This window comes from Hipposideros armiger, unplaced genomic scaffold (assembly GCF_001890085.2).
Source record: "Hipposideros armiger isolate ML-2016 unplaced genomic scaffold, ASM189008v1 scaffold_285, whole genome shotgun sequence".
NCBI lineage: Eukaryota > Metazoa > Chordata > Mammalia > Chiroptera > Hipposideridae > Hipposideros > Hipposideros armiger.
Window position 1 is genome coordinate 16,022 of NW_017731635.1, and position 138,790 is coordinate 154,811.

At 44.8% G+C, this 138,790-nt stretch overlaps 1 protein-coding gene, 2 long non-coding RNA genes and 1 pseudogene across 4 annotated transcripts; 1 reads left to right on the forward strand and 3 right to left on the reverse strand.

The window, feature by feature from the left end:
• Window positions 1–9,993: 9,993 nt before the first annotated feature.
• Window positions 9,994–10,917, forward strand: LOC109391227 (transmembrane protein 106C pseudogene; annotated as a pseudogene).
• An 18,383-nt stretch (window positions 10,918–29,300) lies between these two features.
• RCAN1 (regulator of calcineurin 1) lies at window positions 29,301–117,710 on the reverse strand. Of its 2 annotated transcripts, none has more exons than XM_019658635.1 (4): window positions 117,257–117,710; window positions 35,745–35,918; window positions 33,781–33,940; window positions 29,301–31,261 (listed from the first exon to the last, which is right to left on the reverse strand). In XM_019658635.1, exons 1-4 carry the CDS (start codon window positions 117,506–117,508, stop codon window positions 31,089–31,091), a joined length of 759 nt encoding a protein of 252 aa, XP_019514180.1. In that variant the 5' UTR covers window positions 117,509–117,710; the 3' UTR covers window positions 29,301–31,088. The 2 variants fall into 2 exon arrangements, with proteins under 2 accessions (XP_019514180.1, XP_019514181.1); XM_019658636.1 differs by lacking the exon at window positions 117,257–117,710 and adding an exon at window positions 38,535–38,821.
• On the reverse strand, window positions 64,630–89,286 carry LOC109391236 (uncharacterized). The gene is made up of 2 exons (XR_002125762.1): window positions 89,108–89,286; window positions 64,630–64,951 (listed from the first exon to the last, which is right to left on the reverse strand). It is a non-coding gene; the product is annotated as an uncharacterized LOC109391236 (long non-coding RNA).
• LOC109391237 (uncharacterized) lies at window positions 113,003–116,170 on the reverse strand. Its single transcript, XR_002125763.1, has 3 exons — window positions 115,473–116,170; window positions 115,196–115,297; window positions 113,003–114,442 (listed from the first exon to the last, which is right to left on the reverse strand). It is a non-coding gene; the product is annotated as an uncharacterized LOC109391237 (long non-coding RNA).
• Window positions 117,711–138,790: the final 21,080 nt, after the last annotated feature.

The following is a 138,790-nucleotide window of genomic DNA, read 5'->3' on the forward strand; positions in this document are numbered from 1 at the left end:
GGCAGAGGCGCAGCTGGCCCTCCCCTGCACCGTGGGTGCTGGTAGGAACCCATACAGCCACTTTGGAAAGTCCTAAACTGTCCATAACCTCGATCTGTCATTGCACTGTGTGAACTCCATTCTATGGAGAGGACCTGAGTTATAGGAGAGCTTTACAGCATGGAAAAGTTCACTGTAGTTTTCCTTACATAACTAGAATCTAAATGTCTCAAACTAGAAAAATGGTTAAATTATGCTACATGTGATAGAATATCATCCTACATAGTGGAATATTATATGCAATCATTAAGATAATATGTACAAATACTTTATAACAACATGAGGGTTCCCTATATTATATATAATGTTGAATGGAAAATACAAGACCCTAAATTGTACATACAGGATTTTATGCATTATTTCAAAAGACTAAGAAAACACAATATTAATATTGCATGTTAGTGTTGGGCTTACAAGAGATTTATTTTATTTATACTATTCTGTTTTTCTCCCTTTTTTCCTGCAATAACTCTATATGCTTTAATATTTAGGAACATAATACATAAAGTTCATCAAAAAATTCCCTGGATTCTCCCTTCTCAAGGTCATGCTGTATTTATGTAGTATCGTTTGCCCACCTTTCCACAAAGTATTCCGCATGGAGGGAAAATGGATAATGGATTGAAGCAAAATGTTTGTCTTATCAAATTGTATGTGTAGCTGCCCACTTTTAAAAAAAGCTTTCAACAGTTTAATTTGTTATTCCTCTCTATTATTTATATTATTTTTGTCCTGTATTTTGCTTCTCCACGTTATAATTTCTTTAGGAAATAATTTTTGGTGTGGCTTTAGTAAAATTTTTTTCCAATTTATTTTTAATCATAGTTGACATACAATGTTATATTAGTGTCAAGTGTACCACATGATTTGATATTTAAATATATACCTGACAAGGTGATCACTACAATAAGTCTAGTAACCATCTGTCATAGTTATTATGATATTATTGACCCTGTTCCCTATGCTGTACATTACATCCTCATGACTTCTTTTATAATGATGCGGAGCCTTTTTAGTAACAACTCTTAGGCCAGGTAAACACGCACAAAGCGCCTCACACCAGCTGTGGAGATTACTGTCTCCCCATCAGGGGGCGGAAAAATACCTGCCCACCTGTCACCCAGGTATTGTGAGGACAGTGTGCATGGCAGCATTTTCCAAAAGGCAAAGTGTTGAGTGAGTGGTGGGGCTCTATTTCTCTTCCTGGTTCGCTCCATCCCACATGTGATGAATTATTTTATTGTGATGATGCTGTTGTTTGCATTTTCTATTTGGAATGATGAAATGGCTTCTTCTTTTCTCTGTCTCTTCAAGAGGAGAAGCTTCGCCTCTTTCATGCTCACCTCTACCCATCACGCAGGTACGATTGATCTGAAATAATTATAGCAACAGAGCCACAGCACACAAGCCCATGGGTCATTTCTCTCTCTTTTTTCTTTTTCTCTGACTCCTCTGCTGTCTCCATTTCTTTGAGCCCCTTCACTAGGGACTGTCCCTTGGGTAAGGCTTGGCAGTCGTGGGCCCCTGCTCCTCCCAGTGAGTTTATCTTCACTGGGAAAATCCCAAATCTAAATCAACTCATAACTTGGATGTCCTACTTATGTCCTTGTAGACACTACTGGAGAAAGAAAGTCTCTGTCACCAGAAAAGACTGATCCTCCCATTTTTAAAAATTTTATTTTTTGGGGGACAGTGTATATTTCCAGGACCAATCAGCTCCAAGTCAAGTCGTTGTTTCAATCTAGTTGTGGAAGGCGCAGCTCAGCTCCAAGTCCAGTCGCCATTTTCAATTTAATTGCGGGGGGGGGGGGGGTGCAGCCCACCATCCCATGTGGGAATCGAACCGGCAACTTTGTTGTTCAGAGCACATGCTCTAACCAACTGAACCACCCGGCTGCCCCTGAAAAGATTGATCCTCAGTGCAACCCGCCCAAGGTGGAGTTTAGGATCATGTGGACATTTCTTTGCTGTTCCCTCTGGAGTCCATTCAGTTGGTGTCCAGATGGCCCTGTATTCATCTAGGGACATTCCATGCCCTTTGGCCCCCTTCCTTCTTGCTTTTTTTGTTTTGTTTGGTTTTGTTTTTAAGCTGAGCCATCCTGTCACCTGTTTTCCTTCTTGCTTTTTGACCCCTTACCCCATGGCTTCTACTATCCCCATGGGCAACTGTTTTTCTCAGGGAGAAACACCTGTAAGGCAAACAACCTTTTTATAGTAGTCGCAAGCATAACCTGGGTGCAGTAGTGTGCTAAAATCACAATATTTTTTTCCCACGAGAAGGACAAAGAGGAGAAAGACCATGGAAGTCCCCATCCAGCCCCCCTGGTGACAGGTGATGAGGTGCAGAATGATGGAAGAGAGCCCCACCTGGCCACCTGGGGCATCAGCTCCCTTCACCCCCCCACCCCCACCCCCGGTGCTGTCCATGCTCCATCATCGTTCCACACAGACAACTCGACATGTCCCTGTCTTCTCTGGTGGCCATTTGGTGCCCTGTCTCTTCTGTCCCCCTTCCTTAGCCAACATCTCCCAGTCTGATTCACTTGGTCACAGAGGCCTGCCTCAGTTTCCTCCCAGGACTCCTCTTTGGCTGGGAGTCCTGCAGACAAGGGACATTCTTCCCAAACACTGCAGTCTCCAGGCATTCTTCTAACCCCCGCCGAGAGGACTGGCTCCGCCCCCAGCCTGCTTGAGGCCTCCAGGCCATTCCAGCTCCAAGGCCTCACTTCCCACTGCTCTGCTCCTCTGAGCTTCCAGGCCAGCTGAAGAGGCACTCGGTGCCCTGTGCACAGCCCAACTTGTCTCCCTCCAGAACCTTCTCCGAGGGGTCTAACCCGTTTCCAGTTTTACAAACCACAGGTTGATGATGGTCTTCCAACTTAGAGCCAGTGCTCTTTCAAATCCTAGACCTAGAGCAGAAGTCAACAGTGAGGGGATGCTAGCCAGCTCGGAGCCTCCAGGATTAGGGTCTATTGATTTCCTTCAACTTTGAATTAGTTTTTAAGATTAACAAATTGAGAGCTCTCATACTAAACATCTAGATTTCTGATTTCTCTTCAAAAGTCAATGGGTCTCGAAACTTTGTCCCAGCTTTGGCACAGCAACAATGGCAGGAACGGATGGCATCAGCCCCTTTCCACAGAAACTCGAGTTTGCCACAGCCCCCAACGCTCCACAATCTTCCCGACAAGGACCTACTTTCCACGTAGCCCCTTATCTGCCTGTCCCTTCCCTTTGCACACCTAGGAACTCATTGCCTCCCTGAATTGTTTTGTCCTTGATCATTTGTTGTGTAGCAAGTGCTTTTTGGCTGTGTCAGATGTGTCCGTTCTGTTTCTCCTTTTAGACTGAGGGTTCTTAATTTTTCAGGATTCTCCTTTGGAATCCGAGAAAAGCTATGGCTTCCCCCTACCAAGCAAATGAACCTGTTGGGAGCCATGCAGGCTGGCTTTAGTGATGCATTGTTTTGCATCTTGTTTTGCTCCTTTTTGCACCTGTAGGATGTTTATTTAACAGTGAGGTACCAGGCGAATAGGCCAGTTCCTAAAGAGACACAGAAGATTTGTAGCTATTTGGGTTAATGGAAGGAAGTGTTCTGGGAGGCTTACCCCTAAGGTCTCCCTGACCTTTAAAGTATTTAGTAGATAGTTAATAATCTACTTTTGAAGGAGGTAATGCATGTTTATCCCTTCTGTTTTGCACGTACCCTGGATGTATATAAGGATGTTGGAAAATAAACTCGGGGCTTCAAGTATTTACTGGAGTCCTCCCAGTAACTCTCTCTCTCTTCTGTCTCTTTTCTTAATCCTAACGCCCTCCCCCCCTCAGGACTGTTCGAGATATCGGCTGGCTCCGATATGAACCCATGTGCAACATTTGATCTGCAATTCAGGAGACTTATGGACCCCGGATGTGCTAAGTGATTTGTAGTTGCCACGTTAGGAACTGTTGATTTGAGGCAAGGACTATCTTTCCCATGAAACAGCACCAACCCTATGGGCCCCTGCTATGTACTGTGCTCATCCAATGCCACTGAGTGTTGCCCGACTGGTGGACAGCAAGATTGTTTATGAAAATAGTCATTCAAGCTGCCTCTGGCCAGGTCTTGGGATGTCTGTGTTAGTTCTTGGCACCCTCGAGTCACCCAAGAGACACAACACAGCTGGCTATGGACTCACAGATTCAGGCATCACAGCTGTCCTTGTATTTGACACATAACCACAACCTTCATCTTGTTATGAAAAGAGCACAAATCCAATTAAGAAAGCTTTTCCAAAAGAAATAGCGTTGGTTCCCCTCCTCCCCTAACCCCCACCTCTCTCCACCCCTTTTTGTTCTGTAATAAGGCTGTACTGATAGGAACATGGATAAATTAATTACAGTCTGGAATGTTATCCGTGGCTAAGAAAAAACACTAAATCTACACATACAATGTTTGACATTTGAATAAACATTGCCCTTATGTTTTTTTTTAACCCAATCCGTCCAGTTTATGCAGACATATGTATAATTCTTTTAAATGCTGTGGATTTAAAATCACAAAGGTAACAGTATGTGGGGTGTTTTAGGCAGCCAAGAAAACAGGGAGATGCAGGAATGAGATTAGCATCTCTTCAGTTCCTTGTATGTGCGATATTATTTTGGTGTACCTCCAATTCCTGATAACACAGACGCACTGTTGTGGCTAGAGTCCCTGAAATGGAAGGACATTGGCAAGCCTGAGTTTAAAACCAGTGCAGGCAGCCTTTCTGGGAACGTGCTCGAAGGTCACTTTTCAGAAATGCGACTGTCCACAGTCATTGTCATGGTTTCTGCATTATTTCACTAGGACCTTTGTTCTGTTAGCCTGGATAAATGTGGGTTGCTGTAGGTTCTCCACGGGGATTGAATGAATAAGTAAAGAAATCAGAGGAAGTGCTGGCATGACTCAAAGCATGATGAGAGGAAATGTATCCAAAGGAAATCTTTAGGAAATCAAATTCCAAAATACCCTTAAGTGCAAAATGTGTAGACAGTGAAAAGGTTTTGATGACAACCTTGATTTTCAGACTGAATCCTTATTCTAACTAATGTCCTAATCTGAACTTCCATCTCTTTCCTTAACATTTTTCTTAATAAGTAAATTTCTTCTTTGATGACTAGTCAATTCAATTCAGTATTTACTGAGTTTCTATAGGGGCAGGGTGTAGGGCACCCAATCAAATGTATGTCCAAATTCTCCCGCCTTGCAGAATAGCGCTAAAATGCCCACCCCCTGCTCTTGCCAACCTCCTTCATACCAACAAACACGGAGGCTTTTGGGGAAAAGTGATCTTCCCTCCCTGTTGGGGACTGCTGTACGGGTTCTAACAGCGCCAGGGTGTCACATTTGACCGTGGTCCTTTGCCCCCCGGTTATCTCAGGACCATTCTTCTCTTTACATTTCTGAAGCCCCTACCAAAGGCCAGCACGTATCAGTGTTTGCCAGCGATCTAACAAGAGTTTCCAGGCTGATCTCATGGTCTACTCTAACCCCTTCAGCTGTCCTTACGGAGTCCACTTTACCATGCTTCATTTTCCACCTTCCATGTCAGTCATCGATGTCCGCATTGGCTCTTGCCATGAGCTGGACAGGCTCTGTGAACTGATTTCCCTTTCTATCTTCTGTTTTCACCGGTGAGGAGCCTGGCCTGTACAAAAGGATTCATAGATTCTTTCTTTCTTTTTTATCAGTGGAATCATACAATGTCTGACTCTCTTTTTTTTTTAAAGATTTTTATTGAGGAATTGGGGGAAGGGGAACAGACAAGTTGCTATCCTTTTGTTCTTCAGTCTAGTTGTGGAGGACGTTGCTTCACTGGCCCAAGTTAGCACCATCATTGTGCTCTTCCCACATGAGGCAGATCAGTCACTGGCTTCTGGATGACTGCTCACAGCGGCTGCTGGCCACTCACACTGGCTGCTGGCTACACACGGTAGCCCATGGCAACCCACTGCCACAGGGGCTGCAGCCTACGCCGTCGCCAGTGACTCATGGCAGCCCAGCTCCAGGTTGAGCTGTTGTTCAGCATCTTAGCTGTAGAGGGCAGTGTCACTGGCCCTCATATGTGGGATCCGAACCACGACCCTCTGGCGTCCCAAGCCAGCTCTTAACCATCGCACCACTCGGCCGGCCCCATAGATTATTTCTTGATTGGATAACTGGTTATTCATTTACCCATGATTGGGGGGAACACCCCTTTCTGGACCAGCCGTAGACCAGACCTAGTGGTGTCTGAGCATGACGGGGCCTCAGTGAACATTTGTTGAGTCGAGCTGAACTGAATAGAATGTTGGAGCCCTGACAACTAAGGAGGAGGAGTCAGTGTGAATGACAGCATCTAAATTAAAATCACTGTTGTGATAGCAGATCAGACCTTCTCACCTCTGGCATTGTTCTTTAGGAAATCACAAAATGTCCAAGGAATCATAGGCATTGACTATTTGGGCAAGGGGATTGTCTTTAACAAATACCATGATTGTTTCTCTTGGCGGGAAGAGTGATCTGAAAACTAAAACGGGATAGACTCTGAAGCCGCATGTGGGCATCCAGGCTCTGCAGGTAACCGTCCATTCACTAACCCTGAGATGAGGCACTTGAACTCTTCGTTTCTGGTTTTGCTCAATTGTCACTTGGGGTTATAAGAATATCTGCTCAATTTGATTCATTGTGTCAGTGTGATGAAATAAAACACCTTCTTTAAATCCTTGTGCAACAAGGCAGTGACTTGAAAATAAGAAAGATAGGGAAGAGAGTTCTGGACAAGACAGCTCAATGAGTTTATGCTCCATCCATCTTTCAGCTATGAACACAAAGCCATGACAGATAAGGGATAAAAATAGAAAGCTAGAAAGCAATGTCTGGCTCAACAGAAGCAGAAGAAAAACTGCCAGAAGCCTCTGACCCACTGGGCTCTTTGTCTAAAATCAGCAGGGAGTTTGGCTTCTGCTGTGTAAACCCAAGACGCAACCACACAAGATGGCGGCAACAGGCACCAAGTACGTCGTACGTTGCTTGCAGTCAGGAAGTGGAGTGGAAGCCCTGAAAGAAAGAGACCATGGCTTTCCATTGCCTGGAGACCAAGGTTTTAGAAGAATGAAGGTCTGGGAATGTGGAGTTGAAGACCCAACTCCCAGTCAAAAACGGAGCTTAGCCACATACTGGCCTCATGATGACACAGATGTCCCCAAGGTCAGAAACCCCAAACTGCCGTTATAAAACCTGGTCCATGATGGAATCCCAAAGTTCAGGTAGAAGCTGTCAGAAAATGCTGGTCAGGGAAGGGCTGGCTGGGTAGGGTATAGGCAGGTAGACAGAAACATGAAAAAGAAAAAGAAAACCCACCCAAAATGAACCTAACAATCAAAATTTTAAAACATGCAAAAATAATCCAATGTTAAGGACAGCCAAAAATCCTCGACTCATTTTGTGAAGCTAGAACGCTAGGACAAAAATGGGAAATCACTAGTCAACATCAATTCTGAAAATAGATGCAAAGATGCTAGATGAAATATTTGCAAACTAGATTCAGTAATTCTAAAATAAACACTACATCATAATAAAGGTAGGTTTACTTCAGAAATTCCAGGTTGGTTTAACATAATATAATAAAAAAATAATAATAATCAGGGGCCGGCCGAGTGGCTCAGTTGGTTAAGAGTTAGCTTAACAGCGCAAGCTCTGAGCAACAGTGTCGCCGGTTCAATTCCCACATGGGCCAGTGACGCTGCGCCTGAGCTGAGCTGCTGCTGAGCTGCCAACAGGTGGCATGATGCCTTAGCTGGTGAGAGCAGGTGCTCCTAACAACAAGACTGCATGTCCCATGGTGGCTATGCCCACCAGCAACTAAGATTGAACTCGGCACCTTGAGCTGAGCTGCCACCTGGATGGCTCAGTGTATAGAATGTGCGCTCTTAACAAGGCTGCTGGTTTGATTTCCACATGGGATAGTGGCTATGCCCACCTGCAACTAAGATTCTAACACAGCACCTTGAGCTTAGAGGACACGAGCTGCCGACGGGAAGCCAGGTGGTGACTGGCGCCCTCCACAACTAAGACTGAAGAGCAACAACTTGGTCCCCTTCCCCAACTCCCCAACACTGTTCCCCTCCCCCAATTCCCCAATTTAAAAAAATCAATAGGTGTAATTAATATACTAGTAGTATTAACATTAATATTATGATACTATGGTTAATTTTATGTGTCGACTTGATTGGACGACATGGTGACCACATATTTGTTTGAACATTATTCTGAGGGTTTCTGTGAGGATGTTTTTGGGTGAGATTAACACTTAAGTCTATAGACTAGTGAAGCAGATTGCCCTCCCCAATGTGGGTGAGTCTTACCCAATCAGTTGAAAACCTGAATAGAGCCAAAGGCTGGCTCTCCCCTGAGTAAGAGAGAATCCTCCTGCCTGACAGTCTTCTAACTGGAACACAAACTCTTCTTGGTTTTACAGCAGCTTGCTGGCCTTCGGGCTCAAAATGGGACCTAGCCTCTGCAGCCTTTGGGCTTGCCAGCCTCCATAACCATGCGAGCCAATTCCTTAAAATAGATCTCTTTTTATATATATTATGTATATAATATATGTGTGTGTATATAATATATAATATATTATATATAATATATATATAAAATATATATAATACATAATATGTATACACACACATATACACATTATATATAATATGATCTATCTATCTATCTATCTATCTATCTATATATATATAGTCTCCTATTGGTTTTGCTTCTCTGGAGAACTCCAATGTGTATGATATTATTATCAAATTTATTTAAGTGACATATTAAAGGAGAAAAACCATATGGGTATTCACTTCTTTATTTTGTTAACATCTACTTATTGAGCACCAATTATGTGCCAGGTACTGTTCTGGGCACTGGGAGACAGGGATCAACAAAGCAGATTTGGTGGTGGGGAGGGTGAGAAGGATCAACAATAAACAAAATAAATAAATAAAATTCATAGTATGTTAAAAATTTAGGAGTGTTAGGGGGAAAAATAAAGCAGAGAAGGGGTAGGAAATGTTGACCAGGTGTTGGAGGGAGGTTGTAGTTTTAAATAGGATGGTGAGGGAGACCTCATTGAAAAAAGTGTCATTTGCTTCTTAAGGGAGCAAGGGAGCAAGTTATTCAGTCACCTGGGAGACCTCGGGCACCTGGGAGGAGGCAGAGGAAGCAGTAAATGCAAGGACCCTAAGATGGAAAAGGTTTGGTACTAGGAAAAAACAATAGGTTAGTGTGGGTGGAAAGAGGGAACTAGGAGGTGGCGGGGGGAGGGTGAGAGGTCCGAGAGAGGTGGGGGAAAGATCTTGTAGGGACTTTTATAAACCTTTGTAAGATGGAGAAAAATTGGATGGCTTTAAGCAGAGGAATGGTACGCTTTGACTCACATGTTAATGGGCTCACTCTGGCTATTACTTTGAGAACTGACTGAAGATGCTGAAGGAGGGAGACTAGTCAGGAGGCTAAATAGAGATGGTGGTGGCTTAGACAGAGTAGCAAAAGAAATGACATGAAGTGGTCATATTCTGGAGTATATTCATATTTATTTAAAGTCATGTTTATCAGGGCATAATTTACATTCAATAAAATTTATCTTTTTGAGATATAAAATCTGAGAAATTTTGACAAATGTATAGTCATGTAATCACCATCATAATAAAGATATAGACTATTTCCTTCACCTCAAACAGTTCCAATGTGCCCCTTTCCAGCAATTCATTTTCCCAACCCTTGCACATGCCCATGGAACATTTTCAAAAATTGACCACATACTAAGTCCCAACACATTTTTAAACATTAGTTTTATATAGACTGGGTTCTGTGAGCAAAATGCAATTAAGTTATAAATCGGTGTGTGCGTCTCTGAGGACGAAAGGGGTAGGACATGACACAAGTGGCACATCACAGCCATGGGGTCCCAGCATTCTACCTCTGCTTGTCCCCCTTTTCTGCAAGGGAAAAAAAAGAAGACAACGGGGAGGATTTGCAGACTGAACTGGAGCAGGAAGAAGTCCTTGCTCAGTTTTCATATGCGGCGTTCACCAGGCGAGACAGCATTACAGCGTCACGTGTCAAAGGACAGGCTACAGTCCAACAGTGCAAGTAAAGGAGGAGGTGGTTTTGGCCCCACACAGTCATCAGAGACTGCACCCTCAGAGAAAAGAGCAATATGTTCTCCTGTCCATCCCGCTCTTCTCCTGGCACCTGGCTTGGTGGTTTTCTTCCCATTTCCTCATTCAGTCTTTGTGGATGAGTAGAGCATCACGGTAATGAAAGTCACATTCAATCAGCAGAACACATTTGTAATCCTTGCCATCATGGCCACCGGGAACATAAGAAACCCTAACTTCTACTCTGTGGGAGTGACCAGACGATTCCAGTCAGGTTCAGGGCGTGAACACGGTGGTTGGCACATATGTGACAACTAACATCTCCTTCACTTCATCTGGGAAAGAGCAACTGGTGAGTTGTACTGGAAAGGCTGAGGTGGGAGGGCCGTTTTCCTATGTGTCCTTTTTCTGCATAGTACCCGATATCCTGGAGCACAATAGAGTGTGGTCTGCATGTGAACTTCAGTGCAGATTTCATGCATTGGCCACATGACCCAGAGCTCCTTGGAGACACATTACTATGCGGATTTTGGAGCAAATTTCATAGCTGTTTAGAAACTGTTCTTGGGTCTTCCATGGCAGCGCCTGTCAGAAGAGAGCATTGCATCTGTTCCCAGGGCCTGAGTTCATACCTACTCCAGGTAGTACAAATACAAACAGAGAAGAAATTGGTTCTCTTAACCCCCAGCGAATATCCTCCTGCCACACAGGTGGATTACTCCTCTTTAAGCACCCTTTATGTTTCTCAGAACCAGCAGAATTACTACCCAGTGTCTAGCCTGTGCCCAGCGAATAGTAGACATTCAATAAAGGTTTGAAGAATTTAATTCAGACCTTTTCAATTGTTCTTGAGGCTTTATAAATGTAAACCATACCATGGTTCTAAGTTATTGAACCACAGAGTGACACGGAGATAGGACTGTTAGTGCAGGTGCAAAACTACCATTGGTGCTTCATCTGTGCGGAGGTGACAGCAGGAAGGGAGAATTTGAATAAATAAAAGAAGAAAGGAGAAACCCATTAAATATGAAAATTTTTTCATCTGCTTAGAAACATCTAGTATCTTTTTATTCCCCCCTGTAAAAAGTCACCATTGTTTTTACCAAGAGTCTACATGGGGCTTTATTAACCCTTCATCCATTGGCTGGAACGTGGATTAGGGATCTGATAGAAAAATAAACTTCGTTTCTGATTTTCAAAAACTTATAAATCAGCAATAAATTTATGGTCAATAAACATTCATATATCTGAAAACCAAAAACCAAATACATGTCTACTAACTTCATTGGTTAAAGAAAAACATTGTAGGGCCGGCCGAGTGGCGCGATGGTTAAGAACTCGCTTGGGATGCCAGAGGGCCCCGGTTCGGATCCCACATATGAGGGCCAGTGACACTGCCCTCCACAGCTAAGATGCTGAACAACAGCTCAACCTGGAGCTGGGCTGCCATGGGTCGCGGGCGATGCCTGGGCTGCAGTCCCTGTGGCAGTGGATTGCCATGGGCTACCGTGTGTGGCCAGCAGCCAGCGTGAGCGGCCAGCAGCCGCAGTGAGCGGCCGTCCAGAAGCCGGCGACTGATCTGCCTCGCCAGAGAAGAGCGCAATGATGGTGCCAACTTGGGCCAGTGAAGCAACATCCTCCACAACTAGACTGAAGAACAAAACGACAGCAACTTGTCTGTTCCCCTTTCCCCAATTCCCCAGCACTGTTCCCATCCCCCCAATTCCCCAATAAAAATCTTTAAAAAAAAAAAAAAAAAAAAAAAAAGAAAAACATTGTAGAATAATGAGATTTAAACAATATAGAACGTGCTATATATATGTTCTTAGATGTACATTTATAGCATTAAATAAATTTTTAAAAAGAAAAATTATAAAAAATAAATTAAATTGAACTCAAAAAGCAAAAGAATAACTATGAAATAAATTAAAGAAAGTAGAATAAATTAAATTTTAAACTAAGAACAGAAAATAACAAAAAGGGAGACAAAAATAGAAAGGATCTGCTAAGTGAAAAGCCACTCAAGGGGCCAGCCAAGTGGCTCAGTTGGTTAAGAGCATGAGCTCTGAGCAACAGGGTCACTGATTTGATTCCCACAGGGGCCAGTGAGCTGCACCCAAGTTGAGCTGCCACTGAGCTGCCAACAGGTGGTAGGATGGCTCAGCTGGGGAGAGCACGTGCTCCTAGCCAAAAGGTTGGTTCAACTTCCGCATGGGATGGTGGGCTATGCCCACCCACAACTAAGATTGAACACCACACTTTGAGCTGAGCAGCCACGAGCTACCAACGAGGGGCCGGATGGTGACTGGACTTGGAGCTGAGCTAGCTGCGCCCTCCACAACTAGACTGAAGAAAAACAAGTTGGCTGTTCCCCTTCCCAGATTCCCCAACACTGTTCCTCTTCCCCAATTCTCCAATAGTACCTTAAAAAAAAAAAGCCACTCAAGGAATACTATTTGATATTTGGATGAAATACATTTTTTCCTAAGAAAAATATGTTTCCAAAATTCATTCATAAATAAATTTCAGCAAAATCTATAAAAAGTATCAATTCAGTGGATGGATTTACTAGTTCATAGGGACCAAGAATTTTCCAAAACCGATTTTTAAAAATTAAACCACAGATTAAAGAAGTATTAAAAATCTCAGGCAGAATTACTTCAAAGAAAGTCACATCATAATAAAAATGCAGCAAACAAAAGACAAAGAGAAAATCTTAAAATTAACAAAGAAAAAGGTACATAATTTCAAAGAATCATGAACAAGATAGATATCTTATTTCTCAAAAAGAATGATAGAATCTAAAAGAAAATGGAATGACATCTTCAAAATACTGAAAGAAAATAACTGAAGTTAGGATTCTATACTTAGTGAAAATATCCTTTAAAAGTGAAGGCAAAATAAATATATTAAAAATCCAATGAACTTGTTGTAATCTCTGGTAGTGTCATTAAATAAATATAAAAGAAGGTATAAATAATAAATTAATGGTGGGGAAATATGAAATTAAAAAATACTTCGTTAATCCAGAAAACGATAGAAAGTAAATGAACATAGATAAAACAAAATAACAAACAGTTATTTAGATGATAGATTTAAACATAAATACATCAGTAATTACATAATATATAAAAGATAAAACACAAAGATGAGCACATAGGCAAGAACACAAGATCTGCTGCATATGTTTTACAAGAGACACCTTTTACTTATAAAGATACAGAAATGTTGAAGATAAAAGAACAGAAAACAATATGTCAAGCAAAAATAAAACAAAAGAAAGTACACTAGTATCAGTCAAAATAGGCTAAGAAGCATATTAGAGATAAGAGGGAGCATTTCATAATAAAAGGCTCAGTTCTCCACGGATATATAAAAATTCCAGATATGTATGTACTTAATATATTCTCAATAGATAAAGCAAGAACTATAAAACAAAAAAGAGAAAAAGACAAATCTATAAAGAGAGTGGAATTTCAACACAGTTCTTTCAGGAGCTGATTAATCAAACAAAACCAGGCCACCCACCCTCATCAATAAAAATACACATTTGAGAAGCATGGTTAATAGACTTGATCTAATTAAAATATATATAACATGCTAACACAAAACTGCAGAATACATTTTTTTTTCAAGTAAACATGGTCTTTTGTCATAATTAACCATGATGAAAACCTCAACAAATTTAATGCAATTAAAATAAAAAAGGACAGCTATTCAACTTTTGGGTACATCTTCAAAAGAAATGAAAACATATGTCTACTCAAAATCTGGAATACAAATATTCATAGCACCATTATTCATAAGGCAAAAAGCGACAACAACCCAAATGTTCATCAACTGAATGAACAAACAAAATGAATGTGCATATTATTATTATGGAACACTATTCAGCATTGAAAAGGTATAAAATACTCACACATGTTACAACATGGACAAACCTTGAAAACACTGTGATGGGCTTCCAGTTTCTGGTCCAGTGTGTAAGGAGCTTAGAAGTCACCACTTGGTCTTAACAACAAATAAAAAGCTGAACAAATTGAAAAATCAACAGTTTTTCTTAGATTGCTCAGGAAGTGAGGTCACAGGGCAAAGCACTGCCCTCAAAACTGGAGAGGCAGTCAGGCAGGTCCATAAAATAACAAATTGCTGGAATGGAACCTCACAAATAGAACCCCCAAAGGAAAACTTAAACTGTAATTCACAAATTGCTGGCTGCTTGTAAGTGTAGACTTGTCTGAAAGTAAAACCTCCAGGGTGGGGCGGCTAGTTATGAGGGGGCCACGTGCATTTCGTGAGCTTTACCCCCAGGAGCTCTACCAGTGAAGACGAGAAAAATAGCCTTGTACTTCTAGCAGAAGAAGGAGAAAATTTTGAAATACTCCAGAGCATTCTGTTCTTTTTAACAAAGCCTGCCCTCTAGAGAGACTATTTTACCAAAGTCTACTGAGGTTTTATCAAAGTCTAACCTACCTGGGGGAAGGTAAATACCCAATTACAGTCCACCCTAGCCATTCTGTCCCACTTATGGGTAGTGAAGGGAAGATTAAGAACCAGTTGTGAAGTTTATAGTCCAGAGGCATAAGCTCATTAAAAGCCTGAGCCCTAATCATAGGACTATATAGAGAATGTTTCCCAACTCATCCCACACCTTACCACCACATCACTAAAAGCCTGCCTACCAAAGTTCCTCTAAACCAGCACATCATGTCTCACTTTCAAAAAAACATTACAAAACATAGTTTGAAGAGACAGAGCGAGCATCAGAACCAGATTCAGATATGGCATGAATGTTGAAATTATTAGACGAGGAATTTAAAACAATTATAGTTAATATGCAAATGGCTCTAATGGGGAAAGTAGACAACATGCAAAAAAAGATGGGTAATATAAGCAGAAAGATAAAAATTCTAAGAAATAATTTAAAAAATGCTGGAGATCAAGAACGCTGTAACAGAAATAATGCCATTGAGGGGCTCATTAGTAGACTGGACATGGCCGAGGAAAGCACCTCTGAGCTTGAGGATACATCAATAGAAACTTCCAAAACTTAAAGGCAAAGGGAAAAAGACTTAAAATACTAAAATAGAATATCCAAGAACTGTGGGACAATGACAAAAGGCATAATAGATGCATAATGGGAATACCAGAAGGAGAAGAAAGAGAGAAAGAAATGGAAGAAATGTTTGCTTGGTAGTTACAAAATAGTCATGAGGATGTAAAGTACAGTATAGGGAGTATAGTCAATAATATTGTAATAACTATGTATAGTGCCAGGTGGGGACTAGACTTATTGGGGGGAATCACTTCATAAATCATATAAATGTCTAACCAGTATGCTGTTCACCTGAAACTAATATAAAATAATAGTGAATGTCAACTATAACTGAAAAAAAAATAAATTAAAAAAAAGAGAAATATTTGAAACAACAATGCTTGGAGCTCCCCATATTAATGTCAGACACCAAACAAGAGATCCAGGAAGCTCAGAGAACACCAAACAGGGTAGATGCCAAAAAAAATACACCTAGGTATATCATATTCAAACTGCAGAAAGTCAAAAATAAAGAAAAAAATTCTTCTAAGAAGCCAGGGAGGGTGGGGGACCTTACCTATAGAGGGGCAAAAATAAGAATTAAATCTTACTTCTTAGAAACCACACAAGAGAGTGGATTGACATATCTAAAGTGTGGAGAGAAAAAAATTATTAGCTTAGAATTTTTTATTTTGTGAAATTATCCTTCAAAAGTAAAGGAAAAATAAAGACCTTCTCAGACACACAGAAATTGAGGGAATTTTCCTCCAGTAGGCCTTGCAAAAATTGTTCAAGGACGTTCTTCAGAGAGAAGGAAAATGATATAGGTTAGAAACTTGGATATGCATAAAGAGAGGAAGAGTATTGGCGTCTGAGTGAGTGAAAGTAAAATAAAAACTTTTACTTTTATTATTCTTAATTGAAATAACAGATATCAGTTTATTTAAAATAATAATAGCAACCATGTATTAGATGATTAAAGCTTATGTACAGGTGAAATGAATAGCAATTGTGATACAAGGGATGAGAGGAAGAAATATGAATATTTTGTTATTATAAGGTATTGCACTACTCATGAAGTGATACAGTGTAACTTGAATGTGGACTTGGGTTAGTTGTAAATGTATATTGCAAACTCTAGGGGAAACTACTAAAAAAAATATAACTCAAGATGCTAAGAAAGGACAAAAATGGAATCATAAAATACCCAGTTAAAACCACGAATGTAAAAAAAGAGTGGAAGACAAAAACAGGAACAAAAAACAAGGACAATGAATAGTAAACAGTAAAAAAGTATGGTAGATATTAATCCAACTATATCATTAATCATTTTAAATGTCAATGACCTAAACACACCAATTAAAAGAGATTGTCAGAGTGGCTCAAAAAACAAGACACAACTATATATTGTCTACATAAATTCACTTTAAATATAAAGATAGATAGTAATTAAAAGTAAAGGAATGGAGGAGAAAGATATACTATGCTAACATTAACCAAAAGAAAGCAGAGCAGAACAGAGCAGACTTCAGAGCAAGGAAAGTTATCAGAGATAAAAAAAAACATTACATAAAGAAAAAAAGGTCAATTCTCCAAAAAGACATAACAAGCCATAATATGTATGCACCTAACAACAGAGCATCAGAATACATAAGGCAATATTGATAGAACTGCAAGGAGAAATAGATGAATACTCTGTTATAGTTGGAGACTTCACACTCCCCTATCAGAAAATGGACAGATTCAGCAGGCAGAAAATTACCGTATTTGCCGGCGTATAAGACGACTAGGTGTATAAGACGACCCCCTAACATTTCCACTCAAAATACAGAGTTTGTTATATACTCGCCGTATAAGACTACCCCCTCTTCCGCACACCTTCCACACACCAAATAAAAGGTAAAACAATATCAGATTTGATTTCAACATTTATATTTATATTCAAATGCTTATGACATGCAGGAAAACTGTCACAAGGCTGTATGTAATCAAACATATACATAAATCGCGGTTCGCGATTTTGCGCTATCATACTGGGTGTATGGTCGGCTGTGTGCGATTTTGCGAGTGTGGTCAAATCGCATAACAGCAAAATCGCATAACAGCCGAGCATACACCCAGCAGCGCTGCTGATGCCTGAACGGTATGTGGAATGAAGTGGGCGGGCATCGGGAGGCCACTATGGCACGGGGCAAGCACTATGGGCAGTCTATCTGAAGTGTACCTGGCGTATAAGACGACCCCCCACTTGGAGGCATATTTTTCAGGGCCAAAAAATCGTCTTATACGCCGGCAAATACGGTAGTAAGAAAACAGCTGAACTCACCAGTACCATTAATCAACTGGATGTAATTGAAATCTAATACTTCATCCAATAACAGCAAAACACAAATTCTTCTCAGGCTCACATGGAACATTCACCAAGATAGACCACATTTTAAAGCATAAAACACATCTTCACCAACTTGAAAAAATAGAAATCTTTCAATATCTCTTCTCAGACCACACTGGAAATAAACTAGAAAATAATCACAGGAAGATAGCTGGAAAATCCCAAAATACTTGGAGATTAAATAGCCTACTTCTAAATAACACATGGATTAAAGAAGAAACCTCAAGAGAAATTTAAAAGTATCTCGAACTAAATGAAAATGCAGCTTATCAAAATTTGTGAGATGCTGTGAAATCAGTACTCAGAGGGAAATTTATACCATTAAATGCATATATTAGAAAAAAAATCTAAAATAATCTAAGCTTCTACCTTAGGAAACTATGGAAAAAAAGAACAATTTAAGCCTAAATCAAGTAGAAAAAAAGAAAGTAAGTAAAATTAGAGCACAGAGCAATAAATTAAAAATAGGAAATAAAGAAAACCGACAAATCCAAAAGCTCATTTTTAAAAAAGATTGATAAAATGTACGAACTTCTAGCCAGGCTAACCAAGAAAAAAATAGAGAAAATACAAATTACCAATATTAGATATAAAAGAGGGGTCATCACTGCTGATTCATGGGCATCCAAAAGATAACAAATGATTACTGTGAAAAACTCACAAATTTGATAGGTGAAATGGGCCAAGTTTTTGAAAGATACAAACTACCAAAACTCACCCAAGAAAAAATAAATAACCTGAATAGGCCTGTATTTATTAAAGAAATTGAATCAATAGTTAATAACCTTCTAAAGAGCACCAGAACAAGTTGATTTCCCTGGTGAATTCTATCAAACATTTGAGGAAGAAATGACACCAATTCTCTACAACATCTTCCAGAAAATTGAGGGACCACTTCCTTTCTTATTCTATGAGGTCAACATTACTCTAATACCAAAACCAGACAAAGACATTACAAGAAGAGAAAACTACAGACAATTTCTCTCGTGAACATAGATGTAAAAATCTCAACAAAATATTAACAAATCAAATCAAACAATGTATAAAATAATTATATACCACAAACCAGTGGGATTTACTGCAGATATACAACATTTGAAAATTAATTAATGGAGTCCACCACATCAACAGGATAAAGAAAAAAAGTCATATGACCATATCAATTGATGAAGAAAAAAAATATAACAAAAAATTCCAACACCCATTCATGATAAAAACTCTCAGCAAAGTAGGAATAGAGAAACTTCTACCTCGTAAAGAGCACTTATATTTAAAAAAAAACCAACAAAACTCTAGAGCTAAAATCATCCTTAACAGGGAGAAACTGGATGCTTCCCCCATTAAGATCAGGAACAAGGCTAGGATGTCCCCTTTTACCACTCTTATTAAACTTTGTACTGAAATTCTAGTTTATGTTAAAAGACAAGATAAGTAAATAAAAGGTCAGGAAGAAGGAAATAAAAAACCATTATTCACAAACGATATAACTATCTATACAGAAAACCCCCAAGAACTGACAAAAATCTCTTAGAATTAATAAGTGATTGTATTAGTTTGCTAGGAGAGCCGTAACAAAACACCACATGTAAAAACAGAGAAATCTTAAATGCACATTGTTAAGTGAAAGTAGCCAGTATAAAAAGGGTTCATTTAGTATGATTCCAATTGACATTTTGGAAACTAACACTGTAGAGATAGTAAAATGACCCATGGCTGCCAGGGTTCAGGGGGAGGCGGGAAGGATGAATAAGTTGTAGTACGGTGGATACAAGATATGCATTTGTCAAAACCTACAGAACAAAGAGTGAACTTTAATGAATGCAAATAAAAACAAATATTTAAGAGGTTGGGGAATCCCAGGAAGAAACGTAGACTGTGACGAGAGAATTTAACTCTATTACAAATATATGAAACAACTTCACTGAAGGGGTTGGGTAGCTGTGGGGAGCTGTTCACCTCAATGTTTTTGGAAAGGAGGAAGACCTATAAGACTAAATACAAAATGAGCTGCACATGAGCTCTGTACTCCAGTTGATAAAACTGTTTCCCGCGTGGGTACTGGCTAAAAATTCTGACACTGCTATACTGGAATGGAATAATTACGTAAATGGATGACAGATGGTGGGAACCAGGTTTCTCACCACTGGAGTGGGAGTTTGTAGATAAGCAACGGGAGGCAGCTGGATGATCTACGGAGCAGTGGATTTGAGTTGGAGATACCAGTGTGAACGCATGTTTAGCTTAATATAGACACTGATGGCTACCAGTATTTCTGAAAAGTATATATACAGGATTTAATATAAACACATATTTTCTGCTCTGTCACCTGAGCGGGCCTACAAGATACGACACCCAGTAACAGCAAGCATGCTTTAATCACCCAGATCGTTGTTTCTAAAACTATTCTCCAGTAAAAGCAGCCAGGGCTTCTTGGAGAAAGGTATGGTTAGGACTGGGACAGGAGAAACACAAGATGAGCCTGGAGAATCTGGTAGTTCCAGAAAAGAAGGAAGCGCTCAAAACAAAACAACAAAACAAAACACGGATGGAGATACGGTAAAGGAGAGAGGCAGCCAACTGAAAGCACCCCCGACGACTAAAGCTGGAACCTCTGAGCAACGAAATAAAGTAGCATTGGGTTATAACTCTAAGTGTAAAGTGAATATCCACAAGTCCATACTGACAGACACAAATGATTCAATAAACTAACACATGAGAGAGAAAAGACAAATTTCCCATGCAGAAGAGTCCCAATAATTTCTGTAGATATCCTTCTCCAAGGAGAGGGGGTGAGAGTCTCACCCCGTAAGAGTGAGCTGGGCACGATTACTTCCCCGCAAACTGTACAATATAGAAAGGGAAAGGAAAAGACAATTTGACAGTGGAGAACCCGCGACGACCTCAGGTAGGTGACCAAGGCCACCATCCACAGTCATAAATCATGTTGACAGTATGTATACTTGCTATGATGTGATGAAAATAGCACTTATCTCTGCGGTCTTCCTTTCAACAACCTGTAACCCCAGTCTTATCATGAGAAAAACATCAGATGCATCCCAGTAGTGGGGCATCCTACAAGGTGCCTGACGAGTCCTCCTCAAAACTCTCAAGGGCATCAAAAAAGGGAACAGGTGAGAAGCTGCCACTGCCATGAGGAGTCTAAATAGACATGACAACTAAATGTAATGTGGGATCCTGGAACAGAAAAACAAGATGCTAGGTAAAGACTAAGAAAATCAAAATAAATTATGAATTTTTATTAATAAAGTACCAATACTGGCTCATTAATTGTAACAAATGCACCATACTCATGTAAGATGGTAATAATAGGGAAACTGGATGTGAGGTATAAGGGAACTCTCTGTGCCATCTTCTCAATTTTCCTGAAAATCTAAAACTTTTCTAAAAAATAAAAGCTATTAAAAAATTTAAGTGAACAAACTACTGCTACATATGCACACATAAAGAAAAAACATAATCTCTTTAATATAAAATTGAGCAAAAGAAGCCAGACACAAGTCTAGAAATTCTGTGATTCCTTCCACACAAAGTTTTTAAAGTGGCAACTGTGGAGGGAAGCTAGGAAAAGCGTTTCATGTGGAGAAGTGGAGCAGATGGGTGCGGGATGATGTCACGGGAGGGATTTCTAGAACCAATGTTCTATTTCTTGATCTGGTTGGTGCTTACATGGATATGTTCACTTCAGGAAAATTAATTAAGCTGACACTCATTATTTGTGTGCTTTTCTGTACAATTCAATAAACCTCAGTGAGTGAAGGATGACAAGAATGCATGAAGAATGAATCAGAGTGTGTACCCATGTGGATAAATATAAAAAAACAACATTGAATTTTAAAAAGTAATTTACTAAATACCTAAAGTATACCAATTTTTAAAATTTACCATCAGTAAAACAAACCATATCTTGCTTATTACAGACTCATAAAATGTAGTACAAACACACATGAGACTATAAATAACAAATTCATGATAACAGTTACCTCTGCAAAGGGAGGAAGGTAAATAAAATCAAGGAGGGGGGTGGATAGAGGTTCTCACTTCTACTTATAATGTTTTATACACACAGACACACACACACACACACACACATAATGTCTGGAGCACATATTACAAAATATGAAGCTGTGATACAGTTGGGTTCAGCTACATGGGTAATCAAGATTTTATTCTCTATTCTTTTTCTATTGAATAGTTTTGAAAAAATACACACACACACACACACACACACACACACACACACTCCTATAAGAACATGGAACAGCCTAGCAGAATTAACAAGTACTTTGTGGTCAATAGTTGGTCCCCATGTTGCTGAGGGTGAAAGGATCCATAGATCCTTTGCAATATGGAAACTGCTGGCTTTTCTTTAATCAAAAGGAGTTCTAACTCAAAGACTAATGACCTTTGCATTTCACCAGCCCCTTGTTAACATCATATCTGTCATGAAATGTAATCTCCGAGTCCCCTGGAGGATAAATTACATCTGCTGACAATGCTTTTTAGAGCCACTGGGAATGGTCAAATGTTGGAGGTCAACCAACCCAGCCGCTCACTTATTCTCTCTGCAGCACGGAGCCTGCACTCACATGGTCCCTGTGTGGTGTGACAGGCTTGAACTAGGCTGGTTGCACAGGGGAGAGAGAGAGAGACAAACAGGTCTGAGAAATGTTTTGTGGTGCAGCTGTCAGAAGTTGCTAAGCGGCTCGGAATAACGTGGCAGAGCCCAAGAGGTGAAGAAAAATCAAGTAGGTCAGCTAAGGTTGATGGGGGCAGCTGTGGGAGGCTGGGGGCGCGGGGTCGGAAATCCAGAAGCTTGTCTTTTGAACATGTGATGTTTGGAGTGACTTTCAAAGTCCAAGTCTAGAAGCAGGTGCTTATATGTTGAATCTGGATGTTCCTGTCCCTTCATGAGGGGACGTTTGCCTCTCTCACTATTTGGTGTGAACACTACCACCTGTTCTGGAAAATGACTTACAGACAGCAGAAACCTAAGATCAGAGAGATGTGGAAAAGGGTGACCTTGAGCGAAAGTGACAAGGTCGAAGGCCCCCTTTAATCCTTCCTAGTCCCCTTCCCTTCCTCCTAGTCCTGTGGCCCTGACCCTAGCCCAGGCCTAGAGGGCCCTCACGTGGATCACCCACCAATCTCTTACCTGGTCTCCTGGCCTTACTCTTCTCCCGTCCGCCCTCCATGAGGCTGCCGGAGGATCTTTCAAAATCCCAAATCTTACTATCTGCCTCTTTACAAAGTTTCAAAGCCTCCCTGCCCGCCCCCCACCTCCATTTGCTCAAAGGCTGCAATCCAGGCTCCCTGGGAACACACCAAACATCCCTCCACATTCTGCCTCCGGCCAGCCATTGTCACCCTTGGCACATCCTGGGGGAGCTTTAACAATGCCCAGGTGGTTCTCATTTAGTCAGTCTGGGAGGGATCCCAGATATCTGGATTTTTAGCTCAGTTCCTCAAGATCTGGTGACACCTTCTTGAGCTATTTGCAGATTCCAGTGACTCCAAAATAAAAAAAGCTTTTTGTTTCCCAGGTCGTTCCATTGCAGCACAGAGTAGGTTTCAGACAGAGATGGAGGTAGGGGTAAGAAAGGGAAAATGTGGGAACATGGATCTGGAAGGGCATTTGTGAAAGCTCAAACAACAGCAGCTCCTGGGCTGGCCCAAGACGTGGAGCAGCCAGTGACCAGAAAAAGGAGGGCCCAGCTCCCTGGACCACAGGAGCTCTTCTAGAACTAGGCTTGGAGGACCAACCTCCCAGGTAGAACTTGAGGACAACAGCTCATAGCTCCTCTGGGAATGGGGAGGGTGTTTCCAGCAGGAAGTGAGGACAAGCACCCATTGGTCTGGGAGGACACGCCCATCCCAGGTCTTTTTATTGTCCTAGAGGTAGATACTCAATTGTCTGAGAAAGGATGAGATCATCTTATTGGTTGTAGGGCCTACAAATAGGATTACAGGACCCTGAGAGCAGGATGGAGGTAGATGAGAGAAGGTTTACAGTCTCTGGATCCAAGAGGCACTGTCAGTGAGCATATGGGACTATTAGAGAGCCAGCAGAGTTGGGGTGTAATTGTTGGCAGACAGAAGAAAGCTCTCAGTATGTGGGCCCCAAGCCAGTGCCCAGGAACAGATCCAGACACGAGAACCCTGCACGAGAATCCCAGCCCCCAGCCTGCAGTTGGAGTGTCCGTGACTTCTGCAGGCTACAGATGGCAGCTACCACCCTCCGGTCTACATACACCTTAGCTCCACTCTGGACTCCAGAACAATGAGCTCCCTAATAGTCCTGAGCCTCTGTAAGCCCTGGGGATGAGCTCCCTGCCCCGCCACCCCATCACAATATGAGCACAGCCAGGGGGCCTAGAGATGAGAACCAGCCTACCCTGGAAGCACCTGGGGAAAGCCAGGCCTATTTCCATGTTAGGGCACATAGCCTCCACTGAGGAAACAGTCCCTGTGAAATCTTTATGCACATCACCTGCTCTGCCTCAGGTTCCATCGCCCACACAGATGTGGCCTGCTCGCCAGTGTCTAGGGTGATCTGCATCCACGCAGAGTTAAAGAAAGAGGAATTGAGTTGGGTTGTAAGAAGTTCATCCCACAAATATTGATGGGTGACTAGTTTATGCCAAGCACTGCGCCAGGGGCTGAGAAATCAGAGACAAATAAATCGCAAGAATCGGCAAACAGGTTGGGGGTTGGAGGGGAAGCCAAGCACTGCAGTCCAGGTCAGGGTGGTGAGCGTTGTGCTGGGGACATGGTGGCTTTGCAGGAACCCAGAGCAGGGACACATAGTTCTGTTTGCTGGGACAGGTGGGTGTCAGGCAAGTTTTCCCAAAGGACATGATGCTTGCGAAGGGATCTGGAGAATGGCTGGGAGCTGAGAGTCAGAGGAGGGCATTGCAGGTGAAGCCCCAGAGGGAGGGAGGCATGGCAGCAGACGCCTGTGTGCCTGCTGTCTCCACGGGAGGTGGGAGAGAATTCCAGGGCGGATGGGTGCACGCGGGAAGACTGAGTTTGGACTTGGCGTGAAGATGAAGGGAAGGATGGTAGTCAGACACACATGTTAGAAAGCTCACTCTGGCCACGGTGTGGAGAACGGATGGGGGAGGCTTGGGTCAAATAAAGGGAGAAATGACGAGGGGCCAGAGGAACAAAGTGGCTCTGGGCTTCCAGCGGAGAGGCGTGTCCTCAAGGCAGAACACAGGATGACCAGGACTTGAGAAGTGAACAAGGTGGGGGACGAGGACACAGAGGACGCCTTCCATAGCCCTAGCCGGAGCTGCTGGGTGGACAGGGCTCCTGGTCACTGAGATCTGGAAATGTGGAGGGGAAATCCAAGTGCCCAGCTGGACATGCAATTCCAGAGATCCTGGGAGAGGGCTGGGGGGGACAGTGTGACAAGAACAAGGGCCTAGGCCCATGTCAGCATGCCAGAACTTCTTTCTGAAAGCAGAAAGACACATCTGTGACGGGGACAGAACAAAACACACATCTGCATGTCAGCCTCAACTGTCTTTCTTGGGGGACTAAATGATGGTCGAGAGAAGGGGTCTCTCCGGACTCCCCACGCCCAGGAGAGGACCTAAGTCAGTGATGACGAGGAGACTTTGAGAGACCATATTTGGCTTACTACAATGCCTTTGCCTTAAAACGCCACTGTATCACAAACCACGTGAGAGGTGGGAGGGCCAGCGGTGACTTCACAGCTTTGGCTGCATCCGAAAAATATTGAAAAACACCTCCTTTGACTTTTAGAATTTTTTTTTTCTTCTTTAGAACAGAGACTGCGATAATTACACCACCACTTGGAGTTATCCACCGTCTTGCTTTGGAGTCGTACAAGGAGCTGAACACTTACCTCTGATCTAGGTTAGCCAATCTGTTTAACTCATGCTTTTGGTGTTTCGGGAAGAACATCTATGAGGTACCCCTCTTGAAAGACTCCAGAATAATCCAGCGTTAAGACAGAAAACGTTTTTTGAAAACACGGGAAATATGCAAAAGTTGAGGAAGCAGTCATTGGACAGCTTTCTAAGAACATCCATAAAAGTGAATATAAATGACATAAGATGCGATGCAAATAGAGGTCTTTCTTCACCTTTTTAAATGACATACAACGGATGTCCACTGCCGAACCCCCTTACCTTCTCCCACACGACCCTGCATGACCTGCCCTGGGCATCTCTCTGCCTCCCCTTCCATCTTGCAGGTAATTTCAGCCTCCACCTCACAACTTCTTATCCCCATTCACTGCTGTATCTCTCTCCTCCGTACTCTTGGGGTGTGTACAGCTCAGTACAGGCAGCAGGGGGCGCTGCTGGCCTCGGCTGGTGGGCAGCTACAACCTAGGCCCTTGCTCACCTTCCTCTCCAGGTTGTCAGGGCCCCAGACTAGGAGGAGGTAGGCTGTGCGTTTGCCTGAGGCCTCCTGTCTCCCGGCCCACATTTCTGCAGGGGAGTCAGGCCCTGCCCCAGGTGGGTGGCAGAGTGCATGGACAGGGGATTCACAAGGTCAGGCCTCTGTCAACAGATGAGTGAGCCTCCACCTCTTCCTGTTGTCTGGGGGCTGGGGGTGAGGCGGAGTTAGAGCTGAACAGTGCCTCTGTGAAGAGGGGCCTGACCTGCCCCCTTCTCTTACTCCTTTCTTGTCTCTGAAGGCCCCTCAAGCGCACTGTCCACATCATCACAAATGCTTCTTCCTCCTGAGCACAGTTCCTCTGGGCAAGCTCCAGGTCACACCATTCTGCATCCTTCACGACAGCCAGCTGACACGGGCCTGCAGGTGACATCCCGGAAATCCTGCAGGGCAGCTGTGAGCACGCTTCCTCCTTCACGTTTATTTCCGCAGTGGCATTCCACTCGCTGTGTTGATGGATGTGCAATGCCAGTGCATGGCATTATCTGTGCTTCTACTCTTTCTCTCATGCTTGTTGCTGCAGCAGCCTGGAAATTTGTTGGATTAAGGCACTGAGATGCTTATGGCTCTCCTCACCATAAGGGAGAGGGGGACTTGCCTCATTATTTTTCATTCTTCCTCAGTGACCCCTCATTCCTCTGCCTCTGAATGCCCTGTCCATCCATCTACCCACATACCTATTATCCATCCATCCATCTACCTATGTCATCCATCCATTCACCAACCTATCCAACATTCATCCATCCAGCCATCCATCCAACTTTTGTTGAATGTCTACTATGAGCCTTAGCCTACCAGGAATCCTGCCTTCACTTGACTTATGTTCTAACAGGGAAGACAAAAAATTTAACAATTATGCTAAAAAGGCAATACATATTACAACAGAGGAATATGGAACACAATGGGAGACTCAGCAAGAATAACTGGGAATGATTTCCAAGGGGAACGGGCATTAATGATGGCGCTTGTAGGACAAAAAGCAATATGTCAGTTAATCATTTGAGTAATATTTATTGAGCACTGCAGGCTGGGCACAGTGATAGCTGCTAGTGATTCAGACAGAGGTGAGTAGGACAGACGTGGGCCTGCTCTCATGGGGTGCATATCATTGTGGAGTTAGCCTGGGCTGGGCGGTGGGGCAAGGGACCAGAGCAGTGGGATGATGTTCTGGGCAGAGGAAATATGCATAATGGCGCATCGGGGAAAAAGGTCATGATGAGTTAGAAACATTGAAAATTCCACATGACCAGAGGACGAATGTCAATCAGGAAGGGGGCCCTGGGGGTCTGGGAAGACAGAGCTGTGAGCAGTGGCTACAACTCCGTGGCTCTCATTCACTGTGCAGGAAGGTCATCAAATCCCTCATCAGAATCTTGAAAGAAAAAGAAATGCTGAATGGAGACACCACATCTCAATCACTTACAAATCATTTCCTTCTTTCATACACATAGCCATGATTAAAATGACCTTTCATGAACAGCAGGGAGGGAGTACTGAAGAAAATGAGGGATGTGAGAATAAAATCCATCTACCTGATGCCGTATAACTTTTGGTGAGTCACAAAAGTGAGACTTTCAGATGTGAATTAAAGATTGCCAGGAGTGGTGGCATACTTGAAAAAAATTCCCTACATGTCCTACTTTAGAAGATCAGAAAATTGGGGAAGAAAGAATGTATTTCTTATTTATATTCTAACTTCTTCCCAAATAATTTTAAGGTGACTGACTTATGTCCTTTCCTTCCAAACTGTTGACCCTTCGATGAATGTTACTGGATAGGCACTTGATATAGCAAGGTAAATATTCCACAGGGTTCTGAAAATGCTGGGAATATGCATGCTATAACCTAGCTGCCAATTCATTTTTGGTCATAACATGTCCATATAGTGTACCTGATCCTTTGCAATTTAATATTTGATAAAATCTGTTTACTTTGTAGTGAGTTCTGTACATTTCACTTAACATTATAGCTCTCTGAAAACCCAAGTCTCCTGTGGGCGCCCATTCATACAACATTCTGGAAATGTCAAATCCTAAATGCTCGCTGACTGCAAATCAGTATTTATAACCCGGGTATTAATAGCTGTGTGGAGTGTTATGCTTCTGTATATGCTTCTCTCACTGTTGACCACCCTTCACAGTATTGTCATGTACGAGTACCTTTGGAGGGGCTGACCTTTTGCTGGATGTCCCTATGCTACTTACCATCAGGTCAGAAATATATTCTATCAAACTCTATTTAAGGAGCACATTTGATCAATGGCAAAGGATGTGTTCTGCATGATCCCGCCTGTTTTGTGTCTGTTGTTTTGCATTTCATTGAGCCCTCTCCTCAGCGGGGCCAAAGAAACACCAGCGTCCCGGGCACGCTCCTGATATGGGCCGTCCTGTCCATCAGCCTGGCCTCCAGCAACTGTGTGCACTCACACCTGCCACAAAACAGCTTAGACATTGTCCGTCATGAGTGGAGATGTTCACTGACTTGTGATTTCTACTCCGGGGTCTGCTTTGGTTTCACTGGACCACCCACCTGTATGTCCCAGCTTGGAGTCTGATATAACTGACAACATATTTCAGCCTTATTCCCCCTGGATATTTATGAGACAGGATCCTGGGCCACCCCCCCCACCCCACCCCCCCCACTTTGCAATCCAGCTCTGTTCATCATTGGGCTCCTAACTATTCAAACGGATAAGTGAGTCCCTCTTCCTCCCTGCCCCCAGGGGATCAATTAGTGAATCTGCTCAATAATCAGATTCGACCAACCTGACTGAAAGTGGATTTTTCAACACGTTTAACCCTCAAACATATATGGCTTTAAAATATGGAAACGCTGCTCATCAAAGGAGAAATGAGCATGTGATTTTTCATAGGAAAAGCGCCCAGCGTGAACCCTGATCAAGGTGAATGTCATTTGTGAGACTGAGTTCAGCAAATAAATAGTGAGTTAGGGAGGCCTGGTGGGGGGTGGCACAGGAGGCTCCTCACCCTTGTTAATAAGAGTTCCGGGGTGGGGGAAAAGGCTGCCTGAAATTCAGACAGAGGTTTACAGACAGACTTTCTGAACATAACTGGCCTTTGTCATTTTGTATCTTTATGGGCGCCTTTTCTAACAGGAAAGAGAACTCCCCAAATGAACAATCAAAAACGCTGCTGTTTAGTGGACGGGCTGATGTAGAGGGTTTTCATTGCAGTGTCATCTGCCCAGACAAAGGAAACCCTCAGACTCGGATTTCAGTTCCATGCTTTCCCGTTTTACTAAGTGATACACTCTAGGAGTGGCTGACCCCCTGTGACCCATAGCAAAGAATTAGAAGCTTCTAAATTCCAACGGATGAAGGAACAGTGTCCTTCTGAGACTGAAGGACTCAGAGGGTTCACAGATCCACCATTAGATATAAAAAGACAAACAGATTAACTTTTCCACAAAGGGCATATTCTGTCAATTTATTATAGAATGCAGTTAAAAAAAATATGCTGAGGCTGGCCTCTCCAGTTTAAAAGCACTTAACTAGGAACACTCTAAGAGCTATGCAATGGTCTCTCCCACACGGTTCCGCCCCCCACCAAGTACTTGTAAACAGGGTTTAGAGAACATTCAGTCAATTCCTTGATAAGAACAACCAAACCTATTTGCTTCTTAAAACCATCTTCCAAATTTCCAAAGCATGCATTGTTCCTGGGCATTAGGTATTTCAAAATGACAAACGTTGTTATGGTATTTTAAGGCCAAAATATAATACCTATTTACCAGACATACACATTACAACCAGAAAAAATTTCAAACGTTAACCTAGTGTAACAATTCCATCAGGAATTAATGGGGGAAGGCACTGCATCTCTCTGATATCACCACACATCTACTATCCACTTCACATGCTTTGAATTCAAGGCCTGCTGAACATTTTAATGGCGTTTTCTACAACATACGATTCACAGGTAGGTTAACACAGCTTACACTAGTCTTCCACTGCCGTATTTTTCACCCAGGTGCACAACAGGTATGAATAGATGCTATCAGCTTTATTTACAAGTTTATCTTGATATTTTAGTGGGGTAGAAAAAAAAATCAACTATCTTAATCAACAATTCCCAGGAAAGGTTTTTGGCTATGACTCATCATAAACCACCAGGTGAAAGAACTAAATGAAACCAATGTCCAACCCCAAACACCCAAACTAAAATGTCTCACCCACTAAAAGTTGGCAGTGGAACTGCTATTCTCTGAATTTTATAAGCGAAACCCTACATGGGAATTTCAGAATGAGTTCGCTTGGAAAAGCACAGGTTTCATGTTGCACCGGATACGATGCGGAATGAATGATTCTGGGTAGAATTCCACACGTGAGTGCTGCTGCAAAGAGCCGTAAACCTGGAAAGGCGCTACAGTTTCCAGATGCTTTTCCTATCTTCCCACAAGATGTAAAACAAGGGCGTAACTCTATGTACGAACGAAGGTTAGTTTTGAAAATCAGTAATATACATGCACAAACATTAGAACATGAGGGAGGAAAAAAATGAAGCACTACAATTTCAACATTGCATTGTTGATGTTCTCACAAGCTTTCTGCACCAGACACGTCGTGGCTTCACGTGGTGCCTCTTCCCACCAGAAGTGAGAGTCCACCTACCCTGGAAGGCTGGTTATAATCAGAAGGCTCCCCCAGACCCATTGATCAACCTGCCCTTGGCAAAAACAGAACCTACCAGAAAAAAAACAAAAAACAAACAAGTACAAAACACTATTGTTATCGGTTTTCTCAAGACCTTCCCTAATGTCCTTGTGTGAACATCCCAAACTCAGTGATTGGCCCAGGACATTCCGAGGGACCACGAACACTGACTGATGTGCAATATTAGAACCAGGAAGCAAACCCCGATTCTCTTCTGAGCAACGTGAACTGGAATTTCCACCACTGCGATCACGGCTGCCACTTCAAAGTCGTGACCGGCCACGTTCACAGTAAAAGATTTATCCCCGTTAGTATCATCTGGAATACTTCTTCATCCAGGTGCCAGTTCAGCTTAAGTGGATGGGCGTGTACTCCGGTCTTCTGGTCTGGATGATTTTGGGTTTGGGTCTCTTCATCTTTTCCATCTCATCTTCCTCCTCGTTCTCCTGATCGCTCTCACACACGTGGACCACCACGCTGGGAGTGGTGTCAGTGGCTGCGTGTAACTCATACTTTTCCCCTGGGGAAAGAAAAGAATGGCAGAGTAAGTCTGGCAGGAGCCCGAGAGGGGCAGAAAGCAAGAGTAAATGGAAAAGCAGGGAGGGGTCCGCTGGGCCGAGCTTCTGTGGACATTCAGTGGGGACCGAGGGACACAGCCAGACACACGCGGTGGCTCGATCCATTTTTGACTACAGCATCCTTTTCCATGTAACAACTACTAACCCCCTGGACCCAGGAGAGTCTGTTGCCTTATGGCAGCCTGAGTTTTACCAGGTTCAGTCAAGTTCAGCCCACTCTGGTCCAACAAGAGCAGGGTGAGCTTTCTGCAACTGAAAAGTGGTTGCAATGCTCCGTGCTGCTGGTCTGGCTACAGGAGGAGCCTGCATCCTTGGAGCTGAGAGAGGCTGTGGAGCCAGCGGCCAACGCTTGGGGCGTCAGCCTGGCACTCAGTACCCGGTGCGTGGGGGCAGGTCCTTTGCCTCCCTGTGCACCTTAGTCTTCAATTCTGTAAAATGCGGTGATAAAGGCATCGGCCTGATGGAGCACGAATGAATGCAAGCAAAGTGCTCATCCCCTGGCACACAGTACACAGGCCCGTCAGTGCCACCTAGTTTTATCACCTTTAAAAACAGAGCCTCGCTCGTTACTGGTGGAATGCTGGGAGCAGGAGAAAAGCTAAGGCTCTTAAAGGGGACAGGAGGGTTTGCTTCAGCTTGCTCCACCCCTGGCGGGACCCGCGTGGGTTTCCCACCGAGTTCTGTGCCCTCTTCCCGAACCGCATTCCGACTGGAAGGAGCGGTGAGCAGAGCCCCCACCTCCAGCTGCTCTGGGTAGGAAGCAGGAAGGTACGTTTACCCCTTTAAAAAAAAAAAAAGTGATTGCCTTCTCTATCACACAGGTGAAACCGGGATGTTATTGTAACTGTGTTTGAAAAGGTGAAAGAGCCTCAGCTGCCTGGCGAGGGGGGGGGGGAGAGTTATGGGGAGGGTCAGGCAGATCACTCCAACGCTAGTCAGGATGCTCTGCCTACTGCTGTCCACCTACTGCTACCTACCTATCAGTCACAATCCAGAAAGCTTGGGTGTAGGACCAGATTTGCAAAATCCTTGCAATCTCGTCGGCTGCAAAGCACAGCCAAAATATGAAATATTATTCAAACTCATTGTTTAGTAAATAAGGGAAAATTGACTTTGTGATGTCTGGTTTTGAAAAAGGCTTCTCAAATAAGCCTCTGCAAAGGAGTGGTCGATCCCAGAATGTGAAGGAATTTCTGTAGCAGCGCCTCTCGCCTCTGGAGCACTTTTGACTCTTCTCCCCAGTCCAGACCCCACTTTCTCCCTTTTCTAATGCCCACGGGACCCCAGCCCTTGGCCTGGCTGGTGCACCTCGGTCAGGGTCTGCCAGAAGGGCGCATCGTTCCTCAGACTGGCCGTTTCCACCTTGACCTTCATGCCACGATTAGCAGTAAGTAATGTGATTCTTGCTTTCTGCCACAGAGGACATTTCCGTCGGGGTGATGTTTTCAGAAATGTAATCTTTTCAATATGAAACTGCTGATGGTCCAAGAAAACCAAACCCTCTGCCCAAAGGAACATCAGATTGCTGGTCAAGGAGAAACAAGGAGCGGATGGTCTCAGCATTTATTCTATTTGCTGCTAAGATAGGGTAAGCGTGGGGCTCCAACCGCTTCACCCCGTCACCCCGCACACCTGACTGCTCACCCAAACCCTCTATCGGACAGGACAGGGACCACAACATTCTATTGTTTCTAAAAACCATAACCTGAGCACTGCCTGCGGGCCAGGCACTGAGGCGAGAGATTTTTACAGGAAGACCTCACGCACTGCTCAGAACTCCACAGGGTAATTAAAATCCGTTTGACAGAGGAGCCTGAGGCCAGAGTGCTCACAGCTGGGGTCCCTTCAGAGGCCTGGAACCTCTTCTTTCTCTGACGAGCTCGGCAGGGGGGCGCCCTGTCGGTCCCAGAGGGGGCATGCGCAGCCAGCCGAGCTCTTCCCTGTGATCTATGGTTCTCCGTTCCCTCGAACATTCAAAAGGGCAAGTGAAAATCAGATCAGTGGACGGCTTACCGTCACTAAAAATGAACATTTTTAAAAGGGGGGGAGGGTGTCAGTTTTCCCTTTCCAAAGTACAATTGTTCATCCCCACGTGGAGTGACAGGACCAGCGGTCTCGAGCCACCCACGCAGACTGTGCTCAGTAAGTGAGGGGGATGGAGTCACGTGAAGCCGGCTGGGAGGGGTCACGGTGTTTGGTCCCACGACCCAATACAGTCCCTCTTGTAGACCTCCCTAAGGAATGAGGTCAGAGGCAGGCACACACGCTCCCGGCACGAGTTACACGGATACAGGACGTGAAATAGAGACAATTCACAACACACGCTTGCATCAGTGACACTAGAGCTGACGGGCAACTGCGATGCCACTGTTCCCTGATTCCGGGGAGCGTCTGCGTCCTCCGCCTTCAGCACAATCTCTCCGCGTTTCCGGGCCCCTCCCCACCTGAGAGCTCTGCTTACCTGGCCCTAGCTTGGAGATAGCATATAAAAGATCATAATTTATGACGGGAGTAGCGTCTTCCACTTGTTTCCAACCAACCGGTGGAGAGGCGGGAGGAGAGATCAGAAACTGCTTGTCTGGATTTGGGGGGGCCAGGTGTGAGCTCCCTATGTGCAGAGTCTGAGGAGAGAAATGAAAGGAATACCAGCAGGTGATTCATGAGGGAAGACCTGAGCAATGTGACAGCACTTAATGACAGGTCGCGGAAGGCAGGCGTGAAAGGTCAAATCCACGTCAGGCCAGCAGAAGGGACGCAGTTCAAGGATGCATCATAAATGGTCTATAAGGGGAGGGTGAAGGGGTGTTTGAACTCTGGTTATGGTGCAAACATGATTATAGCCCCCTCCCAGGACTGGGGCGCACAGGCACAGGGATGGCAAGCAATTGTTCTTGACCTAGACTGACAGAAAATTAACAGAGATGGGTTTTGTATAAACGGAGAAAATAAAGGCACTGTCGTCCAGGTCAGAAGGGACCTAGAACTCTCCCAGCCCCTCGTATCAGAGGCAAAACTGAAGCTCCAAAAGACTAAGTAACAGCTCCAAGGCGATTTTTTTTTAGGGAGGTAAAGCAAGGACGGGGACCCAGGACTCCCGCCCGCCACGCTCGCAGGCTTCCCATCCAGGGACAGCCCCCCCAATTCCCTCCCTCTGGGGCTCTGAATCAGACGCCAAAAGTGAGGAAGGAAAAAACATTCACCTTCCAGGAGTTAAAACAAAAATAATAAGGAAAAATAACCTATGATCCTACAATAGTTTTGGCTTAAAAGCTATACCAGTGATTACAGGGCTGTCCAGAAAGATCTTACATCAAAATCTTACCAGTTTGGGTTTTCTTTGTATTTTAACATCCCCCCACCCCCCCAAATTTTCACAATGCATTTACTTTAATAATCATAACAAGTCGTGGAGGAACTAAACAATTATTTACATGGAACCCCACCAAATGCAGAGGAGGGGTTCATAACCAAGGAGCCAAGGTCAAAGCCTGCGCCTCGCGCCACCACTAGGGGGCAGGGCAGGGCGTCCCAGCTCTAATTTTCACTTGAAGGGCCGGCAAGTGTGCCTTCTCCCAGTCAGGTAGCCTCCCTAAGGAGTCTCCCACACTGGCCTGGGGGACTCTGAGCCCCAATAGCTCCGAAGGGAGTTTGCTTTAACCAGGGAGCAGCTTCTGAGACGCTCCTTCTCCTTCCCTGCCAACCTGTTAGAACGTTGTTACATCAGCAAATGGAACTTTGTGAGCTGCCTTGAAGGTGGGTCACCTGTTATGGAACGTGGGGAGCTGGTAGGCTGGTGAGCAGGAGAAAAAAGCAAACCCACTCACAGCCCCCCACCCCCAGCCCTGTAGTGCCCTGGGGCCAGGACCCCTGCTACCAGGAGGATCTCTGATCCGTTGCCACCTGACTGATTAACCCATTTTTTCCTTTCAAGCAGGTCCTGGCAGCCCACTGCTGATGTGCATGGCCACCCTGCAGACTACCAGTTGTCCCCTGATGGAGCAGGCTGCTAAGAACCTGCACAGAGTGGGGAACCACTTTGGTCTGCTCTCCGTAGGAAAGCAGTCACTAGCGGGGACCCTCCAGCAAATTCATGGAAACCTATGGCACAAATCTTAGGGGTCCAGAGTGACCACGCCCACCCACTGCACTCTACAACCTACCTGAATGAACAGAGAAGGCATTCTTTCTCCCATTAGTACTCAACCCAGGAAGGCCAGGCAGGGGTCATTTCTGAGGTCACTTTCAACTACACCCTGATGCTTTCTTAAAATAGGTCAGACATTGACATTTTAGAGTACAAATTGTGCCTTTCTCAGGATGACTTCCTGGAGTTTTAAATCAATGTATAACATCATTGTATAAGCTACTTTTGAAAAAGGTGGGAGGGACAGGGGAGAAGCATGCATATCAATGAGCACAACTCACCTGAGCAAAATATAATTTCATCTCCTTTCCAAGAAATTCGGTCTTATGGAGCTGGAGTCTGGCATCTGCAGCAGATAACGGGTTGCTGAAGTTTATTCTGACACGTTTGAAGCTCTTAAAATACTGAAAGGTGATATCCTTGTCATATGTCCTAAAAAGGGATTCAAATTTGGCCTGAAAAACAAAAATAAAAGGAGATAAAAATTACCTGTATATGGCCCTTGACTAGATGACTTCACTACATTTCTTATTGAGGAAGTGAATCAATTATTAATGATTTCAAGAACATTTAAGTTCCTAAGAAGACAGAACCAGCCTTCCCCCTCTGAGGAGGTTCTGCTTTTTTTCCTTTTATTTCCTAAGACAGATGATTTTCTAAGAAAGGAAGAATGTGTGATTGACTAAATTCATTTAATGAGCAGAACAACTACCCGTACTTAAACACTTACTACAGTCACAGAAACATTCTTTTTAAAGTAGGACTAGCAGTTCCAAGGAGGCGCCCTTTCGACACTTGTCACCCCTCTGGCCTGACAGTTCCTATGTCCCTGGACCTTCCTCAGTCCAGTGAACTCTGTTCCCACCCCTCAGCTTAGGACGTTGCCCTGTACATCAAACGTTTCTTTAGGGCTTAAAAGCACTGGAGCTAATTTGAGAAAACCATTTGTATTGAAATTGGAAAACAATGGAGTTAACAAAAAGCCTCACATTTCTTAATGTAAAGGAAGGGGTTTTTAAAAAAATTCTCACTGTTGTTCTGCCACTCAATCTGTTGCTTTTCTACTCTCTAAAATAATACTGGTTTAAAACATGGACTGCAAACAGACACATCTCTGCACGCTGGCTTTAATCTATGTACAGATCTAGCTGGGGTGTTACAGGGACTAGTGAAAACTGGGAAACAGCATGAGTGAGCTCTTGGAACTGAAATGTCCGAGTTCAATGATTACATGCTGAGGTTCAGGAAAGAGCGCCTCAGCCTCCTGGGAAAGCTCTGAGGGGAGCCCTCCCAGGCTGGGTCCTGGGCTGGGGTGCCACCTGGAGGTGTTGGTGGGAAGGGGGACACTGGGAGGCCACTGCAGTCCCTCGGGATTCCGGCGAGGGAGATAATGGGCAGTCAGACTTGGAGGAACGTTGCCTGGGCTTTTAGTGGCTGTTTTCTGGCGGAGGAGGGTGGGTGGGTCAGCGTGCCCTCTACACAGGCAAGGGGTGCAGAAGAGGACGCAGGGCCCAGAGTATCCTGGAAACCTATGGAAAGCACAGTGTTTCTCAAAGGGGAGAAGGGATTCCGAATAAGAGAGAAGAAGACCTTCAAGACTATTCAATGCTACAAAGCAGGGGCGGAATGGGCCTCCTGGTATGTGTTCCGCATGCCAGGATGGTGGGCAGGTGTGGCGTCCCAGCCGCCGCGGTGTCTCCACCCAGACGGGTTGCTAAGGGGGCGTGGGACAACTCACAAGCCTTCTCTCTTGGAATCCCCTGGCTTTTCCTTAGGTTATGGAAATCTCTGTGATTTGAGGGCTTTTGCAGAGGCAAAGAATGAGAAAGAATACAAAGCAGGCGCTTCACGTCTCTGGCTGCCCGTGGCTTTTTTCTCCACCTCTCGGGAGCGTGGGCAAGTTTCTGGCATAACGGTGCCTGCGTAAATTTGGAATTTCGCATGACCTCACCAATAGGCATTGTGACCAACTGTGTAGTTTTGAAGTTATGATTCATAATTTAGGAGAGGTGACTTTGAGGAATATTTTTAGACCACAAGTCAGGGCTCAGAACCAGAACACAAGAGAATATACGTTATCTTAAATCTATATTGCTATTATACCATTCTTTTGTATGTTCTGATAACTGATAGCTAGTAATTGTAGTTGTTGAATGGCATCTCTACTTAAATAAATTAGTGGTTTTACTCACATAAGGCTGATATTAAATACATGTACTTTTAAGCACAGGATGTGCTCTAATATCTGGTTCAAAAACTACAGCCTGGGCTGGCAAGCTTGGTATGCGATTGTGGAGTTAAATTTGATTTAAAAAAAAAAAAGAAGAAGAAGAAACCTCCACCTATCCCAATGTGACTTTGAGTATAAAGCATGTAACACAAACACCAACCCCCCAACAGAACATACAGATTCAGTCATATACGATATTGTTAAAGATCAATTAGACAGCTAAGTAGGTACCGATGAAAATCTTATATCTTAATCAAATGAAGACAAAAAGCATAGCAACAAAAATTACTAATTGTATTAATTACCATCGGTGAGAGCTGCTTCCCAGGAGGTACACTTATTCTACACTTAAGTTATTTCTCCAGTTTTATTATTTGCTATGGCTGCATTTTCTCCAGCTAGAGAAATCTGGAAACTTGGGGACAGGCCCTTGTAATTACTGCAAACATATGTTTACTTTTACAGTATTTATTTCCTAAGATAAAATCCAATTATTCTGAACACTAGATGTCAAAGTGAAACACTCTATTTACTGTCAGAAAAGACCTCATTCTAAAAAGTTTACCAGAATGTAAAACACAGAATGCCAAAAGTCTGCCTTACTAGTTGGTCAAGGGACCTGGATGTTTTCAAACATTGAGAGCTTTAAAAATCCCTTACCAGTTAATCCCTCAGGAGACAGCTTTTGATTTTTAAGGCTCAAAGTATTGGGGATTTATTTCAAAACCCCCAAACCCACAAGAGAGCCACATACTACCCCCCTCAAATATTTCAGATAACAGTCCCAATTAACATAATGCTTTGAAAACTCTCAAAAGTCACATTATATTAGAAGCCTTACCCTGGTTTCACTTTCGCTGAAGATATCATCACTGTTTGCCACACAGGCAATCAAGGAGCTAAAACTGTAGTTAAAGTTTCTGAAGTGCATCTTGCTTTCTTACAGTGAAAGCGCTAGATACAGACTCACGCAGTCAAGCCCCGAGTGAAGTTCCTTTACAAGAGGCTGGAGGTTCTTTCTGGAGCCAAGGCTTATAAAGCACCGAGGTCCAGCCCCCTGGGAAAAAAAACACAGCTTCCAGCGCGTCCTGTTTGGACAGCAAATTCCTGAGTCAAGTCCTGCATGCTTGCAGGCAGACAGGGGCAGAGTGTAAGTTTCTACTGGAAAGAGGTGACGTCAACACCTTAGTCATTTTCCCTATGCTAATTAACTTTGCTCGGGGAGGATGGAAAAAACTGCCGAGGTTTGCTTTGCAGCTGCTTTATCAACCCTTCTTGCAGCATAGTTTCCACTGGTAGTAATTCCATTCAGCCACTCAGACACCATGCTCCTGGGCTGAATGGGACGACCCTTCTTAAGATGGAAAATGTTACAAAAGAAAAAAGGAGGAAGATTTGCGGCAGTAAACAGTAATTAGCCTCCAGGGAACTTTCAAGGCTTTGGTCAACCTGGAAACCAAAGTCTTGGCACATTGTCTGATCCCTGTTATTTCCTGAAAAACAAGCAAAGTTTCATATTGGGGTATTAGGAGAAAACACTTGAAATTTGTCTTGGTCAATGAACTCTGTTTTTAAAGAAAAAAGGGGAATTCATTTTGAAATCCGGCTTTTTCCCCCCAATCACAATGTCCTAATTTCCACTTGTATTCCACAGTCAAGGTAAGAGATCCTCAAGCAATGCCAGGGTTTTTTATTGGAAAACTTTATTATTATAATTTGAGAAATAGGAATATGCAACCTTTTGATCATTTCTAACAGCTCCTGAATTCAGAGAAAGCTACAAAAACATTTTAGAGAATCTAGTGTCTGAAGCTGAGAAAAGAAACATTAAGAGGTCATCTGGCTTTGCGACTCATAGACTGAAAGTTTTTTTTTTTGTTTTTTAGTAGGAAAAGAAGAAGTGGAAAGAATGTACAGTTCAGCTGGCTTTTTTTTCAGGTAAGATGTCTGGTCTGGAGAAATATCCTGAAACAGGCTGGATGCCCATTCTTTCAAAAGGCTGCAAGTCTTTGAACTTCTAAGCACTTTACCGGTTTAGATCCCTATGGAAGTCTGGGTCCTAGGCCCTCCCTCCCAATTCCATTATCACCTAAAAGCACTCAAGTTATTTATAAAGGCATTCTCTAGTCTAGAGACACATAGGGACACCTCCTAAGTTTCCAAAAGTTAAATGAAACCCTACCATTCACATTTAAAGATCAACTTCAAAGAACCATTAAAGTCAGCCAATAATAAAAAGAATATATGCAACAGGAAAAAACAAACCAGACCATTAATCCCTCCAAAAAAAAGGAAAAGCAAACTCTTCTTGGATGAGTGAACGTTGCTTAATTTCAGAGCATGGTGCCTTATTGCCAACTGTAGTTATGTAAGAAACCAGTTATGGTGTTTGCTTTGCCAAATTTCCCATAACTGCCTACCTGAAAATATCTAAATGCATATATGCTAAAAAAAAAAAAAAAGGTTGGAACATGAGCAATACAATATGCATCAAAACACCAAGGGCAAATGGCATGATGGCTGGTGCTTGGCGATGGGCGTGTGTGCTTGGATATGCTGTGTTCGTTTTCCGTGCCGAGGCTGCAGTAGCGTGTCCTCAGGGCACATGCAGACTGCGGTGGTGGTGCTGCTGGTGGTGGTGTGGGTGTGGGAGGTGTTGGCGGAGGCTAAGGGGAAAGGGAGGAGGAGGTAAGGGACACAGAACTACATTCCACTGTAGAGGGGCTGGGGACCTCTCTCTGAAGTGTCCTCCCTCCTCGGCTCCAACCCCTTGCCCGCCTTTTCTTTCTCTTGGAGTTCACTTTGGCAAACAGAGTTGAAAGGTGATCAGAGGAAGCTAATGTCACTGTCTTCTTTGGTAAAAAATCATGACATGAAGCTCCAGTGCAGTGGTGGGGGCAAACCTGGAACATTTCTGTTCCTCTGAGAAAACAGTGCTGCGCTCACCCAAATTTGCAATGTTGGTTTCATATTCATCCCATTACAGGGATGAAAAGAGAAAAAGAATAGTGAGGTGTTTGAAGATTGTTCAACTGTCTCTGCTCATAGAAATAAATGATTGATCTTTCACTAGGCTGCCCAAAAAAGTCTAACAAGGCATGTTCTGTACCTGCCTTTGATCTGATTTTAAACTCCACCTGAATCAAATTTCGTGAACTTGAGTGCTTCCATTTTTACATCAGGGAAAGGGGCTCAAAATGGCGGGCAACTGTAGGAAACCTGGGTCGAATGCTGTCTGGCAAAAATCACCAGGCTCCCAGGGTGCCAGGGCCCTGCAGCAGGAGAGAGGGCACCTCGCGGCCACCAGCGCAGGCTTCCTCAGCCACAGTTTGAGACGTGGAGAGCACATTTGAGTGTTCAGAGTGCGTCGGGCTGAGTAGCGTAGCTCCTTCACGGTGCTCCAACGCCCTAGCCTGCCAAGGGCACAGACCCCGTCCCTGTACCCCGAGGTAACGCTGCTCGAAACTCATCTCAGTTTCCCTTCAGCTTCCAGCCTGACAGGTTTTGTTAGGAACGTCTGCTCTTTGGCGCCATGTCTATTACACATGAACTTGGATTTCTAAACTTTCTACGCAAAAGAATTCACTTTGCAAATAGCGATCTTTCCCCACGTAGAGTAAACATGGACCCAAAAACAAGTATTAAAAAAACTGAATTTCAAAATAAACAAATCGGACTACATCAAACTAAAAAGCTTCTGCACAGCGAAGGAAACCATCATCAGAATGAAAAGACGTCCTACTGGATGGGAGAAGATATCTGCAAATGACACATCGAATTAGGGATTAATATCCAAAATGCATCACGAACCTATCCAATGCGACAACAAAAACCAAACAACTTGATTAAAAATGGAAAGAGGATGTGAGTAAACATTTTTTTTCTGAAGAAGATATACAGATGTGCAAAGAGGCACATGGACAGATATTCAAAATCACTAATTATTAGGGAAATGCAAATCAAAACCACAATGAGATATCCCCTCACACCTGTTAGACGGGCTATTATCAAAAAGACAAGCAATAACAGGCGTTGGGGGATGTGGGACCCTTGTATGCTGTTGGTGGGAACGTAAATTGGTGCAGCCACTGTGGAAAACAGTATGGAGGTTCCTTAAGAATAGAATTACCATATGATCCAGCAATTCCACTTCTTAAGTATTTATCCAAAGAACACAGAAACACTAATTTGAAATGATATATGCCTCTGATGTTCACTGAAGCAGTATTTACAATAGCCAAGACATGGAAACAACCTGTGTCCATCAATGGATGACTGGATAATGAAGATGTGGTAAGTATATACAATGGAATACTACCCAATCAGAAAAGAGAATGAAATTTTACCATCTGAGACAACATGGATGTACCTTGAGAGTATAATGCTAAGTGAAATAAGTCAGAAGGAGAAAGACACATACCATATAATTTCACTCATAGGTGGAATCTAAAACAAACCCAAGCCAATTTCATAGATGTAGAGAACAGATGGGTGGTTACCAGAGGGGAAGGGGGATGGAGGAGTGGGTGAAGGGGGTCCATTGTATGGTGCTGGATGGTAACTAGATCTTTGGGGGTGATCACTTTGTAGTGAATACAGATGTTGAATTCTATTGTTGTACACCTGAAACTTATATAATAATAATAAAAATAACAACAGCAACAAAAAGTCCAAACTAACCTATAGTGACCAAAAGCAAATCAGTAATTACCTGGAGCCAGGGTTGGATAGAGGGAGGGATGGCCTGTAAAGCAACAGTAAAAATCTTTTGGGGATGGTGAAAAGCTTGTCTTGATTATAAGTGGAGATTTCACAGGAGTATACAGCTGTCAAAACTAAATTGTACACTTTAAGTTTATGAAATTTATTTTACATGCATCATTCCCCAATAAAGTTGGTTAAATAAAAAATCTTTCCTCCTTGTGTATACTTTGTGGTCTGGGAGACAAGTGCATTCTTGCTTCTTGTCTGCTAGATGGATGGGAATGATTTGAAGGAAGCAGAGCCAACTGCAGTGTGTCATTAGAACTCTTGAAAAGCATACTAAAAATTGCACTCAGGATAGTAAGACTGAAACCAGAAATGAAAGGAGGAATGAAATGCTTTAGTCAACCGAAAGCTTTAGATGCTTTGCGTGTCTTCCCTTCGCATCATAAAAGTCTTAAGTGAATCTCTTTAACCTGCATTTGCTTCCTCTGGCTCCAAGCAGTTCGTGCATATTTTCATTAAGACGTTTCTATTTTCAGCGAGGAAAAACTGAGGTTTATGTTGAATTCCATCATTCCCATTACAGCATTCCTAAAGCATTGTTAGGATGACCTCAGCATGCCCATTTAGAAACCCCAAGGACGTTACAGTTTCGCCAAGAATGTGCCGCCGGGGAAACTTTCTACCAAATAACCAGACAGGGAAACTGAGTTTTGACTTTGTTGTGCAAACCAAAGCAGAGTGAAGAATGAGGAAATTTGCAAAATATCCCCTAGTTAGGAAAAGGACCCGCCTGATGGAGATAAAAGTTGTCAGTGCGTTTATCTGGAATGTTAATGAAACTTGCCTTTCAGTGGAGTTTTTAGCTTCTGAGATAATGGAATAGCTTTATTATTATACCATAGTCGTAGCCCCTTCCGCCTGTAATGTGGAGCATTGTTCCCTGAACCGAAGCTGCTGTTCAAAAGAAAACCACGGGGGCTCTTTCTCTCACTCATCTTCATCATTTCTCTGTCTAAAAGCTGTGATTAACTGTGGAGAGTGCTCTTGTAAATGGGGTGAGCAGCAAATTCAGAGTTTCGGTGAGGGCTGAACAATGTGACACAGCTGAAGTGCCTGGAACACAATCGGTGGTCGATGTGCGTCAGTTGCATTTCTGTTTCCCGCTTCACTGATGAAGATACTGAGGTTCAGAGGGGGACACTGCTCAGGGAAGCCAGGTCTCATCCTGGTCTTCCATGCTTGTAACAGGGACCTATGGCCGTGACCTTTGGTATTGTAGCTTAATTTATTCTTTCATCCAAACATTGTTCTAGGCGTTAGAGCTTCAAACTGAACAAAACAGACCAAACTCCTGCTCTCATGGAGCTTACATTCTCAATGGAGAGAAAAGAAAAAGGAAGGAAACTATAGAAATGGGTAAAACAGACAGTATGTTTAGATAATCATAAGTGCCGGGAATAAGGCAGAGAGGAGCAATAGGAACGGTTGGGAAAGGAGACGTTGGAAGACCCGTCAGGTGAGAGATCCCTGAGCGATGACAGGTGTATCAGACCTGATGGGATTCGGGGAGTGAACCAGTGGGTGCTGGGGGACAGGCCCAGGGAACAGAAGGGACAAAGGCCTGAAGGCAGGAAGACCCTGGCAGGCTGAGGGTGGCCGCAGAGGAGGGACACAGAGAAAGTGGCTGGGAACGAGTCTATGAGACTTGAGCTACTGGAAGGACTCTGGCTTGGATCCTGACTGAGGTGGGAGCCATCAGCAGGTGTTGAGCAGAGGAGGGACAGGACATGACTTCCCTGACACAGAGCCACTCCAGTGTCTGGGCTCAGAACGAGCAAAGGGACGGGGACCGGAGGAAGCAAGGTGCCCAAGGAGGCATGCGGCCTCCACGTGGAGCCCCCGGCTTCCAGGCACGCCTTCAGCTGTGTCCGCTTTCCTCACCTCCTCAGCCGGCTCCCCTTAGCTCTTCTCTACCCGTCAAACTCCTATTCATCCTTTAAAGCCCATCACAAACGCCACTTCTCCAGGAGGCACCCTGCCAACTAAATGTTCTCTCCTTCCTTTAACCTTGGTGACCCCTAGGCTCTCACCACAGTCGGCCTGGTATCCCTGTCATGTTCATGCTTGGAGATCTCCCTACCAGCTGCTCCCTCTGCTGCTGCTGCCTGGAGATGCGGATAAATGTGTGTGAAGTTCAAAGACTGCACTGGGAGGGCCCATCTGAGGCAGGCAAAAGGGCCAGAATTTCCAAGGCATCAAAGGGCCATGGCCATTTGTGTCCCTGAATGAAGGGCGGCTGTGTCTTTGGTTTGAGAAAGGCAGTACCACCCCTACTTGTGTCAGTAGGTGCTGCAGCACTGGAAAAGCACAGGTTGGCTCAGTGGGTGCTGGCCACATTCCCGGGTGTGCTTTCTCTGTCCTTGCTGTGGGGGCTCGCAGGACGCCCGGGCACGGGACTGCCCCATCAGCGCCAGACTCTGAGGCCCCGCCCTACAGGACGTCACGGAGGCTTGTGATTCCTCCTGTGGGTCTACTGCAGGGGCCTTGGCAATTCTTTGATGTGTGGGCAGAACGTATTCAACTTAATTTATGTTCACCTTGTCTTTTTTAAATGCCTGTTTTTATGGTGTGTTTTATAAGGTGCCCAGTGTAGAGTACGAATGGCGTAGAATTTACAAATAATATGCTTTTACTGTCAGATTTACTCAAAAATCTTTTATCGGTGAGGACCCTGATCAAAAATGTTTGGAGATCATTTGTCTAAGCAGAAGTGTCATTAAATTCCCAACCTTCTTTAGCTTCTTCATAACCGTCAAATGTAAGAAAGAGAACAGGAAACTATTCTTCTTTTTGATCTCTAGAGGAATTTCCATTTTTGTTCACTTTTAAGGGTGATCAGGGAATAGGCTCAGGGAGGCCAGGTTTGAGCTCAGGAATTTATTGCTTTTAGCATTGCTTTATTACTGATAAAATCTGCTTGGCCACAGGGTGGGGCCTCCATTTCAAAGAAAATGTCACACAAAGCAGATAACCTTTTTCTCTGATGGGCTTCGAGGGTTTTAGGCAGAACCCTCCAGAGAAAACAGGCAACTGCTGGTTCTCCCAGAATGGAAGATGACAGCTAAGAACCGCAAATCTGAAATGAAAAAAACTATCTTAAATGAAAGTCACCTTTTCATTTAATAAGCATTAACCTGCATTTGTAGGCCAACACAGAAGAAATGATATTAATGCTAAGCTTCAGCCTGGCATGGTTCTCATATTTTGAAAAAAAAAAAGGAAAAGCCTAAAATAGCATTTGCTACTTTGTGTGGATTAGTACAAGACAGTGTACAAATAATACGCATTTCTGGGATAACACAGAACTTTCAATTACTTAAATAAAAAATATGGTTGACTTATTGATGGCTGGTGCCGAAAAGGATGGATGCAATGGTGAAAATGCTAAACATGTATTTTGTCAATATGGCAAATGTGTCCTGTTAAAGCTTATAGTGGAAATAAAGAAAAATTGCAATCATTAGAGAAAAACAAAAAAAAAAAAAAAGGAAGGAAGGAAAGAAGAAGTGAGATAAAATAAAATGAAATAAAATTACAAAAGGATTGGGGAAAAAAAAGGAGGAAGAGTGTGTTCAGAGTTATACCTTAAAAGAGAGGTCACAGTTCCTACAAGATTTCATCTTGTTTGTTAAATTCCATGTGCCCTGGAAATCCCATTAACGCTTATTTCCTTATTACCTCAGTCTTTCCTTAGTACATAAAGATTAACCACTGCTCTGTAACTTCTTGGAAACACACCCCTTGCTGGTGCTTAAAATGGAGAAATGGCCATAGGCAAATCAAAACGATACTTAATGACTTGGAGACCAGCAGCTGTGGGCTAAGGGAGGTAGCACATATTTAGAGATGACTGGGCCAGAGCAACCCTAATTAATCCTTCCTTATTTGCTCTTTGTAGTCTATTCCTCTTCAGACCCACCTTATTTTAATTAGTGATTTTAGTGCTTGCTTTGATGGCATTCTCAGGCAGAGGCACAATCCTGCAGTGATGGAAACCTGGGCAAGAACAGTTGTACAGGACCGGGCCGGTGATGGTTGGTTACTCGCTCATCCGTCACCAGCACCTGCCTGCTCAGCGTTCATTCCAGCACTAAACAGCTTTCACAACCCTAGACTGATTCATTCCCATCAAGTAAATTTCTTTACATTCAAAGCTTGCCAGCGTTCATGCTGATGGATGAGCCTTCTTCCTTATTTGTCATATTTCATACTCATCTTAGAAGAAGTGACACAACTAGACCCTGGCCAGGATGTGTGCTGCTGTGGGGCCTAGAGGCCAGATCTCATTCTGGTAGGGTCTCCCAGGGAACCTGGGGATGAAATGAAGGCCCTGTAGATACCCGAGGATGACTGGCTAAATTTAAGTAGAAGACGAAAAAGTGAGAAGGTCATGGAGGAAAGGAAAAAGAATGGGGCAAAACTGAAACCCGTGAATCTTTAATACCAGGTATAAACACATTTGTCGATAACTTGGCTATGCAGAATTTGTATCCACACCCAATTAAAAAACCCAGGAGTCAGCTCAGAACTCGTTTTTCGACAAGTTCAGAAGAGTGTGCTATGCCTTCTTATGGACTGTTCCCATTCAGGGCCGTTCCTTGGTCTTTAGTTGAGAAGTTACCACCAGGGCCATAGCATACACTTTCTAATATACACTGCCTTCTTTACTGATTATTTAAAAGTCTGATAAGTCCCATGCGAAGTATTCCTGTCATCTCCATGAAGGTAAGTAACAGTGATTCAAAACATACTTTAAAAAAAAAAGGAACTAGAACCACGAAACCAACAAGATCCCGCCACAACTTGGATATTGACACTCACTATCAAAAAAGAGAACGCTTGTGCCAACTTTGTTCATAGGGAAAATGTGGGCACTCGTGTCACATGACTAAGCTTGGGCACACTTCTTTGCAGTGGAACGTCTGAGGCGTAAGAGCTGCCCTCTTGCCAGCAGGTCCAGAATGGTCAGGTGAGTGCCCTGGCTGTAAACTGGTAGCTCCCCAACATTAAAAAAAATTAGTTGTCAATTCTGAAAAACTGAGTTCACATAGAAGTCGAATTTCTGGCTTCTTATGGGGAAAAGAAAGGAAGATATGGCAATTCGGGGCTCAGAGGCCCACGTGGCTTGGGCTGAACCTGTGGCCAAACACGTACTCTCCAAACACCAATGGCCCCATCCTTCCTGAACCCAAAGGCATTCGAGTTCTGGCCTCTGTCTTGATTTAGTAAGTCATCAAAAATAGGTGAGGCACCTGCTGTGAGCCAGGCACAGTGAGAGGTAGGGGTACACACATAGCAGCTCACCCATCCATCCCCGTGGTCCAAAAGATGCTATGTCAGATAACCTTCTTCCGATAATATATTTAGAGACCATGTCCCTTGCTCCCAACACAGGAATTCTTCAGTTTTTTTTTTTTTTTGTGGTCCCTTCACTGGTCCCAATTTCCACGGGTAATTCCTGGGTGCTCACAGGATATTCTCTCCCACTCCTGAAATTATACTGTAATGTGAGTGAACGGTGCAGACATTACTCTAGGGATGACCTAGATTCTTCTCAAACGTTTATGAGTCACAGTTGGTTTCTTCAGCAATAGTTAGTAAAACGTGGTTGGGCCACGCTACGGAGGCGGACCGTATGGCAGAGAATCCGAAGCTTAACACAGAGATTTCTACAGAACAGGCTTACAATGAATGGCTTTGACATGACGAGCACTGGAAGACGCCGTGGGAAACATGATCTGAAAGTAGCCTGAGAGCTAGGGATTTTCAGGGACCATTTTGAGAAGATAGCATTTTAAATTGCTCTTGTAAAAATCTAGGATAGTCTGATCACTCTTATGTTGACGTAACTGTCTGGAATATCGTGCCTGGCAGCATCCTTTTAAGAAACCCTCCTGGTGAGTTTGGGCCACCCTGGGCTCTTTCATGCTGAGGGAGGTCATGCTGACACTACTGCCCTCTGTAGAGGTGAAATTATGTGGCACATACAGTGACCAACTGCTGGTGTCTGCTGAGACTGCCCCATCCCCCACCGCCTCCAACTAATCAATAAGTCCGGCAGGCACTGCTGCTTCCAGACTGTGCTCAGATCTTGTGCAGGGGCGTAAGTAGGGTGTGCTCTGGGATAGCACCCAGGGGAGGAGGGAGAAGGAGAGGGGATGGAGGGGTGCAGGGAGCAAATGGGACTGAGCAGAAGGAGAGTGGAGCTACGATGTGGTCCCCATGGAAGCCCCCCGGCCCTGCGGGGAGTTCTGAAGATGGGACGACCCTAGTGAGTACACAAGCACTGGGCCTGGATGTGCCCACATCAGTCAGCTGTGGGACCAGCGGCCACCTTGAGAACGGGGATGGGAGAGCTTAGGAAGGTGGCTGTCCTCAGCCGAAGTCACCTGCAAAGGGGGCGACTGCCAAAGGCAGCTGGGAGGCAAATCCTTTATTCCTGAAGGGACCTGGGGTGTGTCACACTATCCACCAACCAGTCAATCAGCAGTCAACCGACCAGACCCAAGTTTGAAGATTTGTACCCCAAATTAACCACCTGAAATTTCTCCCAGATATGACAGGCTTTGAAGTGGACACCACGAAAAAACTACTGATTCCACTCCAGGTCGGAGCTCATCTGGCCATGTGAGGGACTTCAAAGGGAATGCGGTAAAATAAGTACTCAACTCAACAGCTTAAACTTTTAGTATAAGCCAGGTCAACTCAAACCCTGAGTACTGACCCAACACTTACACTTCTAGGAGTTTTTTGAAGGAAATCCTCGTGGAGGTGGGCAAAGAGTTAGAGGCAAATACATTCTCTGTGCTGCTGCTTATGCAACTAACACACTAATAACAACCTAAACATCCAGTCAGTGACCAGCTAATAAATACAGTGAAGCCATTCAAAAGACTGTAGAACCACTCACACTCAGGAGGTAAAAAGTATCCAACGACATAAAAAGATGTTCACGTCTTGCTGTTAAGATAAAAAAGGTTACAAAGCAATGTTTGTTGTCATGGCTCCATTTGGGTGAAAAGGGAAAATATGCATGGTAGTATTAAAGATAGCAACGTTCTACCTGTTTTGCTTATTTGGGTTTCTAGAATTTTCACAATGAACATTTCTTCCTTTTACAATAACAGAAATGCTTTTCTCTTTCCCCTCCCCCCACTATGTTATATATCCATGGCCACAAAAACCATAGTTAACGGACACTGCTGCTAACTAGCCACACAAGGTTAAAGGTTAGTTGAGAGGACACTTACTCCCTTTTTGCACGGTGGTCTGGTCTCATGGACTTTGATTTCTTTGCACTATATTTGTTCTGCATGGTCCCCAAACCTGGTGTTCTTAGCCCATGAATATATTGGAGTGCCAACTGTTGAAAGAATTCCATTTCTTACCTTTCTTACCTAATGCCTTTAAAAACAAGGATTTCACCAGAAAACATTTATTTTGCTTTTCTGCGATAATCTCCCCTGTCAACAGTCTTTATCTGGTGAAATGCCCAACTACTTAGCTGTGTTGAACGAGCCATTCTCGCTGGGCTGGACGCCTGCCAGGAAACAGTGGTGATCTGTCCTGTTCCGTCAGCGGGTGGTGGGGCCAGGTTCTGCTTTAGTGTGCGCTGAGCTCATACAGCACATTTTGGAGGCTCTGAGGGGGTGGCCAGCAGACAATGTGTGATGTTCTTTGGAAAAATCTCCCAATCTTGACAATGACCCCGGTGCTATGTCTTCTCTGAGCAAAACTATCACATTCTTTCTTGTCACTGCCACGTCCCCACGTCTACTCCTTCCTCATCTGTGTTGTTTTCTCCATTCTTCTTGCCGTCCCAGGATCACACCCAGGCCTTTTCCTTTCTCCCTGGGATGTTCCTGCCCTGTGCATCTCCCTTCTAAGAGGATTGCAGTGTGACGTAATGAAGTTTTTTCCCCCATTGTAGCATTAATGATGTCAGCTCTTTAATATATAAGACCTCCCAGCAAATTTGTATCTAATCAGCAAATTCTAAAGATCAAAATCTCAGCCCCAAAGGAATGTATCACTAAGAGGAAAATTCCAGGCGGCAATCAGTTATGGCGGAAAATTCCCTGGACAGGTGGGCTCTTGTGGGGTCAGCTGCTGCCTACTTGGAGATGAGACACATACTTTTTGAGCACCTACATTAAGCAGATTTGTGGTTAGCTGTTTGGGGTTAAGAGCAGACTTCTAAGCCTAAGGGAAAACCCCTCATTTGTTCATTCATTCAACCACCATGTATGAAGGATCTGCTATGTGCCTTCTTGAACGCCATGACTGAGTCAAACGACACCTATTACATATTCTCATAACACTGGGAACCTCTGGTTCTTAGCATTTATCACATTTTAATTGGTTTCCTCCGCTAAACTAAGTGCAGACCAAGCCATGGATCCTGGAACACTTACGGCCCTCCGTAAACATCTGTTGAACAAATGCAGCTAAGTACCTGACTCTTCACTGGCGATGCTAAGAGCAGCAAGGCATAGCCACACCTTCAAAAAGCTCATTGTCCAATTAATCAGGATACTTACGAAGCCACGAGCAGGTACCCAGTGTTCTACTAGAGGTTTCAGTGACCCAGACACGGTGACAGCCTGACATGAGCTTAACTTTGAAGTTTGAGAGACAAGACACAAGACTGAAACGCCAGTGATAATATAATAGAAATGATCTTCGTTCTGTGTTGTAGACAAAAAGAGCTCAGCATATTGGAGGTCGGGGGTGGTGATCAGTGAAGACTAGTCCAGTGTGTAACGATCCTCTCTCAATAAACAATGAGTCCAGTTACATAGAGGCCTTGAAAATAGAGTTAGATTTTACAATGGGCAGGAAAAGGGTATATCCCTGTATTTTCTCATTCCTACTTGGAAAAAAAGGTTTTAGGGAAGTTAACATTTTCTTCACCCATCATCATGCAGAATCGCGTAAGGACCTGCCTGTAGGACATACACACTTCACTCATATTGAACACATTTCTTTGACTGCCTGTATTTTTTTTTTCATGGCATTGGTTAAGTACTAACATTTGTTAATCTGATGTTGTGGGTTTCTCGGGAAATCCTGCTTTTGTATACTTTGATTTATTTCCAAAATACAAACAATTCATGCAATACACGTGGCTACATTTTTAGTATTTTGATAAGAACATCAAAATAAGGAAGTGAATATATTAGACAAAATCTTTTGTTATGTCATACATCCATATGTGGGCTCGGAGAGTCATGTATCCGTAAGTGTGGGACAGCTGGAGAGGGAGCAGGGAGCTACTTAAAGACAATTCTGGCAAACTGAGTTTTCTGGAGAAAGCTGCCACAACATCTCCCATCCCCCATGCTCTTCTAGTACCTCGCCATTCCCCCATCAAGAGAAGAGGTGTGTGTCCCCTGCCCTTGAACATGGAAGGGCTGTTTTGAGTGCATCAACCAATACGAGATGGTGGAAATGACACTACATGACTTCCGAGACTAGGTCACAAAAAGCTGTGCACTTCTGCCTTGTTCTCTTAGAACCCAGTCACCATGATGTCAGAAAGACTAAGCAGCTTGGGCGAAGCCCACATGGAGAGGATCTGAGGCCTCTGGCCCAAAGCCTTGGCTCAGCTCCCAACCGACAGGCAGCACAACTTGCCAGCTCTGTGAGTGTGACATCTTGAGAGTGGGTTCTCCGGTCGCCAGCCAAGCAAACCCAGCAGATGCCACATGAAGAAGAGAAGAACCATCTCTGCACAGATTGCAGACTCATGAGAAAAATGATTGTTGCTGTCTCAAACCACGAAGTTTTGGGTGGTTTGTTTCACAGCAGTAGTAACTGGAATAACATTACGGAGATGGAGAGAAGTAACAAGGCCTTGACTAGACTTGGAAAGTCAGGAAGGAAAGAGCAAAGTGATTAACTCCTTTTCCACCCAAAGCCAGAGAAGAATAGGGTCCTTGATAGGGACAGTGGGAGTGCAAGGAAGGGCAGGCTAGGGGTTGAGGCGGGGCTGGTGAGTTTGGATTCTTGCCACATGTACATATGCAGACATATTTTACATAGTGTATGTGTCTGCTTTTCCCCTGTGCATCTATGAGAGGCACACAACAGAGTGGGAAAGAGCATGGACTCTGGAGCCAGACTACCTGGGTTTGAACCCTGGCATTGCCATTTCTTAGCTGTGTGACCTTGGGTGAGGTTCTTAGCACCCATGTGCTTCAGTTTCTTTGTCTGTAAAAGGATAATGACAGAACCTGCCTCATATGGTTGTGGCACTTACTGAGCTCATGTCTAAAAAGGGCTTGGCACATAGGAAGTTCTGGGAAGTGTTTGCTGTTTGCAAATATGCGTCTTAGACAGTGGGGCAGGCTGAAGAATAAATGGCCTCTCATAGATGTCCACGTCCTAATCCCTGGAACCTGTGATTATGTCACCTGATGTGGCCGAAGAGACATTGCAGATATGATTAAGTTAAGGACCTTGAGATGGGAGATGACCTTGGATTGTTGGTGGCAGAGAGCTGGAGGGGACCACAAGGTCCTTATGAGAGGCGGGCAGGAGTAGGAGAGCAAGATGTGAGGATGGAAGCACAGACTGCAGCAATGCGGGCGATGAGCGAGGAATGCCAGAGCTCCTGGGGCCTGGAGGAAGGAACGGGCCCTGCTTACACCTTGAGTTTAGCTCATGGAGACTGGTTTTGGAGTCCTGACCTCCAGAACTGTAAGACAACAGGCCTGTGTTGTTTTCTGCCACTACATTTGTGGTAATTCATTACAGCAGCAGTAGGAAAAGAATCTAGGTTTGAGTCTTGAGAAGGATCGCTTTATAGGACATGGAGCAGATAGAACGATGAAAAGGTGGATTGCAGAATCAGCCAGTTACTCTCTAGTTCCTCTCCTCTGGATTTAGCTTTGGTGGGACATTTTCTCTTGAATCTTAGCATGGCTGAGTGGCCGAGTGGCCGAGGCCCCAGCTCTCGCATCAGGTTGATCTGCCCATGAGCGACGGCCCTAGCCCTTACATGCCGGGGGCGGGTCCTCGGTCAATCAGTGCCCCCCAGCAAGGCCACAGTGGTCACTCACAGCCAGAATCTGCCCTGTGTGGCTTGACATCCCTTCTGATTGGTCTGTGCCTACGAGGTGCTAGTTGCTATACGTTTTGAATATTACCTCTAGACTTAAAATCTGAGTGTCCTTGTCTGTAAATGAAGCACCGTCTAGGTCAAAGGTTGTGGAATTAGCGGAGGTAAGTAGCTCTCAGCTTGTGATTCCCAGAGCAGCCGCATCTTGTGACCTGGAAATTTGTTACCTGTGCACATTTTTGCTCCACCTACTGAAGTCAGCGGGATTCTGAAATGGCCCCAAGATCCCACTCCCTGGTTGACCCGCCCTCCCTAATCCCCAGGCCTGGGGCCTTGATGGATTTACCCTGGATTAGGTCCTTTTAGCACACTTTGTGGAAGGGAGATTGTCCAGGGTGGGCCCTTAAAGGGACCGTGCTCTTGCTGACGTCAGTGATTAGAGGTGAGAGGGAGTCTTCATTGCTGGCTTGAAGATGGGGGGGGGGGCAGGTGGCAAGGAATGTGATTGGAGGAGTTAGGGTAACCCCATAAGGACACGGGATCTGAATAGGTGTGAAAGCAGTTTCTTCCCCAGGCCTCCAGACAAGAGTGCAGCCCAGCAGATGACACTGAGCAGAGAACCCCGTCACGTCATGCCTGACTTCTGACTATAGACCTGTCAGCTAATAGACGGGTGTTGTTAAACCTCTAAATTTGCGGTAATTCATTACGTTAACTATGGGATATATTTACTGAACCAGAAGCTCTGGGTTTTAACAAGCCCTCCAGGTGACCGCGATGGCGCTGGAGTTTGAGCGCGTCTGGTGTGCCTATGGGAAGCCATCAGGTCGGGAGAGCTGCAGGAGTGGCCGTCTGGTCACTATGTGTCCTGAGGATCTTCCCACGCTTTTATTGCATTTGAAAAAAATTTAAAAAGCACAAAAGAAAAAAACCTTCCAGGCTGGCCCTTTCAGGTGTAAAATCAGACTGACATTCTGCCAACACCAGACAAGGGGCCCATGCAAATTCCCTTTTTCCTCTTTAACTTAAGGGTCAGGGGCAGCTACAGCTAAACCGATGAAGTAGCTGCAGAAGACAAGTTTAATGGAAGTGGGGCGGGGAAGGTGAGGCCATATCCTATATTCTGGAGAGATTGGCCCAAGTCTCTGAAGCTATGAAAACAGGACCTACCTGATAGGGTGGCTGTGAGGTTACAGAGAACCCACACCCAGGGCTCAGCACACGGCCTGGCACTTAGTAGGTATACGGTCAGGACGAACTGTTATTTGTTCCCCCTTCTCCATCTCCCTCCATTTCATCCTTCTGCACACTTCTCATTTCTTCCAATTTTTTTTTCTAACTCTTTTTTGATTGGTGTTAGGCATGGTTTATTTTTCTCCAGTGAAATAAATTTATTTTTAATCTGTACGTGTCTTTATATTTAAAGTGGGTTTCTTGGAGATAGCATGTAGTTGGGTCTTGTTTTTTGGATCCACTCCGACAATCTCTGTCTTTTAATTGGTGCATTTAGACCACTGACTTTCAAAGTGATTACTGATTGAGTTGGATTAGCATCTACCATATTTGTTACGATTTCTGTCTTCCTTTACATCTCTGCCTGTTTCTTCTCGCCAACCTTCCTCCCACCTTGCTGGTTCATTTCTGAGCCATCCTCCATCCCTCCTCCTGTGAGGACGTCTCCACGTGAGGCTGCCCTGCGGGTCCTGTGGGTGACCACCGGTGCTTTTAGGTAAGCTTGGGGAAGTCTGCGTATCAGAACAATGGCCGAAAGCCCCACCAGTTCTCTGCATGCTGCTTGACAGCAACAGGGCCTGGAATACAAGAAGGCAGATGTGTTTGGGGATGCATTCTGGAAGGGGAGCCTCAGAAAATGCGCCACTGACCCCTCTTCTGTGAGACATTCTGAACGTGGGCATCTGGAAGCAGCCTGTCCTGCTCCTCCTGGGAGCCCTCCGGCGGCCTCCATTTGCTCTCAGGAGAAACCCAGCACCATGACCTCTCGGTGCAGTTCCCACTCTGCCCGTGCTCATCAGAGCACTCATCAGTGCTCCCCAGACCGGCCTTCATACTGAAGGGCCTTTATTCAAGCTGCTTTCCCTTCCTGGAGCACCTCTCAGCTCCCACTGGAATAACAATTTAAATATCACTCCTCACAGAAGTTGTCGCTGGCCCCTCAGATGCGGTTAAGTCCTCTGCTAAGCACTCCTTTTCCTTCCTGGCACATATGACAAGTTACGCATCCTGGGTGTAGGGCTGGAAAATGACCTTCCTGTGGCCTGCTGTACTTCCAGGTCTAGCCCTGTTCTGGGTACCCAGAGGATGGCTCAGCAACTATCTGTTGGCTGAATGACTAAATGAACTCATGATCACACTCGCTGTAAACTCCAAAACACTGACCTAAAAAGCTGAATTTAAAAAAAAAAAAAAAAAAGTAATCGGCACCTTTTAAAACGTGCAAATGAGTGGGAGAAAACCTGATTTTCAGACTTTGGTCACCTAATAAGTACTCCCTGCCCCATTCATTTGACAAGCATTTCCTGAGCGTGTTCCCTGCGTGGGAAGCCACGCTGGTCCCTGGGAGAGGGACCAGGTGAGTGGGACAGGGGTCTGCTCTCTTGGAAGCACCCACTTCAGGTCGGAGTAACTGTCCCTTAAGTCTCAGCAAACAGCAGTATGAGAGATGTGTGCCGAAGGCAAGGGAGCAGCGAGTGCCCCTTAAAGGCTGTGGATGGATGTGAACTTGAAGGCTGGAAGGCGTTAGATAGATGGAGCCATTTACATGTGACTTTATGTTGACAAAGCGTAACAGAATTGTCCAGCCCACTGTCAGTGGTGTGACAGCTGCCGGGACCGCCTCGCCTGAGCCCCAGGCCTGCAATCTGGGGCAGGCTGGACGGGCCTTTGTCCAGTAGCCCCATTTACTTCTCGGTGGGATGTGTCCCCTCAGAGAAACCACAGCAAAGGGCAAAAGCAAAAAAAAGTCACAAGAGCAGCCCCCCATCCTCACGCCTTTCAATGTCACCTCCAGTTTGCTTCTTGCTCTCTTGCACAATGGGCAGCTTGGGCCGGTCAGTGTGATACCCACACTTCTACCAGCCAGAGGACAATCTTGACGTTTTCTAACCAAAAGACTGTGTGAGTGGAACACATGGATTAATATGGTCTCACACAGGAAACTGACTTGAGCCATGACTAAGAAAGCCCCTTTCAGAAACGAGGAAGTATATCTTGGTTCCTTGTGGTTTCTGATGAAAACTACTGCAACATGGGGCATGCGTGAAAGGAAAACCTTGAAAAAAATCAGTGTGGACGCACGGTTTGCTCTTCTGCAGAATGAGGGAGCTGAGCTAGACAGAAAGGTCCTTTATTTCCTCACATGCTATGAGCCACTGATTTTCTCTGTGTTTCTCAAGAGTTACACAAATCACATTTCGGGGGAAGCAATTTTTCCTTGTGCAGCCCTGTCCTTTGTATTCTAGACTAATTAGCGGCCTGCAGGTCCCTCTTTCCCTGGCCCCTCCCCCCAAATGCCAGCAGCTCCCCACCAGTCACTGCTGCAACCCCCCACCAGTCACTGCTGCAACCCCAGTGTCTCTCACGGAGTTTCAAACGCCCCTGGGAGAATAACTCTGGGATCTAAAATTAAGCAGGCTTGTTCTAATATCCTAAGAATAGCCTTAGCACGCCAAACACATTCATGTAATTTATTGTTCAATAGGAAAGAATGACCTCTTTTAACATAAATCGCCTTTGCAAAGTGTCATTACAAATGGGTCTGAAGGAGATACTGTCTGAATCTCCGCTGCTTGGTTGAAAAACACATGTAGAAATGTTGAAAGATTTCAGCCCATCTTGAATAAAATGAAATCCCTCACAGATACCACATGCTCTTTGATCATCTGAAGGATGGTAAAAGAAAGTGATTTACAGATATAAAATGGAGAACAGCTAACATTTCAGTGACTCAGAAAATGGTTAGAAGTCACATCAGGCAAAAATTCACTTTTTTCCATTAAAAAACCCAAAAAAACAGAAACCCAGCCTAATAACAATGTCCTGCTTCAAACGTTCGCCAGCAGGCTGAGAACTTGCTAAAATGTTGGCTCTAAGAAGAAATGACATAAACATATTGACTCTATGTACTTGTTTGCTATTTCTTCCTTATATTAGATTTTTTTTAAAAAATGTAGATACCATTTTTTTTTGTTTCAAAGTAAATAGGCTTTAACTCAAAACCATTTACTAGTAAAACTGAGCATTAATGATTTAAAAAATCTCAATAATGCTGCTAATAAATTGTCAACAGGTGTATAACTACTATTTATTTTAGAAGCTGATGCAACAGAGACACCACAAACGTGAGCGTGAGAGAAAAATCCTTGCAGCTTAAGAGTAAAACCGTCTTTGTAGTTTGAGGGCAAACACAGTGTCCTCAAATACTAATAAGCAAATAAGTTGCTATAACTCTGGAACTCAGAAAGCCGCAGTCAGAGGTCACAGACGACCTTCACCGTAACCAGGAACTGAAGAATAGGAGGAAGCAGTTTAGAATAGAAGTGGGTTTTTCCCTGACATGTAGATTTTACAAGAAATGTTCAACTCCACTTGAGATATGGAAAGATAGTGTGTTTTTCCCATTCGAAGGGGAAACAGGAAAGGTATAAGTAGCTTGCCCCATAACTGTGTCCTATCCGGAAAATCAAAAAAGTGGAGAAAATGATTGTCATAAGTGCATGACTTACTGAAAATGACTTTCTGGACTAACGAAGACATACCTGCATGGATGAACACTCCCCAAACCTCTGTGTTTGGGGTCCGTACTTTTGGAAGGTCTGTGAAGTCAGCAAGACAGTGGATTTGGGGGTGTGGTATTTTCTTTGGAACCCAAAGGGTCACAGAAAGGTTCAAGCCCAGCTGCAGCACGTCCCCGGCCCCCAGAACCAAGGAGCAGTGAAGTCAGGGGATGGCCCCAGCCCCCAGGGCCGGGATATTTTAGGAGCCTGAGCCCAGGCCCGGGACTCCCCTCCATATTGAGAGGACGGGCATTTCCAGTGGAGCCAAGAGAAGACCATTCATGTACAGCCAGGTTGTCGCCTCGGCCTACTGCTCACTGTACCCCACGCCCTCTCATAACCCCTTTTTATCTGCTCCCTGCCACAGAGGCAAGTACCCCTAGGAGACAGAGAATTTGGAAAAAAAATAGTCCCAGCAGAAAAAGTAAAGGCCATCAGGAAGAGGCCAGGAGAAAAAAAGATAAAGCACCTTGCCCACTGCTATGCATTGAATTGTGTCCCCCCCAATTCATGTTAACAACCAAACTCCAGATGTGAAGGTATTAGGAAGTGGGGACTTCAGGAAGTAATCAGGTTTAGATAAGGCCCTGAGAGTAGGACCCTCGCAACGAGATTAGTGTCTTGACAAGAAGTGGAAGAGACACCAGAGCCCCCTTGCTCTCCACTCTGTGAGGACAAAGCTTGCTATATATCAGCAGCAAGCCCATGGCCATGTTCAAACTAGGAGGTCAGCTCTCACCAGAACCTGACCATGCTGGCCCCTGGATCTTAGACTTCCCAGCCTCCAGAACTGAGAAATAAATGTCTGTCCCAGACTATGGCATTTTGTTACAGCAGCCGGAGCTAAGGCTCACTATCGCTCAGCTTCGGAGCTAGAACTTTGAACCCAAGTCCATGGTTTCTAAGCCCATGCTCTTAACAATCACACTTGACAATGTTTTGAGAGGCATGGAATGCAGACATTCAATGCGTTTTAATTCCAGTGCACTTGATGCTTTCAAAGCTACACATGAAAGTTGTTTTGCATGGTGAGGTATGTGTTGGCTGATTAAGAATTTTGAAATTAATGTATCAGTACTCAAAGCAGTCCTCTTAATAAAATGATGCTTCTCTGATTTCTGCAAAAGCTCTTTAATGACCTCTCAAACTGGGAAGGCTGGGTTTTCAGATTTAAACTGAGAAAGTAGAGTTTTCAAAAGCTTGAAAACGATCAAGAAGGTTAAGTCAGTACATGCCCAGGACTTAAATTCTCTTCAATACTGAAAAATTTGAAATATGGACACAGTGCTTTTTAAACAGCCTTCATGAGATATAATTTAAATACCATTATGACACTTTAAAAATCTTTAACTATACTGTGATAAAATTGATATTTTGTTTAACATCATGAGAAATATTGTTTTCACTAAAAAACATTACCCATGATCATTTTAAAGCTGTTACGAAATTCTGCATCTACCAGTAAATCTACTGTCTAGCGCAGAATGGACTGACAGAACAATGTGAAACTCTTAGTGCCATCTGAATAAAACTTTATTTCTTCTAAGTTTATATTGTAAATTGAAGCGAAGGACTATAACAGAGTTTAAAGCAATTACAAAGAAATGCAGGCTTTCGCCCTCTATGCTTGTTTTGTCTGCATTTCGTGTAGGTTTGGTGATTTTGCTAAATATCACTGCTAACAAACTGGCTTATGGTCCAATGCCCAGTAGAGGGACTATGAGATTTCATGTGCTGGATGTAGGGAAGTGACCAAATGGCCATGTCTGATGTCCTGCTTCATCTGCCTTCTGTAACTCAGGCTCCTTACAGTCTCCGCCCTCTATAATCAAAGAAAGCTGTGTGTCTTTGGCCAGTGACTAAGGTGCCATGTGCCTGCAGGCTCTGTTTGTATCCAGGCATGTACTGACATGCTGTCAGCGTACCTCACAGGTACCGGGCAGCCTGTAGCCACGGTTGTTGCAGCCTGCATTCAAAAGGTGAAATGTGCTACGGAGGCACTTTCTAGGACAGCCTATGACTTTACATAATTGTTAGTTTTCTTTCTTATTGCAAGGTTCACTCTCTAAACTGGTGGTGGTTTTGGTGGTGTTCTCATCTGCTTTTGAGTTTGAACATGCATCTACTAGATGACTCACTGTGGTTGCTCAGAAACCGGTATTTGTGGTGGGTGCCTAAGACCCCAAAAGGACAGATTACAGAGGTAAACTTGGAAAATTAATACTCTCTCACAGCCAGGGTGGTGCTGGTGCCCCTCCAGTCCAGGTTAATACAGGACTGCACAGTACCTGCTTTGCTTCCAATCTACACACAGCGAAATGGGGTTTCACTCTGCTGACGCCTTGATCTTGGACTTCCAGACCCCACTGGTGGCATCTACAGCAGCAGTCCCTAAAGGGCTGCACAGGGTGGCGGAAAATGATGGAGGACAAGGAGGAGGTAGGGCCGCAATGGCTGACCATCTTTACTGTTGCAATGCTTTACCGTTGTTCTCGGTTCATTCATCCATTCACTGACTGTCTACCATGGGCCAGGCACTGACTGTGAGTCCACAGCGGTTCCTTGACGAGCCAGTGGTCCCCCAGGGAGACCTGGCCACCCATCTGGCCCCAGGAGCTACTGAACAGCTTTGGAACACAGAATCCAGGTGTAATTCTGAGCCCCCAACCCCAGGTGCTCCTGCTTGTGGTAGCAGCTAGCGGGCAGCACGTTGACAGATGGTAAAGAGCAGCAAGTGGGAAAGGGGGACGCAGGCCAAGGCTCCTAGGTGGCAAAGGTCCACTCAGTTTTCTGTAGAACATCCAAGTGTATTTCTCAAGAAGTCTTCTCACAGAGTAAAAACCTCTCCAATAGCTTAACACATGCTTTAGAGAATTACGTTATGTTTCCACAATAAAATGACAGATGTGCCATCTCCCCACTAACAGAAAGAACCATTGTTGAAAAGAAATGGAAGAACTGCAAAATAATCTGACTCTAAGGAACAGTTTTGCAATTTCTGGTGGTTTCTAGGAACTTTGTTATGGGCTGAATTCTGTCCCCCTCAAAATTCACATGTTGAAGTCCTAACCCCACCGTATATCTCAGAATGTGACTGGATTTGTAGATAGGGCCTTTAAAGGGGAAATTAACATTAAATGAGGTTGTCAGAGTGGGCGCTAATCCTACAGAACTGTGTCCTTATAAGAAGAGGAAATAGGGACACACAAAGGGACAGTGGGGATGCACACACAGAGAGGAAAAACCATATAAGGTCACTGCAAAAAAAATGGCCACCTACAAGCCAAGGAGAGGGGCCTTAGAAGAAATCGATCATGCTGACACTTTGATCTTGGACTTCCAGCATCCTCAACAGTGAGAAAATTAATTCTGTTCTTCAGCCACCCAATCTGCAGTATTTTGTTACAGCAGCCCTAGGAAACTAATATAACCCCCAACTTAAGAGCATGTAACACTATAAAACGAGTTCATCTTGAACTATCACTCTTTCTAAACATCCTTATATAAGGTCTCTGCAGAAGCACAGATTCCTGTCTACAGTTTGCCTTAATGTTTTCAAGGAAAATCTCTGGAAGCAAACAATTAGACAGGGATGTAACCACTGCTCCAGCCCACCACTCCACATACACCCAGATGCCTTCAGACATGTTTAGTGGTGCACACGGCGCTTTACCATAAAGCGGATGGAATGCAGATCCTGTCCTCCTCCAGTACCAAGCTGGAAGTCTGTCGTTCATGTATGAATGCAAAACCACATAACTCTCTGATGTTGATAAAGTAAGACAAGCAACTCTATGACCACGATTAAACTCGCTTTTTCAAATGCCACATTCTTGGCAATCATTTGGAATGGGGTCCTTTTTCTTCTAAACAAAGACGCAAGGACAACAGAGGAAAGGTTTTCAAAGGCACCCATTACACTAAGGGAACTGTCAAGAATGTGTGTGCATGTCCATAGTAGCTATTTTTACTCCTACATTCTGAACACTGTTTCTTTTCAGACTGGGTGTATGAAAGGTCTGCTGGCTGGCTTCTAACTGGAAAAATCATAGACATTTATCCTTGCAGAAAATATCTGTAACCATTTCTTCCTTGGAAAAAAATAACGACAAGCCCTGAATCATATTTCCTAGGGCCTTAAAATAATGATGCTGATTTGCTGGTTTATTTGAAAATTCCATGGTAATAAAATAACCAACTAAAGACTTAACCTATTGCCATTGGGACAATCAAGGGAAAAGAAGGTGGCAGAAAGCCGCTATGTCATGTTGGTTTAACAGTTATTCAGCTAGTCCAAAACCCATGTTCTGACAATTGGTGGTTCTGAAATATGGCAACTGCTTAAGTTTCTAGGCTGGGATAGTTCCCTGGTGGACATTGTTTCTTGGTTTTTTCTTTAAATAGGTTTAGGACTTCGTAGGCTGCTTAAACCTAAGCATTGCCCCCTTGGTCATTGAAATTGAAATCCCCTCTTGTGTTTCTGAACTTTCTGAGCCCTCTCCCTGTACATCGGAAGGTGAAGTCAAGTGGGCTGTGTAAGAAGAACCTTAGGGGCCAGCCGAGTGGCACATTGGTTAAGAGTTGGCTTGGGATGCCAGCTCTGAGCAGCAGGGCCCCGGTTCGGATCCCACATGAGGGCCAGTGATGCTGCGCCTTCTACAGCTAAGATGGTGAACAACGGCTCGACCTGGAGCTGGGCTGCCGTGAGTCGCCAGCGACGGCACAGGCTGCAGCCCCTGCTGCAGTGGGCTACCGTGAGTGGCTGGCAGCTGGCGTGAGCTGCTGTGGGCCGCCATGAGCCGCCGTCCAATGGCTGGTGAGCGACTGCCGCACCCAGGAAGAACACAATGATAACACCAACATGGGCTAGTGAAGCGACGTCCTCCACAACTAGACTGAAGAACAAAAGGACAGCAACTTGTCTGTTCCCCTTCCCCAATTCCCCAATGCTGTTCCCCTCTCCCAATTCCCCAATAAAATCTTTTTTTTTTTTTAAAAGAAGAACCTTAGAATGAAGACCTGAGTAGGGCTGGTGAGTTCCATGAGCAGACTAACATGACCAATAGTTCTAGAAATCCTTCACACTAAGAAAGAGCCCAGTGCAAGGAGAAAGAACTGTCAGACCTTTATGAGGCTGGCAGAGTTTGGGACATACGGCCATGTGCTCAGAGGATAAAGTGTGATTCAATATGCTACTAGGTGGGAAGGCCAGCAGGGGACTCATGCCATGTGCCTATGAGGGTTCCTCCATCCTGAGCTGTTGCCCAGCCCCACTGAGGTGGGTGTTAATGTGATGTAAAGAGACTTGAGGTCGTGGACACAGAAGGTCTTGTAAGTATTAGTATCAGGCGGCAACACACTTTAGGGTTTGGCTTTTGCCACCCTGCAGACATAGCTTATTGTATAGAGCTGGCCTGGACACACAGAGGGTGGCCCCGAGCCAGCAGCACAGGCATCACCTATGAGCTGTGAGAAATGCAGAACCCTGGACCCCATCTGAGATTTACCAGAGTACAGCCTGCATTTTAACACGATTCCCAGGTGACTCCTGTGCAATCTTAGTCAGGTCAAGCTGCTGTAACAGAAGACCAGCGACTGGGCGGCTTATGGACAACAGACATTTATATCTCACAGTTCTGGAGTTGTGAAGTCCAAGATCAAGGCGGTGGCAGATTCAGTGTCAGGTGAGAACCTGCTTCCTGGTTAACAGATGGTTGGCTGTCTTCTAGCTGTGCCCTCACATGATAGAAGGGGTGAGCAAGCCCTCCGGGGTCTCTTTTATAATGACACCAATCCTATCCATGAGGTTGCTGCCCTCATGACCCAGCCCCCTCCCAAAGGCCCCACCTCCTAATACCATCACATTGGGGGTTAGATTTCAACATATGAATTGGGGGAGGGGCCACAAACACAGTCTAGGGCACATAGGTGCCCTAGGGTCGAGGGTGGAGGAGGAGGAAGCAGGTGTGGATTATTACCATGTGATGAGAACATTACACCATCCTGGGAGCCCACAGGATGCCTTGCCAGATTGCCCCAATTGGCCAACAAGGCAAACCTGCTTTACAGGATTCTCCCAGAGACAATGTTTACCAGGTGGCCAAGGGCATCGGAGTCAACGGGAATTTCATTCACGTTCAATGGGAGTGTGAGTGTTCCCACAGAGGCTCCATTCTTAATTGTATTATTATATTAGATATGCTTATTAACAATATATCTATACACACACACATATGTGTGTGTGTGTCTCCCAAGATGTAATGATTGAATGTTCTATGTACTTATCACACACATAACAGACAGAGAAGAGGTGACTTGATCACGCGGTTATATTTTAACTGACTTGCATTCCCCATAAAGCAACAAACTTATTCCTCTCCACATACAATGTGAGTGGTTGACTCTATATTTTCAACGTTTTCCTCTAGAGGTGCAGTTTTACAGACGTTACAGGTCTCAAACTTTTCATCCACCTCATTTCCACGGGTTTTTCTTTTCTCTTGAACAGGACGACGGACTACAGGAACACGCTGCTTATTCTGAATTTCAGAGTCCCTCTCTACAGCGCAGCATACCACAGGAAGAAGCGACTCTGGCAGACCATAATTGGCAGGGCTTTATAAGCAGCAAAACCTGCGGTATGAGAAAACACGTTACAAGCAAAAGAAAGAGCAGACGCTGTGCTTTTGTAGCATCAACTGTGTCAAGACCAATTGCTTTTCGGACTTGACCTAGCAAACCCAATGGGCTTTCAAGTGAGTGTTGCTATCCCAGATGGAGTGGGAGTGGGGTAGAAATTCATGTGGGCCGACGATAGAGATGGCTGACTATTGAAAGAGCTGTGGCACTTTTGTTCCATAATACTTTTCAATTTTATCTCAAAACTTATGATTGAAAAAAAAAAAAAAGAAAGAAAGACTCCAGGTGTCTGCAGCATCACGCCCCATGATTTATAGTACATAAAATCATGGAAAGTCACACCACTTCCTGACAGCACACAGCTCATGTTGGCCACCGAAACCCTCCTTCTGACTAATTCATTCCATGCTTTAGTTTTCCATGGCTGACTCACAGCCATATCCTACTTTTCTCATTTCCTGAAATGATTCTGATGAAGGTTATTCCACATAAAAAGTGGAATGATATATAAAACCCAGAAACCTAGGTACAATTTTGAAGTCTTAACTCTAAGTCCCGAATAAACTTTTGGCCATAAATTCATAAGATGGACCAATGTGTCTGGGTTCGAATGGGCACCAGATATGCCAGTAGTTGAGCCCGTGACACCGTGCTGGGCTCATGACCACAACTCACTGAATTCAATTTGGAATCAGATTTATTTGTAATGAAACAAATAAGCTATAAAGCAAAAATCTTTTCAGACCAAAGGGGGTCTGGAATCAAGAAGGTTAGGATGCAAAGGGTATTAGAAGCCATGTAGATGCTGCTGTTCTAGAAAATACTTTATTTAAGGGGCATTTCAATATTTAATCACTGATTTTTTTTTTTTTTTTAGTAAAAGGAACACGGAATACTTGTAACTGTTTCAGTTTGCTTGTGTCTTAAGGAAGATGAATGCTTTAAAATTACTGTATTCTCTTTAAAAAGATCTCTTGGAAACAATGTATATTTCAGATCTTTAGTTGGATCTTATGGAAAAAGAAGAAAGCAGCCAACCCTTTACTTATTATTTTTCATATTCATCTTCTTTCTTTGAGACTTAAGAGTTCCTTGTATTTTTCTAGTTAGAATCCTGCAAAGTGTATTTTTATATAAAAGTGTGAAACGATTTTGAATTACTTTCACCTAAAAATCATTAGTTTATTAGAATCCCTCAGTATTTCTAATACCCACTAGGAGATTTTTGGAAAATCTTTCAAACTGAGTTATGCATTGGGTGCTGAAAGTTAGGCTTCAGGCGCTGAAACCCAAAGAAACGATGACTCGAGGGGTCAGCAACAGCTGCTAAAAACCATCAGGTGAAAAGCTGACAGGGAGTTTTATAAGCTGGACTAAACTGACCACACCAGAATCCAGGGATGGACAGATGGGACACACAAAAAGAGAGACAACCAGACATTATGTGCCTCTCAATGGACAGCAGTAGTCAGTAACAGCACATCTCACATAAACAAAATCAAAACAAACAAAACACACAGATTTTGACCAATCTCCCAGACCTATGAGTTTGAGTGAAGCCGTAAGAGTCGGGCTGGTGAGTCCCATGAGCAAACAGAGGGATCAAGGGATGTCCTAAAGGATGCTAACAGGATGCAACTGCTGCTTCCAGAACGAGAACATTCTAGCCTAGCAGATAAATGACCCGGTGTCTTCAAATACACATGAGTATGGAAGGGGAACCCAGATATTAACAGATAGAAGAGAGATGTGTCAACCAATGCAATGGGTATCCCTTATTTGGATTCTGATTCAAACTCACTAATTATAAAGACAGATGGGTGAAGCAACTGGGGAAATTTAAAAACAAAATGGCTATTTGATATTAAGAAAGTACTTTTATCTATTTATTTGTTTAGAAAGGAGTCTTATCTCTTAGGCATACAATTGAAATGATATGACGCGTGGGGGTATGTTTAAAATTACCCCATGGTGTGAGGATGTGAGGTTGGGAAGTGGCCTTCTATGTGTTGATAATTGTTGAAGCTGGGTGATGAGTATAGGAGATCTATCAGACTATCCTCTCTGCTTCTGTATGTGTTTGAAAGCCTCCAAAATAAAGTTATTTGTAAAAAGTCAAAAGGCAAAAAATGCAGTGAAGAATTGATAAATGATTTAAAATAAGGTCAGCACTACCCGTACTTATTCTACATAGATATGTCGTAAGGTGGTTTTCATAATAAAATGTATAATTCACACAAACTGAAAACACACAATTTGGTTTTTAATAATTTTTCAAGAGAGCTGGGTCTCTGAGGAACATTTCATACTCTGACACTGAAAGTATACCACAGAACTCTCTTGGACGTGCTTTATTTTTGTAATCATTGCAATGCAGTCAGGAGGGAAAACACGTAGAACAATTCTCAAAATGCTAGGGAATAGGTGTAGAGAAATGCCTCAGCCCACCCACCCTACAGGTGAAACCGAGTACTAATGAAGGTTTTGTTTCTTACTGTGTAACAGACCTGTGTTAAGTCAATCACACGACCCAAGAGCGCAAAGGGCCATGCTGACAAGGGTGCTCTTCCTGCACTGTTGATGAAACCGTTGGTGATTTTCTGGTTATTTTCAATCTGTGAAGACCACACTGGAGCCATCTGCAAAGGTAATGTCTATTCAACTAGATACGCCACTCAGACACCTCATGCCTGTGTGGCACATTCCAGCCACCCGCTTCAGAAACACTAACTCATAACTCCCACAACAATCAGTGTGGAGGTGGCAACCTGTATGATTTTATTTCATCTGTGAAAAGACTGATACAGGTCATGTGATTACTCAAGTCAGGGACTGACTCAAGGGGGGAAGGTCAGGAATAAAACCCAACCTGTCACTTCGAAATCCCAGAACGCATCTAATAATTAACCATCATAATGTACTTTTTTTCCAAGCCTGGGGAAGATGCTAAACTGAATGACACATTAAGATGCATATTAGCAACTGTCAGGTGATTTAAATTTCCAGATGATTTTTAAAAATAATAAACGCTAAAACCACTTTCACCTTAATGGACTTAAAAGATGAGAAGGGTGGTATCCATTTTTCACAGAAGATGACATGACTACACTCAGCTACAAATAGTAACAATGATGATGATGAAGGTGATGGGAAATCACCAGCATAAATTGGCAGCTTACTTACTAGCTCCCAGGTCCAGGGGCAGGTACCCTGCATGCGTTCCCCCTTTTCATCCTCAATCTACTCTATGAGACAGGCACTATTTCTTTTCTATAGACGAGGAACTAAGGCTACATGTCACGCCTAATTCGCTTGGACGTTTACTCAGAATCACTCTGAAGCAAAGTGACAGTGCAATCGTACCCAGCCTAACACAAATTCTTAAAATAGCGAAGACTAATCCATCATACCCAGTGACAAACTGTGTTGACAAGTTCAGGCTGTCAAGGCGGTGCCCGTTGTCCCACGTACTACTGATGGAAAAAGCATAATTCTTTCAATGCTGCAGACAATTAATGAGACATTTAGAAGATGTTACCTGGTGCAGGCATCCTGCACGGTCACTGACAAAGAAAAAGTGCTCGAGAAAGGCAAAGATCAGAATATTTGCAAGGCCAGAGATCTTTTCCAAAGAAAGCAGGCCTCTGGGCCGGCTGAGTGGCGTGTTGGTCCGGAGCTGGCTTGGGACACCGGCTCTGGGCAGCAAGACCCCGGTTCGGATCCCACTTTAAGGCCAGTGACGCTGTGCCCTCTACAGCTAAGATGGTGAACAACAGCTCGACCTGGAGCTGGGCTGCTGTGGGTCGCTGGCGACAGCGTAGGCTGCAGCCCCTGATGCAGTGGGCTGCCATAAGCTACCGTGAGTGGCTGGTAGCCGGCGTGAGCTGCCAAGAGCCGCTGTGAGCAGCTGTCCAGAGGCCAGTGACCGATCTGCCTCACCCGGGAGGGGCACAATGATAATACCAACATGGGCCAGTGAAGCAACGTCCTCCACAACTAGACTGAAGAACAAAAGGACAGCAACTTGTCTGTTCCCCTTCCCCGATTCCCCAACGCTGTTCCCCACCCCCAATTCCCCATAAAATCTTAAAAAAAAAGAAAGCAGGCGTCTGACTCAGGCCCTGTTTTCAACCATATATACCACACCACCTCCACCTATCGGCAAGCATGGTGACTGATGAGCTGGAATGATCTGGAAAAGGCATTATCGAGAATTATCAAGAAAGGAAATGATCAAGAGAAAAACATTGCATCCCTATTTAAGGAGTCAGGGTTGGACTGTCCATTTTAGGCACTGATCCCCAAAGAGTTAAACATTACACTTCTAATAATCAAAAGGTTACATATCCTTCAGCTCTACAGAAAACCTGGCTATCTAAGGATTTTGAATAGCAGAGGTTGTACTCTAGTTCCCCCCAAAAGTCATGCATGGCATCTTAGAGAGCATGCGGTCCAGGGGTCAGAGCCCTGGTTTCTGGCCGAGGCTTAGGCAAAAAAAGTTGTGCTGCGCTGGGCACAACATTTCATCTCGCTGGATGTCAGTCTCATCTGCTACAAAATCAGTGAAAAAGCCTCCTTCAGCGCCAACGCTCTGAGCCCAGAGAACCCAGAGAAGGGATGATAGCAGGGACGGGAAAGATCATAATCACATACAATTTAGCTTATATCGGGACGCAGTGGGAAAGCAGGCAGAGATAGGAATACTCGAGCGTATTAATACCATGCTAATGGAGCACCGCAGAAACGTTTTGCCTGAATACTAGAAATAGGCTTCCAGTAATCATCGTACTAAAAAGATCATAAATTGCTGTCATCCTAGCTGCATGAAATTCCCATTAGAGTCACTGGAAATTGTGAGAATGCAAAGATGGATAAACGTAGCCTGATTCCAGGAAATGGTGGAAAATTCAGAACGAGGCCAGGATTGGGGAGGGGGGGGGCAGGGAGGGGAGAGCGGGGTGCAGAGAAAAGAAAACTTGCCTGACAAATTAAGTAGCGTCAGGAAGTTTAATACAATCTGTGTTTGGTTTACAGCACAGGATTCTTTCTGTAAGAACCCTCATCAAACACTATTTGTTCTGGAAAATGGCTGACATGCTCATGAATGAGCTCAGACAAGTGCAGCTTAATGGAGGATTCCGTGATGAATCCTGCTATGTAGGCGTTTCTGTAACTTTCACAGGCAAGGGAGGAGATAAAGAACCCGTTGTAAGGTGCACAAGCGTCCTGCTGGTAATTGTCTGGTCAGCCTAATGCCTTGAATGCCATGCTCTGAAATGGCCCCTTGTTCCAGGGGATTAAGTCAGTCAAAATATCCGGAACTGGGTCTCACAGAAAGTCCTGACCTTCTCCTAAGAACGGGGCTCACGGCTTCCAGTTGATTATGCAGACTCTGACTGATCATAATTTTAAGTTACATTCAACCCACACTTTGCAATTTACAAGGTCTTTTTCACATGTATTGACTCATTTGAGTTTCCTGACACCCTTGAGAGGACATAGGGAAGGCATTCTTATCCTTACCTTTGCAGAAATGAGACTCGGTGAACTCAGATTACTCGCCCAAGGTCATGTACCTCAATGTGACTGGCAATGTGCACATTCACGCCCTCTGATTGTGCCCCAGGAGGGCTTTACCCAAATACGCCGTCTTGTGAATCCTTAATATTGTACCAAAAAGGGCACAGTTCAGGTAGACATGCCCTCAGATTTCCGTGCAGAGTCCATAAGTATTACTTTTATAGGGAACACTAGTGAGCTTGTTCACATCTCAGCCTCTGAACTTAGAAAGGATTAAGATCGTTAAAACAAAAATTTCCCCAAATTGATCTTTTATTCCAAGAAGTCAGGTTCTGGGCATTTTTGAGCACTCTAGGACAAACCCCAGATCTGCCTAAATTAGTAAGAGAGATTGCACGATTTATGACTCTCAGGAGACAGAGTGGTCTGAAGGCGTGGCTGAGGGTGTGCTGATCAAAGGCACACACAGCACAGGTCCAGGCAGCACCCACACTGCAAGGGGTGGGAAGAGCTGGCGGGAAGATCTCGCGAGAAGGCGAATTTTGAAATTCTTCTGTGAAACTGCTCCATGTAAGAATGCCAACCTAGACGTTTGTGAATATTTAAAAGCCTGACTTTTTTTTTTAATTTCTCCACCGTTTACACTTAGAACAAACAGGTAGTAGAGAATAAGAATAAAAATCGAGGAAAAAAGAACAGAAGCAGATAATGAATATCCACATAGATATTCACCTCAAGGTTGTTGATTTTTGTGGGACCTCCATTTAGTGGAAAAGGTCTTTACAAAAGGATTGTTGTACAGTTTTGCATGATGAAATCAGAGTTTTATAATGGAAACTATTTTGCAATTCTCTAATAATTTTCATACTTAACATAATAACTTGAAATGTACCAGAAGAAAATTGGAAGTGACAACAAAAAGAAAATAATGTGTTAAAAATTGGAAATATCAACATGATTTCACAAAGACGTCAGAAGGGTGACACATCTGTTTAGGAAGCACAATGATAGCCTGGGGGAACGAAATTCCCCCAGAATTTAAGAAATAAAGAAACAAAAAAAGAGTAATGTCCAGTCAAGCCGCTTTGACCATACTTAAAAACTAATGCTGTGTTGAAATTATGATCAATGTAAATACAGGACAAAAGTTTCCAACCTGTGCCATTCTCTCCAGTACCAGGAAACTCTTTTTGGCAAGTGTTTACTTTAAAACTTTTGTTTTTGGTTCAAAGAACAATGATCCCCCAGGTATACTTTGTAAGCCAAGGTTGGACGATTTCTGATGTGAGCAGCCCGTGTATCCTACTTATTTTAAATGCCATTCTACTGCTCTCTATGGGAACAAAAATACATTTGAACAGTTTCATCTTCCTCCAAGAGTCAAAAATATTGTTGCAAGTTTTGCTTGGATGGTTGGAAAGCTTGAAAGCAGAGCACAAGGACTGCCACCTTCTGGGAAATGTCTACTTCTTTCTGGATGACTATTAAGAAAAGTTAGTTAGCTGAGTAACCTGTTGATGAATAGAAGAAAGCTGATCCACAGTGTCGATGCCAATCAACCTGATTTTTAACTCAGAAACACTCTGTCCATGTTGGCCCCATGTAAGGGGCCCACAAAAGCCCTGCATTTTCCATAAGCACGTAGGATTCCCCTGAACATCCTATTTTTTCCAATTCCGGGATCTACCCAGAAAATTCCAGGCTGTTTATCACGCCAGGATACTAGTGCTGCTCTCAATTACGTTTTCTTAAATGTGACGGCGTTAACTGCAGGGAGGCACTCCCAGGTGGGCCTCCTATTATCTGTAAGGTCATACACAAGAAGGGTTTCAAGGAGATCTGACCACACGCTCTGTGCATTCCATTAGGAAGCCATAAAATAACCAACTTGCTCCATTTCCCTCAGGGGTCAATTTCTGATGGTCACATTTCGGCTAAGGATCAGTCAAGGCTTCATGGAGCACCGACTTACTCTGCAGTGACGTTAGTTTTGGTGCATTTGCATGCTCTTGGAAATCGAATTACTCTACATTCCGTGATTTCCCCCAAATATTCTGCTTTATTCAGTCATCGCTGATTGGATACCTACTACGTGCATGGCATTCCCAGGAAAGTGTATTTTTCTGTGGGAGCCTGACACATGGGCAGCACATGAAGACAAGATGAATGCCCTGGGGCGGCACCCACACGGGTCGGCGATGACACCCGTGGGAGAAGAGGCGGGAGAGCTGGACGGACCAGGTGAGCCTGTATTCTTCCCAGGTGTTCCCATTACCTGAATTGTCTAAGCCACTTACGAAAGAACACTTTCGCACAACAACCTGAATGTACTTATCACTACTGGACAGTACATTTAAAAATGGTTAGTATGTTATGTGTATTTTGCCACAATTAAAAAAAAAATACATGACCTGAATTTAATCATGAGTAAACATCAGACAAACCCAAGCTGAAAGACATTCTACAAAATGACTGCCTGCCTGCCTGCTCTCTTGAGAAGTGTCCGGGTCCTGCACACCCGGGAAAGAGCTGTTCTAGACTGAAGGAGGCCCAAGGGGACAAGACAACCGCACGCAACACACGAGCCTCCACTGGATCCGTGTACCACCAAGGGCCTCACTGGGACAAATGGGGAACTTTAAATGGAATCTCAAGATTCCATGGCAGTAATGTATCAGTGTGGATGTTCGGACCCTGACAGTTTTATTGCGAGTTTTCTAGAAGCGTGTCCTTATTTTAAGGAGAGATTCTACTTAAGCGTTTGGTGTCTGTGTATGTGTGTGTGTGTGTGTGTGTGTGTGTGTGTGTGTGTGTGTGTGTGTCTTTGTGGGGGTGGGTAAGCATCCAGTTGGCAACTACTTTCAAATGGCTCAGGAAAAAAAAAGCTACTTGTATTGAATTTGCAACTTTTCTATAATAATAACAATCGCAATAATAACTGCCAAAGAAGAACTTGTACAGGAAGTCAGGCAGACGTAGCAGTCAAACGCGGAAACACGGCGTGACACAGGGTGGTGCTGAGGCTCTGGCTACCCGAGATCGAGTCCCAGCTTCACTCTGCACCGTGCACTTGCCACCTCGGGCAAGTCATTTACTCTCCGTGCTTTAGTTTCCCCGTCTATAAGGAGAGATAATGGCACCCGGTACCAGCTCATACAGCTGGGAGGACTCAGCGGGCTATGTGTGAAGGGTTCGCAGTCTTTGCACTATGTCATAAGCACCCAACCGCTCTTTTTGTTACTTTGCATCTCCACCTTCGCTACGCACACAGGGAGGGACGTCTTCCGTCAGCAAACCTTTTATCTTAACTCCTACTCGCCTCAGAGCAGGCTGGGCATCCTCAGCATATTGCCACGCTGTGCTGATTACGTGGCCATTGTTTTCAGGATGGAAGAATGGTGGAGGACAGACCCACGCAAAGCAGAAAGCAAACGAGGCTGACATCGGTCATTACAAACATAAGAGCACACTGTTTACTCTAGTGTTTAACTCAACTTGGGGCCAATATTGGCACAATATTTCTGAGTTCAAGTTCAGGACTCTTTGATGTGAATGCTGAAAAGTGGCTCAAACTTTCCGGAAAACAAGTCGGCAGCATACAACCATGTTTATCAAGGACCCCATAAACTTGGGCTCTATAGTTCCATGTTGGGGAATTAATTCCTCTATTCAAAAAAAGATTTTATAAATATGTTTTTCAACGCTGTTTATGATAGTGAAACATTGAAGGAAATGCAGCAAATGGGGAGCTTGTGCTCCATCAGAACTAACAGCTACCGTTTGCTGAGTGCTGGGCGCCATGCTGGTTTATCAGTCGCATGGGCAGAGAGGCTGGAAAGGCAGGAATCTTCTGAAACCGCATGGAGCTCAGTGTGGCTGAAGCACCTGGGGTAGGGTGGGGAGGATCGTAGCGCAGGAAATAAATAATGAAGCTGGGAGGCAAGTGGGGGCCAGACCAGGCAGTGGGGGGAGGTAAGACGCGACCTGTATGAACCGTGAGCCCTGGGAGGGGTGAGCCCAGCTTTCGGACTCTGGACAAACACTCTGGGCACATCAGGGGCTTGACTTGAACAGAGAACAGAGGTAAGACGGAAAAAAGTTCAGAAGCTGGGACAGCGACCAGGTGGCAGGTAAGGAGGACCAGCACCTGGGCAGTGGCTCTGGGGATGTACAGGTGAGAAGAGGGCCGCGGAGTGAAAGCAGAATATGAACACAGTTAAGGATTACTCATTATTATTACATAAAATGTGTGCTTGTTCCCTGGAAAATGTTTAAAAATAAATGAAAAGCAATGCAAATTGAATGTGATGTGCATTGATTTTTGTTCTCTTCTGAAAGGTTTATGAAACTTCACAATTATAAATATCCATACTTAAAAATTTAAATACAGGGTTTGACCTCTACTTGTGATTTAGGAGAGTGCTACCCAAGTGTGGTCTGTGGACAGGGGCCAGCCAGTCTGCAATGAGGTAAGAACAGAAACTGGGAGTGTTTAGAAACTTTTAAAGCAATTTATCAGAAAATAATGCATGTCTGTGGCACCCAATAATTAAAAGTTAAGGCTTGTGTTTTGTATGTCCTTTTGTTCTACTTCACTGTTCTAGTGATTTTGTTTCATTATATTGTATGTAATAGTTGGCAAGACATTGGAAACTGAAGCAAAGCAGGTCTGCCTCGCAGATAGTGTGAGAAGTGCTGATTGAAACCACCGCACAGTTTCTGGGCTCTCTGAGGCTGGCGTGGTCCACGTAGGGCCGCCTGCTCTCACTCCCAGCTTAGCAGCAGGGCCTCTGACCTGGGCCACTGCTCCACGAACCTGGTGGTTGGGATGGTGAGGGCTCAGCTGCTAGGAAACAGCCACACTACCCAGGTATACAGCCATACCTGAGGGAAGACACTCCTTTAACGACCACTTAGCTGAGTGTGTGTCATGCATAACAGACTAGAGAACATTGTCTACACAAGAAAGGGTGCTATTCAATAGCCCTAGAACCTCTCCCGACCGACACCTGTACTTTTTTTCAAAGGCGCTATCACATGGAGCCAATGGTCTGTGTGCTCTCTGAAAAATTTACAACTTACATTTAATAAACATTTAGCCACAGAGAAATGACACACTTTTGGATTCAAGGGCTTCATAGTGTCTCTTCCACATGTGACTGACGCATCTGACCCCAGGGAGACGCACAGGACAGTGACACTCAAACCTCACCTAAAGAGGGGACTGAGGGGAGGTCAGAGTCATGCCTAGCACCCTCACTTTGGTGTTCTTTGACCTGATGGCTTTAACTAAAAACCTGATAAATGGTGCTGCTTTGCCTCCCACCCACCCCCCCTGCCCCAAACCCCATCACGGTTCCACCTGTTTCTGCAACTTGAGGCTCTGTGTGGGCACAAACCAAATGCTTCCACATAAGAAAGGTACAGCTCATTTCTACTAAAAAAGAAACTATGAAAACTGCACAGATTGAGAACACAAGCTCTAAGGGGCCATCCCTCTATTAGAAAAAGGCAACCAACTATTCAGAATACACTCAAAGCAATTCTGAAACTTAAAACTTCAGCCTACTTACTGACGGGGCAAATGCTGAGGGCAATCTTTGTAAGGTTTAAGCCTACAACCGAAGGACTCTCTAGCCAGTGTGGGCAACACTGCAATTTCCTGTTTGCAGGTGGTGTTGTGATCTAATGAAATAGTAACATAGAAGGAAAAGAAGGGAGAAAACACGCACCTCCGTTTCGCCATTTATATTCCAGAGTTCTGTCTGCTGCATGGACAGAAGATAACTGGAGTGAAACAGACGCTGTCCCATGTCTCTCGTGCGTTTGACTGTTCGTTCTCAGTCAGGACCAAATGTGATGTGACGGATAACTGCACAGAAGGGGCTTAGCTCTGAGAGAACAGGGCAGGTGTTGGCAGATCTGTGTGGCGATGTACTTAAACAGCTTTTACCTGACGTGAGCCTTCCACGTAGGACCTGAGCTCAGCTTTGAAAGCGCACTATGGTTCTATTAAGAGGAAGTCTGACAGGCACCCTGAAATCTGAGCCCCTGCTTCAGCCCTTCATCTGCTATAGAGGCCTTGCTCAATGTCTCATCGGCCCCTCCTACGGTCAGCACGCCATCCTGAAACCTAGACCCTTTTTATGCTCATATCAGGCGCTCTGTGTCTGATGCAATTCCTCCTCCACCGAACTCATCAATAGACCTTGGAATATAGTTAGATTGGCTACTAAGAGCTTGACATTGAGTGTGTTTTAACCTTTCTGTTAACTTTGAGAATCCAGTTTTCCAACTTGGCAGTGATATGAAGTCTAAAGAGAGTATCTGCTGGCGAGAGGTGGCAGCGATGCCAGGGAGCAAAGGTGTGTTGGTGCCACCTTAGTTTCTTGACATTGACAGTAGACTGGCCTCTTCAGTGGGTACTAGAATATGCTTTTGTTTATAGAGATTCACATGACATTGGCTAATACACACACACACACACACACACACACACACACACACACACACACACACACCGGGGGTGCCAACAAAATATGTACAAGTGGACACTTTGGTCAATGTTGCTCAAGCAGTAGTTCGCTGTAATCAGAAGTGTCTGGATACTGATGGTAACCACTTTGAGCACTTCTTGTAATTTCAAAAGTCAAAAGTGACTATATATTGAGTATTACAACTTTAGTACAGCTTTTTCCTTTCTTAAAATGTGTATATATATTTTTGGCACCCTCTGTATTTAAAAACCCTTCCCCCAATCACATACTCAAGCAAGCTGCAAACTTTAACAGGAACCCACAAAAAAATCAATCATGATTATGAAGCGCTCTCAGGGGGATGTTGCTTTATGAATGGATGGAACATGTTTAAATATAGCAAAACACATGTGGGTTTTCTGATAAATTTATCCTGGAAAAAAACCCAACAAATCACCACTTAAAAATTGATTAAATGTCATCTATGAAAATTAAACTTACATCTACCTCTTTAAAACAAGTATCATGACAAAACATGAATGCTCTTTTAATTAAAGAAATCAAATTTCCCTAATAATACCAATCAACTCATTTTTAAATTAACACTGCACAGAGAATACAGATAAAAATTTTTAAGTGACTTTACAATGAATCATTAAGACAATTTATTTAACTTGGTAAATTATAACAAACTGCTTTTACTTGCAATGCCTATCAAAGACCTAATTTAATGATCTCTAACATAATTGGTGACTAAGAAAAGGCAGAGGGCAATCATCCCACTGCAAGAAGAGTCCTCTTTATCACTATGGAAACACAGCACCCAGTAGTCCCGAAGATGGTAGGCCGAAAAATCAGTAGAATTAACCTACACTTTATCTGAAGGGCACATATGCAACTGTGGGATAGAACACAGCAGTTAACTGCCTTATGATCCTGAGGTTTCATAAGAGCCTAAGGTTAAAAAAAACAAACAAAAAAAGCCTCGGATTAAAACTCTCTTGATGTAGCTCCCTCCGTCCCCTTGAGGAGCTAGAATATCAAAGGTCTGAATTCATACACACGACTTTCGACCTTTAGGTCCAGGATAGGCTGCTTCTCAGATGGCAGGGAGAAGGACACAGAGGGAAGGGGTGCAGCTCTGACCCTGCCTGCCCTCTTTGGGGTTCAGTTTCATCAGTTATCAAATAAGGAGAAGTTCTTGGAGTCGGGGCCGATACAGGAGGTGAAGGCGGAACACATGGTGGGGCCACAGGACAGACCCTGTTACACAACGGGGCAGCGCTGCTTTGTTCTGTTTACGTGTCGGGTTCGGTGGAAGAATTCATTTTTAAAAGGTATTTCATTAAAAACAGCAAAAACCAAAAATGAGGCTATTTCAAACCACCAAGCTTGAGCTCTGAGGTTTCTTCCAGCTTCAACATTCTCAAGTCCATGACCGTGTGTGAATTTGGCTCATCTGGACTCTGCTCCTAGATCCAAGCCAACGACAGCTGGAAATTCTGTGTGTAAGATGAAATTACTCTCTTGGGTGAGGCTTTGGGGTTTTTTTTTTTTTTTACAACAGTGATCCAAGGATGCTGTTTGAAAACGGGCTTGATGTAAACGGAAAGATTTGAGCAGAGAACCTCAAATGCTGGGACCAAAAGTTTCCAACGTCTTTTCTGTCTCAGTTCTTCCTGGGACTCACTTTGGCATGGTGATGGGGACGATGGAGTGGGAGGGACACGCAGAGGGCACTAAGTCACGGACTTGGATAAAGTCAAGATTATTGAGCTAATCCCTTACATTAACCATCACTGATGCAAATATTTTGCCTTGGTTTAGGTCCCTCGTGAATGTCCGGTTTCCATGCTTGCTTTGCCAAATTTCAATCCCACTTTTACTCACAAGTTCTAATTATTGGATGTGACAAAACCAGGCCAACGGGCCCCACTACCAATATATCCTGTATAACTTTAGATGGGTCTTCAAGGCCTGAGTCAAACTGCTATTTGCCACTTGTTGCCCCAGCAGATGTTTCATACCTTCGTATACCCCAAGTCTTCCATCTACATCGATAACCTCAACTTCTACTTTATAAGACTATCAAGGCCAAGAAACTCAAATGAATTTCTCCCCTCTGTACCACAACATTTTCCTGTGTCTTGACTCACTCTTGGCTCCTTCTCTAGCATGTCAATAAGAAGCTTCCTATCTCCTATCTAAAGATGAAGCCTTCATTTACTCTCTCAATTCTGTTCCCTGCCACCTCCTCCAAGGCCGTACTCCATCTTATAATTACTCTTACTTGCAATTTTTGTTATTGCTGTTACTGTGTACATTGTTTCTCTAATTAGTAGAAAATTACCCAAATGATCTCTGTCATGAAAACACTTAAACATAGAAAATATAAGAGCTATAGAGTACCAATTTAGGAGTCCTAACAATCAGTCATGAGGGTTCCAGAAAAAAGAGAAATAAATCAAGGGAGGAAAAAAACCAAAATCCCTCAGGTCTAAAGGAGCTGAGTCTTCAGATGGAAAGAACTCACCAATGAAGACTACCATGAATAAAGACCCCATGTAGACATAACTGCAAAGCATTTCAGAATATCAAAGATGAAAGATGTTTTAGGAGAAACCAAAATATCAGTCGCCTACCAAGGTGCGCGAGCTAGAGCAACATCCTTCCCATCGGCCACACTGGACCCTAGAAGACAGTGCGTTTTCCCCCAAAGTTCTGAGAGAAAACAGTGTTCCTTAGAGAATTCTACATGTAGAGAAACTAGCACTCAAGAGCGAAGGTGAAATATACATATTTTAGTTATTTTCAAGGAAACAGACAATTTACTTTTCATTGTCTCTTTGGGGAGGGGGAGAAGTTAACGTGAATGTAGTCCAACAAAATGAAGGCCTAAACCGCACAAAAGGAAGATGGGGGATCTTAGAGACACTGGATCCAACTCAGGGAAGGAGTGAAGGAAAGCCCCCAGGTGGCAGGTAAACCTCAGACCTTGAGAAGAGCCCCTTCATAATGGGGAACATGAAGGACCCACTGTCTGCCATATTCGAGAAGGTGCAAGAACTCAAATCTATGATACAGCACATGACTCATGAAAAACAAACACACTAGAAACTCTAAGGAAAGTAAAACTGCTATTCAAGAAAGTTAAGTCCAAATAGGATGAAAGCATAACAGGACATGATTTTAAATGGGCAGTTTTTTGAGTGTATAAAAGGGGTATCCATTTGACTTTGATGCTAAATACATTCTCTTCATGTGCCTCCAAGGGGTGAAGTTGGACCTACTTAGAAGGAAATGTAATCTTAACCAACTGCTTGGCCCAGCACTGAAGGATATTTTTATAGCCATAATAGCACAAGTCATACTTACTGATTTTCAGGTTTTAGAATCAGTTTATAAATAAAACATGGACAACAGTTACAGCATAGAATGTAAACATTAACCACCTAACATAAAGTATGGCTGTTAGAAGATGGCACTAGACAGGTAGAAAGGAATCAAGAAGAAACAAGAGGAGAAGGAAGGTAGAAATTGTCCATTCCAGAATTTGAGGGGATCTGCTAAAACCGGTCCATTTCCATCACATGAGTTTTCGAATAGCATCATGGGTCACTCTTTACCAAAAGTGGTCCTGGGGCTTCTCAGAGATGTGGACAGAGTGAGCCTCTCTCTGCAGTGGTTACCTGGTGTGTCTGCCATCCACTCCTCGTGGCCCCCAATGGCCGAGGCCCACCCTCAGCGAGGACGGCAACACCCCACAGGGAAACAACACAGTTAGCTCTTCACCTGCACTTCCTGGCACTACCACCACTCGGTTTGCTAGTGATGTGATTTCCTTCTTCACTCCTCCTCCTCCCACCCTCCCTCTGCTCCTGATTTTGTCAAGAACTGTGGCTGAGATGGCCTTGCTCTCAAGGTGAGCCCAAGGTCACACCTACAGCCCAAGAATCTGTGCCTGAAAGTGACAGAGAAGATGTAAAGGAAAAGTGTTTTTTAAAAAGGCATTTAACATAACAAGAGCAGTGATTAGGACTTCCCAAGCGAAATTCCACTAACAGGAAGGACGTATGCAAAAAAATGATTAACTGAAACACAGAAGAGTAGATGAGACAGCAGTTTGCTGAGAGGCCACTGTGTGACCTCAAACACATCACTACATTTAATTTTCAGGACAACTCTTTGAGATAGGCGCTATTTTGCTGATGAGGAAACAAACTCAAAAAAACTTGAGTAGGCCCAGCCCAGGCCTGGGTAGCGCCCGAGTTTGGGTTCTTTCCATCACATCAGGGATCCTAACTCTCTGTTACGTGGAGTGAGAGAGGGAGCGAGTCAGGGTCCTGTGGAAGTCTCCCAAACACTGCCCCCAGGTGTGATGGTTGGAGCAGGAGAGATGCAACATGTAGGAAGGCTTGAGGAAGATTTTGACTCAAGTCTAAGAGCTCAACGATGTCGCTTACTTTAGATGAGATCCCTAGGTAGCACCAGCGGTAAAATGCCACGAGTCCACAATTGGCCTCTTCATTCTTCCTTCTGTTTCCCAACACCAGGACGGGCTGTGCACTATCTTTGTCTGGTCTACCAAGTCTGGGGACTCGGCAGGCTCGTACCTGCACCAGCCCAGCCCGGGGCTATGCCCTCTGCCCGACCTGTTCTTTCCAGCAATGAGAACTGGGGCCTCTCCAAGACAGGGCCCTGGCCAGTCTCCACAGGAGCCTGTGACAAGGAGAAAAGAGCCCCTGGGACCCAAGCCAACAGCGGGGCGGGTGGCTGTCCGGGGTTCCAGGCTCGAGGAAGTTTTCCTCTTACTTTGAATCAGTTTATCATTGTCTTCTATGCTCTTAAACTCAGCCTTTCTTTTTAAGGAAGAATGATGAGTTTTATTAAAAACAAAACCAAAACCAGCCAGCAAGTATGGCCTTTAGAAGGCACAAATTACAGCTGGTTGAGAATAAGGCACTAGCACTGGAGAAGTCTGCACATTTTGGTGAAAATACGTGAATATTTTCAAGTTCAAATGGGGCAGATTTCCAGGGGGTCTAGATGTTACTTGGCATGAAATCTACTGCAGTCAAATGATGCTGTAATACAAATGAGCAAGTGAGAAGACCCAGATATTTAATGAATTACACTTTCCCCTTTGGTTCAATGACATTGACACGGTTTTAAATGACTTGCTAACTTCATTCATTTATCACATTAATAACATACAACATGGCAGGCAACTGTGCTGGGAGCTGGCAATACTAAGACAGTTTCTTTATTGGAGAAGATCAGTGGTTAGATCTGAGAAAAGGCTATCTGGGATGAACAGATGGAGCACAGAGGATGTGTAGGGCAGTGCAAATACTCTGTACGACACTACAGTGGTGGCTACGTTGTGATTATACATTTGCCCAACCCCACAGAATGCACACCACCAAGGGTGAATGAGCCCTGATGTGAACGACGGACTTTGTGTGTTGATGATGTGTCAATGGAGCTTCACCAGCTGTAACAAATGCGCCACCATGGTGGGGACGTTGCTAACTGGTGAGGTTGGGGGAGGGGTGGGAGGCATATGGGAAACCTCTGTACCTTCCACTCAATTTTGCTCAGTTTGAACATAGAACTGCTCTAAAACATAAAATCCATTTTTAAACATGTTTAAAGGCTATCAGAAGGACAAGGATGGGTCAGTGCCATGTAAAGGGGGGTGAGCATCCCAGGTGGAGCCAGCAGAAGTCTCCATCACGCAGCACATCAGCAAGTGGTTCGGTACCCCCACTTTCACAAGCTGTGTCAGGAAACAGGAGGGATGGGGCAGACACATAAGCAGCAGCCAAAAGAAAGGCCTTCTTTGCAAAGCACGGTTTTGAACTTCATCTTAGAGATGTGGATAAGTGTGGAGGAGTTGGGAAAAGCAGGGTAGTGCGATGATTACATAGGTCTTCAGAACGATGTCTCAGGAACAGCCTAGAGTAGACTGGAGGGGCCGGCGGGGAGCAGGAAAGCCAGGCAGGGGGCCGCTGCCGTGGACCAGGAAGCGGGCAAGTAAGGGGCTGAACTAAGGCAGCTGTAGTGAGGACAGGAAAGTGGAAACAGATGGGAAGCATGTTAAGATGTGAAATCTACACAAGTTTTGGCGGAAAAAATGAGGATGAGAGAGAAGTTGTCAACAATATCTCCCCAGTTTCCGATACCCAAAACCTGAGTGGATGGGAGGCCAAAACAGGGAAAGCAGGCTCAGCGGGGAAGGCAACGGCCCAGGTTTGGAAAGCGCTTGAAATGCGTGTCCGGGTACAAGTTCCACTAGGAAGGTGGCTACTTGGGCCTGGGGCCCTGCAGCGGGGTGTGGATGTGTCAAGTCAGCAAGCGGAGGAACAGGGTCAGGAAGCTGACCCACCAAGGTCAGAGTCCTAAGGACAACCAACGTGGAGGTGATAATTCAAAACCGTGAAAGAGGAGGTGTGTGCTGTGGAAATACAAGGTTTTATTTCGTCCTTGTCCCTTATAGCTCTCTGATTACTTGCCTTATGATTCCTCCCAATATATCTCAGCAAATAAGGACATCATACTGGACTCCACGTTAAATGAATGCTAAGGATAGGTGCAATCTGGAAAATAATTTTCTACCTATTTGGTCTGGGAATGAGAATGTTAGATTGAGAAACTCCAGGAAAAGGAGGGGTGAAAGAAAGACATCAGCATGAGCTTCCAGGAGGAAATTAAGAAGAAATGTGTGACATCATAGGTTAGTAAGTCCCTTGCTGTGAGTGCAATTAGCCAGACCCCTGACAAATCCGAGACAGATCAAAGTGCATATTCTTATCATCTCTACTGAGCCAGACACGTAATTAGATAGCTGGTGCCCCATCTGAAGCCTATTGGACAATCATTTTTAAATGGGCCATTTAACTGAAGCCAGTAACAACTGAAGTTCATTGTCTGACACACCTGAGCTGGTTTCCTGGCAGGTTGCTGTCACAGGGCAGCAGGTAGGTTGGACCACCAGCTCTATTCCAGGGTCAAGCCCGGCACTTGCTCTGGTCTTGGTGGACTCCATCTGGGCCCTGGGGAGATGGGCCTGCCCAGAGAGGGAGAGAAGGTTTGTAGATGGCCCCATAAGTAACCTTTCCTAAAGGCTGGAAAGAAGAAAAAAATCTCCTGAACCTAGTGGGTCCTCTGAAAGGTCCATCTGGCCACAGTGACCTTGCAGGAGCCTCGGGCACAGTACAGACTGTTACCAGGAGTGGTCTGTGCGACTGTGCAGACAGCGCCTTGTCATCAGCTTCTTTCTGCTGGACACCCCGTCGGGCTCCATTCACAGCAATGCCTTGGAAGGGCAGAGCTGGGTTTCCAGTCTCGACTCCAAGTGACGAGTTGTGTGACCCCAGGCAAGGTCACCTAGCATTTGGGCCCTGGGTTCTTCACCAGAAGAACAACAAAAATAACCAGCAGACAAACAAACAAAAAACAAGTAAATGGGGGAACAGAAGGATTTGTACCCTGTGCTTCTCAAATGTGGGTCCTCCAAAGATGTTTAGGAACCGCTTGGGGAGCCTGTTAAACATCCAAGGCTACAGACAGAATCCAGATTGTTGGCTCTGGGCCTGGGGGAGGACCGGGGCATCTGAATTTACAGTAAGCTCTCCAGGTGATTCTGATAAACAGCCAGATGTGGGAGCCACTGGATTGAATGATGACTAAAGTCCCTCCCAGCTCTAAGAACATATGATTCAATGCATGTATTTAATAAATGTTCATGACCAGTTCAAAAAGCATGACCCAACCCTAACACAGTGTAGTTGCATTACTCAGATGTTACTTACACTTGCTGATGAATAACTCTTTGCTTTATAGAAAACACAATAAAATGAATTAGTCAGGGGTCCTAAAATAGACCTGCCTCTCATGTCCCTTGAATACATTTTCTAAAACTGAAATAGTGTCAGCAAGGTCCCTGAGCATAGCGGAGGGAGGTGGCGACCTGGCAGGTCCCGGGCCCTGAGCTCTCTCATTCCATCGGGCCACTGATTTGCAGCAATGACCCCGAGCAGGAGAATTTCTGGTTTTTTTCTTTCAAGTTGCCTTTCGACTCCCTATCATAGAAATCACAACCACCAATCTGTCCTCCAGGGCTGGTGGGAAGAATTCATGTGGAATCTGTGATCAATCTGAGTCTTTACAACCAACACCAGGCAGCAGGGAACAGACAGGAAGAGTGTCACATTTTGCATTACTTTCAGACCCAAAGCGTCTGCATTGCAATTCCTTCACCGGCTCAAAATAAGAGACCGGACCAAGGATGTCCAAGGAGACAGGAGGGGGTCCTGTGTGTCTTGCTTTCGCAGGTAAGGCAAGACCAGCTTCAGAACACCAAGAGCCATCTATCTACCCTCAAGTGTGCTGGAACCCGAGGCCGGTCTGCACGGTCTGGTCAGCGCTTACAGCTTCCTTTAGCCGAACGTGCTGGCATCCTGGCCCGACAGGGAGCAGGGTCAGCGTGAATGGAAAGAATGACAGTGTGTCCTTCCATCTTCCTGGAGGCTCTGGCTGATATGGAAACCGGCTGGCCCGGGAGGCAGTGGAAAGTATGAATCCTCTCCGGCCTGGAGTTGAATGACTGCAGAATAATCAGATCGGGGCTCATGTTCAAATATCACTGCAGCTCACTTGACAAGGCTATTATCCAGTCACGTCCTTTGGGCTGCAGGAATTATACGTTGCAACCCGAAGCAGCTGGAGAGACAGTGCTTGCAAAAGCAGGCACCAGACGGGCTTCAGACAGCTGAGGCTGGGAGGTGAGATAGCTGTCGTGATTGCCTCTGCTAATCAGCTGCAAGCGTCCGGCGGGGCTCTGGGTGCTTTTCCTGGGCCCCTCACCTCAGTGAGACCTCACCATGATCCTAAGAAGTACTCGCCCCACTTTATGGATGAGGGACCCAGAGAGATGAAACAGCTTGCCCGACGTTGCACAGAGCAGGGATCCAAACCCTAGGCCCTGTGAGCCTAACCCTGCGACCCTCCAGCGTTCCTCTCCCCTGCTCGTGTGCCATTCACATACGTGTGAAAGCACGTTGTAGGTCAGGAAAAAGCACAGAAGGGCAAGAGATGGGGCATGTTTGTCAACAGGTCCTCCGAGGAGGAGGGAGAAGAGAGTTTTGGGCCGAACCTTCAAAAATGTCTTTTAGACAAGCACTAGGAGAAGAACCCAAAAAGCAAAAGTGCTGAGCAGTGAGCCAGGAGTTCTAGGCCCTTCTGCAGATGGGCCCAGAGTCACCCCAGAGGCGCCTTAGTCTTTGTGGGAAAGAACAACTGGAAATGCCTTCAAGCTGGAACATTTAAACAGCCAGCATGTTTGAGCCTCCCTCCTAATTATTTTCTGAGTGTCTTAGAATTAAAAGCTACCTATTCTCACATCTGAAGCAACTCTAGATGTTGTTTCTGGGGTCCTGCTTGGCCCTGCTCAGACAGGTCCAGGACTGGGCAGGACACGGAAGACTAGGGGTAAAGGCTTATTGAAAAACAGAACAAAACTAAATGAATATCGCCGGGAGTCAAGCAATGAACTGATATTGCCCCTTCGAGATCTTCGCAATCTGAGAAACGGCTGTTCCTACCTCCTCTTTCTTCTTACTTGGAAAAGTTTCCTCAAGCATTGGAGGAATCGGAGGAGGAGGAAAAGCGAATTCCCACCTTCGGCCCTCTACTCTCCATTTGCTGGACTCGGACCAGGGAAGTCAAGAAGCCCCAAAGAAAAACAGAAGTCATTCCAGATGCTGACGCTGTTACTAACGAAAAACATCACTAAACATAAAAAGCCTCTATTGCTTACAGGGCTAAAGAAGAGTAAACATAACCAGGATACCTCAAATGAATTTCCAGAGTATTAATGAAAAAAAAAAAATCTTAAAAAAAAATAAATGTAGGTGAGATCCGGAAGTGGCCTCCACGTGTCCACGGAGAGTGAAGGGTGTGAAGGGGGAGAAGGGCGTTCCCCAGGGGCTCGGCCACATTCTGGCAAAGTGGTGCCTTCCAGGTAGGTCACAGAATCAGGGACCAGCCTCATCAGCGACCAAACAGCTTTGAATTTGCTATCAAAATGCCAACAGGGCTGCTCTGTTTCAAGCCAGGCAGTCATTTAATCTGGTACCTGGGGCACAGAGAAAGGAGCCTACTGGCTACCAGATGGAGGCTGGTGCCATTTTAAAGAGTATCTGTGATATTGTGATTTATAATAAGAAATGTATATGAGCTCCTAAAACTCTTAGAATTTCCTAAATGATGAAAACATAAAGGTGGCTTTGTTATGCTAATGAGGTGACTTTGGAACTTCACCTAAGGATGGGGCCTGGTTGCCAGGGGAGCCAACCATGTGATCAGAGCTGGAACTTTTCAGTCCCACATCCCAGACTTCCAGGAAGAGGAGAGTGCTGGAGGTTGAATCAGTCGCCTATGGCCAACGATTTCATCAGTCATGCCTATGTAATGAGGCCTCCAAAAAAACTCCGAAAGGACAAGGTTCAGAGAACTTCTGGGTTGGTGAGAACGTGGAGATTTGGGGAGAGCGGCGTGCTCTGAAAACACAAGCTCCATGCCTCTCCCCACGCCTTGCCCTGTGCATCTCTTCCATCTGACTATTCCTGAGTTATACCCTTTTATAATCAACCAGTGGGTGATCTAGTAAGTAAAATGTTTTTCTGAGTTTTGTGAGCTGCTCTAGCAAATTCACTGAACCCAAGGAGGGGGGTCATTGGATCTATAGCTGGTCTTTCAGAAGCACAGGTGACAACCTGGACCTGGCATCTGAAGTGTATGAGTGTGTTTGGTGGTGGTGGTGGGGGCAGTCTTATAGGACTGAGCCCTTAACCTGTGGGCTCTAACGGTATCTCCAGGTAGGTAGTGTCAGAATTGTAGGGTGCCTGGCTGGTGTCAGAATTGATGGTGTGGGAAACCCCTCTTCCCACACACACATTGGAATTGGGTCCAGAGTTGTTAGTGCCAAAGAGAGAACCACCTGATGCTTGTTTTAAGAACAACAGTCCTAGTAAATTCCTACAGATACTCTTTTCTTTCCACTCCGTTTTATTGAGGTATGATTGACAAAAACTTTATATATTTAAGTTGTAAAACTTGATGAATTGAGATGCATGCCTTGTGAAATGATTACTACAATTAAGCTAATTAACACATTTATCACCTCACATAGTTACCTGATTCGTGTGTGTGTGTGTGTGTGTGTGTGTGTGTGTGTGTGTGTGTGTGTGATGAGAACACTTAAGGCCTACTTTCCTGGCCAATTTCAAGTACGCAGTACAGGATTATTCACCACAGTCACCATGCTGCATGCTGTATTAAGGCTCCAGGACTTACTCATCTGACAACTGAAAGTGCATCCCTTTGACCAGCATTTCCCCATTTTGCCCACAACTCCCAGCCTTTGGTAACCACCTTTCTACTCTCTGTTTCCACTAGAGCTAAAATTACTCTAATCATGTTATGGGCTGCATTGTGCCCCATAATATGTTGAAGTCCTAACCCCCAGTACGTCAGAATGTGACTATATATTTGGAGATATATTTAAAGAGGTAATTAAGTTAAAAAGAGGCCCTTAGGATGAGTCCTAACCCAATTTTATAAGAAAAGACTGGGACACACAAAGGGTCATCAGACATGCGCACACAAAAGACCCCGCGAGGACACAGCAAGAAGGCGGCCGTCTGCAAGAAGTCAAGCAGAGAGGCGTCAGGAGGAACCAGTCCTGCCAGCACCTTGACCTGGGACTCCTGGCCTCCAGAACTGTGAGCAAAATAAATGTTTGCTGTTTCAGCCGCCCAGTCTGTGGTACTTTGATATCACAGCCCTCGCACACTAAGACACAGAATCTCCATTTTGCTTTGGATCTCTAGGTTGGTAAACTTAACCACAGTTTATAAAAATCCCATGATCAGATCGGCCACTGCAGAAGTCTGAAGGGTAATCATTAAAAAAACAAAGTGCACGTGCACGCGTGCGCACACACACACACACACCCACACACACACACACACCACTCAACACAAACACCACACACACACACACACACAACACACAACACACACAACACACACAGCAAAGTTCACACAGGTTATGAAGTCTAACCAAGAGCTACCTCCTCATTCCCAATTACCTCAGGACAGCCTTTCTCCGGACCTCCTGCTGAGAAGCATGGTTGGCCCCACTCCGGCCCAGAGCCCTGAGGACCCGGCTGCCAAAGACAGCTCGCAAGAGCCATCGGGTGCCCTGCCTGCTGACTTTCATCGTGCAACGATTTGTTGACCTTAACCTTTTGCCCGTATTCTAGAGGCAGAAAAATCGCACACCCTCTGCCAAGTAATCTCTATTAATATCCCTCCCCAGTCCTCAGAAGATAGTAAGGATCCAAAGTGAAATCAGAAGCTCAGCCAGAAATATCCAAAATGTCTCATTCAGAATCAATTCATCAAAGCAAAAGCATGATGAAAAATAAGCCTTCCCACACCAGGGTATTTCTCTTTCGGAATGTTTCCACCAAATCTGAGAAAACAGACATTACTGTGGCTAAAAAAAAATTGTACTTTGTAAAAATAAAACTTCATAATTATAGTTTGTTCTTGTGAATAACTCCTCAAATACAGCCTTCTTGCAGGAGGTTTTCTTTTACTCACCTCTTCTTCCATTGCAGACAGCAGTGGAAAATTACATTCCCCTAGGAAATATAATCCTGTTGAGAGTAACACCTAGTAAGGTTTTTATCAAATTGCTAGGTGAGACGGAATAATTAGGGACAGGCAGGAGGAAATTACAAAGGATGCAAAGGACAGCAGTCCAAAGGAGGTAAATACTGAACAGATGATAAGCTGCTTTTAACTTTGGATCATGTGCTTCGAAATTAAAAAGGGCTCACAGGCCAGGCTTCTTCAAATCACTGCAGAAGCATGGACCTGCTTGCCTGGTGACAGTCTTTTTGAAAATAAACCCGGACATTTTCTGAGTCTAACTTTCATCACACAATTCATCAGAGCATCATGAATCCAAATGACAAAATTAAATGCACACTAACCACTGTTAAATTAAATGCACACTGTAGTCCTTACAGCTTCGTGTAAAGTGTGACATTTGGAATAAAAGCAAGAATTACTGTTATCTAAGGGTCATGCTTTGAGATGCATTTAACGGATACCACTTCTGCATGCTGAAAGGGCAATGTTTTAAGTTTTTACCTAAACAGTGTAATCTGATTATGATAAAAGTGATTTATAAATCAATCCTTGTTTAAAATTAATTTTCTCTTTTTCTAGGAAAATTAGTAACAGAATTTCAAAAATGTTGAATCTCTAAAGATAATGTAAGAGTTCAACTTCACTGTTTTAACTCATTTTGGTGACTATAACACTAAGGGTTCTAGGTATTTAGGGACCCTACTGATCTACATCTATATCTATCTATAGATATATAGATATGCAAACTTATAAGCATTTTCTGAATACTTCATGAGCTATAGAAGCAGCCTATGCTGATATTGTTTCTAGTTCATATTAGACCTTAACAAGTCAAAGACTTGCACGTTGTAATCTCTAGAATAACCACTCACAGAACAATAAAGGAATGTATAAGAAGTTAGTCAAGTGGAACAATGAAATAATAAAGATAATAATTAACTCAAAAGAAGGCAAGAAAGGAAAAAAGGAATATAGAACAAGTGGAACAAATAGAAAACAAATAGTAAGATGACAGAAAGTAGAAGAATGGAGAAAGTTATACCACATAAATACTAATTGGAAGAAAGCTGACATAGTTATTTCATATCATACAAGTTGACTTTAAGACAAGAAGCACTCCTAGCAAAAGACGGACATTTAATAATGATAAAAGGGCTAATTTGCCTGAAATATAAAAGTTGTAAATTTGTATGTACCTAATACACACACACACACACACACACACACACACACACACAAGTTGACAGATCAGAAAGGAGAAATAAATCAAAATCATAGTTGAAAATTTTAACGTTTCTCTCAGCAAGAGACAGACCAGACAAACTCAGTTAGGCAATAGATGATATGAATAATGCAAATATAAAATTTAACCCAATTGACTCTAAGTTGCTGTTAAGTGACTACACCTAACAATTACAGAATACACATTCTTTTTAAGTACACATGAAACTGACTCTTTGTCGAGCTATAAAGCAAGTCTGAAAAAATGTCAGGAGACTGAGATAGAGTGTTTTCTGATCACAGAGTGGAATTAGGTGGGGAATCAATAACATAAATAACTGGAAAATCCCCAAATGTTTGCAAGCAAAGCAATGCATTTGTAAATAACTGATGGATCAAAGAAAAAAATACAGTGGAAATCAGAAAGTATCTTGAAGTGCATGATAATGAAGATATGACACATCCAAACTGTATGATGCAGCAAAAGCCATATTTAGAGGGAAATTTATAGCATACTATGTATTTATACTGGAAAAGAAGACCGAGAAGCAATGATTTACATATTAATGTCAAAAAGGCAAGAAAAAAGAAAATCAAATATAACCCAAAGAAAGTATATGGAAAAAAAGAGTAGAAAACATTGCACTTAGAAAACAAATATACAATAGAAAAAAATTAACAGTCAAGTGTTGGCTCTTTGAAGTCAACAATAAATTCAATAAACCTCTGACAGGACTAAAGAAAAACAAAAGAAAGCACAAGTTGCCATCATCAAAATTGAAAAAGCATCACTATAGGTCCTACAGATATTAAATAGCCTATAAAATATTACTAAAAGATTTATGACAATAGATTTGAAATTTTAAATAAAATGGGCAAATTGCTAGAACAATACCACTTATAAAACTGACAGAAGAGAAAATCAGTTAGGTCTACATCATATTAAAGAAATGGAATCTCTAATTAAAAAGCTTCTCATAGAGGATCAGTGAAATCTTGCAGACATTGAAGTAAGAAATAACATCAACCTTACATAAACTCTTCAATAGAAAAGACAAAAAGGGGAACTCTTTCCACTTGTTTTATGATATTAGCATAAACTTGATCCTGACAAGGATATTATAAGAAAGAAAAGTTATTGGCCAGTGTCTCTCAAGAACAAAGATCTAAAATTCCAAAAGAAAAATAATAGTAAAGCAAAGCTGGAGTTATAAAAAAAGAACACTGCACCACAACTAAGAAAATGTGATATATGTATGCATGTATGTGTGTATATTAACAGTCCTATATGACAAGTAGGAGAATGTTATAGTGTCATTATCATGACACCCCCAAAGTGGAAAACATCCAAATGGCCATCGATGGTAGAATGATAAATAAATTGTGATATATTGACACCATAAAATAGAAACAACAATGAAAATAAACTATGACTATATGTGGAACAGTTACTTTTACGTGTCAACTTGGCTGGGCCACAGTGCCCAGATATCTGGACAGGCATTATTCTGGATATTTCTGTGCGGGTGTTTTTGGATGAGACTAACATTTAAATTGGTGAACTTTGAGAATGCAGATTGCCCTCCCTAAAGTGGGTGGGCCTCATCCAGGTAGTTGAAGGTCTGAGTAGAAAAGACCTGGTCTCTTTGAGCAAGAGGAAATTCTGTAATGGAGGACCTTTGGGCTTAAACTCCAACACGGGATCTCTCCTGGCTCTCCAGGCTGCTAGCCCATCCTGCAGATTTTGGACTTGCCTGCCTCCATAAACAGGTGAGCTAATTTCTTCCAATAACTCTCTTGATAGGTATGCACATCCTATCGGCTCTGTTCCTCTGAAGAACTTTGACTAATACCATATGCCACGTATATAACTTTCATAAACATACTGTTGAACCAAAGAAACCAGATACAAATAATTAGAAACATATGTTTCTGTTTATATAAAGTTCCAAACAAGCAAAACTAATCTCCTTTTATCTATCTATCTATCTATCTATCTATCTATCTATCTATCTATCTATCTATCTATCTATCTATCTAATCTCCTATTAGTTCTGTTTCTCTGGAGAACGCTGACTAATACAAAAGCCTAGCAAACATTTTCAGTACTTGTCCATTTTCCCTCTGTTCACTCCTGTCTGTTCACACTGGCTTCCTGTGTGAACACACCATGCTCTTTCTGCCAGAGGCCCCTGCACTGGCCATTCCCACTGCCTGGACCTTACGTGGTTCTTTGCATCCCTCAGACCTCAGTTTAAGTGTCACCTCCTCAAAGACCTTCCAGGCCACCCTTAGGCGCCTCCTGTTATTATTTATCACAGTTCCCATTTGCTTTACTCGTAGCAGTCATCATAATCTATAGCCAATATACTTAAAAATATCATCTGTCTCTGCCATGAAAATGTACGTTTCATGATGGCAAAAACACTGCTTTGTTCTCCCGTGGGTCTAGGTACGTTGCCAGAAGAACTCAACAAATATTTGTTGGATGAACAACTGAATGAATAAATGAATGTCTAATGAGCACGCCTCCCAGGATATTAACTTCAGCACACTGATCTGAGAGGTTATAGGAAACAGAAAGCTACGGGAAAAAACACCATTCTGAATTCCAGCTCCCAATCGCATCTCTTCAACTGAGTATTTTGTCCACATTATCCTGACACACATTTTTTTCACATTAACAAACCTTCTTCCAACCCAGCAGCCAACCAGCACCTAGTACCCTACAGGGTTCGAACATTTCTGGCTGTGATTTTAGCCAGTGTTTCCTCCTATGGTGGCACCAGGGCTAAGGGCTGATCTGTCACATCCGTGACGGTCCCGCTCAGCATGGCCACAGAGGGAAGGTTACAAAAGGCCTAGAAGACACGTTTCCTACATGTAAGAAAGCGAGAAGTCTCATGGATAAGTACAGCTATGTCTTTGTTGAAACACGATGTCTATCTCTCCAATTACAGCTATATAATGAAGTGATCAGAATGAGTGAATTTGGGTGGTCTAGAAATTTCTGGAAACAATAATACTCAGTCTTGATATGGGGGAGCGATGCGAAGGATTTATTTAGGGAACACCCCTCAAGCTGTACCCTTATAATCTGTGTACAGGTGAAGCCAGTGTGGGGTTCAGAAGCAGGAACCTGCCAGGACACACAGAAGCCACTTTCTTATGAAAAGCGTGGCACCGAGGGAGACCCAAATCCAGTCCTGCGTTCCAGGACGCCGCCCCGCCAGCACCAGTGGAAACCCTCGTTGCGGGGACTGGTTCCCTCATTTGATACGTCTTCATTTAGGAGCTGGGGATATACGGTCATGAACAAAATGAAAAACCCCACCAGCATGCAGTTCAGCCTGGAAGGAAGAGATGGGTAAATTTAATAAAACACACACTACTAGGTTGTGTGGTGAGAAGCACCATGGAGGAAAATAAAGTGGGGCGGGGCACAGAAAGTGCAGGGGATGGGGATACGATTGGAACAGGATGGCCAGAGTCAGTCTCACTGAGAAGGTGACACTGGAGCCCAGATCTGAAGGAGGTGACAGCAAGCGCAAAGGCCTGGGGTGGGAACTCGGAGGACGATGGAGGCAGTGGACAGGGGTGGCCAGCTACTGCAGGGATGTCCCTGAACTCGGGGGACACAGGAAACCCTGGAGAGTGTAAATAAAGGACACAGAAATTAACGCTGAGCTTCGAGCACAATTACCTTAAGGCTAAGTAGAGCTGAAGTCATTTAAACTGCCCTTGAATTCCGATTTGATTAATTGATCTATCTAAAGGGTTCCAGATCCCCACAAGTTGGATCTTAAGATTGTCAGGTTAACACCAAAATCACTGTTATTTTACATGAGTCCACAGAACAAGCCATCATCTCATTCCATCCACGCCCCCTACTCCTCTCCCTGCCCCCACCCCCAATTACAACACACGTGGTTACATGACAGGGATTCCAGCTGTAAAAGTGCCATCAAATGTGATGAAGAGCTCCCACCCCCTTACACCGGCCAGATTTTCTGATCCCACCGTCTTGACCAAACTCCCTCTACTTGAGTACAGACAGATGAAAGAAAAATGATGGGGGCGGGGGGCGGGCAGAAAACCTGAGACAACCGTCCAAATTCAGCCGAACTTCCATTCTGGAGAGTTCTGTTTTGGGGGAGAGTTGGGGTACCTCCCAGCCTCGCAGCACAGCTGGGCATCAGGACGAGTGGCTCTCCAGTGGGGAGGACCCACTGCCATAACCAGCGCTGGTCTTGGTACTTCACGACGATGGTGCCCAGCGCACACCCACACCCAGCTGGCACTGTCCCCTGACTGACTGGCAAAAAAAAGATTTGACAAAACCCAAAGCTCAGAGTTTAGGCTGCTATTCTTCTGAATAAAACACCAGTCAGGAGGGGAATTAAAGTTCACGCGGAGGAGGGAAGTCTTATTTTCCCAGCACTGGGATTAGACGGTGAGTCATTACAATGGGACCATATGTGTCCCCCCCCCCCACACAATCCCTGAGCTCCTCGCTGCCCCGGCCACCTTTCTGGGGCCATGTAGGTGCCAGTTGTCATCTAGGTGCCTGCAGGGCTCAACATCTTTAAGAACAGAACCACTTACCAAGGACTGATAAGTTGATTTATGTAGCGTTATAAAGTGAACAGAACCCAATCACCTGCTACTTGTGTTTCTGATTCCAAGAAAAAAATGTTTCTTGGCTGAGGCCGCCTCCTTCCTGACCAGGTTTTCCGATGTGGATCCTGCGGACTCGAGTGATTAATATGGAGACGCCCGTCTACAATTACAGGAAAACCTTGATGATCTGACTTCACTGGAGGGCCAGGAGGATGTGGGAAGGGGCTGCAGTGCTGGGTAAGTGCAGGTGGGAACGTGAAGATACAGCATGGAGCCCTGGCTCTGGGCTGTCCTGTGGGCTACTGATGACCCGCGAGCAGCGCTGTGCCAATTCCGGGCGGTTCTGCAAATAAACGTGGGTAGGTCTCCCTCTGGAATGGGCTACGTCTCCTCCCACCTGGATTACAATACAATTCGACCCTAGTGTACACAGACTAGGATTTTGCAGGATAGTCTCGATCTTGCTTTAATTATGGAGAAGCTCATTCTGAGGTGGTCTCATATGACAAACCTGACCACAGAGGGAGGTATAATAGTGAAGCGCCAATAGTTTCAGGTCAAAAATCTCAGCTACTGGCAATTTTGTGTGTTTTGACAGAATACCAACTAGCCCTCACCCAACAGCCACATGGTGCTGACGGAGTGCCTGTAACCACCAGACAAGTTGCAACCTGTTTGGGTCATATGCAACATTCACCCTCGCCCAGCCGACCCTCTAAATAGATCATCATGGATTAGAAAATAACTGAATCATGATGCGTAAGATCTGCCTTAGGACATGGGCCAAGGTGCCACCCCGAACCTCAGGCTTCCTTTGAGGGGAGTTATTGTGTGAAGGGATGCTAACCAAGCTAGTGTTTCTGTATCTTTTGCACTAAGAATGTGAGCCGCTCTTACAGATGAGTCCCCTGGGCCTGCCTCTGAGGCAGGGGAGGAGCGACAGGCAGCCTGAGCTGGAACAGCGGTGCCTGCTTGTAGAGGCCCCAGGGAGCCGCCCCGGGACCGGGCTCTGGGCCTCAGTGACTTACATGGTGGGTGCTGAGCCAGCTCGTGCATGGAGAAAGGACAGTCTCAGTTTTCAAGTAGGAAATAGTTCGAGTAAATATACCAGTGAGAAAACGTCTGGAAAAAGGAGAAGGGAACTGTCGTGGGAGTTCTCTTCAGGACAGCTCTGGGCGTTTCTGGCTTCCTGGGTCTTCCCACCAAATATATGTGAGCTTGACAGACACTTGTAGGGGGTTCCGCCATACCAGGCCCCAGATTTGGGTACAAGGTGATCCAGGATGGCCCCTGCCCTCACGAGTGGGTGCGCAGATGAGAGGAATGGCTTTTGCTCTGGCGACCATGGCGCCACTCAGACATAATCCTATAATACGTGCAGGGAAAACACTGCCAGTTTACACTTGTTTTTTTATTCTGAGGCTGGAGGGCTGGGGGAGGGATGCAATCTGCGATCTTATCCTTATTCAGCATTAGGGGCAAGCAATTATTTTCAGAGTTGTTGCAAAATGAAAAAGGGACAAAAACGTTCCGTATCCATTGATGAGATTAGAGGCATTTCTGTCCTGACCCTTGAGTTGGAAAGTGGACCTACCAAAAATAAACAGTCCAATAGCTCAACAGGCAAAGGATATGAACCGTCTAGGGGAAACGGAAGTAGTCAACATGCATGTGGGAAGATAGAGCCATTCCCTCGTCAGAGACACAGCTGAAAACAGAAACAAAAACACAAAAACGAGAATGTTCTGTGGAGGGGAGCCTTGAGCCCCCTAGAGTCAGTTAGGAGCACTTGGGGCACAGAGCGAGGCGGAGTCCAGGGGCTCGGAGGGCACCGACGGACAGGCAGCCAGGTGCACGGGGAGAGCGGTGTTTGGGCTCAGGCCCGCGGGTGTTGCATCTGAATTCCAGGCAGGCTGCTCACCTGGAGCAAACTCTCCAGGCCTCGGTGCCCTTGTGCGATAACAAGTGTGTACCTCACAGGGATGCTGGCGTCAAACTAAATGAGGGACCAGAGCGCAGAGGCGGCACGGTGGTGGTTAGGGACTTGGACTCTGGGACGAGACACGCTGGGTTCAAACCCTGCCCCGTCCCCAGCTTAGCTGTGCCACACCGAGCAGGTTTCCTCACCTCTGAATGCCTCAGTTAGTCCGTCCACAAAATGGGGACAGTCACAGCACATTCCTCCCAGGGTTTGTGTGAGGATTCAATGCGGCCACGATTCCAAGCACGTACAGCAGTGCCTGGCACGGAACGAACACTGTGAAAGCGTTTACTCCGCAGACACATACGAGCCACTCGCTGTGGGGACTGGCACACAGCAGGTGCTGAGTAAATGGAAGGGCAGGTGACCGTGGCCCCTTCTCTTCCCTGGGTGAGCTGGGAGGCAGGAAGACAGGGTCATCAAAGCGGGAGGAAAAGTGACTTAGTTCTTAAGCTCTAAGTACCCCAATGCTCTTCCCTGACCATGGGGAAAAAAAAAAAAAAGGAGCAAGATCGCGGAAAGAATAGAATCCTAGTTAGTAACTTTGTGTTCTGATCAAGCTGAATCAGACCTTTTAGCAAATCACTGACCGCTAACAGTGTACATGGCCCACATTCATTACAAATTCCGGCGTCTGGTGGGTGCTGTCACCTAAGTCACAGCAGAAGGCTGTGCTGAGAAAGCAATGCTGGGGCTCTGCTCGGCACCCGGGAGGCAGGTCCTTGTCTCACAAGGAGCTGACTCCTTAGCTGGCCGGCAGCTTCAGACATGCACGCGCCCTCACCGGCTGCTGGGGGACGGCTTCTTCTAACACCCACATGCGGCTTGGACAGGCCTGTGAGCCAGTGTCCCTATGGCTCCAGTGGGGTCACTGTAGCTGCACCAGCTGCCCCGAGGGGCCTGGGACCCTGCTGTCAGATAAACCAGCCACCCTCTGTCATGTCGGGACATCCATGTGATCCAGCCAGGAAAGGGGACTGCCTGGGGGCCACCAGGGCAACCATCCGCACACAGCCAGGCAAGCTTCCCAGATAGGCCTGCATCGAGAACTCGCACTGAGGGACAGAAGTGGACCAAGCCTGGAGGTCACCTGCCCACAGAGCAGAGGGCTGTCACTTCAGTGTGAAGGAGGGTGAACATTTGTGGAGGGCACACTGGTGAGCCGAGCCGCCTGAGCACCTTCCGTCTATGGACTCATGTCATCTTCACTGGAGCCCTGTGAGGGGCCGCGGTTATGTCCCCATCCTCCAGATGAGCTAGCAGAGGCACAGGCGGCTCAGCAGCAGAGCTGGGACAAAACCCTGGCGGCCCAGCACTCTTAACCGCTAAGCTCTGACCAATGACCTCCAGATGTGAGTGTATGGTCTTCCTCTCGGCCAGAAAAAGCGAAGAGCTCTTTAGAGGAGGACACTCCTGCTCCATCTGGATGGCTGGCTGGAAGGGAAGGCTAAGGAGAATACCCACAGTGGCCCCAAGTGACCGGCCCAGGAAACCCTGGGTAAGAGAGAGGGTTGGCTGAAGCGGGAAGAATTCAAAGTGAGGTGTGAGCAGTGGGGCGGTCTCCTCATCGCCCAGCCCTGGCTTGTATGCTGAGCCCCTGGCCCAGGGCCGCGTTGAAGGCTCTCCTTTCTTTATTCTCTCCACCTCCCCGACTCACGGAGCCCGAGTTCCCTTAAGGCTTGGTGAGTCATGGGGGATAGGAACAACACCCTGCTATCTTGGTGGAAACATGGATGTTTACAGTCTCTTAGAAAAAGGACTAGAAAATACACTTGGACCAAAAGGTCTAACATTTCCTACAAGTAACATTTCTTGAGGATGCTGAGACATGAGCACTGTGCTCCACGGTGCTTCCAATCCCACCCGCAGGGAGGCCAGACACACACCCCGGGCAGACAGACAGCGGCGTGGCCTCCCAGGCCAGCAGCACTGCCCTTGTCACGAGAGACCCTTGCACTGCAGAGCGAGATGACACGGCCAAAAACTCAACAACCGCACAGCCCTGGGGTCCCCTCACACCCAGGGAAGAGGTCACTGGGGCCGGGCACGTGTACAGAATGCTTTCTGCTCTGCACACAGTGGGATTTCGGCTGTCAGTTAAAGAAGGGAATGGGAAGCGAAGGGCAAAGTCGGGGGCAGGCGCAGAGGGAGACGCGTGGTGCGTCGCGCTTGGCTCAGTCGTGGACTTGCTGAGTGACCTGGGGCCGGCCTCCACCTCGCCAGGCACACAGGTCCTTTCTAGTTCTCACATCCTCTCCTTTCATGATGGAAACGAGGAAACCATGTGGCCCGATTCAGTAGCTACTAGCCACACGCAGCTATGTCAATGAAAATAAACTTAAAACAAAACTAAAACTTCAGTTCCTCAGTAGCACTAGTCACATTTTAAGTGCTCAGTAGCTTGTGACAATTTATATTAATGAAAACACAATAAAATCAATAATGCAGTTCCTTAGTCGTGTCCATCACACTTGAAATGCTTGGTGGCGGCTGCACTGGGCTGTGCGGACAGGACATTTTCACCAACACAGGAAGTTCCACGGGCAGCACTGAGACTGCAGACAGAGACATCGGTTCATAGCATATTCTCGAAGCCACTTGTTAAAAAGGAGGATGGAATGCCAGGTTAGAGCCTATATAAAAGGGATGAGAGAGAGCGGATGTGTTTATTGTGTGTAACAAGGTCTAGAAGAGGAAAGTACTGGTAAAGATGCCTGAAGGTGAGTTACAATACAGGCCTGCGTGCCAAGGTCAGGCTCAGCGGTGAGACACTACCACATTTCCCTTAAAAGCTGGGTCGGGCCGGCCGAGTGGTGCGATGGTTAAGAGCTGGCTTGGGACGCCAGAGGGCCCCGGTTCGGATCCCACATATGAGGGCCAGTGACACTGCCCTCCACAGCTAAGATGCTGAACAACAACAACAGGTCGACCTGGAGCTGGGCTGCCATGGGTCGCTGGCTACAGCGTAGGCTGCAGTCCCCTGCTTCAGTGGGTTGCCATGGGCTGCCGTGTGTGGCCAGCAGTTAGCGTGAGCGGCCAGCAGCCGCAGTGAGCAGCCGTCCAGAAGCCAGCGACTGATCTGCCTCGCCTGGGAAGAGCGCAATGATGGTGCCAACTTGGGCCAGTGAAGCAACGTCCTCCACAACTAGACTGAAGAACAAAACGACAGCAGCTTGTCTGTTCCCCTTCCCCCAATTCCCCAGCACTGTTCCCATCCCCCAATTTCCCAATAAAAATCTAAAAAAAAAAAAAAGCTGGTCCAAGACAAGGACGGCATCTGCGGCCACTATCATTTAATGTTGAAGTGCCACGTGGAGAAGAGAATAAAACACGAGTATTTTACACAAGTTCAAACTAAAGAAACAGGGTCTATCTGAAGAAAATGTCAAATCTGTACTTATGGCATAAAAGACGGCTGAAATAAGTGGGACAACGATACAGGAACATAATATTCAAAGATGCCAATTCTCCCTGAGTAACTCTTTACACACAAAGCAATCTCACCCAAAATTTTAGCAGGTTTGGTTGTTGCATTGTCGCTTTCCTTCTTTGGAGGGGGGGGTGGAGGATAGTTTGAACGGGACAGAATGATTCTCAAGTTCACAGAGAAACGTAAATTAAATTGGCCAGGAAAATAAATTCTGAAAGAGGAGAAGAGTGGAGGAGAATTAGTCCTATTAGTTGTTAAATAGGCTAAAATGTATGGCTGCAGTCGTTAAAACAATATGGTTCAGAAATGGACAAAAGGTTAACAGCAGAGTCCTGATTCAGGTATATTTGACCACTTAGGTGATATTTCAAATCTGCAGGAAAAGGACTGCCTAGTCAGCAATATTGAAACACGGGGTAACAGGCAAAACAGAAAACCAGAACCCGAACTTACTCCTTATACCATAATGTCCAGTGAACGAGAGGCAAGCATCAAAAATAAAAACGTAAAAGTACTAGAAGAAAATACACTTTTACACGTCTTGGCCCAGGAAAGTCCTTTCTAGGTATGAAACGAGCCCAGAAGACAGGAAGGTACAAATTCTCCCACTGAATTACAAATAAAAAGAATAAAAATTTCTGGGATAAAGATACCATAAAATCAAATGGCAAATTGGGGAAAATATCTACCACATATGTGTTAAAGTACAAATTTCCTTAATATACAAAAAACTCTTACAAATTCATAAGTACAGACCAAAATCTTACCAGAAAAGTAGCAAAAAGATATAAACAATCAAATTATAGGAAAAAAAGCAACAAATGACCAATAAGCATAAGAGATGGTCAGCCTTGTTCCTAATTAAGGAAAAGCAAATTGATACGAGAGGCTATTTTTCATCTACCAAAAATCCTGGCAACGATTCAAAACGACTTATAATCCCCTGGACTCTCAGGAATGTGGGAAAGAGGAACTCTTATGCAGTGTAGGTGGTTATAGAAATTAGTGTAAACATTTTAGAGAGCAGATTGGCAGTACCTATCAAAACGCAAACTAATCATACTCTCTGACTCAGAAACTCCACTTCTAAAATGTATCTTACAAACAAATTTACACAAACAACAAAGATATATGTATAAGGATGCTGCTTGCAACATTGTTTATACAGGAAAACAACAACAACCTATAAACAACCAAAATGACTCTCACTAGGAATTGCTGGTTAAATTATGTTACATTCTTATAATAAAATTCCAGATAGTCATCAAAAGAGATGCACTGAGTTTATTGGAGAGATGTCTACTTTTCAAAAGACAGGTAGCAAAAGAGTGTATATAGTATGATATTGTAGAAATATATATATATATATAGTATATATTTAATTGTGTTCATCTCTTTATATACACCATATATGTTTATACATGCATAGAACATGCATGAAAGAATACACATAAAACTTAACGGAGGTTATCTCTAAGAAACAGGTTGAGAGAGAGAAGAAGGGGAATTTTTAGTAAATGCTCTTCTTTATTTTTATGACCAAATATTACTTTTATAATGAATTACTCTTCAAATTATGCAGCAGTCTAGACAGATGTAATAACCCATAGTAGGTATGCAGCAAATGGTGCTCTACAGAAAGCTCTCCGTAATACCATAACATACCTTTACACCCAGCCCAACTGGTGGGGTAACTTTTTGCTTAAGTCAGCTTGTAATGTCTGTGCTCTCTGGCTAGAAGGCTGGACAAGGGGTGCGTTATCTTGGACTTAAAGCACAGAGAACTGGACCCCACCACCATGAACACAGATCTCACCAAGCTAAAGCCCCTCGTCCACTCTTCTGTCCCCACCCATGCCGCTCTATGATGCAAGCATCTCACATTGCTATAACTGGGGACAGACCGCTGGGTGATGTTGCTGCATGGATAAGAATCAAGTTTGAAAAGATTGATTCATTTAATTAAAAGCACAGCAGGCTACTGGGTACTAACCAGACGGCATGCATCTCATTAAGGAAGGTCTTCTTTCCTGGCCCAATCTGATGGAAACCAGCGTAGCACTCAGACATAAGATCGCAAGTTGATTGTGCCCTCTTAGGATGAGATTTGGCAAAGAAAGGCCAGCCACCTTCTAGCAAGGTGCTGGAGGCTGGCTGGTGCACTAGGTGGAGATTCAGCAGGCGACAATGAATTTTTGAAAAGAATAGGGTGTCCCCTAAAAGGCCTTCTAAGAACAATTTGAGAGATGAGGGAGGAAGGGAGGAGAAAGGGAGAGGAAAGGAGGGTGGGAGGGAAAAACCGCACCAGCAAACAAGGCATTTATTTTTCAATTACAAGATTTTCTTTTTTTTTTATTGTGCTAGGAAGCCTACGACTTATCATCAGCAATAACGATTATATGCTTCAGAGTTTATGGGGTTCTTATGTCCATTATCTTATTTGAGATTTATTTTTAAAAAGTGTTTAGTTCCTTGTTTTCAACTTTGTAGCAATGCTTATTTCATGTTAAAACATCCTTTTGAGTCCCCGCATGCAGCTGACCCTTGAACAACATGGGTCTGAACTGCCTAGGTCCTGTTACGTGGATTTTTTTTCAATAAATACCTGTACTGTTTTCGGTCTGTGGCTGGGAGTCCGAGCATCGGGCGGGCCGACTGTGTGTGTTGTCCTGTGCCATTTTATGTAGGGCACCTAAGCATCTACAGACTTGGGCATGGGGGTGGGAGGGGGGATACTGGAACCAATCCTCCCGGATATCAAGAGACAGACCCTTGTACTTAAGTTTTGGCGGAGTCAAATTTATACCTGGATTTTTGACTGCGCAGGTGTCATATCTCCAACTCTCATGCTGTTCAAGGATCAACTATATTATGTTGAAATTATAGTTTTTTCTAAGTATTTACAAGTGATAACAAGCCACGCTAGTCTTCTGATATAATAATACATCTTCTTACTACAGTATTCTGAATGTTCAGGAACGTCTAAATCTGTTCCTCTCTCTCTCTCTCTCTCTCTCTCTCTCTCTCTCTCTCTCTCACACACACACACACACACACACACACACACACNCACACACACACACACACACACACACACACACACACACACCACTGCAATAATCTAAAGCCTAAGACTATATTGGCCTAAAATAATTTATGCAACTTTTGGAAGTGCCCGAATTACTCCTGGGAAAATAAGGCTTAATAATACTTAATGGACTTAGAAGAGCAATACTTTCACTTTCATGTGAGTGTTTTACTTCCACTGCTGCACAAATATTTGTTAGGTGCCTACTTTGTGGCAGGCACTGTCCTAGGCATAGGATAAATAGCAGTGAGCAAGATAGATGCTATAATCTTTGCATTTGAATAATGATTTGAATAAAATCACCAACATGTAGTAAGTGTACTAAATGCTTACTACAAGCCTGGTGTCATGTTTAGCCCTTTATTTACTTGCTATCCTTTCATCCTCACAACAACCCTGTAAGGTAGGTACTTACATTATCACATTTTACAAATGAAGAGACTAAAGCCCAGAGTAGTTAAGTTACCTACCCAAGGTCACACAGCCAGTTGCTGGTAAGAGCTGGGATTTGAACCTATACACTGACTTGACTCTGAGGCCCACCCTCTTTACCGCTGTGTCTACCACCTTTTAACATTATAACTCCAAACTAAAGTAGGTGTCTGTCCATAAAGAAGGGTGGGCACTCATGGGCAATATGTGCACATACCCATATACGTTTCCACTTTTGGTTGAGTCATAAAAATATGTTAGATTAATAACTAGCAGCAAGAAAACCTGCAAGCAAGACCCTGCCAGTAGGGTCCTTGTGTTATTTATAAAGAAAATGAAGGAGGAAAAGAAAATAAATGAACAAACAAAAATTACATGGCTACCCAATATAAAACCTCTAACAATAAATTCTTTGACATTAAAACAGAATCTTTGATAAAGACTAAACACATATTTTCAGAGCATCTCCTGCTTTCAGATGCTATCACAACATAGGTTGTTTCATTCTCACAGCATCCTGGGAAGGGGAAGAGGGCACCACGAGGCCCTCCCTGTACAGGTATGAGGTGACGCTGCTCGGATTCTCAGCCACAGCCATCGAGGCAGCCAGCGGGTTCGGGTTCACTCTAAGCCACTAATGCCACACATGATGCTCCGCTCTGTCCTCAGCACAACTACCTCCTCCAATAAAGGCAGGAGGAAGTCATGCCCCAACATACAACCTCTCTACTCTCCCCCACTCCCCATCTCACTTTATGCCACAGTCTCAAGCAGGCTCATGGCGCTGAGGACCAGGTCATTATCTCCAACTTGTTCTAAATAACTGAAATGCTCTGCACTTGGAAGTTACACAGTATCTTATGACCCGCTAACAGCATTTCCCAATGTCAAGGATTGAACGAGTATTTGACAAAACAAAGCACATTAGGGTCCAAGTGTTAGCCCCTTGAATTTATGAATCATTTCAGAGTAATACAAAATTCAGAATTGATTTAAAAAATGAAAACTGCTCAGCAAATATTGTGTCACGTGGTTGAGCTTAAAAGGTACCTCTTGGATTGAGCTACTCTGGAAAGAGGATACAGGTACCAACCAACCCTGAATCGCTTTCCAAAAGTCTGCAAGTGTCTGCAGGCCCAGCTCATGGACTGCCAGCCAGTGAATTTTTCTAATGGGTGGTCTGTTTGTAGGGGCTGCAAAGGAGTTTTACAGGCTGCTGACCCGGACCTGAGGGGTCCATCACCATCTGAGGTCTTTAGCTCAGGACATAAAGGTGGGCTGTGCGAAAGGACTTGAGGTTCTACATGACTTCTATACAAATTCCCCCAAACCCCAGCTCCAGCCCAGAAGGGCACTGCCTCTGCCGGCCTGCGCAGAAGTGAATTCTGGGACCGTGTGAGGATGGAGGTTCCCACGTGAGAGAACGCCTCCCACCACACAGGTCTGGCGACCAAACCACAGGCACACAAACAGAAATCCATGAAGTACCCGAATTCCCCTTATCTCTGAAATCAAGTGTAGGTTTCATCTGAGTTCTCTTTGTATTTCTCTATGCAGATAATTTGAATCATAGTCTAAATAAGTTGCAACAAATCTGAGCAGCTTATGGCAGATAATGTCACAAACTTGTACCCGGGCATCATTGGAGGAGGGTCGTTCCTGCAGGCGATTCCTGCTTAACCAAAAGGGGTGTCATCGACCAGCAGCGGGGAGGGGTCCGCTCAGGGGGTGGCTCTCTCCCCACCTTGGTTTTCTGCTGGATGGGTGTGTGTGTTGGGGGGGAGGAGGAGGGTGTCTCTGCTTTCAAGTTTCAACTACAAACGTATCTTTACAATAGCTTCTTTAGCGGCACAAGGTGGGCCAACTGTCTTCTGAAAAGGCACTGTCTTGTCTTTGATGCCTGAAATCAAGTCGAAGTCAACTGCCGGGCTCAATCGCAGAATATACGTGAAGTTACTGCCCCCTGGCGGTGAGCGCTGGTGCTTACAGCAGCATCAGACCAGCCGGTAAGCAAAGTTTTCTGCCCCTTCAGGAGAAAGTGCTGGCAGCCCCTAACAGTGGGCGCGGGGGACAGTTTGTCTGCTCTGGCTGACTTGACTCTAGAGGTCCTCTTCATCGTTTGCGTGCTCTGGGCTCTTTTGGGTGGGGTGAGGGTGGGAGAGGGGACATTACTGCACAGAGAATTAAATGAGTGAAAACCAGTGGGCTGGGAGGCAGGAGACCCATGTGCAAGTTCTAGTTCTGCCAATATCTAGTGAGCAGCGCTAAGTAAACACCATGACCTCTCTGAGCCTTGAGTTTCCTCTTTGGAGACATGAAAGGCTTGGGGCTGAGCCCTTCCTGTGCGGTTTGGTGACAGCGCCCAGTCAGGCGTTGGATTGGATTCTATGTGCTGATTAGTTTTGCAAATCGAGAAGGGCAAATAAAGTAATTATCTTAGAAGGCTGAAAGAGGGGTTCAATAAAAAGATGTATATAAAACATCTGGCACAAGTGTTAAGTGCCAAATAGAGTGCTTATAATTAATTGTATAATAACTGCTTATCTAATTTATCATGCAATATTGGACATACTGTCACCCTATTGATAATAGTTATCAGATTTGGAAAAGTCACCCATAATTGACAGACTTTAAAAAAAATTGCTCCAGGGCCGACCGAGTGGCATGATGGTTAAGAGCTGGCTTGGGACGCAAGAGGGCCCCGGTTTGGATCCCACATATGAGGGCCATTGACACCGCCCTCTACAGCTAAGATGCTGAACAACAGCTCAACCTGGAGCTGGGCTGCCAGAGAGTCCCCGGCAACTGCTTAGGCTACAGCCCCTGTGGCAGTGGGTTGCCATGGGCTACCGTGTGTGGCCAGCAGCCAGCGTGAGTGGCCAGCAGCAGAGGTGAGCAGCCGACCAGAAGCCGGCGACTGATCTGCCTCGCCCGGGAAGAGCGCAATGATGGTGCCAACTTGGGCCAGTGAATCAGCGTCCTCCACAACTAGACTGAAGAACAAAACGACAGCAACTTGTGTGTTCCCCTTCCCCCAATTCCCCAGCGCTGTTTCCATCCCCCAATTCCCCAACAAAAATCTTTAAAAAAAAAATGCTCCAGTGTTCTGGCTCTGTGAGGCTATATCTTTGGCAAACCCTCAAATGGTCACTGGACAGAATGGATGCTGAGATCAGTTAACCCCTTTAACACAGGTTCCTCTCAGATCACTCCTACATCCATTTCCAAGGCCGATTAAAGAAACGAGTTTAAGTGACAAACTCACCTCCCCGCTAGCTACAAACTAGCAGACAGGCCTCCCATTGACCAATGCAGAAGGCAAGAGTATGGGTATGAAGGAAGCCAGCATATGTCACTCCCAAATACACCTCTGTGCAAGTTATTTTGAGCAAAGGCAATGAAGCTGCAGTGCGCGCAGGAAAAGCTCTCTACCTTCTCCCCCCTTTCTGCCTACGGGCAGGATGTAAATTCTCCTTTTCCTGGAGATGACTCTAGGCTCTTGGCAGCCCAGAGATGGGACCAGAGGGATCTGCAAACAACTTACTCCATTAGTTTCCGCCCACACATTTACCTTCCCACAATTTGCTGCTGGGAAGCCTAGAACTGCTTTCCTGGACGTCTCCCCGCTACAAATGTATCCTTCCTTCTTGAAAAGGCTATACATATACCAAACTCTAAGCCTCCACTTTGAATTACATTTCGCTGAGGTTTCTCCTTTGTGGTGTGTGCTGCCCGCATTAATAACTGTTTTTCTCTTGTTAATTCCTCTTTTTGTTAAAGAGCAGCAGCTGAACACCTAGAATGGGTCAAGTTCAGGCTCCCCTGCGGATGGAACACTGGACGGGCTGCCGGAAAGAGAAGTGGACTCACACTACAGAAACTCTCCTTGAGCAAATTCCTACCTGGGAAAGTCTGATTTAACATGTGGGGGTATGGGGTGGGGGGGCGGGGGGTGTCACAGGGGCAACGGGACTGTGTTCCACTGGAACTAAAGCACAGAGCCATTGGGGTTTGAGAGCCAGAAATGACCTCACAGACATGATCCAGTTCAACCTGCTAACTTCACAGATGAAGCAACTGGGGTCTGGAAAGGTTGATAACTTGCCCAAGGACATGCAGTTTGTTAAGGATCTATTAAGCTCTTTAGTTATATTTGTATAACACACACAATAAAGAAATGAATTTTGTGTCTTCTCTGCTAGCTGCGGGCTCCACGAAGGCGGGGTGCCCGTCACTCGCCCGGGCCGTCTGGGGCCGCTCCCCTCACGCTGACCTCACCATGGCAGTGGGGTACGGATGGCTGTCCTCATTATGCAACTGTGGGCTCCAGCCTTGGGGACGATGACCAACTCACCTGGGGTCCCACAGTTGGTCTTGCAACCAGCACAGTGCTTAGAAGTAGCAGGCCCTCAATTAATGTCGAGTAAGTGAATGAATGAAATGAATGAATGAGTGAAGTACAGAGTCTGTATTCAGATCCGGGTCTGTTTGGCTCTAGCGGCCAGGCACGGCCTTCGCCTGAACACAAGAATATCATCGAGGCTGTTGTACCAGGAACACTCAAATCCACCCATTAGATACAAATAAATGACTGAAAGCATAGAGTTAGAACTCATCTGCGCCTCAATTTCCTGTGGATAAAAACTTTCCTCATGCAGCAGCCCTAGGATTTAAATAAGGTGTGAAAAATCACATGCATCACTGCATACTCTAAGATGATCACAAATAGGCTTGGAGTGGCTAATACTAGGTTTTAATCCAGACCAGCACTTACTAGCTATGTCACCTGGGACAGGTTACTTGGCCTCCCCTGGCTTTAGGTTCCACATCTGAGTTAGTAGAACAGGGGTGATAACAGTACCTATTTCAGAGAGTTCTTGTAAACAGATGAAAAGCTATATATAATACACATAAGGCACATAAACAAACAGAAACTACTTTATTATCTTTAAATAAAGCAGAAAGTTTGATGGAAAATATAAAGGTGATATAAAGTAAAACAAGCTATTGTTATATTGAGCAAAAAACAATCCATAAATAGTTATCTGAATTCAGTAAGATTTTTGTCTTTTACTTCGGAAATCAGGCCAACCTCAAATGCCTCTTTCCATGGTGTTAATTATGATTACACATGGGAAATTCATCCTTCACCTGCTGAAATTAGTAACGGAAGGAAAAATACTGGACCTTCCCAACGTAAAAGAGGTTTAGTTTCCTAAGTTCTTTTTTCAGAAATGTAGTGGCTAACAGCTTTTGGTATGCTAGAACCGTAATAACCTAGCCATAATCTTATCAACGAGGTGGGTTTTCCTTATGATGTGGGGGTTAATTAACAGCGTACTTTTACAGAGTTGGAGCTAGAAAAGATCAGATTGGAAACTGCCTTAGTGAACATTTCTGAACACTAACTGCTCCACAGAAGTCAAAACTTTACAAAGGAAAGAATGTGCTAATAAATAGCTACCGTGGTGGGCAGCCTTGAGCTGGCCCGTGACCTCAGCTCCCAGCATTCATGCCCTGGGTAGGCCCTGCCCCCTTGCGCCGGAGCTGCGCTGACTCACTCACTTCTAATAAACAGAACACAGTAAACCGGTGGGCCATCACTCTGAGATTAGGTAACAAAGACTGTGAATTCCATTCCATCTGGCACGCCCTCGCTTGCTCCGATGGCGGCCGGCTGCCGTGTTGCGAGCTGCCGTATGGAGAGGCTCATGTGGCCGGGAACTGAGGGAGGCCTCCAAACCAACAGCCACCAAGAAACGGAGGCTCTCAGTCCAGCACCCCTCCAGAAACGCAATCCTGCCATCAAACGTGTGAGGGAGCCTGGTAGTGGGTACTCCTTCAAGTCCCGCCTCCGATGAGAGCACAGCTGATACTTTATTGCAAACGTGGAGGCACAGGCACCCAGCTAAGCCATCCCTGGACACCTGACCCACAGAAACTGTGAGATAATAAGCGTGTATTGTTCTAAACCACTAAGTTTTGAGTTGTCTGTTACACAGCGGAGGATAACTATTACACTGACTTATATTGTGTTTCCTATGTCCTAGTCGCTGTGACAAGCATGCTATGCACATGTAGGAGATGTAAGTGCTATGAGCACCCCACTTGACAGGCAGGGAAAAAGCACAGGTGGGGTAAACAGCTTCCCCAGGGCGACAGCGTGTACGCCGTTACGTTGCACTGCCTCCTTACGTACACACTCCCGTGAGGAATAAGTGCATACCAAACCCAACTCAATCTTTAGAGGTTAAAACAATAAATAATAACTAAACTAAATAAAGGGTTTCTACAGTGATCGAAATCTATACAACATGAAGCCAACCCTTTCCTCAACGTCAAACTTTGAGTTAAGGTAATTAATATTTTCCTGATGTTACAGTCTGACAACTTTTGTTTTGCCCAAGAAGGGTGGAGGAGCGCTTTGTACTTCCTGTTGCCTGTCAAAGCTCAGAGAACACAACGGGGCCATTTACTGTTGTCTCGCTGACTGTCACCATCCCCACGTTTTGATGGTGATTAGTATTTACAAAGGAAAAAAATCCCCTCTCACAACTGAATTGTATTTTCCCCCATAGCCCTTGAAATGAGTCCTGACAATAGAACATGTTCACTGAGGAGTCTGTCTCCCGCCGACACACACACACTGACGTGTGTACAACTGCTCTGACTGTAACAGGGGTGATGCAGTCACAGAACACGGCAAACAGGCCTCTCAGTGACCGCGATGAATAAGAGTGGCCTGTGTCGTCTGATTATATTCTTTTTAAAAGGAAAGAATACAACCTGAAACATAAACACTGGAATCAAAGAGCTTCAGCTTTAGCTCTTCTGTTCTGTTACAAAGCCTACTTGTCGTTCCCTTATGTAATTGTCTTGGGGCTTGAAAAGCCTGGAGTTGCAGGCAATAACATTTAAAGCTCTGCTACCTAAGAAAAAATGCTGTCAACAGTGGAGGGTGGCAGATTGAGGTGAAAAGGGGACCAAACCCTGCTAGAGACTGGAGTAGTGAGGGGGAATTAAAAGAACTTCATGGACAAAAACAACAACAACAAAAAATACTTAATTTATTTAAGTCAGAAATTCTAAAATTAAGGAAATAAGTAACTTCTAAAGTAAACTTTGCACATACGTAACATCTTTCTGTCTTTTTTTTTTTTAAGATTTTATTGGAGAATCGGGGAAGGGGAACAGACAAGTTGCTGTCCTTTTGTTCTTCAGTCTAGTTGTGGAGGACGTGGCTTCACTGGCCCATGTTGGTATTATCATTGCGCTATTCCTGGCTAAGGCAGATCGGTCGTCGGCCATTGGACGGCTGCTCATGGCAGCTCACAGCAGCCCAGGAAAGCACCCACCCACTGCCAGCCAGCCCCACTGCAGCCTACACCATCACCGGTGACTCACAGCAGCCCAGCCCCAGGTTGAGCTGTTGTTCACCATCTTAGCTGTAGAGGGCGCAGCATCACTGGCCCTCATGTGGGATCTGAACCGGGGCCCTGCTGCTCAGAGCTGGCGTCCCAAGCCAACTCTTAACCAACGTGGCACTCGGCCAGTCCTAGTCTTTCTTTTTTTCCCATACAACATTCTGAACATCCCAAACAAATTAAACCATACCATATTGGTTTGAGATCGCTCTACACTTAAGGAGGTTTAGGGGAAATTTTAGGCATAATTTAAGTCAGAGAAACCACATGCCTATGACGCCTAGGCAAAAAATGAAAATGGCCTAAAAACGCCGGGATTTTACACTGTAATAGAACCCAACTGTCACTATCCTGCTGGAATGTCACATTTTAAAAGATGCTGTCACAGATGGACTAGTTATGGGGACCGACAATGGGAAACCCGGCCAAGCACATACAACTTTATGAACAGAAGCTATGTATACCAGCTGTACCATCTTGGATCTTAAAACCATTTCAATCATCAAATTACTATTGAATGAAACCCTGTCTATCAAAAAACAAGTCTTGGGAGGGGAAGTCGGTATCTGACATTTGGGTGGGGTGAGCAGCCGCATGAGGGTACGTACAGAGGCCAAGGGAGGCAACCCCATGTTAGAAGGTGTTCTTATCTTGTGTCACCTGCTGAAACGCTCCAGCTCCCAGGCCTGAGGACCAGTTATCCTGCTTTCTGGCTATAAGGTCAAAAACCACTTAGGCGTAGGGAGGCGCTAGACCAAGGGCCTGACTCCCTCCCATTTTAGATTCAAGGACATCAAGGCATGCATATGGCTAAACATGGAGCCCAATGAAATCATTCAATAATCTTTTCATGATATGAGTTTGGTCAGGTGAAACCCCTTCTAGCCAGGACAATGGTCCTCAACCTGACTCCCGGTTAGAATCACCTGGGGAGCGTCCAGGCAATGCCTTCCTGGTGGTCCCCAGTCCCAGGCTGGAATCAGTCTGGAGTGGCCTGGGCATGGGAGTCTTCACTGATACAAAGAATTTAAGACATCATTCAAACTCCTTCTATGCCTATCAGCATATTTCCTGTCATTAAAACAAAGTCGTGGAATTAGCACAAATTTTAAGTGGGCACTTGTTTTAAAGAAAGGTGAGTTTATTCATTAGAAGAGTAAATTTTTCTATGGTTAGCATTTTCCAACTTAGCCTTCAGGCAAAGCTCTCTCAAATATACATTCACGTTTCAGACAACAGAAGAAATAGCATTCATTTCCATTACTGAGAACTCTTCAATTTCCGGTTAGCTTGGTGATGACTGGATAAACTCTTATTCTAGGCAACCAATAACCAAAGCACATGTAATTACTGGTTCTAAGCACATGTAATTACTTTGCTTTCTCAGTAAAAAGAAAAGAGGTCCACAGAAGAGTATAGTAATGGACATGCTAAGTGAATATTTATACAACAGAAAATCTTATTTTAGAAAAGTTTTCATTCATTTGTGATGGGGTGGCTCTCTCTAATACTACTTGAAATTAATGATGATACAGTTTCAGTTATTTTTTAGATAAACATTTAATGAACATATTCATTATAAATTATTTACAACTGATGATGACCCAGCTAACAAAAACAAAGTTTATACATCAGACCCAACTCTTATAGTTAGAAAACAGCTTCTGATGGAAATTCCCAAATGAATTGTTAGTTCAGGTCAATTTCTTTCTTTCTCGTAGGACTAAGGTTAGAGAATAACATGAACATATGTAAAGAAGTTCAACAGTCTTTTTTCTTTCACACCATCTACCACGGCCTGGATGTTTGCGTTCCCCCAAAATTCATATGTGGACATCCTCATCCTCCAAGATGATGGTCTTAGCAGCTGGGGCTTCGGGAGGTGACTAGGTCATGAGGGTGGAGCCCCAGGAATGGGATTAGTGCCCTGATATAAGAAAACACACACACACACACACACACACACACACACACACACAGAGCTTCCTCCTCCCTTCCACCTTGTGAGATGCGGGGAGAAGTCTGTGACCAGGAAGACGGCCCCCACCCACCACGATGGCCTTCAGGACTGTAAGAAACACACTTCTCACAGCTGTTTCTAAGCCAGCCAGTCTGGGGTATTTTGTTACAGCAGCGCTGACAGGCTAAGACACCATCACTCACCCAGGTGACCCCCCAACAGACTGCTTAAGGAGAGGGGACAGCCAGACCACCAGCACAGGGGCTTCTGTCCGCAACGCTGTTAACAGTCCATCTACTCAGGGGTCAGAGAGGACTCACTGAAGCAGAGTCATGTTTTTACTGCCCCTCCCAAAGGTGACACACCAGCCTTCAGGCAGAGCGGCCTTTAACTTAATATGGCTGTCAGGCTGAAACTTCAGAAGCCATGTCTTCCCACCCAGAGGGATGGTTTGAGCTCAGGGAGAAACTACCTCTTTATTGGAAGGCTTGCCAATGGCCTACAGCGGTTTCCGCTCTCTTGGTAGAGCTGTCTGCTTTCAGGGACTCTGCATGCCTTAGCCCAGTGGGTTTTTGTGTCTTCACCGATCATTTTCATCTTACAGGACTCTGTGGATGGGCAACCAACACACAAAGGTCCCCTGCCCCATTATGAAGCTCCTAACCCTCCCTAGGGGGCTGAGGAGAAGACAGGCTCAAAGAGACGCTCTGTCCTTTGCTCCCTCTCCAGCACCACCACCCCAGTTCTGACACCTTCAGGGCATCCCCTCGCAACAGCAGGAACCTCCTAACCAGTCTCCTTGCCTCCTCTCCTGCCCACCCACCTTGCTTCCCCCAAAGACATTCTCCACTCAGCTTTGCAATTAGAACAACATCCGAATCCCTGCCATGGCCTCCAAGGCCCTCCATGGAGCCGCTCCCTGGCTGTGTCCAACCTCAGCCGCCACTATTCCCCTGCCTCTCACTCGATGCTCCGCCACGCAGGCCCCTTCGTGTGCCCTGAATACACTCAGTTCATCCCTGCACTGGAACCTTTGTGTCTGCTCTTCCCTCTGTCTGGATGCTGGCCACATCTACACAAGGAGCTTCTTCCGAGCCGTGCAGAGACATTCTGGGGCCACTCAATCTAAAGTGGCCCCATGCTGACCCTTCTCTGCACATCCCCTTCACCTGCACTGTCCCCAGGGCCATTCTCCACCCCTCTCTGGCCTTCGCTGTGCCCTGGAAGGCTGCCCCACCAATGCACCGTACTGTTTGGCTCCCTTGTCTCCGGGATGCCAGCCTGTTCTGCCAGTGAGATCAGAAAGCCTAGGGCAGGTCTGGGTCCCTGCCTCTCCCAGTTTTAGCATCTCAATTCTATACCTTCAAATCTGCAGCTCCTGTCAGGTGGCTCTTCTGCAAGGGTTCCAGCAATACCACTTCTGCCCCTTGATCCAGCACAGCACTCTGTTCATTCCCTCAGTCCTGTCTCAATGAACCAATTCTTCAGTAAAACCTCCTGAACCATCACAGTGTCCCTGTCAGGACCTGACTGGTACCACCCAGCCCCTGTCCCCTCCTTGGTCACTCTCTACCATCTTATCCTGTTTTCTTTTCTCCGTTGTAGTCATCACTACCTGAAATCATGGTGTTCACTTACTTTTTTTCTAACGTCTATCTTTTCCTCAACCACTAGAACATAAGCAGGAAGCTCATCATGTTCACCATTCTATCCACTGGGCCTAAAACAGTGCCTGGAACATAGTAAGCATTCAATAAATGGCCAAAAAAATGTAAACAAGTCAGTGAATGAATACCAACCCACTGTCTGCTCAAAATATCAACACATTAGTAAGATCTTCCCTGGTCATCTATGTAAAACAGCAACCACCCACCCCTTCCAGGCCTCCACTCCTCCTCCACCTTCTCAAAGTCTTCCTTTTTCCTATCGCATTATCACCTCCTGACACATCTGACATTTACTTGTTTATTGTCGGCTTCCCCCAACAAAAATGTCAGCCCTGACGGCAGGAATGCTATTTTATTCACTGCTGCGCCCTCAGAGCCTAAACAGTGCCTGGCCTGCAGTGGAGTCTCAATAGACATTTGTTAAAATGAACACCTAGCAAAGTGGGCAAAATTTCACACAAAGCCATTTCAGGGCTGTCTGCAACACTTCCTGGAAGTAACGTAAAACTGCGAATTCCTAGACACCCAAGCAAATAAGCGCAGTCTTCTGTGACCTGACCTTGTTCCTTAGAAAGATAACCTGGGACCCCAGGGAAATGCTACCTAGAGGCTGGCTTAGGAAGAGAGAAGGTTTCAGAAGGAGTGAGGGCCTGTACTTGTGACAATTGTTGCTTTAGAAAGCATCACGGAAGCTTACCTAAGCGCGCAGCCATTGTAAATCCTTTCTGAAAGTAGACAGGCATATAAATTATAAATAAATGGGACCTAAGCCCACCCTTCTCTGTTCCACAGTGATGCGCCTCTTGGCAAGAGCCTTCAACTACAGCTCACAGACAGTATATGCAGCCCAGAGCCAAGCAGGGAAAGCGCTGCTTTTTTGACAGCTGCTCATCTAACTGGGGCATCTCTCTCAAAGACAGGCTTCACTCTGCAACGCCTACGCTGTCCAAATTTTATTCTGCAGACTAAATGCAGATTTGAAATAAATTCCTCCTCCCCACCGATTACTCATACCTGCCCCCTCACCCTCCAAAGTGTCTATAAACTGTGTGGGTTTCGGGGGGGGGGACTCCCAGTGCACGGAGTGTCCCCGAGGGTGGCACGACGCCACTCCTTCACGGAGCAAGATTCCTGGCTAAACGCCCTCAAGGCTGAGAAAGGGAGCCCCTTCCCAACACCCCTCAACCAGAACTGGCCAACCGCAGGGCAATGAGCAACCACGGAAGCTCACCCAAACAGCGGCTGAGAAGGCTGTGAGTCACGTCGCTGCTCAGCGTCTGCTTCCTCCTCCCTGGGAATGAGGTGACCCCCCTCCTCGAACCAGTAAGTGCCAGGCGACGGTACAAGGCTCAGGGCGACAGCGCGCGCTCCCGGGCCACTTCGGGTGCGCATTCACCCCCTGATTGTCGCCTACTCCGTCTCCCCCGGGCGCAGGGGCGTCGCTGGGAGGCGGTTCCCAAGCCCAGGTCCGAGCCGAGGCGCTGGAAACCCTGTGAGCTGGCTGCGGCGCGGCCCGACAGGTGCTCGCGAACGCGGGACCCTCGGGGAGCGCGACCCCACCTCAGCCGGGGCCGGTGGGGTCAGGAGGGGGTGTCGCCAAGTCCCCGGGGGGTCCCCTCCCCGTCCCTCCGCCAGCCCGGGCTGGAGAGGCTTCCCCGGGCCGGCCGGGACCTCGGCGCTGCCACCCGCGCGCCACCTCCTCCGGGCAACAAGTGTCCGCCCTCCGCCCGACGGCCCGCGCGACCCGGCCCTCACCCGGCACAGGCCGTCCACGAACACGCGCGGGTCCAGGTGGCAGGCGATGGTGGCGCTGGGCAGGTCCTGCAGGTCCACCTCCTCCATCTCGCAGTCGATGAAGCTCCAGTCGCCGCTGCCCTCGTCGGCCTCGGCGGCCCCGGAGAACGGCGAGAAGGGCCGCAGAGACACCCCGGGCCGCGCTCGCGCCGCGGCCGCCACAGCCGCTTCGGCCGCCTCCCCGAGAGGGGACCCGGCCACGCCGTCCTCCATCCCAGCGCCCGCGCGCCCCCGTCGGCTGCGCCCGGCTCGCGCGCCGGATCCCCGCGCCCTCCCGTCTGCCGACTCTGCGGTTAACCCTCTCACGATCGCGTCGCAGCCGGCGGCAGTCGCCACGGCTCCGCGAGACGCGGGTCTGCGAAACCGCCGGCACAGCCGCCGCTCCCCGCGGAGCTCCCCCCGCCCAGCCCTGGGGGCGGAGTTCCGCCTAATTCAGCCGTGGACCCTTTAAGGCCAGTCCCCGCTGTGGTTTTTTTTTTTTTTTTGTATCCCGCCCTCCCAGGAGAGAAGGCCAATAAAGGAACGGAGCTCTCCTCACGTGACCTGGCTCCACTGCCCTCAACCTGAAGCCACAGGGCGGCCATGCTGGTAAGGGGCAAAGGCCTCTTCAGCCAGTTCCGCTTTTCCAACAGCTGGAGCCAGTGAGACAGCACCAGGCAGGGTTCTTGGGCTCCTAGCTGGGTTGGCAGCGCTTCCGTGCTTCCCTTGCGGTAACGTTTTGAAGCACATAGGTCAACTTATGGAGATTTAAGTGTAATCTAGTCCGGACTATAGCTCCATGGCCATTGGCAAATAGATACTTACCTTATATTATCACATATGCTCACAAATAAGGATTGAACTAGACGATGACAGCAATGCCTTACTTTCATATTTCAGCTTATTAGTCATTATATCATTGTTCAAAATGTATACAATCAGAAGTAATTTTTTGACTTACCATTATGTATTATGCAAAATAGGAAATAACAAAAGAAGTAAAACATTGGTCTTTGCCTTTGGGGAGCTTATAGAGGAAAAGCAGAGTTCTTCAAATAGGCGTCTCTGTCTCTCTTTCTCCTTACATCCCCCACCCATCCTCCCACCCCCAAGATAGACAGAATTCCTTCATGGTGAAGGACAATGTAGTGAAAACTTCAGTCTGAATTTCAGCTTCACCGTTAATTACTTGGACAAATACCCAGTGAATCTCAGTTTCCTCATCTGAAAAATTCAGTAAGGGCCCAATACATGGTAGCTCTGTTTACATGATAGGTTGTTTGGAAGATGTGAAATTAGACCTGTATATTCTCCTAAAGAAGTCTTACCCTCTAGTTAGAAACTGTAACTGATTATAATAAAAAGTATATCCATCTAACAGCTGAGATTTATTCAGAACATGTCATGTGCTTTGGTTGCAATTATGACAGCCTTAGAACAATTTGTGCACGCTAGGAGCTGAAATCCCATGGGAGTCGTAATATCCAGGCAGAGAAAATGCATAAAATAGAATGTGATGTGAGGATCTGGAGAAATTGGAACCATCCTACGTTGCTGGTGGGAATGTAAAATGGTGCAGCCACCTTGGAAAACTAGTTTGGCTATTCCTCAAAAAGTGTAAGAGCTACCACATGACCCAGAAATTCCTCTCCTAGGTATAGACCCAAGAGAAATGAAATTATGTGTCCACACAAAAACCTATATATGAAGGTTCATAGCATCATTATTCATAATAGCTAAAGAGTGGAAATAACCCAAATGCTCATCAAGTAGTGAATGGGTAAAGCCGATGGATAGCCATACAAGGGACCATAAAAAGCAATGACGTACTGACACACGCTACGGCATGGATGAACCTTGAAAACATTATGCTAAGTTCAAAAAGCCAGTCACAAAAGGCCATATATTATATTATTCCATTTACATAAAATGTCCAGAATAGGTAAATCCACAGAGACACAAAGTAGTTGGTGATTGCCAGGGGCTGGGAGAGGAGGGAAAAGGGAATGACTTCTAAAGGGTACAGGCTTTCTTTTTGAGTTAAAATGTTGTAGGGCTGGCCAAGTGGTGCAATAGGAGTTGGCTTGGGATGCCAGCTCTGAGCAGCAGGGCCCTGGTTCGGATCCCACATTGAGGGCCAGTGACGCTGCACCCTCTACAGCTAAGATGGTGAGTGACAGCTCGACCTGGAGCTGGGCTGCCGTGAGTTGCCCGCAATGGTGTAGGCTGCAGTGGGGCTGGCTGGCAGCTGGCGTTTGCTTTCGTGAGCTGCTGTGTGAGCCGCCGTGAGTGGCCGTCCAATGGCCGGCGGGCAACTGCCTCACCCAGGAAGAGCGCAGTGGTGATACCAACATGGGCCAGTGAAGCAACGTCCTCCACAACTAGACTGAAGAACAAAAGGACAGCAACTTGTCTGTTCCCCTTCCCTGATTCCCCAACGCTGTTCCCGTCCCCCAATTCCCCAATAAAATCTTTAAAAAATAAATAAATAAAATGTTGTAAAATTGGATGGTGGTGATGTTTGCATGACTGTGAATATACTAAAGAATCACTGAATAGTACTTTAAAGGGTGAATTTCATGGTATGTGAATTACGTGAATTTCAATAAAGCTGATATATTTAAAAAAGAGAATGTGATGAAGGCCAGGAGGGGTTAGATGAAGCGTGGCTAAGTGGCTGACATTGCAGAGTCAAAACCACTCTGTAAACCCAGCCAGACATCCTGAAAAGGGTAACAAAAGGAAGAGCCACCAGTTTTGGAAAAACAACTCCCAGCCAACCCGTTGCTGGGTGGGTCCCTGTTGTCGTCACCCTTAGGACAAGAGGCTCTTTCAACCCTGGCTTATCCTAAGCCTCTTACAGCATGCAGACAAAGGGTGCAAAGGAGAGAAAGCACCAGAAAAACAGAAACCTGAAATGCACACAGAGCAAGCCATCACAGCTGGCTAGCCTCAGAGCTAAGAGAGAAAAGAGCAAGTTCAACCTCAATCAAGTGGTGAAGTCAAAGTTACCTGTAACTGACTTTAGAATGCAGTTAGTTACTAATAAGACACAAAGACGTATTCCTTGAGTGACTTTAGATTCCCTCCTCTGTCTTTCTCCTCTCCCTCCCCAGGCAGCAAAGTAAAGAGGGTGAGACTTCTTAGTTGTCTGTATGACTCCAATAATAATAATACCAATTTCATTCAGGTAGCTCCTAAGTAATTAATGGGTATATACATACACTAGCTCACATAATCCTCACAAACAGGTATGATTACTCCAGATTCATAGAGCTGAGGCTCAAATAAATTAAATGGCCTTTCCACAAGCAAACCGTCAGCCAATGGCCAAGCAGGCCAACCCAACTCTTACTCCTGTGCTGCCATTGCCGCTCGGGACTAGAGGAAACAGAAAAATGGGAAGGAACCAAAGGAAAACAATGGAGAAAAGTAGAGAAGAGGGAAGATAAAGCAAAGGACAGGAAAGGAGAGGGAAAGAAGGGGAATGTGAGAGGTAGGAGAGTTGCTTAAGATTCAAAATGGGGAGCAGGGGTGATGACCCCAAGGAAGAGCTGAACCTCCCCTAACTCAGCTGGCCATGTAGGGCACACTCTCAGGTGCTTAGGGCCAGCACTGGGCACGATGCTTAACGGATAGAGGGCTCTCAAAATATCAGAGTGAAATGACGCACAATCTTAATACATAGGATTAGCATCATGCCTTTGTATCTGGGTGCCCAGGGATCTTGCCCTATAGCAGGTGACACATTTAGTAAGAAAATGTCAGATTCTTCTTTCCATTCAGAAAATAAAATTTTATAGTAACTTCCATCTTTGTCATGCCTTATAAGTTTACGAAAGGCAGATGCTGTGCCTTATGCCTTCACTGACACTAACGATGAACACCAACTGTCAATGGTCTCTCCCAGGGAGGAAAAAACAGCACAGGTGGAAACTAAGCAAAACCTGCTGCTTCTGTATTTGCAGAAATTTTAAGGGTGAAATCAATTAAACTGGGGCTGGGGAGTGGGGTAATCTTTTCCAAGCTGTTCCACCATAAAACAGGTACAAAACTCTTCAAATGTCTTTTGGGGATTATTAACTGTCTCTGTTTATCCAGCTATAGCAATGGAACCTAAAGTCCCTCCCTGCTTTCTGCTTCAGCATCTGTCTAACCAGAGTGTCTTCCCTTCTCATTAGCTGGCAGGAACAGGTTTGATCCAGATTTTTAGATACTCAGAAGGGAAAGGAACCACCATGGGTAAAGAGCTGCTCTCAGTTGCACCCTAAGTTCACTGCAGCATTGTTTACAATAGCCAAGGTATGGAAGTAGGAAGTCCAGTCAAGATGGCACAGTAGGTAAACGCTGTGCTCACCTCCTCTCATGACCATGTCAAAATTACAGCTATGAAACAGCCATCATTGAGAATTGCCTAAAATCTTGCTGAACCAAAGCCCTACATCTAAGGACATTCAGAAGAAGTCATCTCAAGACTTGTAAGAGGGGCACTGATGCAGAATGGGCTGGTCCCACACCTGCACGTGACCTTTAAAGATTGGGAGGGCTATTTCAGCTGTGGAGGTCCCCTCCCACCCCCCGGAGGAGCAATAGGTCCCAGCCCCACCCCAGCCCAGGCTTCTAGTGCTGGGGAGAGAAGTCCCCATAATTCCTAGTTGTGAAAACCAGCAGAGATTGTGACTGAGTGAGACTGAGGGTCGCTACACTCCCAGGCACTCCTCTTAAAGGGCCTGCGTGCAAACTTACCCACCAATGGAATAACTTACTCTGAGCTCCAGCGCTGGGACAGGGGAAGTGAGTTGTCTGGCTTGGGATGGGAGCTGGAGAGGCAGCTTTCTCCTGGACAGAGGAGCTGGCATAGGCCATTGTTTCTTTGCTGGGCCCTCCCCTTTCCCACTTGCAGACTCAGGCAGCCACTATAGCTGAGTCTCCGCCATTCGCTCGCCACGCCCTGGCCATTGGCAACCCAGTTCCACCCAATTTTCAGACACACCCAAGCCTCTTCCAGTGGCTTTTTCAAAGAAACCGCCTGTCTTGGCTCATGCTGCAGACTTTCCTAGGTCTCTCAAAGGTTCCCAGAACCCAGACAAGCAGCATCTGGCTTGAGCATGTCTTGTACCTCTCGCTGAGCAGCCTTAAATATGGCACTAGTGGCAGCTGGCGTTGGTCTGCGGCTTGGCCTCTCAAGGTATTTCCAAGCATGGCACGAGCAGCAGCCATCTGCAGATTTCTCTGTGGCTCCTGCTGGGTGGCCCCGGGTGGGGCATGGGCTGTGGATGAACTTGACCTACACCTTGATCCCCTCCAAGGTGGTCCTGGGATTGGTGCCTCCAGTGGCCAGCTTCAAAACAAGGTGGAGCATCACCCAGCTGCCTCCAAGAATGACACACCCAAGGGGTGGACTGGGCAGACACCAGGTTCTGCTGAGGCAGATTCTGCTCTGTAGGATCAGCCCCTGCACAACAATTCTTCCACTGAAGTCAAGGCCAGTCCTGAAAACCAGTGAGCCCGAGTCAATCCCTTTCATTGATGTGCAGTTATTAACCAAGGCTCATCTACAAGAGGAGGGCACACACGACCCACACAAGGGACACAGCTGGAGTGTGTGGCTCAGGTGACCAGAGAGACTGCGCCACACTGAACCTCACAGCACATCTACTATGGAAAGCCACTCTATTAAGACCAGAAGACATAGCAGCCCTGCCTAGTACGTAGATACAAACACAGAGAGGCAGCCAAAATGGGGAGACAAAGAAACATGTGCCAAATGAAAGAACAGGACAAAGCTCCAGAAGATGAACTAAACAAATGGAGACAAACAATCTGTCAGATGCAGAGTTCCAAACACTGGTTAGAAGGATGCTCAATGATCTCAGGGAGAACTTCAACAAAGAGATAGGAAACATAAAAATGGAGATAGAAAACTTAAAAAAGAACCAGTCAGAAATAAAGAATACAATAACAGAAATGAAGAATACATTACAGGCAATCAACAGCAGTTCAGATGAAGCAGAGGATCGAACTAGCAATGTAGAAGATAAGGTAGCAGAAAACACCCAATCAGAACAGCAAAAAGAAAAAAGAACCCAAAAAACTGGGGAGAGTTTCAGGGGCCTCTGGGACAACATCAAGCATAACAACATTCACATTATAGGGGTACCAGAAGGAGAAGAGAGAGAGCAAGGAATTGAAAACCTATTTGAAGAAATAACGATTGAAAACTTCCCTAACCTGATGAAGGAAATAGATGTATAAATCCAATAAGCACAGAAAGTCCCAAACAAGATGAACACAAAGAGGCCCACATCAATACACATTATAATCAGAATGCCAAAGATTAATGATAAAGAGAGAATCTTAAAAGCAGGAAGAGAAAAGCCCCTACAAGGGAGCCGACCGGCTGCTGATTTCTCAGCAGAAACTTTGCAGGCCAGATGGGATTGGCATGAAATATTCAAAGTGATGAAAAGCAAGGACCTACAACTAAGAATACTCTACCATCAAAGTTATTATTAAGAAGTACAAATTGGTTGTCACACAGTAGTCAAGGGGGTGCAGGGTATAGCATAAGGAATACAGTCAATAATATTGTAATAACTATATATGATGCCAGACAGGTGCCAGACCTATCAGGGTGATAGATGGGAGTGGGGTCGGGGGCAGGGTGAAAAAGGTGAAGGGATTAAGAAATACAAATTGACAGTTACAAAATAGTCATGTGGATATAAGTATAGGGAATGTAATCAATAATATGGTCATAGCTATGTATAGTGCCAGGTGGTATTAGTCAGGGGGAACACTTCCTAAATTATATAAATGTCTAACCACCATGCTGTACTCCTAAAATTAATATAAAAATAATATTGAACATCAACTGTAATTGAAAAAATTTTAAAGTGGGGAAAAGATCAATAATATTATGATGGCATGGTACAGTGTCAGATGGTTGCTGGACTTACCATGGTGATCACTTCTTTAGCATAGGGAATAAAATGTGGTAATAACACTGTATAATACTAGTTGGGTACTGTTGAATAACTATGATGTACACCTGAAACTAATATAATATTGTATGTTAGCTGTATTTTAATAAAAAAATCTTTTTTAAAAAAAGATATGGAAGCAACCTAGAGTCCATCAATAGACAAATGAATAAAGGAGATGTGGTACATATATACAAAGGAACATTACTCAGCCATAAAAAAGAATGAAATCTTGCCACTTGCAACAACATGAATGAACCTAGAGGATATTAAGCTAAGTGAAGTAAATCAGGCAGATGAAGATAAATACCATATGATTTCATTTATACGTGGAATATAAAAAACAAAGCAAATGAATAAACAAAACAAAAGAGAAACAGACCCATGGATACAGAGAACAGGCTGATGGTTACCACATGGAGCGGGGTGAGGGATGGGTGAAATAAAAAAATAATAAAATAAAAATGGACAACACAGGGCCGGCCAAGTGGCGCGTTGGTTAAGAGCTGGCTTGGGAAGCCAGAGGGCCCCGGTTCGGATCCCACATATGAGGGCCAGTGACACTGCCCTCTACAGCTAAGATGCTGAACAACAGCTCAACCTGGAGCTGGGCTGCCATGAGTCGCCGGCGACGGCGTGGGCTGCAGTCCCTGTGGCAGTGGGTTGCCATGGGCTACTGTATGTAGCCAGCAGCCAGCGTGAGTGGCCAGCAGCCGCAGTGAGTGGCCGTCCAGAAGCCAGGGACTGATCTGCCTCGCCAGAGAAGAGCGCAATGATGGTGCCAACTTGGGCCAGTGAAGCAATGTCCTCCACAACTAGACTGAAGAACAAAAGGACAGCAACTTGTCTGTTCCTCTTCCCTGATTCCCCAGCGTTGTTCCCCTCCCCTAGTTCCCCAATAAAAATCTTTTAAAAAAACGACAACACAAACTACCACCGTATATAACAACAACAAAAGATCTGATCTCAGTGACTGTTTTCAAAATGGGGAAAGAGGCACAAATTTTCATTAATATATCCTACCACTTCCCATTTGTTTTCTTCCCCTTACACTTCCTTGGTGTCAGCCATTGCAATTACCAAATATAAAATAGGGTTCAGGAGGCCACATTTGGTTATTTCCGTTCTTAGCGCCTGTCTCTTACATCTAATGCAGCCGGGTAACCAAACATGACTGTGCGCCGATAAACTAGCCTATTCATTTGCCAGGTGGGAGAATTTCACTGCACAACACTTGCAATTGCTTCCTATTTTGTTCTGAAAATTGAAGGGGGCTGTGTGCAGTAGGCACGCGCTGAAAGCTTATCAAATGAACCAAAGGCATTTCTGCACATTCTGGGAAATTACAGCCATTTAAATTTTTTATTTAAGCTAGAAAGCAAATAGCTTGCTTTCTGAGTGTTTGCTCTTACAAAGAATGGGCTGTTCCAAAGACTGCTCAAATAAACCCTTGAAATAACTCAACCCAAATTTTCTATCTTGTTACCTCCTATAAAATGAATTAAAAAGTATGCTATTTTTGTTGTTGTTATTTTATAGAAAGGAACTTTTTTCCTTATGGTTCGTTCTTAAAATCCACTCTTAAAAATCCCTGTTATTTTTTTTTCTTTTATGGTCTTCTGATGCTTTTAAAATTAGAAACCAGAGCTATAAACTGGGGTTTTGGGGGAAATATTGGAATTTCATTCCAAGTTTAGAAGGAAGCTCACTGACTTCTATATTACTCTAAGCTCTCTTTAAAGGTTTTTCATGTGAGTTAGGGTTCTTCTGGTTACAAGTAACCAAAACCTCTGGAGCCTTAAACGAGTGAGAACTTAAATTAAGTATATAGGGTGTCTCTTGGTAGCCAAAGGCAGGAAAGCTGCTAGCCCTGGGGAAGGTTCTGGAAAGTGGACCTCAACAGCTATGCAGGAGCCAGGTTGCCATTTTGCCATCTGGAGGCCATCAGAGGAAGGGGATGGGTGCATAAGCAAATGGCTGTCCACTTCTGAACGTTCGCAGCCCATGCATTCTCAGTGAGTTTTCATTGTTCAAAGTGTCCTCCTTTGCTCTGAGCTAAAGGCATCTCTCACTTCTGTAGTAATATTCTACAATCTCCTGTATAGCTCCAAAAGTCAGATAGATGTGGTCTAAATTCCAGTTGTGTCCTTTATTATCTCTGTGGCCATGAGGGAGTACTTGACCTCTCTGAGTCTCCAAATCCTGGCATATAGAAAGGTGATGTGAATAGCTTTCTTTCAGAAGTGTTGCAGGGTCTGGGGCTGGCCAAGTGGCTCAGTTGGTTAAGAGCATGAGCTGACCTGCACCCAAGCTGAGCTGCTGCTGAGCTAGTGAGAGCGCGTGCTCTTAGCAGCAAGATTGCCAGTTGGATACCCATATGGGATGGTGAGCTGCATGCCCCCACCCCCGCCCCTCCGCAACTAAGATTGAACACGGCACCTTGAGCTGAGCAGCCACAAGCTGCCAACGGGCGGCAGTGGCCAGATGGCTCAGTATGCAACAAGGTTGCCGGTTCGACTCCCGCATGGGATGGTGGGCTGTGCTTCTCCCGCCCCAACCCCGCAACTAAGATTGAAAGTTGAAAGCAACGACTGGACTTAGAGCTGAGCTGCGCCCTCCACAACTAAGATTGAAGGACAACAACTTGACTTGGAGATGATGGGTCCTGGAAAAACACAATGTTCCTCTTCCCCAATTCCCCAACACTGTTTCCCTCCCCAATTCCCCAATAAAAATCTTCAAAAACAACAACAACAACAACAAAAAAAACAGAAGTGTTGCAGCATCTAGCAACCATGTCTAGACTATGTTAAAGTCTTTTAACGTGGGATAACAGGTAAATACATCTTCCCCTCTATCTAGCCACTAGGGAAGAATACTGGGGCAGGGCTTGGGTCTGGGGACCACTGAGCTATTGCGCTTGTAATGAACTCTTCTTCAAACTGTGAGATGGATGATACATTGACAACTCATCCCACCTCATACCCAGTCCACCCACAGTCTGTCCACAGTCTGTCCTTAGAAGCCACCTGTGTGTGCTGGGCTAGCCTGTCCCAAGATCTAATTGATGTCATTGTCATTATTCAACAGGAGAGATTTCCTTCCAGAGGTGTCACTGGTACCTCTCCCAGTGCCCTTCCTCAGGGATGGCTTGTAACTGCTGTGATGGGTTCTTTTTGGATTCTACCCTACCTCTTATTTATCTATAAGACCTAACAGTGTGAGGAGTAGCAGAGATAACCATCCCCATACATACCTCTTTGGGGGATTGATTATTTTAAACTGGTTATGTTATAGAAACAAAAGACAGGAAAAACCTTTGGCCTTTCCCCTAACTGCCTAAAAGAATTTAATAGAGAGAGGACCTTTTCCAGGAAGGGAACTGTCATCATAGGGAACTAGAGTTTAATGTGAACTAGGAGTGGTAGACAGGGCGGAACCCAGCAAAGCCCCTTTGATCAAAGTCCTCCATGTGTCCCCACTGTTTTTCCTCCCCCAACAATTGCCTGGTGTATTGACTAATGACAACTTAGCGGTCATGAACTCACCAGCAGTGGGGCCAAAGTGACAACACTAAGTCAGCCTCATTCAGGCCTGACCCCAAAGCTGACTTTGGGGACTCCCATTCTCACTGGGGTGCTAGGGATAATGTGGTGCACAAATCAGACAAAAAATTCCTGCCCTCACAAAGTGTGCTTCCTAGTGGTGGGGGTAGGGTGGGGTGGGGCAGGTATATAGAGACCATGATCTGCTTCCTGTCACCACAGTGGGGTTGAGCAAGTGTGTATTTAATCATTAAGAGATTTCTTGTTCTGTCTTCCCTTTACATAGATTTCCTGTTCTCAATTTTTTTGCTTTATTATTCAGTAGCTCTCGAGTTATAATTTGATTTTTAAAATTTTATTGGTCTGCTGAGTGATCTCTGTGACCTCCTAAGCAATTTCTTTGTTTATCTTGCCCTTTCTCAGTTAGCTTTTGTGCTCTCCTTTTATGTCCGGTGAGCCCTGGTTTCCTTAAGAAAGAAGGACTAGGGAGCTAGCCGCATTTCCTCTGCTGTTGAATGAGATGGTTTCCCCAAGGTTTCTCAAGAGGGGGATTCTGAGTGGCAGCTCTATGCTAGAAGGGACAGGGGTTATGGGTGAGGTAAGTGTCAGCTTGTGATGTAGGGAGCAAGCCAGCTGTCAGTCCATGGACCTCCAAAATGTGAGATGGGAAGGGCTTCATTTGGGATACCACTATTAACAAGAAAAGTCTTAGCTTCCCCCCAGATAGTGTGTCTGATTTACTGCAAGAGCCACCTGGATATTTGCTGTATTCTGTTTGCTGTGTGTGTGTTCATATGTGTGTGCATTTGTATGTGTGTGTATGTCTGTGTATGTCTCTGCATGTAAACGTGCACATGCAGACATGTGTGTTTATGTGCATGTGTGCTTATGTGTGTATATGTATATGTGTAATGTGCATCTCTGTGTATGTGTACTGTGCACACACGCATATGTGTACATATCTGTATATGTGCATATGCATAGCATGTGTGAGTATTTCTGAGTAGTATGTGCATATGTATGTGTGTACACATGTGCGCATTAGTCTATGTATGTGTATGTGCATGTGTTTATGTGTGTGCATGTGCATGTGTGCTAACCGGTATGACTGTTCTCTATATGAGGCTTCATGTCACCCCATTTCCTTCTTAATCCTCTGCCAATCCTGGCCCTGGGGCCTCTCTGAGTTCACTCAGCTGCATGGCTCCTTGGAGATCCTGATCCCCTTACTAAAGCCACATTCGTGGTTTAGGTTTCTTGTTTTTACTAAGTTGGGTAGAGGAGGGTGTGTTAGTCCGTGCAGCCTCAGCCAAGAAGGTCTCTTGTCCTTCAGCCACAACCACTCTTTCACGCCCATTTGGGTGTTTCCGAGTCACCTGTGAGACCAAGGCCATCCTCCCACTGTACAGAAACACCCCTCACATTTTTATTTTTATGGACGGAAATGTTTTTCCTTGTACTAAATCCACTTCACCTGAGTTTTTAAATTTAATTTTGGTCAGAACAGAGTCAGAAGTTATTTTCTACTTTGAATGCAGAACAATCTGTAGTGTGTTAAAGGCAGATCCATTTCCTTATCCAAAGAGCGAGCAGGGAGGTTGCGGGGGGCACCTCTTTTACACAATGGAAGTTCCCTTCGCAGGACTCCTGTGGCCACCTCGTTTCTATTTCAGGAAGAATCGAGCTGTTCCTTGGAAAACAGCTAGAGCCCCAGCGCTGCAGATTGTGTTGTGAGGAAACTGTTTAAGGCATTCCTTACCATTTGCCAACCCTCTTGATGAAAATTCCTAATAAAACATGGTCTTACTATATGATCCAGCAAACACATTCCTTGGTATTTATTCAAAGGAGCTGAAAAACATGTCTATACAAAAACCTGCACACGAGTGTTTATAGCAGCTTTATTCATAATTACCATAACTTGGAAGCAGCCAAGATGTCCTTCAGTAGGTGAATGGATAAATGAACTGTGGTCCATCCGGACAACAAAACAGTATTCAGCAATAAAAAGAAATGAGCTATCCAGCCACAAAAAGACACGGAGGAATCATAAACACATATTAGTAAGTGAAAGAAGCCAATCTGAAAAGGCTACATACTGTATGATTCAACTATTGGACATTCTGGAAAAGGCAAAACTATGGAGACAGTGAAAAGATCAGGGGTTGTTTAGGGGAGGGAGGGGTGAATAGGTGGCGCACAGAGGGCTTTTAGGGCAGTGAAATTACTATTCTACATGATGCTGTGACGGTGGATACATGTTACTACACATTTTGTGAAACTCGGAATGTACAATATGAAGAGGAAATCCTGGTGAAATGTATGAACTTGAGTCACTAATAATGTATCAATCTTAGCGCATCAATTCTAACAAATGTACCACAGTCATGTAAGATGTTAACAATAGGAGAAACTGCTAGAATTGATTTACAAATGTTTACATTTGGAGATTTTCATCAATAAACTAACATGAACAACTGTTATGAAACATATTTATAAAAAACGCTATGGAGGAAACTGTGTGCTGTGTGTGGGGGTGATGAAGTGATATGTGGGAACTCTGTACTTTCTGCTAAATTATTTTGTACACCCCAAACTGATCTAACACAATAGTATTTTACTATTTTTAAAAATTGCTTAATAATATGGCCACGAAGCAAGCAAGTCAGTTAAACATGCTGGAACAAACTAATAGTTGCAAATTTTACCTCTCCAGGATAATATTGGAGAATGGAAGTCAAAAGAATGAGTTGGTTTCAGGGTAGCTATTTGTGAGGGGATTTCTTCCCCCCTTAAATATTGAGAGAATAAACTCTTTTGTCTGTTGGAACCACTCAGCAAATTGCAAGGTAAGGGAGAGCAGGGCATGGAAACATTGACACCTAGTGGTAGAAGACAGACTTAAAAAACATGGCTGACTGCTTTGCACAGGTCGTTTTCTGATACCTCACACTGACAAAGTACCCAAATCCCTTTATAAAAGCCAGGTGCGAGGAAGAGTGGGTGGGAGGGTTGGAGGGGGGAGGCAGGGAAGTGGGAAGGAGAAGGGGAGCTGGGCTGCCCAAGTGGACAGGTCCCTAACCTTTTCCATCAGACAGACTGACCTAGGCAGAAGGATGAGATCTCAAGAGCCCAGGAAACTACTGCACAGACAACAATGCTTTAAAAGATACTGCAGCGTCTGTTTGCTGAATAACATCTCAGAATGAAGGGCTCAGAATGAAGCTTGGGGTACACATGCGTCCCTCCGGGCCAGGCACAGGCCTCGGGTTTCGGTGAGAGGCTTGGTGTGTGACATTTGTTCTGGGTTTCTGATGAATGTTCATGCAAAATTGTTGTGTTTCTGAGGTCCCCAGGAGCTGGGGGCTGGGGGTGTTGTGACTGTGGTGGAACATGCTGGCTGGCAGTTCTCTTTCAGAGGCACGTGGCTTGGAAATTCCCAGAGGCTTGCAGTTGTGGGCTGGGGAGCACCAACTCATCCCCAGATCTTGGAATAACTCAGTGTTTGGCTTGCAGGTTCCAACACACAGAGAATGGATCCTGAAGCAGAACATTCAAACCCACCAGCACCAACCAGGAGCGGATGTAATAGGTCGCAATGCCTGAGGGCAGTGGATTTGGGCTCAGAAGTTTTGTCACCATATGTATTTGCAATTAGGACTCAAATGACCTTGAGTGTAAGAAGGAAGAGGACTGTACTGATGGTGTATCAATGATTGGTGAAAGTAACTCCCACAGCACTGTATTTTGGTTATAGTGAATAATGTTGCGATGAACATTGGTGTACGAAGATTTACTTGAATCCCTGCTTTCAATTCTTTGGGGTATACTCCAAGAAATGGAATTGCTGGGTCAAATGGGAATTCTATGCTTACTTCTTTGAAGAATCACCAAACTGTTTTCTAATACATGCTCTTTTCTTTTTCTTTTTTTTAAAACAAACAAACAAAGAAAATAATTTGTTTGGCTCATGTAACGTAAAAGTTTGGGTTGGAGCCCACATGGCTGGTTTGCTTCAGAGGTTCACGTGATGCCTCTCTTTAGCTCTCATTCCTGCCCGTCTCCATCTGCACGTCTTTCTCAGGCTCTACATGATGGTTGCAGCAGCTCCCAAATCCTGCCATGCTCAAGTTCATCTCATTAACTCTGTGAGTTCTTTGGAGACACTTCTGACTGACCAGGAGGGTGACTGGGCTTCGAATAGCAAAGGAAACAGATGTGACGACACCTTTCCTACTCCTGTAAATTTCCGTCCCACCTCAGGACAAAATCAGCTTCCTCAGCCCCAATACAGTGTTTAAGAATACAGATTACCATTCTTCTGATGTGCAGGGACTATATCAGTCAGGGTTCTCCAGAGAAACAGAACCAGGAAATACACTATATACATACAAAATGTTATATATACATTATATGTTGTAGATACACGTTACACACGTAATACATTATACAGATTGAGATTATACATCATATACATTATATGTGCATTATATACTGGCATTATAGATAACATTGTACCTTCTGTGGCTTTCTCTAAGAGCAAAGGAATTTTCCCAGCAAATCTCCTTTCACACCCATTGCCCAATGGGTCCATCTCTGAACTAATCTTTGGTGGGAAGATACCACCTGTTGACTGACTCAGGCTTGAGTTCTGGAATCCATCCTTGATGGGGGGATGGGACCACCATGACCAGCTTAGATTAATGAGACTCAGCCCTGGATGGAGGCCATAGGAATGACAGTTACCCCTGGGAATTTATTGAGATACCAGTGGGCACACTGGACTTTTCTCCAGCTGTAAGATAGGGGATTTAGGTCACTTTAGATTGCAAATATTATAACAGAAGAATTGCACATATATTCATCGATCTCATCCTCCAAGCCCCTTTTCCATTACCGTTTAGAATTTCTTAACATGTCACAACCAAACAAACCTGAGTAATGCGACAAAATCAGCCTTTTCATACCCTTTCCTCTGAAAAGCTCCTCTGGATGACTTAATAGTACTTGAAGGAAAGCATCACACTGCCATGATATAAAAAAACTAGATGGTGCCTTACGGGTCAGGACCTAGAGATGACAGAGAAGACTGCCACTGAGGGACTCAGGGTTTAGGAACATGGTGGGAAAAGAGGAACCCTTCAGGGAACTCTAAAATGCCCCCTCGCCTGCAAGCCCCACTCCAATGTGGGGAGTAGGCGTCATCTATTAATACTGTGTGTTTTACTGTGTTATCTATCTTGCTTTTGTCTCCTGGAAATCGCTGCAAAGCACTATAGGGAACCAGTCCTCATTTACTTCTATATTCCATTGTGTACCTTTGCCCTAATGTATCCAACCAGCTTCCTACCTTTTGCTGTTAAAAGCAGCGCTCTGTGAATAGCCTTGTGCACATACGTCCTTTGCATTTTGCCGGCATACCTTTGGGAAAGACTTCCAGGAGTTGGATTGCTGGGTCCAAGGGCAAAGGCATATATATACATTTCTTAATGTTAAAGTCCCCTCTACAGTATTACATAGAGTCACAGGTTTCCACTCACATGTCTCTCTCTCTTATGCTGTTAAACCAGAAGCTTTATGTTTAACTTACTCGTATTGGCACAGTGTCCCACTCAAGAGAAAAAATACGTTGACCTGCTCAGACTTACATTCCCATTACCGGTTTTATTCAATATGTCCCTGAAACGGAGTCTTTGTTATTGCATAAAAACAAGTTCATTTGGCTACTTAATAAACACTTACCAGGGCGCCCTAATGCTATATTTCTGGTGTTAATGGCTGGCTATTTCGGCATCATTAAAAATATTGCGTTTTGAAAATTATTTCAATGAAAAAAAATTATGCTGTACCCAGGGGGGAGAATTCTGGTGCTGGAGTGTCCCCCGATGGCATTACGGGTCCCTCGATTCTTATAGAAAAGGAAAACTCCCTCTTGTATTGGACACTGAATCTCCTTTTTGCCTCAAGTCCCCTCTTTGCTCTTTCCCACGGGTCCCGCCAGCACGCTGGATCCTCTTTGCCTCAAATCACCTCCAAAGACAGCTGGCAGGGGACAGGGGTGGGGCAGGCCCTGGAAATTCAGGAAGGATTTTTATTCCATTTATCTGGGCATGTAGAGGCATGCTGGCCAGACTGATACAGATAAGTGCGTCATAAATTCCATGGGCTGTCCCCCCAAATCAGGTAGGTTGGGCCCCGTGATCTAGGGCTTTTGGTAGCAAGTCAAGGCTTCAAATTCCTGGTGGTTGATCACCTGCCAAAAACCCCTTTATAGGTGAAGGAGCCCTGAAAGGAGGGCTTACACACCTCGGATATATGATCCGCTCTCCTAATGAGCCAGCGGCTTTTAAAAGGGCTTGTGAAGGGACAGTGGTAGCAGTGGAAGAAAACAGGAACTTGGGTACCTCAGAGCCTAAGGATACCAGGGAGGGATCAGGTGATTGATTCATTCAAAAGCTTCCTGTAGAATAAATGCATTTCACAGGTAAGTCCTGGAAGAGAACTAGGCAAACTGAAACCAGACCATTGTTGGCAGCAGGAAAGATTAAAGGGAAAGGGTGAGGCTTTTGAAAGAAAGTGGGTGCACGTCACTGTGTAACTTTCACAGGAGGGGAGGGCGGGTAGCAACCAGCACCATGTTTTGATAAAGATGCCACGGATATAGTCAGAAGAAAAGTCATCAGAAAAATCCAGGGTTTACAAATAAAGTTCAAGAGGGATAGAAATCTGGAGATCTGAATTGCTAACCTCTTTTAAAAAATAATTAAATATTGTTTTGAACCGGCAAAAAGAATTTGAAATGTTTAACAGTAAACATGTTACTATAATAAGTTGAATGTACACGATGCAACAAATCAAAGCCATACTGAACGATACTCCTAGAGGTGACTCACTCCCACCCTCACCCCCTGCCCTAGTAACTGTATATCCTTCTTTTCCCTGCTTTGAGCTGCAGACGGCCCTGGCCAGCAGGGCCTGCAGCCTTTCTGGGAATGTGGGAAAGGAAAGGAGAGACAGGCCTGATGAATACAACACTCCTTTCCAGCTCTGGCCAGGAGGCGGAACCTTTCATCCAGGCTCCTTTCCACTGAGGGGACAGAGCGGCCGTCCTCCCAGCCCCAAGGGCGGAGCCTCTCGCAAAGTGGGGTGAATCCCCAGGACCGCCCTGGGAAAGAACCCAGGCTGATTGCGCAATGGCTTCGCATCTGCATTCGCCAGAAGCAAGAGGACCTTAAGGGAAGGAGTTGAATTTTGAGAAGGTAGAAAAGCCTTTGGTCTAAACAATTTTAAAGCATTGGAATAAATAGAGCATCTTCCCAAATTTAGTCCTCTCCAATTCACCCCGTTCCAGAGCCCATGCTAACCAACAGTCTGTAGTCAATGTCAACAGTGTTTGAGCACCACCCTTACTAGCAAAAATCAATCAATCAATCACCTACACCTACTCACCTTCAGGTCAGGGTTGGACACGCCTCCTACATGTTCCTAATAGGACATTTACTTCCCCCATGTTGGAATTGCTTGGCTAATTGTCTGAGGCCTCCCAGGAGTGTGGTTCTGGCTCCATCAGGGCGTGGGCTATGTGGTCTTGTCATCCTGTGTCTCCAGACCTAGTACAGCGACTGGCACGCCAGCAGTTCTCAGGGTATATCTCCCTAATACATGCATGCACTGTACAGCGCCTGGCACTAGGCACACGCTTCCCAAATATTAGGAGGGGTCAGTTCATGAGGTTAAGGTTACAGACGCTGGAGCCAGGCTGTCTAGGTACATCTTTGGGCTCTGCAGCTTTCTAGCTGGGTGCCCTTGGGCAAATTACCTACCCTTTCTGTTCCAGTCTCTTCATCTTTAGTGTGGGGTGGTACTAACAATATTTACCTGAAAGGTTATTATAAAAGTCATATGCATTAACATATATTATGTGCTTGAAAGAGTGCGTGCCATTCAGTCAGCACGATATAAGAGTTTGTTGTTAGAGTTTCTGGACACTTAATAGAACTTACCCACATTAAGAAGGTAAGAGTTTTGGTTTGAGGAGGATGATAGGTGATTGGGATGACAAGGGGAAGGGTGACAGGCAGTCTGGGAGTCCTCATGAGAAAACCAAGAATTCTCAAGAATAAGATTAGGACCTCAGAGGGGAGTACAGAAGAAGATGGTGGGAAGATTCCAGAAACTCACTCATTTTATAAAAAATTGTGATAGGACACTCATTTTCTTCCTTCTTCCCCTATTTGGTCTTCTCTTCCCAGAATTCACATGAGGAAGCTTCTCTGGACGACTTATCACCATTTGTCACATCATTTCCCTGAGGAAAATGCATTTTCTACCTTCTGGCTTGTCATCACATCCATTAGAAAAGACGGGGCTGCCAGTTGTATAAAGCCATAGTGGCTTTTTCTTATTATCAAGCATTTGGATGAAATGGAAGTTTTGAACCTGTCTTGGAGGCATTTATAAGTCTTCATATTTATGCCACTGGATAGTGAACTAAAACCTGAATTCTCCATCCACATTTTCGGTTTGCTTTCATGGGTCTGGAATCAGAGAGACATGACCTGGTGTGGTGTCAAATCTGGGTTTTAATGTCTAGAAGGGAAATGACTTCAAGTTTGTGGACAAGGTTATCGTGGCTTGGGGAGAGCCAAGAATATGAACATTTTCTTGATCTTCGAGTCTGTGTTCATAAGTTCACACAGACTGTTACTGATTATTTGAGCTCTTGCAGTTGAGATTGCAATGGAAACAGCCGGGTTATTTGTCAGCTGTTGAGTTAATTTGGTTGTTCAAACAATTAAATCAGGCAGGCAGGTAGGCAAGCAGACAGCAAACATTTGCCTGACACCTGTGCTAGGTAGGTGCCCTGGGACAAACAAGGGCGATGGTGGCCTGATAGAGTCCTTCTGCAAGTCATCTGTGCTGTTGAAGAGGCCTGGGTTGGACGCCTGGCTCTGCCACTTTCCAGGGTTATTTGATACATCTGAACCTCAGTCTGCTCATCTTTAAAATGGGGATAATAATTTCAGTTACCTCACAGCAGTCTGAAAGGAATAAATGAGACAATCCACGTAGACAGCACACTAATTTGTCACTATGCGTTAGTTATTACTGTTACTGCCTCTGCTTTGGAGTTCATGGGCAGAGGGAAGAAACCTATCATGGGAAAGAATTGATTGGCAAAAGCCCCTTGATGGGCCTTTTTGGTTTTGGGACAATAGCTCTCAGAGCATAGGCAGCTTGGGTGAGGAATGAAACAGACAGATGGCTAAGTTGCTTTGTGTAATAAATTAATAGGGATTTTGGGGCTGAGTGTGAGCAAGCTAAGGGGGAGAATTCAGGATGAGGTGGAGGGGGACAATGGAGCCCTGTTTACAAATAGAAGGTGTAACCAGTGGAAATTCCTGGGGCCGGGAATGACCTAAAGCTATTAAGAATCTACACATCTAATATTTGACTTTTTTGGCATTTTTTCCCCTGTGTGGCTGTAATGTAACCCCCAACCTGATGCCCATCATTAGCCCTAAATGTTAAGTAACCATCTCCCGTGTCGTGAAGCCTCGTGTCCAGCTTTGCTAGGACAGTCTCCTGATTTACACCTAAAGCCCCAGTAGAGTGACTTTTACCTTCCCAAGTGTCCGAGTTTGCGCTATGAGTCATGTCCTCACTATGCCAAATATCACCTGTGAGGTGGTGTGTTGGAGAAACCAAGGAGAGAGGCTGGGTTCACCTGGGCTGACATGAGGGGGGGCGGAGAGAGCAGCAGGTAGAGATGGGGTGGGGGTGGGGCAGACACAGGCACTCCGAGCCGGAGGGGCCCAGGGGAGATGGGGGACACCGTGGGACAGATGCTGGGCTGCCCTCTGCGTTGGAGGGGGCTTCTGGCCTCGTAAATCTTTAGGGAGAGCTGGAAGATGGGGGATAGTCAGGCAACTAGCATGTGGGTTATATTTATAGCATGTTAGCTTAATTTACATACACTGAAATTTAAAAATTCCATCCACCCCAGAAATCCCTTGTACCCCTTTGTTGGCAGTCGCCCCACTCCGTGCTCCCAGCCAACCCCTGATCCATTTTCCGTCTGTATGGTGTTGGCTTGGAAAAGTGTCGTATAAATGGAATGACACGGCATGTAGCCTTCGGGGCCTGACTTCTTCCACTTTTCATCATGCACTTGATGTTCCTCCGTACTGTCACATGAATCCTAGCCGCGCCCCATTTTACTACCGAGAACTGTTCCACTCTATGGATGTGCCAGTTTGTTTATCCATTCCGCTGTTCGACGACATTTAGGTTGTTTTCATTAATGGTATCATTTTGACAAATCAATATGCCTGTGTAACTTGCACCCCTCTTAAGATACGCAAATAGGTTTCATTTAAAATGCCACTGACAAGCAAACTTTAGTTCAAGGGTTCTTAAATTTTTCTGAGCTGTGGATCCCTTTGCTAGTCTGGTGAGCTTTTCTCTGAATAATGTTATTAATGCATAAAATAAAATGCATAGGATCTCAGAGAAAGTCAATTATATTGAAATATAATTGTCAAATATTAAAAAGAAATGTGTGATTAAAAAGAAACATAAGAACTGAAGTTATATAGACATAATGAAATATATGTCTATATATTTCATTATGAACACGTTCAATAAAATCCAGAGGCAGTTCTAATAACGACTGAAATTTCAAAGAAGTGATGAGCATAAGCGACACTATGAGATAACTTATATTTGGAGTGAGTTATAAAAATATTGGAGATTTTTATTTGAGACAAAATCACAGATACAATTATTACTATTGTCATTTATCCCCCTAACTCATAATTGAAGGAAATGCTAAATTTCAATTTGAGGTTCGTGAATATAAAAATATAGTCTTGGGCTGGCCGAGTGGCTTGATGGTTAAGAGCTGGCTTGGGACGCCAGAGGGCCCCGGTTCAGATCCCACATATGAGAGCCAGTGACACTGCGCCCTCTACAGCTAAGATGCTGAA

Excerpts from the sequence above, each read along its gene's own strand:
- RCAN1 (XM_019658635.1), bottom strand. The coding sequence starts at position 117,508 with ATGGAGGACGGCGTGGCCGGGTCCCCTCTCGGGGAGGCGGCCGAAGCG. Across the intron at positions 35,919-117,256 it reads TCGTGGACGGCCTGTGCCGG|GCCAAATTTGAATCCCTTTT; the intron begins GTGAGGGCCGGG and ends TTTGTTTTTCAG. Across the intron at positions 31,262-33,780 it reads TATCTCCAAGCTAGGGCCAG|GGGAAAAGTATGAGTTACAC; the intron begins GTAAGCAGAGCT and ends TTCTTTCCCCAG.